Here is a 114,820-nt window from a genome sequence, read left to right on the forward strand (position 1 = left end):
ACATTCCTGTGTTTCACGTGTATTGAAGAACACTGTTGTGCGATGCTTGGTGTAAAGTTATTGTGAAAATTTTATTGTCTTTATTTTTACCAAAGATTTCCCATAGTTTGAAGCATTTGAAGCAATAAAATTTAAAAATGAATCACAGTGCTCAAAGGTATCAAGCTTGTGTCACAGAAGGAACAAGAGCTTGGACACTTGGGCAGCTAAGATAGATTTGTCGAGAGCCCTTTCATAGACAGCATTGCCCACTGGGAGCTTCTGCAAGGAAGTGTGGAGTTTGCTGCCTGCAAGCTTTTTAGTGCACGAAAAGGCCGACTTGGTGAGGCGCTGGGGAGATAAGATGTGAGCTAAGCCTTGGAGGAATTAGCCTAAGGCCAGGGAAACAGAAGAGGGACGTTGCTTCATAGAGTTGAAAGGGTCTGTTAAAGCCGTAGTCTTGTGCACTACAAGGGCGTTGGGTGAGGTGCAGGGTCTGGATTTTGTCGTTATTCATAGTGGGACCATGGACAAGTCACTGAGTCAGTGTTCCTGGGCTTTGTCATGTGTTAGGCAGTAATAGTCATACACTGTCCTTTCTCTAGTTTCTAGAGTGCCAAAAAAAAAAAAAGGCAAAACTGCAATCTGAATAAAAGAAAAACTATATTCAAGTGGTATAGGTTTATCGTACTAATAGCTCATAACTGTCAAGTTCTTCATGAGACACACTTCTGAAAGAAGGATAATTAAAACAGTACAAATTTCACTGCTGAGAGTCTTCTGATTATAGCTCTCCGGTCCCTTTGTTCAGACTAAAATGGTATTCAAAACTTCAGACAAAACTGACATTGGCTATTTTATGCATAGGAATTGTCCTTCAATGAGATATTGAAAAGACCATTTAGAGTAGATTCATGGAAGAGAAATAATGTGAGGTTGTACATCATTTGCATAATTCTAAACCATCACTTAAACTTTGGGTCTTACATTTAAACTGCACATAAGAAAAAGATACTCTCAGCTGGGAGGTGGTGGTGGTGCACACCTTCAATCCCAGCACTCGGGAGGCAGAGGCATGGGGATCTCTGATTTCAAGGCCAGCCTGGTCTACAGAGTGCGTTCCAGGACTGCCAGGGCTACACAGAGAAACCCTGTCTCAAAAGGGAAAAGAGAGAGAAAACGAGAAAGAGAGGGGAGAGAGGGAAAGAGAGAGAGAGAGAGGAGAGAGGGGGGGAGAGAGAGAGAGGAGAGAGAGATCCTCTAACTCCTCTATCTCTTTATGACAGAGTCTGATAACTATAACGAATCTAGAAATTTGGGCTTAAAAGGAAAAAGTGAGCTGGAAGTCTCCCATCACTTGAGATAAAGAGTGGCTCCGATCCCCAGTGAGTGTGAGCAACAGTGGGAGGTGCCAGGCGCCAGGCTATCCGCTCTGTGGTAAATAGAGTCCACGAAAACTGAAATCCCACACTGGGTTCCTGGTCAGGCGTGGCGGATCACCAAATATGACACCTGTTGTGGCAGTTCGGATGCGACTGTACCCTCGTTAGCTCGCATATTTGAACAACTGAGCCCTGGTTGGCAGTGCTGTTTGGGAAGGGTAGAGTTGTTAGAGGGGGTGTGTCACTGGGGGTCGACAGTTCTCCCTTACCCCACCCCGAGTCTCCCACCTCTCTCTCAGCGTCCTGCTCTGCCGCCATACCTGCCCCTACCCCCATTACGAACTCTAACCCTCTGGAACCACAAGCCAAAATACACCATTTCTTAGGTGTTTCCTTGGTTACAGTGTTATATCACAGCAACGGAAAAGTGACTAATAACACTTGTTAAACTCCCAACACTAAAGATTTGGGGGACATGTTTCTTTGACATTTTTCTATTGTTTGGTGTTTTTCTATTTTTCAGTGCTGGGAAATCTAACTCAGGGTCTCATGCATCAGGCAGATAGATGCCTTCCCCCTGAGGTACACCTCTATCCCCGAGACTTGCTTCCTTTGTATCTGGCTGTATTTTTCTCACACTGGGGATGAACTCCAGGGCCTCGTCTGTCTGTGCTAAGCAAGTGCACTACCGCTAAGCAACGTGACTGCTACTTTTTAAAGTCTCTGTGTTGAGACCAGATCTTGCTAAGTTATCCAGGCTGACCCCAAATTGATGATCCTTCTGCATCAGCTTTCCAAGTAGCTGCATGTATGATTGTGTACTACCACAGCTTGCTGAGGCCTGTCTTTTTTTGTTGTTGTTGTTCTTTTTGAGACAGGGTGACCTAGGCTTACCCTCTTGCCTCCTCTTTCCCAAGGTTGGTGTATTGGTTTTTTGATTTTGTTTTTCTTCTGTTGCTGCGGTAAAAACACTATGACCAAAAAGTGACTTAAGGAGAGCAGAGTTTATTTGGGCTTACGGTTCCAAAGGGATCGAGTCCATCCTGGTGGGGAGGCACGGAGGCAAGTGGCAGGCACAGCGGTGGGAACAGGAAGTTGAGAGCCCAAGGCAGATCGTCCACTGGAACTAAGGCTAGGCTGTGAACTCGCAAACCTGCCCCTGGCCACAATAAAAAACCCTCCCCAAGCAACACCACCCACTGGGGACACCACACACCAGAGCCCAGAAGGACAGTTTGCACTCCAGCCAGCACAGCCAGGGTCACAGGTCTGCACCACCACACCTGGCACGGAACCCCAATTTTAATGGCACTTGTAAAAATGGGCTTCCCTTTGGGTTAATGAAAGGCAGTTGCTTCCCTGCATGCACTGTTGTAGTAAACTTTCTCTTCTTTAGTATATTCCTGTTGGAGCAGGGAACAGTGGGGTGCTCTGTAAGCCTACCTAGTCAGGGGGCGAGAGCAAAAGAGACCACTTAGCACCATGGTGAGAGGCTATCTAAAAAGAAAAACTCCATATGCTCCTTTTCAAAAGTTCTTTTAAGCTGGTAGTGGTGGTGGCAGCAGCAGCGGAGGCGGCTTTGGCTTTAATCCCAACACTTGGGAGGGGAGGCAGAGGCAGGTGCATCTCTGTGAGTTTGAGGCCAGTCTGGTCTACAAAGTGAGTTTTAGGATAGCCAGGGCTGTTACACAGAGAGGGCCTGTCTTGGGGCCTATTTATTTAGTTGTTAGTTTTGGGGTTTTGTTTTGTTGCTGTTTTCCTTGATACAGTGTCTGTCTACATAGCTCTGGCTGTCCCGGAACTCACTATATAGACCAAGCTATCCTGGAACTCACAGAGATCCACCTGACTCTGCCTCCCAAGTTCTGGGATTATAGGTATGTTCCACCACGCTTGGTCTTAAAGGATTTATTTAAGAGAGAAAGTGTGTGTGTGTGTGTGTGTGTGTGTGTTTGCTAGAAGAACTAGAGCAAAGCAAGCTTGGAGAAAAAAGTTGAAGTTGCTATAGTAAGCTGCGAGGCTTGAGATATTGAGCAGGATGTTGGGAGGGAATATAGAGTATTCAGTAGCTATTATATAGGAAAAGGCCTTGTTTCCAGGGTTGGTTTGAGTCTGTAACTTTTGTAGAGAATGCAGAAGTATACAACTACTTTTTTTTATATATAAAAACAAAGTTCAATTAATGTAAGTACATGAGTGCAGAACCAAGGCCAGGCTTCCCGTTCTGTAGCAGCAGCTCTAGCAGATGCCACCACGTAGAAACTCTGTTTTCTCACCACTGACAGATTTTATTTATCCACCGTTGCCAATGACATTGTACGGCTCAGCGGTTAAGAGCACTGGCTGAACTTCCAGAGGACCCCAGTTCAATCCCCAGCACCCACATGGCAGCTCACAGCCATGCATACCTCTAGCTCCAGGGGATCAAACACCCTCTTCTGGCTTCTGCTGGCGCCGGTCATGTGTGTGGTGCACAGACATGCATGTAGGCAGAACACCCATACACATAAAATAAATTTTAATTTTTCAAAAGAAAATGACATTGAGATTTATAAAATAAAGCCATACCAGCTAATATGCTGACAAAAGGCGGGGATTAAGATATCTTTAAGATCTATTGTTTTTAATACATTTCACAAACATCACTGCACCATCTAAAGCATACGGACCTTTGTTTTCACTGTGGCCTTTCCTTTTGTAGATTTTACTGACTGTAAGACAGTCTGTTAATTACATTTTCTTTCTTTCTTCTGAGACAGCAGAGTCTCACTATAGCCCCGGCTGACCTCAGACGCAGATCTTCATGCCGCTGCCTCCCACTTGCCACCTAGCCTGCTAATTTTGACACGATATTTAGATGTGTGTCACCAATATATGGAAAAATGTTTGCAAATTTATTTAAGTATTTAGAAACTTCTGTACACTGAAGGAGACAATCGTCAGAGTAAAGACACAGTCTACAAAATGGGAAAAAAATTTACCAACTAGTAATATCCTTAATATCTATGATGTATAAAGAACTCTAAAAATTAAAACACTAAAAACCAGAAGATGGGCTAAAAGAACTACCACGTTGCCCAGCTACACCACTCCTGGGCGTGTGCCTAAAGGATTCAGGTCGACACACTACAAAGGTAAGTGTCCACATTCATCTTTGCACCATTCACGGTAGCTAGGAAATGCAGCCAGCTTAGATGTCCCTAAACAGATGAAGGAAGAAAATGTGGAACAAACTCAATGAGATATGATGCAGCCATAATGAAAAATGAAGTGCTTGTTGGGAAAATGGATGGAACTGGAAGTCATCATGTTACATGAAATAAGGCTCCGAAGGGCAAACTGTTTTCTCTCACGTAGAACTGAGATTGGAAAGTGTGTGTGTGTGTGTGTAGAACAGTGTTTGTATTTCTGTGTGTGTGTTTATAGCTCATGAAAATGGAGGGCTCATACAAGGAGAGGAAAGGGTCTTAAGAGAGGTGGAAATAAGTAATAGAAAGTATGTGGTAAGAAAGGAGAAGGGAGCCCGGTGATGATGGAGCACACCTCTAACCCCAGCCCTCAGAAGGCAGAGGCAGGCAGATAGTTTGAGGCCAGCCTGGGCTACAAAGAGAGTTCCAGGACAGCCAAGGCTGTTACACAAAGAAGCCCTGTCTGAACGCATGCACACACAGGAGGAAACTAACTGTGGTAGGAAAGGTGCTAGCTGCCGGGGGGTGGGGTGGGGGGGTGGGGTGGGGGTGTTCCCAGGGAAGGAGGGCAGTGGGGGAGGAGAGAGAACAAAGCACAGGAGACGACGTGTATGCAATCCATTTCTTTGTGTGCTAACCTAAAACATCACTCATAAAAAAGTAATCTTTTTATAAGCAAGCTTTCTCAGGCTGGATTACAAAACAGTATTTAGATGAAGCCCTTTGGTTAATGATTTTTATGAGATTTTCCCCATACTTTATCTTGTATAGAAATGTTTCTAAGATTTAAAGAATGTAGAAAATGAATTCAAACAAAAGCATATTGCTGTAATTCTTATATTTATCTGGGTCATAAATTTTTTTTGCTTAATTGAGATCTTTAAGGGCACATTTGGAGGGACATGGTGCTACATAATTTAATTCTGTTTTTAAAAAATTTGCAAATTAGTCAATTATCTGTAAGAATCTTTTAATAAGCTATGGGAATGCTATACACTTTCTACAAAAAAGATTTGGAAGCCTAATCTTTACATTTTCTTTGGCCTTCATTTAATTTTGTGAAAAATTTCAGATGGCTCAATACATTTTTAAATTGGCAAAATTCATAAACAAATGCCAAAGAAAATATAAAGAATTAAACTTTCAAATTATGTTTTAACTAAGTCAGCAGCACGTGTACTTTGGAAACTACAAAACCCAGTCTGTGCTAAGTCATTTCAGACACTGCGTTTAATAAGGCAAAGGGGTACTTGGTTTTGGCATGCTTTCAAACTCATTGCAGTCCAGGCCACTGTACCGGCTAAGAGGTGGGTCTCTGAGGACTCTTCCCAGCGACTGGATTGGTGTCTAAAGTTTAGTTGGTGCAAATTACAGAATACAAATACAAGGATGAAGGAAATGTTTCTGTAAAACACCCCAGTTAATATAACGGGGACGCAGGAAATAACAGATGGAGCTGCTGTGAGCACACACACACTGTTTCAGGTGAGGATTGATGGGCTTCGTTGAAATGCATTGTGGTCTAAATTCTTTGGCGAATTAGTAAGGCGTGAAGCTCATCTGCCAATGTGGGGTTCAGCTGGCAAGCCTTAAAAGAGAGAAGAGAGTCAGATATTTGATAAATTTTCACTGCTTGGTTCTTCTCTTTTTAAAAATAGACAAACCTATGCACATAATTTTAAAATGAAAACTAAAGAATTATTAAAACAAGAGAAATAGAAACCATTAACATTTGGTCTCAAGCTGTTCTATCATGAAAACAGCAGAATCTATAATAATTAGATTTTAAAACGTATTGTTTTATTATGCCTAAATCGTGGTAAGGTGCATGATTCTAGAATGTCAAGTGTTTGGAGGAGCATCAGGTTATCTGGTATAAGCACCATTCGGAGCAGAAATTGTCTCTCCAGTGCCCAGGACATTGGTCTTACACTATTTGCTTAGCTTCTTGCTATTGGCCAGGAGTTGTTATCTTCTAAAAGAAAACTTTTGTACTTGTTTCTGATACAGTGAAGTCAAAAGGTTCTTCTTTGCATTGAGCTACAATGTCCCTCCACATACTTTAGAAACACTGTGGGTCCTGGGAGAACACACAATGCTTAGACATGCCGAAGGGGCCACGTCCAGCCGAAGAGCTAGCTAACACCAGACAAGAGTCCCTGGCCTGACCCCTGGGGTCCTGCCATCTTGCTGCTCTATTTTTGGTGTAGCTCCAAATCCCCTCCCTCCCCGCCACAGTTCCTCTGTGCAGGAGGTTCCGGTCATGGACCCTTCACTGTCAGGACTCCCTCATGTTCAGTTCTCAGGGAGACATACCCTGTTTCCTTCTGCAGACCTCATACGACTTTGCTAGTACGGTGCCTCCTCCCTGTCTCCACTTCATCAGTATCTTCCACAGTATGCACTGGGCTAACTGGGTGCTGTGTTCTACCTACAGCGTCAATACACAGCAACGGGGCGATTGTCTCCCAACAGGTGGAAGACAGTTCTTGGGTTGCTGTTGGTTTACTGCCCTTTCATGGTGTTTATACCAAATATCAGGTCAGTTAAACTAGACTTCCTCCCATACTTATCCTCAAAGCATACTGTGGATCACCGAGAACCTGAAATTGGACTAGTTTGGAGATTAGTATGGTGCAAGAAGGGTTTCTATTTTTGGAAAAGTTCCTTTGTTCACCCTCATTTCTCACATGAAAAGAATGGGGTGGTGGTAAATAGCCCAGACATCATCAGCTGTAGTTGTTACTTTGGAAATCTGTTTAAAACACAATAGAGCTCATGTTTCTCTCTCTCTCTCTCTTTTTTTAAGATTTATTTATTATGTACACAGTGTTCTGCCTGCACATACACCTGCAGGCCAGAAGAGGGCACCAGATCTCATTACAGATGGTTGTGAGCCACCATGTGGTTGCTGGGAATTGAACTCAGGACCTCTGGAAGAACAGCCAGTGCTCTTAACCTCTCAGCCATCTTCCCAGCCCCATAGCTCATGTTTCTAAACATGTGTGCATACTAGAACACTCTAGAGAGCTTTGGCAGGTATGGTGGTATCCCATTCCCAGAGACTGCGAATGAATTCTTCCAAAATAAGGCCTGGCACTAGCCTCTAATTCCAGAATCTTCAGGGCCCACAGACACAGGATTGCCATGAGTTCCAGGCCAGCCTGGGCTGCACATCAAGTCCTTGACCACAGAACTACATACAGAGTTAATTATGATGCCATTCTGATGTGTGCTTATGAACACCATGGACCTAAAGTATGCGCAGTTTTTTTTAAAAAATTCACTGCAGTTTCTATTACAATCTCCCCTCACATTCTCAGCCCCACCTGAAAGTGACTACGTGGATTAAAATGTGAGGGTTACTGATTATCTCATACTCATGAAACTGTCCTGGGTTTACTGCTTTAAAACGTTCATTTAACTCCAATATTAGAGTAAAGGTTTAATTTTTGTTTGTTAGGTGAAGATACAACATTTAAACTGTAAGGACAATGATAGGCCTTACTTTGCAGGTGGCAGCCCATTTAAGGAGACCAATTCACACCAAAAGGGGACTTTTATCACCTGACCTTAATTATGCTGGTACGAATCTACCAGGTGCAACCTGCCCAGACTCCCTATGCATAGACAGGTGATCTGCAGAGTGATAGAAAACAACCACGGAGAGCCGTTCACCTCCCAAGGAAAAGGCCGCGGTTTGGTTTCCGGCTAGGCCACTCTCTAGTTCCTCCCCAGGCTTACTTTGGAATAGTAGTGTTTGGCAGCCGCTTCGTCTTTCTTAACACCCAAGCCAAGCTGGAGACACCGAGCGTAGTAGAACGACGCCATGGCCATGCCTTTGCTGATAAACTCGGGGAGGCAGTCGGTGATGTGGGCTATCATGGGGATGTCGTGAACCTCGTCGTAGTCCGCTATCCTGAGGGGATGGGGAATTTTAAAAAGGGACGTCAGCCATGCTTTACGTTTACACAGAACAGCCTGTGGAAAGTCTGTGCTCAAAGTGACGTCCGTACCCTTTTGAGAAGTTTGCTGTGTGGGGAAGTTATGTAATATCATCTGCTAAGAGCAGAGAAGGACGAAGTAGCCCAGAGCTTCCTTGTGGAGATACTCACAGGGATTAGCCACTAGGGAAATTTGGTTCTTACTAATATTTTAAGCATAATATCATCTTGTGGATCAATCCAGTAGGGGATAAAACAGAATCCTGTGTTCCCTTATGTAGGGGGCAGAGGAAGCCCTGGGTGAGTGAAGCCCTGAGGGAATGTGTATTTTGACATGGGCACAGCTGTGTCGGAAACTCCAAGGCCTTGGACCCATAGGACAGTTGGTAAAGCTGTTACTACTCATTGGGCCAGAAATGGCCCAATGGAAAGAAATGGTAAAGCTTTTTTTAGGCGTCCAAGTATGAGTGCTTGCGGATGGCAGATCACTGTGTGCAAAGACCAGCAACTGCTGCTTCCTCCTCCAGGTGTTTACAGCTGGAGAAACTGCTCCCTACAGAGACCTCCATCCAAAACAACACGCTGAGGTCTGGGTTGAGGTGGTAGCAGAGTCCCACCAGAACCTAGCTACATCATACATGTGTCTGTATGTCTGTCCTTTGATTTCCTCACTGTCCCTAGCCAGGGTCCCAGGATCCAAGCTGTTCTAGAACATGGCACCCTTGGATCAGCCACTGAAACATCAACCTTAGGTCTAGACAGTCATCACACAGGCCTGCTCTAACACGGTAAGAAATTAGCATATTTATCTTGAAAAATGTGCAAGGGAAAAACCAGCCATTGCAAACTGTACATGAATATGAGGACTTACATGAGAAGGAGATCTAGCCGACTCCATGTTAGCTACGATGTTAGGGGGAATAGGAATGTGAAAAATGATGCTAAGTTCAGAAACCTTTAAAGATCTGTTCAGGCTTGGGAGCTGGCTCACCAGACAAAGGCTCTGACCACCAGGCCTGAGGATCCGAGTTTAAAGTAATCCTCAAGACCCACATAGTGGAAGGATGCAACCATGTTGCTCTCGGACCTTCACATGGATGCCATGCCGTGTGCATACGCACACACAACAAACAAAGGAATCAATGCAATACATTTTTTAAGAACTGTTCGGAATCTTAGCCAAGATGGGTACTTGCTGGGAATACCAGAGTTGGCTCCCTCAGTGACCTACTGCCTGGAAGCTAAGATGTCCAGGAGGGGAAGGGGGAAGCTGTTCTCTCTTGCTTTCCTCTCCATCTCTGTCACTCCCTGGGGTGGGGGGTGGGAGCATGTCTGGAACTATGGGCAGCACACCCGTAGTCTGGTGGCCACTCTAGAGTGCCCTGAACTGTTTGTCCTGGTCTGGATAAATATATGTAGGCAACAGAATGGAGCCTTAGGGACTCAGAAAATTTCCAAAGAGTTCATAAGACATTCGTGTAAGTCTTCGAACAATACCCCAATCACGAAGTTTCATTTCAACTACACAGAGATAGAACTCTGTGTATAGAAGGGAATATAGGAAGAGATTAAAATTTCTTAATAGGCATTTCTAACATGTCAATTTACACTGAGAAACCCACTTCAGCTAAGAGCTCTGAAATCCTGAAGGGGAATGGTACAGAAGTGTACTTTTCAATATGGTCAGAATTAGCCATACTGGCTATCACTTAAATTTTAACTGGTTTAAAATTTCAGTCTTCGGTTGCACTAGAGTATTTAAGGTCATTGGACGGCTGTCATTTCAACCCTGAAGAAAGTTCTGTGGGACAGATCTGGCATAACACCAAGTACTTGTAAATACCTCTACTCATTATTCAAATATTATTGTGGCTTGAATGTGTCCCCTGAAACATTCATGTATTGCCAGTGCCACACAATTAATAGGTGTTTAGGTCACAAGGGCCTCCCTCATTCATGGCATTAAGGCCTTCTCTAGAAGGCTGCACACAGCCTTCCGGGGAGGGGGGCTGCCCTTCAACACCCTGCATATGAGGACACCCCCCCACACCCCCCCACCCCCCCACCCCCCGTCCCTCTGGAGAAAGCTTCAGCAGCCCACTGAACTTCTCAGAACTTTGATCTGGGCTACAGAAATGTGAGCAACAATTTCTATTGGTTATGAACCACCCATCTGTGGTGGTGGGATAGCAACACAAAACAAACGGAGACAGTCACCTTTTGGAGAAGACAACACACTTGGTAAAGAACTTCATCTTGTAGTAGTACTCCACCAGAGTGCCCTGGGCGTAGACGTTCCCTCGTTCAGCTGCTTCCCGTAAACAATGCAGGGCAGCCTCGGTGTCCTGGCGGATCCCCTGCCCGTAAAAGTACATGAGGCCAAGTGCACCCTGGGACTCCAGATTTCCATTGCCACAAGCTTCCGAATGCCAGAAAAATGCCTGAGAAATCACAATGTCATTGTATTATCTGCTGGATGAAATTACAAGGAGGTTCTAGAAAGAAAAAAGTCCTAATTACAGTTGTAGGGTCACAGGCCACATCTCCAGGAACTACTTCTACAGGAATGCCCTTAACTATATTTACATGGGCACGGAGTCCACGTGCTTCAAAGAGCTCTAGTGAGTTTCACAGGCCAGCGTTGTTCATGGCCGAGGAAGGTCTGCTGTCTTGGGTTTTAAGCTTCGCAATATATACGGTTATATAAAGAAATAGTTTTTAAAAATAAAGTCTTTAAAGAGACAGTAAAGGTAGTATAAAAAATAAGCCACATAAAGATGGATATTACACAGAGAATCTGGATTGTGTTGTCTTTGGGATTTTTAACTGCAGAAAAACATTTGATCATAAAAGCTGTTGAGTTAAACCAGCAATATAAGTCTCTGTGTGTTTACTTGGTTGGGACTGAGTGGCTGCGGGACTGGCGGGTGAGAGAGATTTGTCCTGACCGTGGGCCAGGCAGGACCAGAAACACTCTAGCTACAAACAAGTTCGACAGAGTTCAAGTGGAGAAGTGACAAACTAGGAACTAAGGGAACGTTTCCACCTGCACGGAGGTGCACTCAGGAAGCCGCCACCCATGCCAAGGAAAAGCGAGAGCCTGTGTATGGTTTTTTGTTTTGTTTTGTTTTTGTTGTTGTTGTTGTTGCTCTGACCAAACACCTGGTGAGAAGCAACTTCAGGAAAGAAGGGTAATTTTGGCTCATGGCTCCTCCCTCGTGGCAGGGAAGGCATGGCGACAGGAACAGGAGGTAGCTGGCTGCTCACATCGCCTCCACAGTGAAGAAGCAGAGGGTAGGTAGGAAGTAGAGCCAGGCTAGAAAACCCCAAGCTCCTCCCACTTCCTCCAGGGAGGCTCCATCTCCTAAAGATGCCACAACTTTCCAAACAGTGCCACCAGCTGGGACCGAAAAGTTCAAACACAGGAGTTTATGGGACCATTTCATACTCAAACCATAGCAGAGCTCCGGCTGGATCTCAGGAGGTGCTGGCTGCCAAGGTCCAAAATACATCGTCTGTATTTGTTATGTTTCTCGTTGCTATGGCCGAATACCTGACCGAAAGAGAATGGTTTATTCTGGCTCACAGACTGAGAAGGGTACAACCCACTATGAGAGAACATCCCGGAGGCAGGAGCTTGAGGTGGCTGGTCGCATTGCATCCCCAGTAGAATACAGAGAGATGAACGCACTTGCTCAGAATGCACTTGCTCAGCCAGAGTGCTCATTTCTATTTATTTTTTTTACAATTAGTCATTTCTTGTGTGATCTGTGGGAGTCGGTTCTCTCTGCTCGTGTGGGTTCTGAGGATCAAACTCAGGTGGTCAGGCTTGGTGGCAAGCACACCTAACATTGAGCCATCCCCACTGGCCCCACATTTTTGTTTCTTACGTGGTCTGAGAGCCTAGTGATTAGCACCACCTACATTTAGAGCAGGTCTTCCCACCTCATCCTAACCTAGATAATCCCTCACACATCAACCCAGAGGCTTTGCTCTTAGTAACTCTACATCCCCGATTAACTATCACATGACCATTGCCTAACACTCTGAATCTGATTTAAAGACATTCGGAGTGGCTGCTCAGATGTTGGAGGAACATTCCTGCCTCTTATCTGCCTCTTAGGAATTTGCCATTAACCCTTCACCGACCAGTAGGACTCAGCCCTACAGTTCCTTCTCATTGTATAGGATTTCCTTGCACTCGTTCTTGTGACACTGTATTTTCACAGAAATACAGTGGCTTTCACTTTTAATTCCCAGTGTGTTTTACTCAGTGGTGTATTTAGTACTTCCTCAAATCAAAGGAAGCATCGCTTTAGTCATGCTTAATGATTCTGGCCATTATTTCAGGGGTATGCCTTTTCTTTGAGTTTTTGCAGTGTTGTGCATTGTTGGTGCAACCTTTTCTAGCAGACAACAGATTCTCACATCCAGAGTCTCCTTTGGTAAAAGCAGGGGAGGCAGCATCTGTGCAGACTGGAAAGGTTGGAGCTGAGCTTTGGGCTTTTTGATGACGAATCTTGCCTGTCAAATTGGGTGGGGCTAAGAAGTTCTGAGACAAGGAAGCAAGGTGGTGGGTATCATGTGAGGGGGTTCCAAAGGAGATTAAGGGGGTAGACCTGATATCTCCCAATAGCATCAGGGCCAGGATGGGACAAAAGGGGGGAGTTGGGGGAAGCCCCCTGATGCAAGTTCTCTCTCTCTCTCTCTCTCTCTCTCTCTCTCTCTCTCTCTCTCTCCTCCCTCCCTCCCTCCCTCCCTCCCTCCCTCCCTCCCTCCCTCCCTCCCTCTCTGTCTCTCTGTTTCATGGCTGCAGTGAGGTGAGCAATAAGTCGCTGTCAGGTATTTATCATGGTGATGGAAAGTCAAACACAAGGTCCCAAAGTATGAGCTTCCTCTACATTGTTCAGGAAGTGTAAGAGCTATCCAAACCTACATATTTATCCCGCAGTGTCTTCTCCGAAAAAAAAAATCAGTGAAATGGTTATGAATCTAGCTATAATGCTAGTGTCCAAAGGCAGAGGGTTGGGATATAGCTCAGTATTCGAGCGCTTGCCTAGCTAGCGTAGGCAAGGCTGGGGTTTTGCCAGTACTAAAATAAATACAATTTTAAGATGGGATGGGGGAGGTTACCTTTTCTAACTGTTTGGGCTCCTTCATCGAATAATACAGTCCTAGAATACTTTGTGCTTTCACGCTGGCTTTCGGGTTCCCGTTGTCTGCAGCAAACAGCCACAGTCTAAGAGAGAAGACAGGGGGGATGTCAGTGTTCGTCTCAGCTTTTCAGCAGCACACACTCCTACTTCCGGGGAACCTTACCTCTCCGCTTCCTCGTCTGATCGCTTCACACCTTTCCCTTCAAAATAAGCTCTTCCAAGGTTGTAAGCAGCGGCGAATTTTAAGTGTAGTGTTTGGGGGCATGTAGAATCAAGAATTTTCTTCATATATTTCACTCCTTTTTCCTTCCACAAAAGAAACACAAACAAACAAAAACACTAGTTTTTAGTTTAGCTCAAACCGAATGTCTTTCTTCCGATAGTGTACAGTGTTCAAGTCTACGACGTGTAAAAATCACAGATCTGTGCTCAGGACTATGTTTGCCCTGGATTTTCAGGGACAAAGACAAGGAAGGAAAGGTTGTATAGAAGCCTATGTTGAGCAGACATTCCCGGGAGCTGCGGAATGAATATCTTACATTACCTTCTCTCAAGCTCACGTTCACTGTGTGCTCATTAGTAACAAATGTCCAAGATGCCAGTCTTTGTGTGGCATACGTACAGTCACACAGTTGGTATTCTACCAAGGAGTGGAAACAAACATCTCCCCTGGGTAAGGGGAGGTTTTGTGAACAAGCCTGATAACCCGAGCTTGATCCCTGGAACCCACATAGTGGAAAAAGAGTTCTCCTCTGACCCCTACATGTGTGATGCTATGTGTGTGTGTGTGTGTGTGTGTGTGTTGCTCTTGCAGAGGACTCTAGTTTGATTCTCAGCACCCAAGTTGGTGGCTCACAATCACCTGTAACCCTAGCTCCAGGATATCCATTGCTCCCTTCCGACCTCCATAGGTACCTGCACTCACATGTGCGTGCAAGTGAGTGTGTGCACACACATACACACACAGAGAGCACAATTTAAAATCTTTTTTTAAAATGTCAAAAGAGAAAAGCATCACAAGGGTATTCTCATAGAAAGCTACCCAAAGGTCACCCAAGGTACAGCTCCTCAGTCAATCTCCTTTGGCTCAGAATCTGCCCCCTAAGCTTTTCCAGTCTAGAAACTGTGCCCATTCCATGGCCTTACTAGTCTTCAGAAATGACTCCTGTTAGCTAAATCAAGTTAGCAGATTCCTGGCTGTGGGTAGCTTCCTTTCTGATGCGTACACCACAGTGTAAAGGCATTTCTGGGTCTCCAAAATAAAAACATTTATCTGATTTTCTCTCTTTCATTTCTTTGTCATTAAGTCTCCACTTGAACATAACTTCTCTGAATGGCGTTCTATAATCCCAGCGTCAACCAATGCCTGCCATTTCAAACCTTCCCCATAGCCAAATTTGTTCTCTGGGCCTGAGTGCTAATCCTGGGAGCAGGAGGACTTAGCAGGCAGTCTGAAGCTAAGGCCACTGACGGCCAGAGCTGAACTCAGCACCTGCCTGGATCCTTGAGTTTAGTCGGGCTGAACTCAGCAGCAGAGGTCTGCCTGGACCCTTGGGTTTAGTCGGTAACATCTACTGTCAGAGCTGGATCATTTTGGAGGTCACAGAAAACACGTCTCCAAGTTATCTGTTCTCCCACATATTCTTAACTCCACAACGGCCTTTGGGTCTCTTCCTCTGCTCCTGTTGCTCTCCCAAATAAAACTGTCTGGTTGGCAATAAAATCCCCACATTCTCCTTCCTCCACTTCTTTTACTTCCCTGCCTAAACTCTGTGGCCCCGTGACGTCCTCTGTAGTGTAGGTAATACACTGACTCTCCCAATATACTATAATATCGACTATATTGTAATATAATGTAATATAAAGACGGAGCTGGCTTTTCACTTTTTAACATTGTCCCATCTCCACCCTGGTTGTAAGGAGACAGAGGAACGACTTTATAGTTCACAGAAGAACCCACCGCTTTTCTAGTCCTGTCGTTTTCCTGGTCGCTGGTCAGCCCCAATACCTGCAGGATGGCTTTGGCTCTGGGGTTAGGTTTCTCGGTGTCATTCCTTCGTTTGATCTGACTCAGTGACCAAGGGGAAAGAGAAATATCTCTCTCCTCTCTCTCTCTCTCTCTCTCTCTCTCTCTCTCTCTCTCTCTCTCTCTCTCTCTCTCTGTGTGTGTGTGTGTGCTTGTGTTACGTGTGCGTACAGGTGCCTGTGGAGGTGAGAAGAGCACATAGGATACCTGGGAGATGGAGTTACAGGTTGTCGTGAGCCACCAGCTTGGGTGCCGAGACCCAAACTCCGGGCTTCTGCAAGAGCCTAAGTGCCAGCTACTGCTCAGCCCTTCCTCCAGATCCTGTTGGAACTTTTGACACAAAAGTCTTGGGAACTGTTTACAGGTGTACAGGACATAGTTGATTTGTATTTCAGAAAGATGACCTTGGTGGTTGTAAGAATGACAAAGAGGTTAGAGATGTGCTTTATATTATAATCCAGGTGAAGGTCACCTCGGGTCTGAAGAAACAGAATGGAGGGCATAAAGGCCTGGGGCAGATATGAAGGAGATTCAAAAGACAGCATGAGCAGATGATTACAGAAAATAATTTGCTTCTGTTTGTAAAAAGATTTTGCCTACATTATGCTTTTAACTCTAAAAGGCTATGTTTTAGGGAAAGAGTAAATACGATTTTTAAAAAATGCGTCTACCATAAATAAATAAGGCGTTTCATGGAATTTTTTAGCACACACTGAAATCATGATGGCTTCTTTCATTTAACCTATCAAAGTAGTATGTCGTATTTGCAGGTTCCCTTATGTTGAACTATTAAACTTCTGACTAAAACTCTAGGCTATGATATATACTATTCTTTTCCTGCATTACTGAGTCCATTTGTAAGAAAGGAAAACATTTTACCAGAGCAGCAGGTGGCATGGTAATTTTTCTCAAAAGATAGGCTCTTTCTCTAGAAAATTCCTTGAAAACTCACTGGAAGTAAGATCTTGGTAATAGTGTCAGCATGGAACCCCAAGGTCAGATACTCCCTGAGTCTACTACAGATCTGATAGCTGGGCATATTGCAATGAAGGAGACAGACACACCTCCTGATTTGTAAAGCTTGACTTCCAGTGAGGGATAAATAGGTTAAACAGAAAACAAATCATCAAGTAGCCATTACAACTATGAGGAAATAAAGGGCACGATTTTACAACCAGAGCCAACTTCTATGAAGAAAACATCCAATCAAATGCCAGGATTAACAGAAGGCAAATGCAAGGGTGACAATGGTACTCCATGGGAGAAAATGGAGCCAACTTACTTGTCTTCCAGAGGAAGAGAAAGCAAAAAGAGAGCACAGGAAGAGGCAAGAAGGGGCAGAAAGGAAGGTCTTTCAGAATCACAATAGCTCGTCCTTCATGGATGACAACAGACACAAACGAGCAGCCGATTAAATTGGTGGTCAATTATTTCTTTGGTAAGTTTCAATTGGTCTCTTTCTTTGATAAATTCTGGTTAGATGTGACTATTTCAAAGATTTTAGAAAGACAGGACTGTGGTTATTAACCCACCATTGCGGTAATTTTCTTAGTACTTGTTTCTAAATTAGATGATAATAACTCTTGTGAAGGTTCAGCCTTGATGTGATTTAAATGTAAACAGGGGGCACAGACTTAGGAAGCACCAATAAAAATAAAACCAGCACTTGGAAATGACTTTCCTTCTAGAGAAAGACACGGGAAGTCGCATGGTGTGAATGTATGATGAATATGTTGTGGTATCAGCTTGCTTCATGGAGGGAAAGCTACCTCCCCCATAATTCCTCTGTTAGGTCTTCTGTTCTTCTCATTCTTAGTTAATTTTAGTAGCCAACTGACTGAGATCTTGTTGCTGCAATCCCAATAAGTACCAAAGAAGCACAAGGGATGGCAATAGAGTGAACATCAGAACCGGTCTTGAGACTTGGAACCATCTTTTTGTATCTTATTTTATATTTATATTGCTATTATATTTTGTATTATATTTTTAATCTTAGTGTGCATATGTATGTATGTATGTATGTATAGCTGTGTGCATGTATGCATGTGGCGGGTGAGCACGTGTCATGGTGTGTGGGGGGAAGTGAAAAGACAACATTCTGGGAGAATCAGTTCTCTCCTTGCACCACGTGGGGCCCGGGGAGTGAACTCTGACCCTGTAGTTTGGCAGCAAGCACCATACCTCCTGAGCCATCTCGCACGGATACACTCTGGTGCCCGGATAACATTCTCTAGAAGCACATTGGGTTTTGAAATAATTCAATGTTGCTATAAAAATAATAATAATAAGGAAACCAGGTGCATAAGGTATAACAGATCCTTTCTTCCCTGTCTTGGACATGATGTCATTTAATAAACCCAACAAGTCAAGGGAGAACAAAATCCCTTGAGACAGCCTTGTTTTGCCAGATGTTAAAATGTCTGAATGAATTAGTTGGTTCCTAGGTGTAATAGTTTCACAGTCATCAACTATTCATCTTCCTGGTGATTAATCTTGTTGAAAATGTTTCCTAGAGTGGGTTTTAATACCGTTCCCTAAAAGCTGTTTTATTATTTGATGCTCATAAAAGATTGATGGAGTGAGGATGTCTGTTTACATTCCCGACCTTAACTGTTTTACTTCGTTCATTCTGCAGAGCCGGGGCCCCCAGCTCCACCCTGAGCTAAACTGCCAGCCCCTGACGTCACGGGTGTAACATATACCATAGGCTTCCATGGGCAGATGAAGTGGAAAGTGCCTCAAAGAGTAGTTAGGGTGTTCCACGAAGCCCGAGAGTCCTGCTTGAGCCCAGGCTCCTATGTATGGCAGGCTAGTAACTAAGCAACTTATTCATCTCCAGCGCTGTGATGGGCAACTGTTGGCTACCCACACTTTCTGCGATGATTTTAGTTCATAGGCTGACTTGAGTGGAGAAGCTGGATTTCAGCTGTCAAAGGATGCCATTGCTTTGTCTGTCTAAATGCCGTTCATCTCCTCGAGGCTTTTTTTTTTTTTTCAATTGGAAAGGTTCCGTCTGTGTCGCCTGTTTGATGAAAACCTCCCTGACTGCTCCTTTGTGTCTGGCACATGTGTGTATCTTAGTCCATAACGTTTAGCCTCACAAAGAGCCTTCCTTAGACAACCAGTCCCTTTCCTTCTCATCTTTGATTATCCAGCGCCTTGGATGGTCTTGACGTCATCTGTGATGTTGAGGCATTAAAGACTGAGTAAATAATACATCAGTGGGATCAGTCTGTACAGTTCACAAGTACCGAGTCCAGCACTCACAGGTGGCTGTGTAGTAAGTACTCCTGGCCCAGAGAGTGGAGATGGCTCTTTCAAGCTTTGTTTATGGCACTCAAGGAAATTTTTGTTTTGTTTTATTTTGTTTTAAGATATACATACGGGCTGGATTGATGGCTCAGTGGTTAAGAGCACTCACTGGCTGCTCTTCCAGGACCAGAGTTCAATTCCCAGCACCCACATGGCAGCCCACAACTGCCTGTAACTCCAGTTCCAGGGGATCTGATACCTTCACACCAATGCACATAAAATAAAGTTAAATTATTTAAAAAAAAGATATACATACATACAAACAGACAGACACAAGTGATGTTCCTGAGTGTATTTTCTACATATCATATACATGCCTAGTGCACAGACAGACAGACACAGAGAGAGACAGACAGATACACACACACACACACACACACACACACACACACACACACACACACAAGTGTTGTTCCTGAATGTATTTCTACATACCATATGCATGCCTAGTGCCCTCAGAAGCAAGAAAAGGGCATCGGATCCCTTGAAACTAGAGCCTGTTTGTCTTTTAAACATTATTTTAAGTCATGTGTATATGTGGGGGGGGTGGGGTTGGGGCAGTGCATGTATGGTCACATATGATGTGGTGCCCAAGGAGTTCAGAAAAGAGCTGGAGGTACAAGTGGTTGTGAGATGCCCAACCTGGGTGCTGGTAGCTGAACCTGGGTCCTCTATCCAGATGCTCTTAATCACTTAGACATCACTCCAGTCCTCCTTCATGGGCAATTTCAAGGATAATTATAACCCCTATGAAGGATATTAGTGCACAAAGAAACTCTTCTGTTTCAGTTATTAGGACCTATTTGCATTCTAATTGGTATATTTGTAGATGCCTTAGATGTTGAATAAAGGGACAGAGACTTGCATGTTAAACATTTACAGGGTGCTGGGTGATGTGCTTTATGCACTTCACAATGTGGTTTTGGTATGATAGCCTTTTAAAGGTACAGAAGCTGTTAGCTACGGTGGGACTGGATACACATACTTTGGGAGAGCGGACAGATTAAGGCCGAATGAAGTCTTATGTTCTTCAACACTGAGAAAAGTAGCTCAAAGAGATGACTGAGCAAAGACAAATGAAAAGTACTTCATTATAAACACATGGTGGTGACAGAAAGAGACATGGACATCCACATTTGAGAGAAACAGATGAGGTAAGGGCATTTCAGGTCTTAAGAGACCAGCGTTAAGAGTGAGGTCAGTTGGGTTTACTTTGGAGGAAGGGCATTGCAGTCGTGGATTTCACTAAACTTTAAACAAGTAGTTAATGTAAAATATCTTGTATTTAATGCAAATAATCCTCTTATCTACCATTCATCCATTCATTTCATCATATGATAAAAAAGAGTAAAAAATAAAAGAAAATTTAGGCATCTAAAGTATACGATGCATTGATAGCTTTATACAAGATTGAAAAAGAAGAAAATGACGAATGGATGTTGGTATGCCGTATGTTTTTATATGTTATCCTTCAGTCTTTTTAACTACTGTATTAGTTAGGCTAATGACTTTTATTTCATAAATGTACATAGTACATGAAATTTACATAAAATATTCAATTGGTAATGTCTTCTTAAAATTTTTGTATTGACAAAGGATCCAATGCTAGGCCTAGATTTAGCTCAAATGTGGACTATGATCAGTTGTCAAGGTCATCTGTGGCCAAGGGAGAGGGGAGATGGCAGATATCTCTCCAGGGTAATTTATTCTTATCTTAAAGAGTTCAGATAGATTAAGTAATATTCACAAGACCAGACTGCAAGTGGTTTAAGCCAAGGTTTGGGGAAGCCGATATTAAAAAACCCATTTGTTGGGGTTGGGGATTTAGCTCAGTGGTAGAGTGCTTGCTTAGCAAGTGCAAGGCCCTGGGTTCGATCCTCAGCTCTGGAAAAAAAAAAAAAACATTTGCATTTAGAATTTGGAATTTTAGACCCTTATGGATAGGACAGATTTTCTCATGAACACAGAAAGCTATGTCTAAGTAAGCTTGAAAATTAAAAACTTATTGTTATTTGGGTAGCATGTGAAATTTATTTATACAATGAGAAAAAGCAATTGGAATGAGAAAGTCATATTATAATAATGCTCTCCAAAACTCAGTCTATTTACCCTTGGTCTTCAATAAGACAACAAACATAAGGCCTAAAATTATTACTGATGAGTAATTGGTAATGGTGCAGGTATTAGAGTGATAATGTAGATTATGTTCAATAACAAGGAAGGACATTCAAAATTATTATGGTAAAAAAAATATATCACAGATTGGTATATATTATATGGTCTTTTTTTCTCAAAGTGTTTATGTATATAAATAAGTGTGTGTGTGTGTGTGTGTGTGTGTGTGTGTGTGTGTGTGTGTGTATGTGTGTGTGTAGACACACATACTCATGCAATACAAATACACAGTTATTCTTTGACATCCTCAGTGACTGGTTTCAAGACCTCCATGCACACAAAAGTCATGCATGCTCAGGTCCCTTATACAAAGTGGCGTAGTGTTTGCATATAACCAAGATACATCCTGTCACATATTTTATTATGGATAGATTGCATATAAAAATACACACAGAAAATTTTTGTATAGGACTGTACTAGCCATCCCATTTTAATGTTTAAATTTTTATTATTTTTTTTAAATTAAAAATCTAGTGAGGGTATACACATGCCATGGTGCATGTGTGGAGACAAGAAGACAACTTTTGCAACTTAATTCTCTTCTTTTACCTTGAGGTCCAGGGATCGAACTCAGGTTTGCTTGCTCAGTGAGCACTTCTACCTACTTAACCATTTTGCTGACTCTATCATTTTTTAACCTAAGAATTTTGGGTGTCCTTTGTCAATAAACATAATCTATGTCATATTAATACCTTCATCATAATTGTGTACCAATAATAAGTATTCACATTTGATGGTAGAATTTGAAGAGATTCAAATTTTATTTTCTAAATCTTATCCATATTTGTATAGCTTTGCAATCATTTTTTTAAAAATAAGGGAAAATATTTTCAACAGCATGTTGAGAGCTAATGCTAGCAAGGAACATTTTTTTGTGTGGTGAATTATAGAAGCTTATAAATGACCCTTAAAGACTCACATTGTGCAACTGAGAAAATCTATAGCAAATTGACCATGTAATTTCTCAGGCAAGGTTATCAAAATCTTTCCCCACAGTGCCTATTTCTGACTTTGGCCCCTCAAAATTGAAAACCATAGACATCTGTACTATTTGTACAGTGTATAAGAATTCTTTTATGTAGGGCTGGAGAGATGGCTCAGAGGTTAAGAGCACCGACTACTCTTCCAGAGGTCCTGAGTTCAATTCCCAGCAACCACATGGTGGCTCACAACCATCTGTAGTGAGATCTGGTTCCCTCTTCTGTATACATAATAAATAAAATAAATCTTAAAAAAAAAAAGAATTCTTTTATGTAAATTTTATGTGAAATTTCTAATGTGAGAGTTCATGGGATGTCTATAATCTTTTCAGGAAACCTTTCAACATATAGAAGGGCACATTGTTAATCATGAGAACTATGTCCAGAAAAAGAATCTGAGCTCTTGCCTGTCCCTAGACCGCAACAAAGGAAATTCAGTTGTTGTAGAATATTATTTTAAGGTGTGTTACTTTTGTTTATGCTTTGGAACATTTGCTTTAATGATGCAAAGATGTGCTGCATTCTTTTCGGTTGCATTTGTTTAACTCTGTGAAGCTGAGTTACTGTGCCTGTCTAAAACACCTGATGGTCTAATAAAGAGCTGAACGGTCATTAGTGAGGCAGGAGAAAGGACAGGCAGGACTGGCAGGCAGAGAGAATAAAGAAAAGGAAAAGCAAGAGAGATCAAAGTGAGAAAAGAAGGGGCCAGCCACCCCTCCACACAGCCACCCAGCCAGCCACGGAGAAAGAGTAAAAGTAAGATATACAGAAAAAAAGGAAAAGGCCCAGAGGCAAAAGGTGGATGGGATAATTGTTAAGAAAAGCTGGCAAGAAACAAGCCAAGCCAAGGCCGGGCATGTATAAGTAAGAATAAGCCCCTGTGTGTATTTATTTGAGAGCTGGGTGATGGGGGCCTCAAAGGAGAAAAGAACCGAAAGAATAAAAAAACAGCCAACTACACGCAGTGGTAAACTATGTTTTCCAGGAGAGATGGAATGGTCCTAAGTGGCACCCAATGAATTAGAAGCGGCAGTGCATATTTATTTCACTAGACTTTCTCACCTTGTGAGTGGCACCTTCAACATGGAGGCCTTTCTTGAGAATAAGTCCTTGTGTTCATAGGGAGGAGGAAATCACTAGAAAGATCAAGCATTTCTGTAGTCGTTGGGGGATGGTCATTTAAGTTCAAGTACAGAGAAGCTCACTGTTTCTGACATTTGAATCTAATTATGACAAAAAGCTGTTAGCTTAGATTCGGAGCTGAAGGAGGATGGAGTGGAAAGGGACCCAAAGAATTTACCTTTGCCTTTTATATATGTCTACAGTGACATCAATGTTCCTTAAAATACTAAAAATTAAATATTAAGGTGTAAAAATGGAGACACATTGTTAAAACACAAACATGGCATCAAATAATCCATTGCAGTGAAATCCTAAACACTACGAACAAAACAATAACTTACGGCATTTGGGGTGGTCCCCAACCCATCATAATACATCACTCCTAGCTGATAAATTGCTTGATGATCATTCTCCTGGATTTCTTCAAACTGTGCCAAGGCTTCTTCATACCAGCCCTGAAAGCCCCAAAGAATATTTCATTTTATTATGTGTTTAAAGTAACTCTGACCTGAAGCATCGAATGGTCATTTGTGCCTAAGGACACACAGTTAACAGGTGATGCGCCATATTGGAACCGCTCAAACCCAGAAGACATTGTCTTAAGACACCTGTGCCATCTCAGATAGGCTGAGGACATTGGCGCCTCAGGAGATATTTAGCGTAAATGAAGGTACCAGTATCAAAAGGTAGGAGAGACAGGAAGATGTAAACTAATGATTTATGTACTAAATCATTAGTTTCATTATGAACTAATGATTCATGAGTACTCAGAGAATCCTGAGGGACTGAGGACAGTTCATTGGGGTCTGATGAAAAACCAAAGCTCTAGTACTGAAGCTGATATGATAGCACACAGAATTTCTCTTAGGCCTACCTACCAAGCTATCCCACCATAAAGTGGCTAAGTAAGGGAATTGCCTCCTCATGATGTATAAAATACATGAAAAGCTACTTTTCATATCAAATAATCAGGGAATTCAATTATTATTAATATGCAAATAGCTTATGAATGATACTACATATTGTGAATAAAACCATAAAATGTATGTTTTCAACTTACAGTGTGAAAATGGATCTTTCAAAATGACTCCTTTAGAATAGCTTCAGAAAGCCCCTTAATCTTACATCTGTGTGCCCCACATAAAGCCGCAAAACCATAGCCTATGTGATTTCACAGAATTTCTCAGGCATAACAGTCTAAGAAACTCACTTGAAAGTTTGCCGTGACCATCTGCTGCCTCTACCTTTTGTGTGACACCGTGGGTGGGATCCGAGGCCTTATCTACTCTATGTAATTGCTCCACTAATAACAAGTAACCCCAACAATTAAGTCCTAACAATACAATTATACAAAATAAAATAAAAAAAAGACCAAAAATGGTACCTCTTCAAAATAGAGTTGACCTCTTAGAAAATACGCCATAGCATCCCCTCTTTTTATTCTTTCTTTTAGGAACTGCAATGCTGTATCCACCAAATTAGCATGGCGGTAATAATCTGATTCAGAAAGGTAAAAATTGCATTAACTATATAATGTGAACATTCTCTCTTAAAGCCATATGTAACAGAGGATTCATTAGATGCTATTAATATCAGTTTCTTTTCAACTTCTAGTTCCTAAAACTTAGCTCCAAGAAAAGTCATGATCACAGCACCTAATACAACAACTTATATAATCAATAAATGCTTATTGAGTTTGGGACTACTGTTCATTGCTAGCTAGGCACTCGAATGCAGTCTCTGCATCCTTTGGGCAAAGCTGTCTTGTGGGTGAGTTAAATGCTTAGCTTGAGCCATAGTACCTTAGAAGGTACTAATCAAATGAAATGACCATCTCCACTTGAGTTGTTAAAGCCTATATAAAAATAGCTTTAAATATCTATTTGCAGTAAAGCACCATGTCGCATTCTCTGAGGGAAGCAACACCCGACTTCTCTTTTTTAGAAGCTATCCTTAAGTCCTGAGGGTAAAATCATAATCAAGCTTGAATTGTGAGACACCTCCAGGGTCAGCTTGCTGTCTGAGTTAAGAAGGTCACCAACCTCCAGGAGAGCCAGAAAGGAATGTAATATTACTACCTCTTGGAAACCAATGATACGCCTTTCTTTTCTTGTTCATTCTAGCATACATGGAATTTCAGTAAAAATATTATTCAAGCAAAGATTTAACATTCATATTTTATACCAGGCTTTTCCTTCTTCCATTGGAAGAATTTCTGTTTTTTAGCAGCATATTGAGAGAGAGAGAGAGGGTTTTTGGGCAACTTTTCACTGGTGAGTTTCATCCTGTCTCCACAGCGTGGATCCTGTAAACAAGGAGAACACATATGATGATTAAAATCCCTTCTTCCAGAAAAGCACAAAGGGAGACTTCACTCCTGGTTGGAACCCACTCTCAAGGCATCTGCCCCACATTGCCAGGCCACAGGACCCTGAGTGAGCAGACATTCCTGTCTGAGGGTGAGTTCACACACATCCGTGAGCCTTGTCACTCACAGCTGCTGCCACTTAGTGGCAACAGACAATACTGCTCACCCACATGGTTCCGGCCACTAGGGACTTTCTGTGGCTTTGTAACTGAAGCTTTTCCGAGTAATCCATTTTGAATGGAAGCATTCGTCTGTTTTACCTGGGAATACACTGTATTTTAGCTGTGCTGCTCAGTTTTCTCTTCCGGTCTGTGTTGGATTGCCATGTTACCAGATGGATCACCGCTGTATGGTGAATCAGAGCCTTCATATAAAAGGTAGGGGCCACCTCATTTGGGATGAAGGAGTCCAGGTTGGCCTAGGCTGAGGGGGGTGAGGACAGCAAACTCTGTTGTTGCTATGCTTTTTATTCTTTCTTTTTTTTCTGCTCTTTGACATTCTACTGTTGCAACTTGCTTCCACCAATCAGGAGCCAGCTCCCAGGCGAGGTCTCTGATTGGTGGTCTACCGAAGATCTCAAGAGAAACTTGGTGTGATTGGAAAGCTGTATTTATATACTCACAGGGTACCATTTTAGGCAACACGCTGCTTGATTAGATGAGAGTGGGACTCAAAAGAAGGAGAAATGGTCTACTAAGATAACAACAACAACAAACTCACTGAAATGTCTGTACCTGGGAGCTAATTTTTTTTATCTGTACTTTGAAGGATCTTAAAGTGTCCTTTCCTTGATATACAAGTTAATGGACCTAATGTCTTCAATTCCAGCACTCAGAGGCTGAGCCAGACAGATCTCTGTGAGCTCAAGGCCAGCCTAGTTTACCTAATAAGACCCTGTCCCAAAACAAACCGGCCAACCAACCAACCAACCAACATGCAAACAAGCATAGTTATTGGTTACAGGACAGGAGAGACAGCTCAGCAATTAAGAGCACCAGGGTTTTAATTCCCAACCAACCACGTGGCATCTCACAACTGTTTATAACCCCAGTGCCTTCCAGGGGATCAGATGCCTTCTTTTGGTTTATTCAGGTACTGGGCACATGTCTAGTGCACATACACACACGCAGGCAAAACACTCATAACACATAAAATAAAAACTAATTAATTAAAAACAAACAAACAAAGTGCATCCAGGGGATCTGAGTTTGGTCCCCAGAGCCCACTTTTGGTGGGTCACCCCCACTTGTAGCTCCAGCTGCAGGAGAGGACCACCCTCTCCTGGCCATTGCTGTCGTCTGCTCACGAGTGACAGATACACATAAAGATAAAGATAAATCTTAAAAAAAATAAAGTAATTAGATTATGTGCGTTTCAAAACCTTCAGTTCCCACTACAGATTGTGAAATTCCCAAATGAGCAAAGCAACATGTATAAGATATTTAGAAGATGGGGCTGGAGAGATGGCTCAGAGGTTAAGAGCATTGACTGCTCTTCCAGAGGTCTTGAGTTTAATTCCTAGCACCCATATGGTGGCTCACAACCATCTGTAATGAGATCTGGCACCCTCTTCTGTATACATAATAAATAAATACATCTTAAAAAAACAAATAAGTAAATAAATAAATTAAAAAAAAAAGATATTTAGAAGAAAATGATCCCAAGAGAAGGACAGCACCCTGTCGACCACCCCTCAGAAAACCGGATGACAGGTTTTTATTTCACCGAAGACATTAACGCCATATGCTATTAATTTCCAAAATGGTTTAGAGCAGCAGCTCTCAACCTCCCTAATGCTGGGACCCTTTAACACAATTCCTCATGTTGTGGTGACCTCCACCATAAAATTATTTTCATTGCTACTTCCTAACTGTAATTTTGCTACTGTTATGAATCATAAGGTAAATCTCTGAGATGCAGGATATCTGATATTTAACTCCCAAAGGGGTTGCAACCCAGAGACTGACATCGACTGGTTTAGAGAACCCTTGGCAAGTCCAAGAAAGGCACCAGAAATAAAAGAAAGCACAAACAATACCGTACCTCATTTAAATTCACATTGTTGTCTTCGACAATAGGGCTGCACATGGTTTCTGTTGTTTTAGTGGCTTAAGAAGAAGTATTTCAGAGAACCTGAAAAACAGCCAAGAAAAGGATTCATTCAGCTCCTACTAAATGTTAGGGCTTTTTTGTTGTTTGGTTTTTGTTTTTTAAAGTTCTGACTCCTATAAAACTTGAGGAAATGGGGATCATTTTGAGCTTTGTTGAATACACATGCAATTGAGGGAGGTGATTCACCTAATATCAAGGTTGTTGGTTGGCAAGGGCACCCACATACTATTTTATTCTCTCTCTCTCCTAAAAATAAAAATAAAAAAAGCAAAGTAAATATAATGTTTATATATGTTAGAAATGTGGGCCCGCCACTTTAATAAGCTGATAGTTTGAGAAAATGGCCCTGCAGTCTGTAGAAATCAGTGCTGCTGTTAATCCCACCCATCAAGAATAAGACTACCACCACAGTTTAAAGCCCAAAATGAAGCAAGCTTTAATTAAATACTGGCCAGGTGGATGGGCCCTGGCCAGGTCTATACCCAGGTTCCCAGGAAACTGCCCAGAATCAAATATGGCGTGGGCTTAAGAAGGAAAACCCATAATTCACTGCATTTCCCATCAGGTCCCATCAGGAACAAGCAGGTATCCTGACATATTTCCTGCCTAGGTAACTCCCACCCACATGTGATCAAGTACATCCAGTACTGATGGGTCAAACAAACTTGTCTAGGGAAGTGAAAGCATGTGGCTTGTTATCTCCCATTAACAACAGCCTCCAGCATTTTAGGAACTATCTGTCCTTGGGCAAGGGGTTTGCAGATCAGAGGCATTTTTGTTTTATAGATCTCTAAGGCACAGTAATTAAAACTAAAAATGTAACTTTGGCTCACACAGCTCCATCCTCTCAAGTTTGTACCTTGGACACGGAGAACTGACAACCCATGCTGCGAACACATGTATCTTGGAGGAGAAGAGCAAGCCTTGCTCTGTTCCCTAATTTTGACTTTAATCTAACTTTCCTAATGTTCACATAATACCTATAATTGCTCTCCCACCCCTAGGCCTGATCATGGATGGTCCCCACAGTCATGAGACTGTATCTAACAAAAGCCAATTTCTGAGCGGTAATTTCCACTCTGATTTTTAACAGGCAGGACTGCTAGAGGAGGTGATTCAAATTTAGTGCTTTCAAGATGAGAGGCGAGAGCTAAGAAAAGATTTTAAATTTGAGAGTCTGTATTCATTCTGCCAAATTTTGACATTCAGCATAAAATTATCTGAAGCTGAACAGCTGTGTGCATACTATATCATGAACTTAGACCATCCTGGGATAGAAAGTGTGAGCATTCATTGATAATATATAATCAGAAAAGAACCTGTGCTTTTGAATTTTTTATTATGTGTGTTTATGTGTGTGTGTGTGTGCGCGCGCGCGCGCGCGTGTGCGTGTGCGTGTGCGTGTGCGTGTGTGTGTGTGTGTGTGTGTGTGTGTGTGTGTGTGTGTGTGTGTGTGTATGCATGAGCTCATAAGTCAGAGATCAGGCTGCAGGACTCAGTTATCCCCTTTCTACCATGTGGCTCCTGGGATTAAACGCAGGTGCTGAAGTCTTGGCACTCTAAGTGATTTTACCCACTGAGTATAACCAGATATAACTCTGTAACCAGGACCTGTGAATTGGTGAGGAACAGTGGGTGAAGCAGACGACATTCCCTTCTCAGATGAGGATCTGAGTGTCCCTATGCCTTTGAAAGTCAGCTGCTCTGAACACTGACAACAGCTCACACCACCCCTTCCTAAATATTTGTCCCTAGCCAGTCATGAATCCAGCAGACAATCCACTTAGACCATTGTCCTATTAAAAGAGGCAATCCAGCTAGGCTGTGGTGGCGCATATCTTTAACCCCAGTACTTAGGAGGCAGAAGCAGGCGAATCTCGGAGTTTGAGGCCAGCCTGGTCTACAGAGTGAGTTCCAGGACAGCCAGGGCTACAGAGAACTGAATAGGGGCAGGGAGAGGCAATCCATGGAGGGTGCTGAATGTATGAAGAATTTGAGATGCTATGTGTTCTTCCTTGAGCCTTTCTCGGGGGCCTGTTTACAGTTAGTAACCTCCAAGGATAAGGTAATGTGGTTTGGGGGGTTTTGCTCTTTTGGGGGGCCCGCCACCCAGTTCCTAAATAAATCACACATGGAGGTTTATTCTTAATTATGAATGCCTGGCCTTAGCTTGGCTTGTTTCTAGCCAGCTTTCCTTAACTTAAAATTATCCCCTCTACCTTTTGCCTCTGGGCTTTTCCTTTCCTATTCCTGTATACCTTTCTTTGTTTCTTACTTTGTGGCTTGCTGTGTAGCTGGGTGGCTGGACCCTAGAGTCCTCCTCCTTCTCTGGCTCCTCTCTCTCTTTTTTTTCTTTCTCCCAGATTTTTCCTTCTATTTATTCTCTCTGCCTGACAGCCCTGCCTATCCTTTCTCCTGCCTCACTATTGGCCATTCAGCTCTTTATTAGACCATCAGGTGTTTTAGACAGGCACAGTAACACAGCTTCAGAGTTAAACAAAGGCAACATAAACAGAAGTAACACACCTTAAAATAATATTCTACAACAGTTATGCGTCCCCACAGACAAAGGGCAGGCTTGCTTTCCTCACAGGCATTGAATTGCTCAAGGTTAGTATGCCCTTTTCATAATGAGTCTTCTGTGTATACTAAGCATCCCTGTTGGTTGTGCCTTTCGAGACACCTCTGTGAGAACTGGGGGACGGGGTGGGCTGTAGAACTGGTCCAAATATCATGCCATCAACACTAGCTGCTGTGTTTTCAGTGAGCAGTAGGGTCATCTGACTCTGACCCAGGAGTCTTGTCTTCTGCCAGTATCCATGAGACAAGCTAGTAACAGTCATATATAAACTGAAAGCATGATCTATCCATATGTGAGAGAAAGAGAAAACCATTGTCAATGATTTGTGGCAAGATGTTCATGATTGCCAAGACAATATTGAAGCAAGCAGTGATGATTCTCCTTTTCTTTCCTTCCCAGGAAAGCCCATTTGTTTACTTAAAGTGAAAGTACTTGCTCCATTCCTTTTGAGTGTGACAAGTTTACATCATTCTCTGAATGAGAAGGAAAAGGTAGAAGTAAAGGTAATATGCCTATTATAACCTGCTATGTTATGGTAGCATTCACTGAGAACCAAGTAGCGTTTCCTTTATTTTTCTCCAATTTACCTTGTATTCTGTGAGCATTGAAACCAACGAAGAAAGATGACATATTCAAAACCTTAACACCAACTGCAAAAATAGGATTTGCATGCTTCATCCATCCTGTCTTTCATCCAGCCATTTCCTGTTTGGAAACCTTTGTTGGCCAGCGCTGGCTGCCAGGTCCTTTTGTGTGTGTTCAGTATTGGGTGTGTCCAAGGTATGAGTCTAAAAGACCCACAACCAAAAGACCCAGACAAAAGTGATGGAAAAGTTTTAACTGTAGACGGAAAGACTGTGGGTCAGTTCTCAGAGAGAGACTTGTGTCCCTCAAAGGGAGTCCTTTTTATGAAGAAGTTACCTGGCCTTGCCTCCAGGGCCCTTTGAGTTGGGTCATATTTGAATAGAGTTCAAGGGCCTCACTATTCAGGGGTAGTAGGTTTTATAACACTACTTTCCATCCCAAAACTGGCCATGGAGATGAGGCACCAGTGGCTATTTCCAGTTGGACTCTAGTTGCATAAGGCAGCACAAACCACGGAGTCAGGCTTCAAGCAGTTTGAGCCTGTCTGCCCCACAGGGGAACTTTGCTTTCTATTTTTAGCTCCCTTATTTTTGCCTTTTTAATATCAGGGATTAAACCTAGGGCCTCACATATTATCAGCTCCTTTCTTGAGTGGATTTCATTCAACACCCAGTGGTAAATCATAATAGATATGCTTATAATTCATATATATATGAATTATATATATATATATATATATATATATATATATATATATATATATTCCCTGTTCTAGGGAACAGTCTAAGCCTGTCAAATGATTACCACAATGGGCAGTGTGTCTTATCGAAGAAATATATTGGTTTTATATATATATATATAAATGTTTGTACAGAAAAGCTCATGCCATTGTAGTTATGAGTACATGGTGAAGAGAGACAATTTCCTGCTTTTGGAGATCATGAAGTGAAGTACAGGAATAAAACTTTTATATGGAAAATTGTTCCTCACCCTCCCAGTGTGCTAACAGTTCAGAACAGAAACAATCATACAAAAGTGACAAGAATCTGAAGCAGAAAAAAATTTTAATTGATTTGCTGTCTTCGTGACTATGAGAAGCATCTCAAGCAGAGGCACTCAACTATTTAGAAAACAATCACTAGAGGTCCACAAGGCTGCCTGTCCCTGCCCCAAGTCCTGAGCTGGCTCTGGAGCAACAGGTAAGTCCAGTTGTCTCTCGTCTTCTGGCAAATGGCGTGTCTTTCTCAGAGGAAGTCAGAGACTTCAATTTTAGAGCAAGACAGAGAGGAGCTGTCTTCTGAGAGGAGAAGGCGGTCTTTTATTTGAAATCGGGAGGGAAGGGATCCCATTCTCACTGTCCCACTTTCTGTCTGTCCTACTTTCTGTCTGAAATATCCTTCCCTGATTCATGCTGATCAGTCAGCTGGTGGAACCATTTGAGAGCCTTGAGAAAGTTCCAAAGGAGGAATAAATAGGTCACTTGGGATCTTATCTTAGGTGTAGTTTATTGACAGCCATTCTCTCTTCCCTCCCCTCCCTTCTCCTCCTCCGTATCTACCTAGCCTACCTTCCCATCTTGGATTTTAGTAGACATGGTTCAGTTAGTATGGACCTTGCGTCTGTAAAATTCTTGTCTGTCTCGAGTCACCTAGTTACTACAACCTGAATGAATAACAAATAGAATGCAGAAACTCTAAAGGAGTCTAGAAAATTCTTTCCAACATGTCTTGTCTTACTGTGATATTATTTTTCCACATCAAAAATGAAATGAGGATTCTTCTTTCTACTTTTTCTATAAAAATCTGAATTTTATTACCCCCAAGAAAAGTGAGGGAAATGTACAACATAAGACTGATCAAAAACTATAGGAACAAATACAAGACAGAAAAGCCCACAAATATTTTTAAAAATGCACCTCATAAAAAAAAAAACAAAAAAACAAAAAAAACAATTCAGCCGGGCGGTGGTGGCGAATGCCTTTAATCCCAGCACTCGGGAGGCAGAGCCAGGTAGATCTCTATGAGTTCGAGGCCAGCCTGGTCTACAGAGCGAGATCCAGGAAAGGTGCAAAGCTACACAGAGAAATCCTGGCTTGAAAACAAAACAAAACAACAACAACAACAAAAAAAAAAAAACAAACACAATTCTTTGTCTCCTGCCTTCTGTTAGGATTTGAAGCCTGTTCCTTAGAAGAGGCTTCTATAATCCTGGACGAGGAAGTCATAGGCTCTAAGGTAGAACTTGCCACTGTTATTTTTCTATAGGCCAGGTTCTTAGATAACCACATATACATATTTTTTGAGACAGGGTCTGCAAGTCTCAGGGATTCACCCCTATGGCTCTGGAATTACGGGTACAGGTAGCTGTATTTGTTTGTTTTGTTTTTAATGTGGGAGCTGGAGATTGAATTCAGCAAGTACTTTACCAATTCAGATATTCTCTCCAGGTCCTTTTCATCTTTTACAGGTTATTTATTTTCACCTATTCTGAAAAAAGGCTGAAGTTGCTCTATGTTCTTTAATATCAAATACTAGCCTATTTCTTTTATGTAAAAATAAGGAAGCATATTCATCTTGTTTGTATGCAAATTGCATTACAACCTTATAAATTGTAAAATTATACACATATGAAAGAATTGTGTTAAAATAAATTTAAGATTTATTATCAGAAAAAAAGTTTGATTTGTACCTGTTTTATACAGTTATGCAATTGGAATCAAAACATAATTTTCTCAGGCCCTTGCCTCTTTAGGGATCACGAGTGGAAAAAGGTTTATGAAGCCCTGTTCTAGGGAACAGTCTAAGCCTGTCAAATGATCACCACAATGGGCGGTGTGTCTTATCGAAGAAATATATTGGTTAGTGAAACTAAATGGTTGAAAACTTTGTAGCTAGTTGGGAGATCTGTGATTGTGATAAACATGTTCTTTAAAACTAGCTTCATACTGGTTCAGTTATCTTCTGTAACAACTATTGAGACAGAATACTATTGAACAGCAAACTAAATATTTAATAAACCTCCCTTAAAAGCTAGGGCTTACAGAAAGAAACAACATAAAATGTTTTAAATTATACATTTTATTTGAGGCTTACCATAAGTATCTTATCTGTATGCCGCGCCCCCTTCTCCCCATTGTTAACATTACTTTTACCACAATCAGAAAGCCAACATTGGTACATCACCAGGATTTCAAACATTAGAGTTATTAGCTTGTCATGAATTCTACCAGTGATGCCATTTTTTGTTTTAGAATCTCATCCTAAATTATTACTGCGTTTCCTCTGGCCTGTTTCTCAGCCCTTCCTGATTTATCATGATCCTGACTGCTTTGAGTAGTACTGGCCAAGTATCCTGCCAAGCGTCCTTTTGATTTCGGCTTATCTGATGTTTCCGTCTGAGTTCTGGGTTTTGGTGGATGGGAGACCTTCTCATGCCACAGCGCAGGGCTTCATGCTGTCAACAGATCGCAGAGGTCAACAATGACCTGGCCTAAATAGTATTTGGCTGCTTTCTCCTCTGTTTCCCTTCCCGTGTTCCCAATAACCACAGCGAGGGCCATCACATGACCCCCCTCCTTCGTCTTGGCAAACCTTGTAGTTACCAGCTCTTTCCAAGACCAGGTCAGGGGACGCGTGACAATGGGTGGCTTATTTCACAGGACCTGCCTGGGGTCTCACAATCCTGGCAGCGCAGGCTGAGAATTTGGGAGGACGTTCCCCTAGGGTCACCCCCTCCGTCGGGGTCACGTCGGCGCGCCCCCGCCCACCCCCCAACGCCGCTGCAGCCCAGCCAGTCCCCTGCCTCAGCTTCCTTCCTTCCGGCCCAGCTGGAGGCCGAGGCCCGGGTCCCGGGATGGGATGAGGGGGGCTGGGGTGGGGTGGGGTACGGGGGAGAGCCGCTCGGCTCGGCTTCCCTCCTTTCCGGCCTACGTGCTCGCCCGCAGACACGAAAGCCTGCCCGGGCGACTTCCGCTCCTCCAGAGGGCTGACCCGGCTCGGCGCCACCCGGTGCTACGTGCGGAGCTCAGCACGCAGCGTGGCCGCCACCCCCGGGGCAGCAGCGAAGCCTCCCGCCCTCCCCGCCCATCGCCTTCACCGCGCACGCGTGCCAGGGCCGCCGGGGCTTCGCTCTGAAGGGGGCGGAGCCAGGGGCCCTCGAACTGGCCAATCAGATGGCGGGGCCGCGCAGAAGGCTCCTCCCCCCTCCACCCACTCCCAGCTCCCGGGCTCCTCGCTGCACGCGTCTGTGTTTGGGTACGTGAGGCCGCCGCAGGGCTGGGAAAAAGGGCGCGGTGGAGAAACAGACCGTGGGGGCGCTCCCGGGCTAGGGAGCGGCGGGGAGGAGCCGCCCTGCTAGTCCCCGGAGAGCTTTAAGTTCCTCCCGCACGTTGGGGGCAGTCCCGTGCACTCTTACCTGCCAGCGTGCAGCCCGTGTAACTTCTCCGCACTCCCGGGGACTCCTGTCATCTGCTTTAGGTGGGCGATGCTGTTGCTTAATTGCAACCTGGAGGTGAGACTCCCGCCCCCTTTAAGTCCTGCAGGCTGTCTTGCAAGAGGTCCGTTTTCGGAGCTCTCGAAAGGGTGACAGTTGACTGACCGCTGGTTTCCCAAATCAAATATTTGTTTTCTTTTTCTTTTTTTTTTTTTTCCGTGGCGGGGGTGGATTTTCAGCTCAGCGCAGGCTCAGGCAGGACAGTGACAGTCTGTTCTCTTCCTGCAGGATGATGGCCTCAAGAATTTGCTGGAGACGGGAGCGTCAGTCAACGCACCCCCGGATCCCCAGGAGCAGTCGCCTGTTCACCTAGCTGCAGGTGGCGGCCTTGCTTGTTTTCTTCTCTGGCAGCTGCAAACAGGCGCTGACCTCAACCAACAGGTAACTAGGTAACCTATTGTTGCTATGTACAAGCCTCCCCTCTACCCAAAGTCTGCACTTGGCTGCCAGTTTCAGTTGGTATAAACAAGCATGTAAGAATTTCCAGTGTGTATGTGTGTGTGTGTATACAATCAATATGGTAACTTGAAACTTGACTATCCACATTAATAAAGCAAAAACAAGCCATGAGGTTTATTTTAATAATTTAATCAAATTCTGTTTCAGTATGTAATTATATCAGTAATGATTGATGGGCTAGTTTATTTTTGCTCTCATTCCGTATTTCACAATCCAGTGTGTATTTTACTCTTACAGCATAGCTCAATTCAGTTTAGCCACATTTCAAATGCTCTTTAGCAGTAGGTGGCCACTGGCTATCACGCTATGTAGTATACATCTACAGTAACTTTTAAAAATACTTGCTGTTTGTCCAAGCTCAGTTGACCAGGAAGTAATACGTGGGAGCCAAGCCCAGCATCACTTCTTCCAGTAGTTTTCATTAGAGTGTGATGAAATTTTTAATTGTCAACCTTTGGCTTCTGTAGAACTCTCGTTTGCTGGCATTCCCTTCAGTTTTAATGTATCTGAAAGTGGCTGCTGTGTGTATTGATGGAAACTCTGCATTAGCACAATGAGAGAACTTTAATCAAATAGCTAATATTTGATTGCCCACTGGCTTTCATAGAGTGTTGGGGAGACACTAATGTGCTGTCTTGTCCTAAAGGATGTTTTGGGAGAAACGCCACTCCACAAGGCAGCGAAAGTTGGAAGCCTGGAATGCCTTAGCCTCCTCGTGGCCAGTGATGCCCAGATTGGGTGAGTATAAAATCAGTGGCTGCGGGCTTTGTTTTCTCGGATTAAACTAATCATACTCCTGAAGCCGAATTATACATGATCTCAAAAATAATGCTTGCCCAACTGGTTGATGTTATCCTTTCAGTGGTGTTATCTAGTATTACCAAATCGAGTAAGTGGAAATGGATCCTGAACATTCAGAGGTTCAAGCCTTCCTCTTGGCAGATTCCACTGCAGTTTTCAGCTTAGGAAGACTCTTCCTCTAGAAGTTCTCATTGACTATATTTAGGTACTCAATATAGAGAATATTGAACACCAGTGCTCTTGTAGCCGTTCACATTCCTTCAAGAGTGAAATACGATAATGGAATAAAAATACATAATGGAATGCCCATAGTGTGTGGAATGTGCTAGCCACTGAGTATACAACAGTGAACAAAACTTAATTTCCTTAAGCTTTTCTTTAACCCCCATTCCCATGTGCGTGAACACGCTGTGCGTGCATGCATGTGTGTGTGCACGCATGTGTACTGTGGATGACTTGTAGTTCCTGTTAGTGTCTTTTATTTATTCTGTACCCAGTGTTGGTATGTGCTACAATTTCCACTGTTAGAAAAATAATAATTTTCACTTAACTCACCTTTTGTCTAATTTCAGCTTATGTAATAAGAATGGGCAAACAGCTGAAGATCTTGCTTGGTCCTGTGGATTTCCAGAATGTGCCAGGTTTCTAACAACGATTAAATGTACGCAGACAACAAAATCATCGGGTGATCCCTGTGCTCCAGTACTCAGGCAGAAGCGAAGCTTAACAGGTGTGGAGAACAGAGCTTTGAAGAGGAAGTGTTGGTACGTACCTTCCAGCTGCTGTTTGCTTCCTCCTTTCCAGCTTTCTCTTCTGGCATCGAGTTTCTGGTTGCACTTAGTATCAGCACTCTGATCAGAGGTTCAGTAGACTTTATTTTCTAAAGTTTTAACCCTTGGTCATAGTTACTACTTACTAACTTCTAGAGACCAAAATTTATCCTATATGGTGGAAATTTGGGGAGGCCTCCTTCTTTTAAAAGTTTTTTTTTTTTTCTTTTAAAGATTGTCTCCATGCTTGTGTATCAATGCACTCATGTGCCTGTGTGTGTTCAATGAGTGCATGTGGAGGCCAGCAGAGAGAGCATGGAATCCCTTAGAGCCGGAAGTACAAGCCAGGCAGGCATTTGTAGTATGTCTGGTGTGTGCTTGGGTGCTGGGATCCAAACTCATGATCATGCAGCAAATATTCTTACCACTCAGCCATTTCTCCAGTCTCCTTAAAAATGTTTTTAATGTCAACGTGTTTTTCTTTTTTTCCCCAAAAACAGATATCTTGTTGGGCAAGAAGAGGTTTGAAGAAGGGCTTCACTTCAGACTGATCTACAAGCCATGGCTGTGGCTTACCATACGGATAAACTCCTGAGGAGGAAAACTTTCTTCTAAGTGAAGAGAACATTCATGAATACATGTATTTACATGACTGTATTTTGCCTGTGCATGCTTTGTTATTTAACTTGTTAAAAGAATATTCAAGGAATAAAAATTTCTGTGGATTCTTTACTACTTTTGAAACAAATTAGTTTAAATTAAATCACAGCCAAGATTTAATTTAAAATTATGCTTGCTTTTATTGACATTAGATCAGCTCTTTTAAATCTATAGTCTTGATTCCAAGGTAATTTAAATAGCATTTAAACAGCATTCGGTCGTTGAGGAAGGCATAAGTTATAGTATGCATCCTTGTTCCAAAAGTCTGGGCTCTTCCATCCACACCAGCCCTAGATTTGGAAGAAGGGAAAGAAAACATTTTATAACACAAGACTCCATGATAGAAACTCTGACATAAGGCTCAGATACTGATCTAATTCACGGATTTTCTAGTGAAGAAGGGTAACTTTTTTTTGTCAACTTGATACAAGCTGCCATCATTGGGAAGATGAACCTCAATTGGAAAAATGCCTCTGTCAGATGTGCCTGTGGGGAATTGTCTTTATTGATGATTGATGTGGGAGGGCCCAGTACACTGTGGGCAGTGCCACCCCTGGGCAGGTGGCCCTGGGTCCTATGAAAAATCAAGCTGAGCGAGCCAGGGAGTGGCATTCCTCCATAGCCTCCAGCTCTTGTCCTGATGTCTGGACTGTAAGATGAAATGAACCCTTCCCTCTCCAAGTTGTTTTGTTTAGGGTGCTTATCACAGAAATACAAAGTAAACTGATAGATTTTTAAACAGAACAACAACAAAATCTATAATACTTAGCTCTAGAAGTCATCAGAAACAAAACAAAAATCACTTCCTTAGAGCAACTGTTAGTCCAGACATACTCCATTGGTTCTAAGATACAGGTATCAGTGGCTGTAATAGCTTTATTGTAAACTGTTTTACGTAGTAGTCTATAAAGGGGCACACATATGTGCCATTCAGTGACACACCTTAGACATAATGAAATGTGAGACCCAAGCCAGCCCCTTGAGTTCTGTTTTTATTTTTTATTTTCATAGGCTGTCTTCCTTCCAGTCTTCATTCCTGTTTAATCCTTTCCTCCAGCAGAGAATAATTTTTAGTGGTTTTATTATAAATAAGAAAGTTTTATCAAATTTCTTTGAGGGTCCACTCATTTTTTCTTCGAGACAAGAGTCTTAAACTGTAGCCCAACATGGCTTGGAACTTACTACGCAGTTTAGCCTGGCCCTTGAACTAGTAGTACACCTCCTACCCCCATGCTGGGATTACAGGTGTGTGTGTTACCACGCCCAGACTGATTGTGTTAAAGGAAGCTGATGACTGGCCTGTATTACATTGAGGTCAAAAGCAATGTGGAATACTTTGGCTGAGAGCTGAGTTACTCCTCTGACTGAAGCTGCTGGAGGCTGGCAGGGATCTGGAGTCTATAGACTAGAGTGCATTAACTCTTTTATACTATGGACGAGGGAGAGTTCACTGAACATGTTCTTTTTTCCTGTCTCCCTTGTTAATTGTCAAAATTTAAACAAGATCAAAATAGACAAAACATTGCACACTATCTGCGTTGGCCTTTTGAATACTCTCATACAGACAGGCCTTCTGGTAACCAGATCTTTTTTTTCAAAGACAAATAGAGAAATAGGCAGCGTATGCCAAAAAGGCATGGATATGGAGGCTGTACTTCCAGATGACCAAGCTGGGAAGTCAAACAGGAAGGCTCCAGAGGAGTGTGATGGCTAATCTTGGTTGTCAACTTGACATACCTGGGAAGAGGGAATGTGAACTGAGGAACTGCCTGTCATCTGGCCTGTGGGCATTAGTGGGGACATTGCTTGATGGCTAACTGGAGAAGGAGGGCCTAGCCCACTGTGGGCAGTGCCACCCTTTAGGTGAGTGATCCTGAGTGCTGTAAGACAGCAAGCTGAGCAAGCCATGGGAAGCAAGCCAGTAAACAGAGATCCTCCTCAGTCTGGTAGTGTCTGCCTCCTGTTCTGCCTTGAGCCCTCAACATCAGCTTGTGTAAGTGTAAGCCAAATAAACCCTTTCCTCCCCAGTTGCGCTGGTTATCTCAGCAGCAGAAAGCAAGCTGGGGCCGGATGGTCAGGTGAGCAGAGGCGGAGTGCCCACAGTACAGCTCCGGACCTACTGGAGTCACAGTCAAGAGACCACGGTGGCTCAGGCTCAGTTTGCTGTATGCACCAGAGGGTTAAAGGGCTTTCTACAAAAATGTGACTGGCAAAGTTCTCAGGGACAGTAATCAGGGACGAAGGCTCCCTTTATCTAATTGCCGCAGGATAATCCCAGCAGGGGCAGAGCCCAGTAATCAGCCAGAAGAAGCACGTATATTCCCATATCACCCATGATGGAAACAATTAAGTTTTCTACCTGCTTTCAAGATAAAAATCTGGAGCCAGGTGCTGGTGGCACATGCCTTCAATTCCAGCACTCGGGAGGCTGAGCCGGGCGGATCTCTGTGAGCTCAGGACAGGCACCAAAACTACACAGGGAAACCCTATCTCGAAAAACAAAACACCCTGAACCGGGGCTCAGCTTCTCTGCCTGTCCTCCTGGATCCCTCCTCACTGGGATAAAGCTCATGGAGCTCGTGCAGTTTGGGGAACAGGCTGTGCTTTCTCTTCCCTTCATCTAAGGGGTCCTTCCACAGCCTTCTAAACCTAAACCTGCATACTTCTTGTCTGAGAGTACTTTTGGACTGCCCTCTCCCTGCCCAGTAGACGGAGAGCTCCTTAGAAGATGCTTAGGACTGTGGCTGACATCGATTGCGTACTAATAAATGCCAGACGAGTCACCACTTGGCTAGGAAGGGAAAATGTTGCTATTATCTAAAATATCGCCTTACTTATTTGTGTGTGTGGAGGTCAGAGGACAACATGCAGGGGTTGCTTGTCTACCATGTGGGATCCAGGGATCAAACTCAGGTTGTCAGGTTTGGTAGAAAGTGTTTTTTATCTGCTGAACCACCTCACCAGCCTTTCATATGAGAATTAGCTGCTTATAAATCAATTTAGATTTATGCCCCATGTAATCAATACTATGTCAATAAATACTTCTAAATTCGCTCAACTTTTGGTCTTGATAGAATGATTATGTTATATGTACATAAGAAGTAGTCACTTCTTCATATGACTGGCATTTTGTTTATCTGTTGATTCATGGATTCTAAAAGTATTAAGGGTGTGTGTGGATCTGTACATAAGGTGTTGAACCCTGGAGCTGGAGTTACAGGTAGTTGTGAGCCACATAAAGTGTGTGCTGGGAACTGAACTTGGGTTCTCTACAAGAAGAAAGGTCAAGAGCTCCTAACTGCTCAGTTACTCTCCAGTCCTGATTTTAAAAGTCTAAAAGGTTATTCTGTTATCCTGTTTTAAGACATTGATGAGACAATGTGGTACAAAATCTGCAAAGGAAATGCGTCTATCATGTTCTATTATGAAGTTTAGTAATAGCAAAGCTTTATAAACGTTTTGTCTTTTGTGATTTCTGTTATCTTTCCTGTCTTCCCTGCATAGAATACAAGTGCACAACAGACTTAGAAATACTGCTGTGAGGACAATTGCCCTTGGCTTATTATCTTTGTTAACAGCCAGGCTGTGGTCTTTCATTTCTGGCTCTTTGCCTTGTGTCTTAAATTTATGTGATATGGATATTTACCTTTTCCAAGATAACTTGCAGATCTTCCGCACCTGTATAATGTGGGTCTAGAATTAGAAATTTTATCTGCCCTGTAGTTTCATTCCATGTGACTCCTAGTATTGTGTGAGCCAATACTCCTCCCCCTAGAAAAAAAGAAATACATCATAGGGCATAAATTAATTTCAACTGTTTATTTAGTTCAAATAAAAACTAATTGTTTTGCCTATTAATTGACTTAATACAGTATTAGTACAGTCTGTCCAATATCGTAAAAGATCATGATGGCAAATATATTTGAAAGAATAAGATTATATATTTAACAACTACCGTGTTACGCATGGAAATATGTAAGAAATGCTGTAACCATATCTATAATCATATAAAGTTTATATTTCATTGCTATATCCATAAAATTCTCCAAAATCAACTGAGAAAGGGCCACCAAGAGCCCAAACTTTTCTCAGTGCAGTAATGATCACTGAGGTACCCCTCTGGGCTGATGGCTTTGTATCTGCTGAGCATCCCTAGCCCATCCACCCAGGAGGTTCTCTGTGATGTTCTGCTGAGCATCCCTAGCCCATCCACCCAGCAGGTTCTCTGTGATGTTCTGCTGACATCTACCTACCTCTATTTCTTACTCACTAGTGTCATTCATCTTCCATTGTTTTTCAGAGAATCATGTATCTTTAGCTCTGTTAATCAAATCTTGTTTTACAAGGAAAACCCAGAAAAGGTAAGTAGTCTGTTGTCCATAAAACCAGCCAAGCTAGCGACAGAGTCATGACTCATGATGCTTAGTCAAGTGGCTATCACCTTTTAAAAAATACTATCCTTGGCTCATGTTAAAAAACAAAAACAAAACAGTTATTTTCTCTTTAGCATTTGTTTTTGGTTACTAAATCTTTTTTGCAACTTTCCTATACTTTGGATAGAAATGTTTACATTTTTATTTTATGTGTCTGCGTCTATGTCTGTGGATGCACTACCTGTAGAGACCAGAAGAGGCACTGGATTCCCTGAACTAAAACTACAGGCGTCTGGGAGCCACCATGTGGGTACTTGTAATCGGACCTAGGTCTTCCAGAAAAGCCACCAGTACTCTTGGCTACAAAGCCATCTCCCCAGACCCAATTTTAAGATATTTAAAATGACTAGTTTTTATGTAACATTAAAACGTTATACAAATAAGTTTTACTTATTCTCCGCTCTGCCAAAAGAACCCAACATGTCCAAAACACCTTACCAATCATGACTGGAGTGCCCACATTCTGGAAATGGCTGGCCAGTTCCCGTCCTTGAGAGGCCATTTCTGAACCTTGGCTAGATGAAAAGAGATCGTCTCCTATCAGGTTAACTGTTTTCAGCACTCAGTCAAGTAAGGAGTTGCGGGGGGTTGGGGGGGGGTGTTCAATACTTTCAATCATTTTGTTCATGGATCTTGAAAAAAACATTAAGTGGTAGGGACCTGATTCAGATGCAACTTAAAGCAACATAAACTAAAATTTTAAGGATACTAACCAGGGAAGAAACAAAAAGACTCCAGCTTTCTGCTTCCGACTACAAAAAGGTTTTGTATTTTTTTGTTTTTGTTTTTTTTGGTTTTGGTTTTGGTTTTTGGTTTTTGAAGACAGGATTTCTCTGTGTAACTTTGCGCCTTTCCTGGATCTCGCTCTGTAGACCAGGCTGGCCTCGAACTCACAGAGATCCGCCTGCCTCTGCCTCCTGAGTGCTGGGATTAAAGGCGTGCGCCACCGCCCAACAGGTTTTGTATTTTTAAGCATAAGATTGAAACTAGTCATCTTGTCCTTTTCCAAAGCCTATATGTTCTGTCTTTAAATTGGGATCAGTAACAGCCATCACATGTACAAGACAGAGGAGAGTCTAGGACTAATATATTCTTCTGTGAAAACCTCAAAGTGTTTTCAAGTGTACCCCATTTCATGGAGTATTTGCACACACTAAGTCCTTTTCATTTTGAGAAGAGAAAGACAGAAGGAACAGTACATATACTCCTCAGCATTCTAAGCTGAAAATACTGAGTAAAAACTCATTAGTATCTCTAACTATGAAACATCAGAGCTTAGCAACACAGCCCACTTGTTTCCCTTCATGAAAGGTTAGCTGGAAGCTAAGCCTTGTTGGTACTGCCCTCTGTCATCAGTCTTGTACTGCATATTTGAAAGATCAAATGAAAAATCCACAAGTAATTTCACATCATTATAAAGTAAAGAAAAGAAAATGTATGCTGAATCATGAGTAGACCCATTACTTTTGTGAAGGTACCAGGTGCTCTGAGACCTGGTAAACTCTTGGCTGAGCACGCAGCATACAAAGGTTTTAATGTATCAAAACATTCTTTAACTTCTTAAAGTACTTAGTTTGTGAATGTGCATGTGTATACCTGTGCCATGCATGGCACACATATGGAGCTGCCATGAATTAAACTCAGGTAGTCAGGCTTGGTGGCAAGCGCTTTTCACCTCATTAGTCCCAAACTTCAGTTTTGAAAAATAGTTCTTCACTGCTTTGTCTGCCATTAGTTCTTACTGATTTTCACAATTCCAATTGTGAGATTAAACATACTTTAAGTACTTGGACAACAGACACTGTTATTGTAGTTATCAAAACAAGACAGCTTAAAATATAAGCCCAAGGAAAAAGTCTTTAAATATTTAATGTAGTATCTAACAAAGTAGAAGAAAAGTCATTCCCAGTTTTTTAATTTTTTTAATTTTTATTTTAATGTTGTACCTAGGAGTTAGGTAGGGTGGGATCCCTAGTAACTGGTTTGCCTACAACAGCTGGTTATTACACTAGGCATAGCCTGAATCCTTTTCTGGGGTGGTAGCTATGGCCCCCAACCACCTAGCCCAATATGTTGGGCAATGCACTCACTCTAATTGACAACCATGATGCCCTGCTCCATGCTGCCCGAGTGTGGTTCCTCAGGCCGCTGTCTACCTATCTCAGCCTCTAGGGCGTATCTGTCACAGCCTGGGGAATCTCCAACTCAGGAGTGTTCCCTGCCTGAGCCAAGGAGCTCTTGTCTCTTGGACTTTAGTGTTGACTGCAATAATGCTATATTTTACTTATTTAGTAAATATTTTATAGTATATGTGAGTATAACATTTATGGTGATAAAATTAAAACTTCTTAGATGTTTAATAAAAAAGCAAGTTATGGTCAGAGAAACTGATATGTGCTAATTAATATTTTATCTTATTATTAGAATTGTAGAAAATGTAAGTTGAATACATTATTTGTATATTTGTTGGTTTCTTAACATGTTAGCAAGAAACAGAACAAAAGAAAAACATAACAGTCAGTGATCAACATTTGGTTTTCTCCTTAGAAGACTTTTTGAAGATTTAAACAGTAGCAAACTTCATTTTGTATATAGAACTTTACCCAAAGATATTTCTAAGTTTTCCTTGTAATAGACTAAAATTAGGTCCAGAGAATACATGTATGTATCACAGCTTGTTTAAAAAAAAAAAAAAAAAAGAGAGAGAGAGATTTATAAAGCAATGAGCTAATGAGCAAGAGCAATGATTGGAAATAACTAAGGAGGAAATGCCATTTTTCTATTACTTTAGAAATGATGTATCTGGTTTACAAAGTGTCCTTACCTGACAAACAGTATTTTTGAAGTGACACCAATCAGTTGGTTTAGCACCAGCTGTACCTCAATAGATCCAATCCACTGCCGTGATCCCACAAATGATACTGGCTTGTCTCCGGCATCAACAAGAGCCTTTAGTATTAAAACACACAAAATAAAAACCCATATACCAGACAACTATTAAAATCACATTTAGGGTATTTTAATTAATTACCAGTAAAACAATACATTGTTTTCGAAATAAAAATAAATCTATGCCATGGGGTAATAATAACTATCAAGGGCATATTACAAGCTGGTTTTAATTTCAAATGGCAAGTTCTGTACCTGCTGAATTTCTCTGTGTGTTGGAATGGACCTCTCTGTGTATCCCTGATGTCTGAACCATGAGCAGATGGTCTGTAGGGACCGATAAGCACAGCCCCAGCCATTATCATCTATCCGATCCTGCATATAATGATGATAAGCATAGATGCCCTGGACCACACAAACCTATAAAAAAGAGATGTTGTATTTATTAAAGACAGAAGTACACACTCTGTAGAACCACCAGAATCACGTTTACTGTTTCAGAGCGAGACTTTTACTTTCGACCAGTGGTTCTCAACCTGTTGGTCACGACCTCTTTCACAGGGGTCAACTAAGACTGTCAAAAAACACAGATATTTACATTACAAGTCATAACAGTAGCAAATTTACAGTTAGGAAGTAGAAACGAAAATAATATTATGGTCTAGTGGCACTACAACATGAGGAACTGTATTAAAGGGTTTCAGCATTAGCAAGGTTGAGAACCACTACTTTAGACACTTATAAAAATGCCTTCACAGAACAATGGCTTAATATTATATTTTTTTGGCTTTTTCTTATAAGTCCAGAGTCCTACTAGAAAGATATGTGTTCTGGCTTAACAATGCTAGCTCCTATACTTTCTTTTCCCCTTTCTTAATTTAATTTAGTTTTGAATATGCCAATGGTTATCTGACCATGAAGCCTTATATTTTTCTTAGTTGGAAATATCCTTTTTCCAATTAATTTTACAGCATGAACCCTTTTCCATTCAGGTCTCTGTTCAAATGCCAGAAGCCATCCATGACCAGCCTACTTAAAAATGGCATGATCACTTTCTCATGCCTGCCCTTTGTCCTGGCTGTCAACTCTCTCCTGACTTCATGTTTGTGTGTGTGTGTGTGTGTGTGTGTGTGTGTGTGTGTGTGTGTGTGTTTAAAATTTCCAAGTAATTACAGCTATTTCACATATAACTGATTATATTTTCAATGTCTGCCTAACCACACTAGCACGTGGGCTAGTAAGCCTATGTTGTATCTTATTCATTTCTAGGCTCTAATTCCACAAAAGGCAGGGCACACAGCTGATAAACATGTTGCCGCTGAGTAAATGATGACTGAAAGAAGGAAGAAATAAAGGAATACACAAACGAGCAGAAGTAGGTTCTGTACAACGGAACACAGGAACAACAGTTTTTGTAGACCTGCCACTGACTACAGCTGGTGTGTGTTATTAATGACTAAAATGGGGACTGATGTCATAAGATTCTTCCTGGCAGTATAGTGCTAAAAATGAGGAAATACAGGGCACTCACACGACGATTAGGCAACAGACTGACAGGGTGTAAACTGAAAATGTGTAATCAGATTATTTGGTAGCAAGAAAACCGGCTGCTCCAAAGCTATCTATGTCCTAACCCCCAGAAAAACAGCAATCCTACTTTATGTATATGATTAAGGAATTAATTTAGATGGAGAGGTAGGAGAGTTATTCTGAGAATCTAGCCAGGGAGGCACTAAATGCATGCACATGCATCTTTATCACAGAAGAACAAGAGGAATCAGCTCTGAATGATGTCATCACAGCCAAGGAATGCTAGCAACTATCTGAAGCTGAGGAGATGAAGAATGGATATTCCTCAGGAGCCTGTGGGAGGGACGATGGCCCTGGAGATACTTTTAGTTCAACCAAGTGATGCTAATTTTGGACTTCCAGCTTCCAGAACTGTGACACAGACATTTCTACAGTCTGTAGCTACCCAGTATGCATCATCTGTCACAGCCTTTACAGCAAATGAGTCCTCTGCTTTAGAATGTCTTCCTAACAGTAGGCAAAGATCATAAACATATGGTGGATGTTAAATAATTTTCTAAAAGAAAGATTAAGTTCCATCATATATAAATGTAAAAATACTCAAAAGTGAATAAAACAAAAATCTTTCAAATTAAAATTATAGATTACAATAAAAGCAGTGCTTTATCTGCAATTTAAAACTCTACATTAGAAAACAGGAAAGATTAACAACAGTTCCAACTTAAGAAATCAGAAGAAACACATTAAATCAAAGAAACAAAATAAAACTCCAAAATTAGTGAGACAGAAAACAAAAGTTATAAAGAGGGGTTATCAAAGACAAATGTTTAAAGGAAGGAAAAAATCATAAAGTGATATGAAGATTAAAAAGAAAATATAACTATATGAGGAATTAAAACCTAGGTAAATATGATAATGTCCTATAATCACTAACAGAACTGAATATTACTAAGAATATTCACAGAGAGGCTGGAGAGACGGCTCAGCAGTTGAGAATGCATACTGCTCTTGCAGAGGACTGAGCTCAGTTCCCAGCACCCACAGCAGGCAGCACACAACCACCTGTTAATCCAATTCCAGAGGGATCCAGCAACTCTGGTTTCCACAGCCACCTTCACTCATGCGCGCGCGCGCGCGCGCACACACACACACACACACACACACACACACAATCGAAAATAAAATCTCTTAAAAAAAGAATAACTCACAACAAAATACTAAAGTCCAGGTTGTTTTTCAGGCTTTTCATATCAAATGATCAAAAAAATAACATGCTAATCGTATACAAACTCTAGAAATATAAAAGATGGAGCATTTCCCAAATCATTTAATGAGCTGTGTATCACTGGCACTTTTTTTAATTAAGAGAAAAGAAAATTATAAGGAAATGTCAGTACAAATAAAGATAATATATATGTAAATAAATAAATAAATAAAGACAGTGTTTCTCTGTGTAACAGCCCTGGCTGTCCAGGAACTCACAGAGATCTGCCTGCCTCTGCTTCCTGAGTGCTGGGATAAAAGATGTGCGCCACCACTGCCCCACAATGAAAAAAATCTTAACAAAATATTATCAAACTGAATCCAGCAGTGACTAAGACATGATAATGAATACAGTAAACTGGATTTCTATAATAAGCACATCTATTATTACTGGGAGATCAGATGAAGTGTTTAGGGGTAAACAACATGAAGTTTATAATTTTCCCTGAAATGGTTCAGGGGAATATAGAGACAAAAATTAAAAAACAAACAAACAAACAAACAAACAAAAAAACCAGCAACTGTTTACAACTGTTTCACACAGGAGACATGAATGGGACTGTTCACAGAAGACTGCCTAAAATCACAAAAATCCTGGAAAAAGTTATGAAAATGTTTATTATACGGGAATCAAGATAACTAAAGCATAGTGAGACCAAATAAGATGAATTTTAGATATAGGACGTTGAGTGAAGAAGCAAGCTGGAGAAGACTGCATATACAATGGTAAGGTTTCTATAAAAGCCAAAGTGAAACAAATATTGCTAAAGTAATGCATACCTCATATGTATACACACACACACACACACACACACGGAGCTCTTAAAAAAACAAAAATGGGAGGGAGAACGATGAATGTGTCTCTGTGCAATGGCCCTTTAGCATCCTTAGAAAACTGTCCCAGGACCCAGTGCAGATACAAAATCTTGGATACTTAGGCTCTTCATGAAAAATGGCACGGTATTTTTATAACTCATGAATGTGCTCCCACTCACTTTAAATAATCTCTAGATTACCTATCTTAGACACAAACAATGAAAAGACGATATAAATGGCTACTCTATTTTCTAGGAAATAGCAGCAAGGCAACAATATATCCATTCAAGGCAGACTTTTTTTTCTAAAGATATTTTTGACCTAGGATTGGCTGAATGCACAGATGTGCAAGCAGCAGGTGTGGAGGCTGACTGTGTAGGAGTCACTGTTGGACTGTGCTGAGGAGGTAGGGAGGAGACAAAGGAGCAGACAAGTTGGTAATGTTCTGGTTCTTAACTGAGGAGGACTCCGGGTTATTCATTTCTTTGCTATGCTGTGAAATATACATGTGTACCAATGTATGTATATACCCACTGTGTGTGTGTGTGTGTGTGTGTGTGTGTGTGTGTGTGTGTATGACACACACAGGTCAAATATTATAAATACTAAAATAAAGAAATGCCTTTTGCATTTTGTAACTTGGATTAAGAACCTGTTTTACTGTCAAAATCAATCAGCATGCACTTAATGCTTTATGATCTTGAGCTTTTTGTAAACAATTATTAAGAATTTGAAATAAACATAGGATGCAATATAAAACATGGAGTTCTAAAACTAGTTTAAGAGAAAAATATTTAAGTCAGGAGCTTGTAGAGGGCCACTCAGAGTTCCACTGTAACGTTATGCACTCTATTTCTTACTCTATGATTCTGTGACAGAGCAAGAGTTGGACAAGAGGTTTCTTGGGATTTCTTCCTACCTTCTCGAAGTAAGTGAAATCATTTACCATCTCTAGAATGTTGACTCTAGACTCGTGGGTTACACATAATGGTGGGTGTTCAGCTAATGCTACAGCAGAGGAAGCCAGTCTGTTCATGCGGATGGGGCTGTTATGGCTAGGACCAAAACCTCAGTCCTCTCTCAGTTATCACAGTGGTTTACCCATTTTGATTCTTAAGATTTCCTTACGAAACTCCCGGGTACTCAGAAGGTACTGAAGGAATGCCATCCAAGATGGCTAGTCACATTTTCTTCCTTTGTAATCTGAACTGAGAAGTGCACAGTAAACCCAGCAGTAAGAGCAGAGGATCAAAGTGAGAAGTCAGGCTGAACAGCCCCGAGAGGAACAGGAGGAAGTTTTACACAATTCAAACAAGGCAGATGCAGCAGCAGAGGGCTGGCCAGGCCAGGAAGGGCTATCAGGACCAAAGACACAGGGGCAGCAGCAGATGGCCAGCAAGGAGCCTGCTAGGTCATCAGAGAGCCTGAGTCAGCCCCAGTTTCTAAGAGGTTCCCGTGCTCCCGCTCCTGGATGACAATGAGATTCTTTTTACTGGCTTTCATGTACCCTTAATTTAACCCCTATTCCCCACTCTCCACCAATCCAGTTATCTGAGCACTTATATCGAAAGTCTGCAACCAGATACATGCTGTATAGTACAGAGGGCAGTGACTTAGCCTTGTCCATACTGTGGCTTGGGGAGACTATGCCCTTAATTAGCATGATTTGTCAGGTGCAGAATGAGGAAAAAAGGAACAAACCTTTTGAGAAATCAGAGAATGTTATTTTAGTGGGAGAAATGTGGTAAATACTCTCCATTGATAACCCTTTCAGATCATTAATTACTGCTATCTTTTTTGAGGCAAGGTCTCCCTGGCTAGCCTGGAATGTGCTGAGATTAAAGAAATGTGTAAAACCACTCTAAGATAATTACTGCTATTTTTTTAAGAAGACTTATTTTGTGTGTGTATGTGTATGTGTATGTGCGTATGTGTGTGTGTGTGTATGTGTGTGTGTGTGCCGCGTATGCGTGCGTGTGTGTGTGTGTGTGTGTGCGCGTGCGTGCGCATTAGAAGGCAGCATAAGGTCTCCGAGAGCTGCAGAAACAGCAGTTGTGAGTGCTGGGAACAGAACTCAGGTCCTATGGAAGAACAGCAAACATTCTAAAATACAAAGCCATCTCTCCATCTACTAATTACAGCTATCTTAAAGAAGGTTTTTTGAGTTTTGTTGTCTTGGTTTTGGTTTTTCAAGACAGGGTTTCTCTATGTAGTCCTGGCTGTCCTAGAACTCACAGAGATCCGCCTGCCTCTGCCTCCCGAGTGCTGGGATTAAATGCGTGCGCCACCACTGCCCGGCCCAGGAATCAATTCTTAAAACTGTCTCTTTCCAAAACAATGAAGACAACAATCAATCAAAAACTAGTTGAACTCACCATGCTACCCTCTATGTTAGGTGGACTCAGGTAAGTATGTGGGTTTCTAAGGCAGCCATCTTTATATGGTTCGTCTGGAAAGTGATAAGCATTAGCCCTTTTGAAATAAGGTCTGTCTTGAGGCAGATTGAAGAGGTCATGTAACTCCTAAATAAACCAGAATCAATAAACAACAACAAAAAAAAAGGATTTTAGATTTTTAGTTAAAACATTCAAACTCAATACTTATAAGACAGAAAATATGTTAGCTATAAGCTTTCAAAAACATAACTTAAGTCACCAAGGTCAATTGGTGAGTAAACTGAAACCAATTTACACTCCTCTAGCAGAGACTAGATGGGACGACAGAAATGGGAAAATAACTTGTGAGAATTGGGATGTTTTGTAAATGAGAAATTATAGATGTCAAGGACTTTGGACAGCCCTGTTTACAACACTTTAGACATGTAAGTGCACTCATTAAATACAGGGTAGAAGCTAGTGATTTAAGGCCAACCAAGATGGCATGAATAAAAACATTTACCAGTGTAACCCACCATTTTCTCAAACTCATAGAGACACCATACTTATGCTAAAAGTCTGGCCAATCTCCAACGTACTTTAGTGGTTTCGACAGGTCAGCTTGCACAGTGTCTGAAAATCCATTTGTCTCCAACATTTGGACTTAGGAGCAGAGTTTAGGACATAATTTGGTGAGTGCCACAGGTCCAAAAGACATTCTAAAACCAGTCCTTTTGCTGATAAATCTCATTTCTTTAAATGCTGGACAGGTTTTCTCCAAACCTTCTCTAATGAAACTTAAGTGACCTTATTTGTGGTTGGCTATTACCGGGTATCATAGCCAGAATTAGCATGGATTCCAGCATTCCTTTTGCATTGTCCTGTTGTCTTTTTCAAATCTGGAGCTAACCGAGGGTAAAGGAACTTCTTAACATCCATCAGCTACTCTAGGCATGTACTTTCCATTTCTATTTTTCACTATGAAAAATGGTAACACTTCATAATTATATGATCCACACTGAGCACTTGAAATTAAAATGTTACATGCTATACTAAACTAATGTTTTCATTACTAAACACATCACAAAGAAATTTCATGAAATTTCTATACAGTAGCCCATTTCTATATTTTTAAATTGAACTGTAAAATAATTTATACTTATTACCAATTATAATTAAGCACAAAATGAACAAGAGACTTTTTTCTCATAATAAATGATCCACTTTTACCTTTCTATAGGCCTGCAGCTGACCGTCTGGAATTCCTGATGGATATAAAACTGTTACGAGATTTTTTTTCCCTGGCAATTGGAAGTGCAGTGGCTCAGGGACTACGATGGATGTTCCTTTCATATATCTCAAAATGCATTTTTCCACATCAACTAGTTGATTAAGAACTGCATCCACTAGGAGTTTTCGAACTCTGTAGAAGGAAATATTTAAGTGAATTAACAAAAGGTAGAGAGGCTAAGATGAAGATGTGTAGCTAATATGCCCTTAATAGAATAAAAAAACTCCCACTGGACAAGGTTTGCCAAAGTCTAAATTACGCAAAGTCAACGTAATCGTATTTACTCTGGGTGGATAGAGGGAAGCCTTCTACGTTTTGGTGTGCTTTCCTTTCTCTTCCAAATAATAAATATTTAATTATTCGATGACTCTTAGGTTGAAAACAAGGAGTACGTCACAGTAAAAATAGCCCATCACCCTGGAGAGGACTTTTTTTAAAAGAACTGAGTTCTGATTACTTTATAAAAGGGTCCTCATTTAAATGTGGCATTAGTACTATAAAAATACCTACTTTCCCCATGTTTCTTCTGGAGCAACAGATACAACTGCATCGATTGGCAAGCTCATATTAATGTAGTGGTGTTCTTCATTTTCCCTTTCAATGATGGGGGTTACAGCTCCCAGAGAGGTCGATATTTCCAGCATGAGCTCTATATTTACTATTTGTTGCTACACAGACAGATAGTTAAGAGTCAACTTGTGGAACATTAAACACTAAAATCTAAAAGGTAAATAGAGTTTTAAAGGATGATATATAAAGCTACATTATAGATAGTAACTGAAAGGACCAGGCAGATGCCATCACAGACTGCTCAGTCTTCCTTCAGAGATCAGGCCTCAATTTCAGTTTCCTGAGACTTGAGCAAGCAGTGTGTGGGAGGGCCATGAACTAAAGACATAGTCCTTGCAGTAGCTCCCTTTCTGCACGTACTCTGACTGCTCAAGGTTCAACCAACTGTTTACTGTCTGGGACCCCTCACCAACTTAGAGCTACGTGCATGGGTCAATGTGACAGCTTGGATCATTGAACCAGCCCCCACAGTCAGTATGTGCTAGGCCAGCCAGCCCCCATGGCAGCTCAAGGACAGAGCCTGGGACTTGTCCAGGCCTGTCCAAAAATGGTAACTGTAACCCCCAACCAACCTTAGCCACTGTTCCTATGTAGTCTGTAGACTCGAAGCACCCCTTGCTTTAAAAACTCTGCCCCATTGCTGCTCAGGATCTCTCCTGCTCTGCTGCTGCGTCAGACAAACGGAGAGTCCGAAGTTAACTCGCAATGCAAAGACTCTTTGCTTTTGCATGGGATTTGATCTCTTGGTGGTCTCTGGGGACTCTGGGTATAACAGTAACTATAGGAAATCCCTTTCTGATTTAAAATATCTGCATGAATATAGAGTGAGTGGCAAGTGAAGATGGAATCAGACTGTCTACGTTTATAAGTGTTAGAGCCACGTGTAGGGCACACTGGATTATTATGCTATTCTTTACACTTTTGCACAGACCTAAAGTAAAAAAAAAAAAAAAAGAAGAAGAAGAAAACAAAGCAAAAACAACAAAACAAAACACCATCAAATAAAATTGCTCAGCAGCTGGATTTCTGTGAATTTGAAGCCAGGCTGGTCTACTTATCAAGTTCCAAGCCAGCTAGAGTTGCATGGTGAGATCCTGTCTCAAAACAACAACAAACGAAGCAAATAAAAAGTACCCAAACCAAAGAACTATATGCTCTCGGTATAAGACAACCCTGAAATTCCTTTCTGTGTATGGAATAAATCAGCAGAATTAGAGGATGCCAGAATCAGAGAATCCTGGAGGCTTCTCACTGGGATCAGTTAGAAAGTTTGTGAGGCCGAAGTGGAACTAGAAGCAGAAATATAATTTATACAGGTAAATATGAATGTGCATTTTTTTTGTGTGTGTGTGTGTGCCTGTGTGTGCACAGTAAACATACATGTGGGTGCTCCATGGAGAATGGCTGATTCCCAATCTGGAATAGGGAAAGTACATGATAGGTCTGGAATAATGTATTTGACTAAAGTAGGGAACACCAAAAAGAAAATTTCAAAAGGCTACCAGACACACTGCCTTCCATGAGGTATTAGTTATAATGGAAAACAGTACTTTATAGTGGATACAACTGGTAAATGCCCTAAGTACCAGACACACTGCCTCCCATGAGACATTAGTTATAATGGAAAACAGTACTTTACAGTGGATACAACTGGTAAACGTCATAAGTAACTGACAAATATGTCAACATCACCAACTCAGAACACATGGAAAGCACCTGCTCGTTTAATATGATACGCTAGGACACAACTTCTCTAATATGCCAGCTAAAGATATGGAATCTAATCACAAGCACAAAAATGAACCCATGCTGAGGAGCATACTGCAAAATAACTACCACGTGCATACTCTTTGAGTAATTTCCAAATCATTATCAGCCATGGTTTTTGAACACTCCATGTTTTTAAATTTAACAGTGCGTCAGTGTATCTCAGTGGTGTCTTAAATATAACCCAAACTGAACTCCTCTTCCCCCAAATGTGGGCTAATCTCTGCTATCTCCTGGATACATCTGGAATGAGGGCACTCAACTGGAGAATTTCCTCCACCAGACCGGTCTGTGGGTATTTTCTTGATTGCCAAGCAATGTAGGAGGGCTGAGCCCACTGTGGGTGGTACCATCCCTGGGCAGGCGGTTCTGGGTAGTATCAAAAGCTGGCTGCGCATGAGCGAGGAGGGCAAACAGCTTTCCTGCCTAGTTCCTGCTTCTGTTCCTGCCCTGCCTTCCCTCGGTGCAAGCCTGTGATGCAGACCTGTAAACCAAATAGCATCCCCCACATCCTCAAGCTGCTTTTGGTCCTGGAGTTTATCAAAGAAGCAGAAAGCCAACTAGAACACCCACTTTCCAGGTCTACTCAAGGAAGGAACTAGTTATGCCATATCAATTAGTTCCAAGTCAGCCCATTGTGTCTCCTAAATATGTCTACGTAGTTAGTGTTGACTGCCAACTTGACAGAGTCTAAAATCACCTGGGAGATGGGCTTCTGGGCATGCCTGCGGGGGATGGTCTTGATTAGGTTAAATGAAGTGGCACCATTCCCTGACTGGGATCCTGGGCTGTATAAATAAAGGAACTGAGCAGCAGCACACAGACATGCTTTCTCATTCTACCCAGCTGTGCCATGTCCCTGCTGCCCTGACTTCCCCTCCAAGAGCTAAAATAAACTCTCCTAAGTTGCTTTGGTCAGAGTATTTTACCACAGCATTGGGAAAGGAAGTCAAGACAGCGGTCAGATCTCACCATTTTCATCTTCATACCCAGCGGACTAGTTAATACCTCCTATCCAGCCTAGAAAAAGACTGCGGGGAGTAATTTTGTACAACACCTTGCCTTGAAGAATTGTCTCTGGAACTTATGCATGTGGTGGGGCCCCATAACACTGGGTTAAAAATCAGCAGAACAAACAGACAATGTGAAAAAAAGAACCCCTTCAACACGGTCTTACATTACAGGATGTATCACTTTATCAAGTTTATGAATGGGTCCCTTTCATTTACTTTTAAGCAATTTGTAAACCTACTCAAATCAGTTTTGGTTTTGCAAGATCAAAACAAAATAACACCTTCGAAATTACACACTACAATAAGAAAAAAAAATTTAGATATGTAAAACAGACAGGCCTCGATATTATGGAAGGGCAAGATTAAATTATCACCTATACCTCACTTATCCAAATGCAAGGATTTAATTTGAAAAGACAGATTTGCTTACCATGTCTGAAAACTTTTTGTCTTTCTTTTTTGTGAATTTTCGCTTTGTATCCTCTTCCTGCTCAAATCTAAAATTTTAATATACAAAGACATTTACAAGCACGGAATGATGCCTTGAGAACATTTGCAGAAACTCTGGAAACACTCACTGAATGAAGTGCACTATGTTCTTACAGGTCGAGGTGTCAGTGAGCTCTCCCGTGCTCAGGTCGCTGTTGGGCCAGAGATACACGGAGCTGTTGCAGATTCTGAATACGAGGGCGTCTGAAGACAGCTTGCTAGTGAGGTCATCCAACACCTGTCTTAATGCGTTCTTGATAAACATTTCTAAATGAGAGGCGAAATAGTCAGCGAGATCTTAAACTTTTGACACGAATGGCTTTAAACATAAGGCAAGAGCAGAGGACAGCGAACACGACCCCCAAGCCCCCTCCCCTAATTTTCAATCACTGTTGCAATTCTGGCCTCTCTAGCTTTACAGTTCTGAGACCATAAATTCCACCCAATGGCTTTTAGCATGTCTGTAACAATTTACAACTTTTTTTTTTGTTTTGTTTTGTTTTTTTTTGTTTTTTTCGAGACAGGGTTTCTCTGTGTAGCTTTGCTCCTTTCCTGGAACTCGCTTGGTAGCCCAGGCTGGCCTCGAACTCACAGAGATCCGCCTGGCTCTGCCTCCCGAGTGCTGGGATTAAAGGCGTGCGCCACCAACGCCCGGCCCAGTACTAACGTTTTAAAAGCAATCATTATGGAATTTTTCACACCCTCAAAGAGACACCCTGTCCCTATTTGCAGTCACTCCTCCTGCCCTTCGCTTTTTATCCCTTACCTTCTAATGTCACAGACGGCATGTTTAGGGATGGTTTCATTTACCATCCGGGAGTTAGCTGTTGCCCTTCCAATCTCACGTTCTCCACCCCCTGTTCTGACCACTCTCCCCCAAGTTTCAGATTCAACCAAGTGCTCGCTGGAAACCTGAACATGATGTCCCAGCGGCATCTCAAAAGTATCGCATCTCGGCTGTAATTTCTCACACTCCTCCCTGAACACTCTCTATCTCAGTGTTCGGCATCAGCCTCAGGCAGAAACTAGAAGGCATCCTGGGACTTGCTTCATCCAGATCCTGCTGATTTTCTTCTCCTCCAAGTTTCTTCTAACTTCCAATAGACTACAGTGTTTAAAAGAGTTGGGCACCAGGACATGGGGTAACACACACTTACAACTCTGAAATGTGCAGCTCCAGGCAGTCTACGTTGTGTTCATTAGGGACAGTTTGCCCGTGTATGTGTGTGTGTGTGTGTGTGTGTGTGTGTGTGTGTGTGTGTGAGAGAGAGAGAGAGAGAGAGAGAGAGAGAGAGAGAGAGAGAGAGAGAGAGAGAGAGAGAATTTTCTTCAAGACAGACCTAAAGGTTCATAAGGAAGGTTAAATCTTTTAATTTACACAGAGATGCCCTGTGGGCTGGAAAGGGAGTTAGAATACAGCATCTAAAGTTGAATCCCATTTAATTTGAGTTTAGTTTATTTTTCTTATCTCATCCTCAATATGTATCACTGTAAATTCAATAATAAAAGAAGTTTTGGGAAGACGTACCTTTAGGAGGGGCTAGCTGAAAAGCCAGATCAAAGCCTCCTCTTACTCGGAAGAGTATATCCATAGTTTTGGGAGATCACCTAAAACAAATGAAACCACAATTCCCTGGTAAAGCAAGACAAACTCATCTTCACATAAGTTAGAATCTATTTCGGGTTAGGATAGGCCATTAATTTTTCACTTATTTCATGAGTTAATTCCTTATGCGTAAATATACCACAACACCTGCAGATTCTAAAAAGGGGTTTTTCAAAACTTAATTCCGTACTGAAATCACCTAGGGAGCTTAAAATTCTGACGCCCAGGAGGCCAGAGGATCTAATTAATTGGCATGAGGCCGTCCCAGGCACAGGAGTATGTAAACCAACACCACCACCCCACCCCCACCCCACCCCACCCCACCCCCCACCCCCGCCTCGCGCTGCTTCCTTTCATAGTGACTACAGTGTGAAAAATCGGTTCAGCATCAACGCACCAATACTTCTAATCATGGTCTTGATGGACTTGGCAATGACATGAAAAACATCAGCGGTAAAAAACTAGTTTAAGAATGTGACGAGAACACTCGGCCTAATGTGCTGAGAGACTGTGGCTAAGTCAGTGAGAGCAAAGTAGTTACTGAGGGTGAGAGGAGACACCGGTGGACCTCTCCATCTTAAAAGGTCCAAACACGATTTCACACTTAGAAAATACCCCGAGATTAGAGTACAAGGATGCTAACCTAGCCGCCATAGCTAGAGAAAGCATGTTAGACAGAATTCACATGGCCTGGGTCAATGTCACCACTGACAGAGAGAAAAAAAGGCATCTCAAAATGGAAGAGACTAGCAGTTCTTAATTTGAATCCATACGCTGAGTTTCAGGTAGCAAATGAGTTACGTCAAATGAACCTGTATCATAATGTGTTTATGTGTGTATGTGCGGGGTCGGGGGGTGGATCTTGATGTTTCAAAGATTTTATCAGATTCTTACAATACGTCCTGAACAGACTAAAGAACTACTGTACACAGTGGGAACCTGTGATGCTCTGAAAGAGAATGGCTTCCCATAGGCTGATGTTTGAAGACTTGGTCCCCAGTTGGTGGAACTGTTTGGGAAGGATTAAGAGGTGTGATGCAGCTGGAGGAGGTGTGTCACAGAGGCAGGCTTTGGGGCTTCAAAAGCCTCCCACCATTCTCAGGAGGCTCTGTCTCCTGTGTGTGGATCAAGATGTGAGCTCTCGTCTTGATTTGCTGTTCCAGAGGCTTTGCCACACCTCTGCCACACCACCACAGACTCTTAAATCTCTGGAACTGAAAGCCCAAGTAAACTCTTGGTCATGTGCACGGTGTCTTATTACAGCAATCACAAAGGTACCAACACAGAAGAACCCTATCCTGAAACAAATGAGCCAGTACTCACACCTGTTACCCGGACACTGGACTAAATAACCAGACATTGGGTGTATATTACCTTTGATCTACAGGACCTTAAGAAGTAGGTACCACTACAGTTTTGTGTTTTGCAAATTCCTTGTCACATTTCTGTAAGAGTGATAGCATTTATTTATATTATACACTGTAACCTGGTGAAAGATCATACCACATGTCCTCATTTCACTTCATTGAATTTGTCCTATGCAAACAATAAAAAAGTTCAATACGTAATGCTGTCCATTTATCCTACTCTTGTTTATCATAAGAAACCAAACCCTAAAGAATTGGAAAATACTGTGAGAGCTACCAATAAGAAGTTTTTTGTTTGTGTGTGTGTGTGTGTGTGTGTATTAAAGGCAGGGTTTTCCTGTTAAGCTCTGGATGTCCTGGAACTCTCTATGTAGTCCAGGCTGGCCTTGAACTCCAAGATTCACCTGCCTCTGCCTCCCAGGTGCTGGAATTAAATGAGTGCACTACTACCACCTGGCCCAGTAAGATGTTTGATAAAGAACAATACTACTATTTGAATGATAAAGAAAGAACAATACTACTATTTGTATAAAAAAAAAGTTAAATAAACTGAAGATTTAAAAGACAAGCAGGAGTAAAATTTAAAATAAAAAAATAACTCAGGTACTTATTGTATGATTTTGATTAACTTAATCACTCGTGTCTATTCTCTTCTGTAAATTTGGGAAGAAAGATATAACTTCACTGGGATATTATGAAGACTCCTTAAGGAACCATATGTGAAAGCCCCTGAGTCTCTTGAGGTTTCTGAATCAAGATCCTCTCTGGGGATGTAATACTTAAGCTGAAATCTGAGGGGCAAGTAAGTAGCTATTAAAAGGAGTTTTGACATTTCCAAAGGAAAGAGGTATATGTACGTGCGTGCGCACACGTGTCAAAGTGCCCATTCCAGGCAGAGTGACCAGTTGCTGAAGGCCTGCTTAAAACAACATCTAGGAAGACTGATGTGTGGTATATGACTATATTGCCTACACTTGGCAGGTGGAGGCAGGAAGATGGGGATTTCAAAGTCATTCCCGGCTGTCTAGCCAGTCCAGGGACAGCTTGGGTTTTGTGAGACCCTGTCTTAAAACCAAAGCAAAAGATTACTTAGAATATGACCCAATCGGATCACATTCCGATGTAATGTTTAAGTATTACACCCCCAGAGAGGATCTTGATTCAGAAACCTCAAGAGACTCTGGGGCTTTCACATATGGTTTCTTAAGGAGTCTTCATAATATCCCAGTGAAGTTATATCTTTCTTTCCAAATTTACAGAAGACGGCAGGGACCAAGGTCAAGATGGTAAGGTTAAGAGGGTGATATTATAGACACTCGGAAGTAGAACCCAAAAGATTTGATTACTGACTTGAGATGAGGCACATGTGTCAAGTGCTAGGTGGGCACAAGAGGGGTGAGGTGGGTTATCTGCAGAGACGTGTATTCTGAAGGAGTGTGGAGAGAGGGGGTGGAAATGGTGCGTCAGTTCTGCAGAGTTCGAATGATCTATTTAAGAGGACGCAGTTGACTAGATGTATAAATTGGGTTCAGAAGAAAGGGGAGAAAGCTCAGGGTGCAAAGTATATCTGAAGAAGACAGACATCTGCGGTACAGAAGGCAGGACCCGGCTGAGCTAGGAGACGGAGCGAAAACAGGGAGAAGGCGACGCCACGTCAGCGAAGGGAGCAGACTGGAGGAAGTTACGCCTGTCTTTCCCAAATCAAAAGTTCTTTCTTCTTAGCTTCCAAATACACCAAAGAGTGCCTCACTGCTAAGGTGCAACGACTGATCCCGAAGGTCGGGTGCCCCGGTGCAGCCGAGGCAGCTGGAAGACCCAAGTGGGGAAATTTTGCACCACCTCCGTTGGCCCCTCGGGGCCTGCTCCTCCCAGGGGGCTGGAGCCATTCTCCTAAAGGTTGCCGAAGTCCTAGGAGGAAATACGGGAGGGTCACTGACAATCGGAATCACTTACCAGGTTCACCACCTGGAGATGACAGGGATGACGATCTCGCGCAAGTCAAGGTCCGCCCGGAAGTGGCGTCAACGCCCGCCAAAGGGCGGGCTCCGGCCGATGGACTACAACTCCCAGCATGCCTCGCACCAACCATGGCCGAGCGTACCATACTGCAACTCTTTGCCAAATGGCTAGAGGGCCGGGAAACAGAAGACTTCGTTTTCGAGAGATTTTTTTTTTTTAAATTGGCTGAGACTTCTGTGTCCTGCGGGCGTTCATCGATCTTCTCAGTCGTTCTGTGCGGACTCGAATGTTCCGGTGGCTGCCCGTAGCGTGTTGAGAATGGCTTCTCCCGTTCCCACGGCAACGCGGCCCAACAAGCGCCAGCTGCTGCGGGCTGAACCAGTGCGAGGCGCGCGCCGCTGGGCAGCTGTGCTGGAAGGCGCGGGCGCGGGCGCGGGCGCGGGCGCAGGCGCGGGGCTCCGGAGCTCTCCAAGCTCTGCAGAGGAGTGAACCCCGATTGGAGCTGGGGGCCTTCTGATCCTGGTTGTGGGATTGATTAGGTGCCCTTTGGAGAGGTGACTTGGCCTCGCGGACACGGGGTGTTCCTTAGATACCTGCCCACTTCAAGCCTCCTTTCCCTAGTTGAATTCAACATCAGTTCAATTTATTTTCTCCCTTTTAGCCAAACCCCTCCCCCCAACCCCTTTGGCATAGAAAAAAATATTTATTGAGTGAATTGCAAGGTTGCAGTGGTCAGGGCTATAACAGAAGAATCGTCTTATCCAAACTTTTTGAAGGGAGCTTGCCATATTCTGCTTGGGTGGAATTCCACAAGTTTCTTGTCTACTCCATTATAAGCCAAGATTTATGCCTTTAAAGTCCGTTTTTCCACTAATATCTGACCAGGTGGAGAGGATGGAAAAAGCATTTGTGAAATGTAGGAATGAATGTTTTGTAAGTATTATTTGTGAGTTAAGGTTGGGACGAAGTGGAAGGCTCTCATAGTCTTCCTCCCTGGCTGTGGCGGAGCGTTGGGGCTACTTTGGTAAATAACTAAAGGAATGGTAGGTGGTGTTAGGGCTTTGCCATTCTAGCCACTCTGGAAGCTAGGCCAGAAGTTCCCTTGATTTCAGGAGTTCCATTCCAGTGTGGGCAGCTTAGTGAAGACCTTTGCCTCAAGAACGTGGTGAAGGGGATTCACATTCATACCATGGTTCCCAACTGGGAAACAGTTCACTGGGGGAAAACAAAAGATTGCCTACACCCTTAGATGGCCAAAAGGAAGTTTGGGAAGGCTGTGCGCAAGTTGATCTGATGGGGCAAGGGGTTGGCGGGTGGGGGATAAAAGAGATGATGAGCAAACCAATCAGTCCGAAAACTAAAAGGAATTAGGTCTGAAACTTAATGATCACTCTTTCTACTAAGAAAAACTTTTCCCTGTAGTTTTAAATGTAAAGTAGGATTTTGCTGCAAAAGAAGATTCAAGGACCTTTTTGAAGTTAAAACCAAAGGAAGCAATCATGCCTGGGGAAACAGGGAAAACCGACATGGAGAGGATTGGCCTCTTCAGTGAGATGGAATACGTTACTGTGGGAGATAAATATGTGTCACCCTTTAATCGTGAGTATCTTTGGTAGTTTTTAATAGTTAAATAGCATGCATGTCCCATACAATTTTCTAAAATTTTTATTTCAAGGGGATACACACACACACACACACACACACACACACACACACACACACATATAGAGAGGTTCTCTCTATTATGTATGTCTGGCTGTCCTAGATCAGGATGGCCTTGAACTCCCAAAGATTTGCCTGCCTCTGCCTCCCGAGTTCTGGGATAAGGTGTGTGCCACCATGCCTGGTAATATTTATTTATTTATTTAATTTATTTATTTGGTTTTTCGAGACAAGGTTTCTCTGTGTAGCTTTGCGCCTTTTCCTGGAGCTCACTTGGTAGCCCATGCTGGCCTCGAACTCACAGAGATCCGCCTGCCTCTGCCTCCCGAGTGCTGGGATTAAAGGCGTGCGCCACCACCGCCCGGCGTAATATTTATTTTTGATGGTTATATATTTTAGAGCATTGAGTTCTAGTGTTGACATTGCATCACTGTGACAACCTGTGACTTTGCAGCAGAGTTAAGGACTTAATTTTGTAGGAGTGGGAAGCTCACTTTATTGGGCTCCTTTACCTTCATTTATTCTTTAAAAATTTTTTTAGACTTATTTATGTTTTATATGTACATTGCCCACATGAGTGTCTGTGTACCACATGCATGCATTGTGCCTGAGGAGACCAGAAGAGGGTGTTGGTTCTCCTGGAACTGGAGTTACAGATGGTTGTTAGCTGTCATGTGGGTGCTGGGAAACAAGTGCCCTTAACCACTGAGCCATCTACATTTATTCTTCATGGGTAATTTTATTTCTTTCCAGGGTAAGTTCCTTCTAGGATATTGTATGCTCATCTTTAAATTTTTTAAAATTGGTTTATTTAATGTGTATGAGTATTTGGCTGCATGTATGTATGTGTACATGTGTGCCTGGTGTCCATGCACGTAATGAAGGGGGTATTAGATGCCCTGGTAACTGAAGTTCTGGGAAGTTAAAACAGGTCCTCTGCAAGATCAGCAAGTGCCCTTATCCGCTGAACCGTCTCTCCCGTCCCATGGTTAGCTTTTTTGTTTTCGATAGGAACACTATTCTACAGAAAGCATTTGAATCCATGAATGGTATCCATTATCACTTGTCTGAAAAATAAAATGCTAACTGAACAGCTGAAAGATTTCTTTTTAAAGAAAAGCCACTAACAAAAAGATCTTGTGGTTGTCCATTACAGTAATTCTAGTACTTGGGAGGCAGAAGGATTGGGAATTTAGGGTTGGCCTGGGCTGCAGGACATCCCTTCTCAAGAAAAAAAAAATACTCTAAATATATACTTTCAAAGTCTCAGGTTTTGTATATAAAAAAAATTAACTGATATAGGAACATGTCCAAGGTAAACTCAAAAAGCAAGATATAGAGTAATAAATATATGTATATGCTAAGCATTAATTATGAAAAATGGTACACAATATTCATGATCATATCTAGACATTCTCTGGGCGACAAAATTAATATCATTACCTGTGAAAGGAAAATGGGTAACCAAGTACAGCAAAAAAGACTCTTTAAGATGCTTATATGGTAGAATTTGAGGTTATATGTGCAACCTTTTCAAAATTTTAAGTTAATAGGAGACAGGATCACTGTGAGTTCAAGGCCAGCCTGGTCTACATTGAGAATTCCAGACTAGCCAAGGATACATGGTGAGACCCCGTTTCAAACAAAAAAAGCAAAACAAAAGCCAATACCAGTCTACTGAAAACGAACAAGAATTTAAGTTACCAAAATCAGTAAGCAGATTCACATTTCAGTAGCCCCCTGAATTTAGTGTTGTGTATGCTTTAAGAAATTCTTTGCAGCTTGAAAGTTAAGACCTTCAAGATTCAAATTATGAAAATCTACATATTCACAAAAATCAGCCTTTAAACAAATTCCTAGACTATGTTATTTTGTTGTGCAAATTTGACAGTTGAAAATTTATCATTTAGACAGACATTGGGCTGTTTCTTGTGTTCATTAAAAATGGAAGTGCTGTGGACATTCTGGGATCTTAGTGAATATTCTTAAAATGCACTTAAGCATTTTAAGAATATACCTAGGAGAGGGTTGCTTCAGTGTTAGTATGGAATGCCCCTTTCCTGATATCACACATAAGCACTGTTCCTTACAGTCCATGGGTCCCACTGAGCTAGATGACCTTTTAAGGCAGAGAGTTCTCAACCTGTGAGTTGCCAGCCCTTTGAAAAACCTCTATTTCCCCAAATATTTACGTTATGATTCATAACAGTAGCAAAATTATAGTTATGAACTAGCAACAATAATAATGTTCTAGTAGGGGGTCACCACAACATGGGGCACTGCATTAAAGGGCTGCAGCATTAGGAAGGTTGAGAACCACTGTTTTAAGGTCTCATTCAGCTCTGAGGTTGACAGTGTCTGAGACTTTAGCCCCACCAGGCATGGTGGTGCAGACCTTTAATCTCTGAGTTGGAGGCCAGTCTGGTCTACAGAGTGAGTTCCAGAAACACAAGGGCTACACAGAAAATCTCTGTCTCAAAAAAAACAAGTTAAAAAGCCAGGTGGTGGTGGTGGTGGTGGTGGTGGTGGTGGTGGTGGTGGTGGTGGTGGTGCACGCCTTTAATCCCAGCACTCGGGAGGCAGAGGCAGGTGGATCTCTATGAGTTAGAGGCCAGCCTGGTCTGCAGAGTAAAATCCAGGACAGGCACCAAAACAACACAGGTAAACCCTGTCTCGAAAAAACCAAAAAACCAAAAAAAAAAAAAAAAAAAAAAAAAAAGAAAGAAAGAAAGAAAAAAAAAAACCCAAAAACCAAAAACAACCCCCCCAAACCAAACCAAACTAAACCAAACCAAACCAAAAAAACCAAAACAACAACAAAAAACCAGGACCCCCCCCAAAAAAAAAATCCACTCCAGCCCAAATGTACAAACATTTTCAAGAAATGCTTAGATTTACTCTTGCTTTTCATGTAGTTTTCGGTTTTATAGCTCAAACTCTTCATCAGCTTGTCATATTGAGAATTTTTTTTTGTGTGTAGTTTTTTTTTTTTTTTTTGCTAATAAGAGTTTTATTAAAGATAAAGGGACAGAGAGTGTGCAGGCCTGTGGGAGAGACACATGTGTGGAGAAGAAGAAGCCTGTGTTTTGTTTTGTTTTTTTAATGCCCTTTAATTAGTATGAAAGTCAAGATTTTAATGTTCTTTGTTTCTGAAGGACCCTTTAATGAGGCTGCAAGCAAAAAAAGACAGATGCTGCCTGGGGGATCCAAACAAATGTCAAGCCTCCAGGCCGGGTACTTTGATCCTCAGTTTTCGAGGATTTTCGAAGGGGAAGGCTATGTGAGCCTGAATCAAGTGAGGAGACGGTTCATGATGGCAGAATCCAAAAAAAACCTCAGCAAAGCCTTCATCCCGAGTAGTGGAGAGAAAAAGCCGTAAGTGTTTCGGGAAAACGGCTTTCCTGTCTCCTCTTTTCTCTCTCGTTTAAAGTCGAAGCTTCTCTGTAGGACTTACTTTTTAACTATGATTGTCTTTAGTGGAGACAGTTTTTGTCTCTGACAGGCAACTTTAAATAGATCTTTATCATATTCCTTTTTTTATTATCTGGGTTACTGTTCTCTACTAGTTTATTTAATAAAAGCCAGCTAAATAATGAAGATACATTTCTTTTTTCAAAGATTTTGCAAGTGATAATGGAAAATGCCTCGGGTCACCATGTTTATGCCTTGTATATTTTTTTTCCTGCTTATAAAAATGAACTACCTTTTAGACAAAGGAAATAATTATCACTGATATATTATTTTTAAATAATTGTGATGATACAATCATGGCATATACCAGTATTTGGATTATAGCAGCTGTCAAAGTGAAAATTCTTTTTTTCCCCCTTCCATTAAATTACAAGACTGTATTATATGCTATATTGTATAACTAAAATTTTAAATATAATTTTCACTCATTTTGTAAGTTTGATTTTCTCAGTTTAGAATTTATAGTAGATGAGGACTGATCAAAGTCTGATTTCATTCTTATTTACTCAAAATGAGTGAAACTCCATTTCTATAGTTCAGACTTCCTTCTAACAGGTAATCTTTTATAAATGTAATATTTTTATTAATTCTTTGAGAAATTCATGCACTATATTTGTCCTTCTCTTCCCCATTCTCCATTTCTCTACCCCCTCAACCTAAGGTCCTCTTTTTAAATAACCTGAAGAGTTTGTTTTGTGCTGCCCATGTACTTCCAGGTGTGGGATCATCTACTGGAGCTTGGTGGACTCACTTGGGACCACACCTCAAAGGAAACCAATTTTCCTTGCCCGAGAAGCCAAACTGTCCATAGTTTCTCAGTTAGGGGTGGAAGTTCACACACCCTTTCCTGTCCCATGCTACTGTGTCGATATCTTGTGACTGTCTCCCACGGGCAGCCATAAGTGCTTCCAGTTCAGGAATGCAGTGGTCCTGTCCTGTCCAGAAACACTGTCTGCTCTGGTCCTCCCTGACCTCTGACCCCTACAGTCTTTCCATCCTCTCTTCCGAGATGGTTCCTGAGCCTTGCAGTGAGGGGATGCTACACGTGTCCCATTTGTGGATAAGTGCTCTACTGATGAGTATTTCTGCACTGTGCCTAGTTGTGAGTTTCTGAGTAAACCACTGTCCACTGCAGAAAGAAAAGAAATTTCTCTGTTGATGTCAGAGAGCTGCATTCATCTACGGGTAGAGAGATAGAAATTTGGAAAGCAGTTTGACCCTATTTTTAGCATAATATTAGTTGTAAATCCACCCCCAGGAACTGTGAGAGCCCTACCATGGGTTCTTGGCATGTTTCTTCTTGTGGAGCTGACCTTAAATACAACTAGAAATCAGATGGTTACCCCTGTAATATTCATGCTAATTGTACCTATGGGGATATCTTGCCAGATGGTCATTTCATTCTTAGAGTTCACAACTAGATAAGACTGTAGATGACTTTTTGCTCCACAATAGGCTACATAAGCACCTTTTGGTACTGAGAACTGGTCATCAGGGAGGAAGCTTCCTGGTCAGTATCAGCTTAATTTCTCTATGTTTTATGATTCATGTATGTTCAGGAATAGGGTCTAAATCATCAAATGCTGATGGACATCCACGAGCAATGGCAATAGGCTGTATTGTTTGTGGGGCTCTCTGGGACAGCCCTGACCCAAAAGTTTGAAAGGAGATATCCCATACCTGACGCTGGGCTTTTTATTTGACAGTCTTCTGGGAGGAATCTTATCCCTTACGTTGCGTTACTCCAACTAAACTCTTTTTATAAATATACATGAATCATAGAACATGGGAAAATTAAGTTGGTGCTGGCCAGGAAGCAGCTTCCTTTCTGATGACCAGCTCTCAGTACCAAAGGGTGCTAGGCAGTCTGTTGTGGGGCAGAAAGTCACCAGCAGTCGTATCCATCTGTGGACTACAATAATGATCACGGTGGCAAGAAGTGCCCATGGATACAACAGTGACATGACTCAGGGTAACCAACTGATGTCTGATTGGATTTAAGGCTCCCACCATAGGAGGAAACACATACCTGGTGCTGTCAGTCTAGCCAAGATCTCTGCTTCTTTCCAATGCTTTAAAATATGTTATGGTGAAATACGTGGCATGAAATTTGACATTTCTTTGCTGTTTATTTTTTAAAATTTATTTTACATATCAATCACAGTTTCCTTCCCTCCTCTCCTCCTGTTCCCTCCCCTCACCTCCTTTCTAAAATGTCCTTCCCATCTACTCCTCAGAAAAGGTAAGGCCTCCCATGGGAGTCAACAAAGCAAGGCATAACAAATACCCCCTGCATCAAGGCGATCGAGGCATCACACCGTAGGGAACAGGTTCCAAAAAGCCAGCTCATGAGCTAGGGACAGATCTTGATTCCACTGCTAGGGGCCACAAACAACCAAGCTACACAACTGTCACCAACAGACCAGGCTGCACCACTGTCACCCACATGCAGAGGGCCTAGGTTGGTCCCATGCAGGCTCCCTAGCTGTTGGTCTAGAGTCCGAGAGCTCCCAGGAGCTCAAGTCAGCTGTCTCTGTGGGTCACGATCTTGAATCCCTCGCTCATATAACCCCTCCTCCCTCTCTTCAACTGATTCCTGGAGCTTGCCTTTTTCCTTTACAGTTCTTGATATTCTTTCTTTATTCTGTTTGTTTAGTGTTTTGATTATTATGGGGTGAGGGGACTCTTTTTTTTTTTTTTTTTTTGTCCAGTCTATTTGGTGTTCTATAAGCTTCTTGTATCTTCTTTAGGTTGGGAGAGTTTTCTTCTGTGATTTTGTTGAACATATTTTCTGTGCCTTTGAGATGGAATTCTTCTCCTTCTTCTATCCTTATTATTCTTAAGTTTGATCTTTTCATGATATTCCAGATTTCCTGGATTTCCAAGAAATTGTTGGATTTAATGTTTTCTTTGGCCAATGAATCTATTTCCTCTATCGTATTTTCAATGTCTGAGATTCTCTCTTCCATCTCTTGTATTCTGTTGGTTATGCTTGCAACTGTAGTTTCTGTTCATTTACCCAGATTTTCCATTTCCAGAATTCCCTCGGTTTGTGTTTTCTTTATTGCCTCTATTTCAATTTTCTAGTCTTGAACTGTTTCCTTCACCTGTTTAATTGGTTTTTCTTTGATTTCTTTAAGGAATTTATTGATTTCTTACATTTTTTATTTGTCTTTTCTTTGATTTCTTTAAGGAAGTTTTTCATTTCCTCTTTAAGGGCCTCTATCATCTTCATAAAGTTATTTTTAATATTGTTTTCTTCTGCTTTATCTGCGTTGGGATGTTCAGGTCTTGCTGTTGTAGAACCACTAGTTTCTGGTGGTGCCATATTGCTCTTTATGTTGTTGAATGTATTCTTACACTGCTGTTTATTCATCTGTGTTTGGGATAATTATAGGTACAGGTATTGATTCTTGTGATGTCTTTGTTGGATGGCTCTTTTGTTCCTTTATTATCTATTTCCTTTATTGTCTTTAGGCCAAAATGGCCAAAGGTTCTGGTGATTGGCTGGTTGTCAGGTCCAGTAGGAATGTCTCAGCTGAGGTTTGTGGGGGTTTGATGCCTTGATCCAGGGTATTATCCAGTTCTTTCTGGCTGGTGTGGGCTTTACTTGTGCCTATGGGGTCTGTTCTTCTAACTGGTGTAGGTTTTGCCTGTGCCTGTTCTTCCAACTTGTGTGGGTGGCACTTGTACGTCTAGGATCTGCTGATGTTGCTGGAGAGGGCTGTTCACGGGGAGGCTGCTCTTCTTCCAATTGGTACAGGTGGTGCTTGTGCCTCTAGGGGCTGCTATATTGCGGGGGTCGGGGAGTGCGATGGCTGGCCAGGAGGAGGAGGACGGGTTTGGTAGGCTTGGGCAGCAGAGCGGGTCTTAAAGTTTACAGAGTCCAGTGAGTGGGGGCGATGGTGGAGTGGCCTGCCTGCAGGACTCTTACCTGCTGGACGGCTGCTAGGCAAAAATTGACATTTTAATATCTTCCTTTTTAAAACCCCAAATGGTATTGAAGAAGTGGATTAGGAAGCTATTATGGAACCATTGGTGGCCCTATCCCATTCTTCAGTGCACAGCTAAGACCCAGGGACAAATATCAGCCACCTGGGAAGAATTTATATACCAACCCGGGAAAAAAAGGAACTGGATATGGGTAAGATATTCTTAGTACCTTTATGTGGTTTGTTTTGTATTTACAAAATCATCTGAGCTCTGCATTCACCATCACTTACTCCTCTTTTAGCTATGCCAATGTTACCATAGGCAAGCAGCTTGCACACTCTGCTGATTTATATGATGCAGCGAAACTGAATTATAAGGTAAAAATCGTGTTTTGAATGTTTCAACCTTTATTTGTTCAACTTTGCAAATTAACTCAGAATAAACATTTATTTTGTTCTGTCTCTTTTGATCACTGGGGTGGGTATCTGTGTGTTGATCAGCAATATTCTAGGCCAACAGTTAGCAAAACAAAACAGTGTTCTGATAAAATATGACCACAGTCTAGTAAACATAGGATTCTTAAAACATTGCTCTGTGGTGCTGGAGAGATGGCTCCATCAACACTGGCTGCCCTTCCAGAAGACCCAGGCTTGATTCCCAGCACTCACATAGCAGTTCACAATCACCTGTAACTCTGGTTCCAGGGGACCCAATGTCCTCTTCTGGCCTCTGTTGACAATAGGCATGCAAGCGGTTAACAGACATACATATGGGCAGAACACCCATACGAATTTTTAAAATTTGCATTATAATAGCAGGCATTAGAATTACATAGGGTGAATGTTAACATTTCTGATAAAAAGGCCACAGAGCAGGTCAATGTAATCAGAAGTCTTTGAGGGAAGGTCTTGGTAATTTATATTCTGAATGGATTATCAATTGATTCCCAGGAGAACTAAATTTTAAGGAACACTATTCAAAGGATACATATAATAGTTAAAAAGATCAATTTCACTGCTCCAGTGGGAAGAGGAAGGCACATGGCTAAGAACTCACAGAGTCCTACGGGGAAATAGATGAAATACAAAGCAGGAGGAGACTTCAGGAGGAGTAAGAAGTCTGAGAGAGCTACAGCATGCACTTATGTCTTAGGGTTTCTGTTGCTGTGATAAAACACCATGACCAAAGCAGCTTGGGGAGGAAGGCCTTTTTTAAACTTACGACTCTCAGGTCACATACCATCCCTGAGGGTCATCGGGCAGGAGTTCAAGTGGAGTAAGAGCCTGGAGGTGGGAACTGAAGCAAAATGATGCTGCTTACTGTCTTGTTTAGCCTGCTTTCTTATCGTACCCAGGACCACCAGCTCAAGGGTGACACCATTCATAATGAGCTCCCTTATCAATCACTAATTAATAGAATGTGCTATGGACTTGCCTACTGGCCAGTCTTTTGTTTTTAATTGAAAAAAAAGTTTTTTTCATGTAATACATTTTGACCATGTTTTCCCCTCCCCCAAGTCCTCCAAGATCATCTCTACCTCCCTACCCACCCAACTTTATGTTCTCTTTCTTTAAAACAGTGGTTCTCAACCTGTGGGTCATAACTCCTTTGGGGTTGCATATCAGATATCCTGTACGTCAGATGTTTACATTGCAATTCATAACAGTAGAAAAAGTACTGTTATGAAGTGGCAATGAAATAGTTTTATGATTGGGGGTCACCACAACATGAGGAACTGTATTAAAGGGTCGCAACATTAGGAAGGTTGAGAACCACTGCTTTCAAACAAACAAACAAATACAAGAAATACACATACACATACAAACAAAACAAAATTTAAAAAAAAACCCACAAAAACAAAAACCTCCAAACCCAAACTCACAAACCCATGCAAATGGAAATCAAGACAAACAAGCAAAAGCCTAATAAGGCAAAAATACGTAAACAAAGCAAAATGAGACAAGAAGACTACAAAAGTGCCACTGAGTTCATTTTGTGTTGTCTGGCAACTCCTGGGCACAGGGCCTGCCCTGAAGTATGGTTGACATACCCAGTGAGACTCAGCTGGAGAAAACTGCTTTTATCTTTGCCAGCAGGCATCAAATGCAGACAGCTTCTAGATTCTAGGTGGGAGGCCATGTCCACTTCCCCTTCTCATTGCTGGAACCTCATCCGGCTTGGACCTGTGCAGGACTTGTCACAGTCTCTATGAGTTTATATGTGCCTCAGTCCTGTTGTGTCTGGAAGACACTGTTTCCTTGAAGTCATCCATCCCCTCTGACTCTCAATCTTTCTGTCTCCTCTTCTGCATAGATCCCTGACCTTGAGGGGAGGGCTTTGATGACGACATCCCATTTAGGACTGAGTACTCCAGAGTCTCTCATTCTGTACTCTTTCAGGTTGTGGATATGTTTAATTATCATACACTACAGAAGGAAGCCTCTCTGACGAGGGCTGACCAAGCCCCTGACCTATGGGGAGGACAGTAGGTCATCAAGAGTCATTTTATAGCTATATTTAACTTAGCAGAATAATAGTATTGGGTTTTCCCCTAGACAAATGGCCTATCTCGATTCTTGGCCACTTTAGCAGTGTCAGGTGTGGGTTCGATCTCATGGGGTTGGCCTTAAATCCAATCAGAAAGTGGTTGACTACTCCCAAAACATTTGTGCCACTATTGCACCCATAAATTGTTTGAGGGAGATTGCTGTGGTAGGTCACAGGGTTTGTAGCTGGGAGAAATTGAGGATTACCTTTCTCCTTCCATAGCACGCAGAGTACCTTCCTGTACCGTGAACAATAGTTGAGTGACGCTTGTAGTTAGGAACCAGCCCGACTTCTCATGTTTTGATGACATATGTAAGTGTTGTCTCCAGCATTAGGGCCTTACCATCATATTGTGGAGAGTACCATATATAGCCTCACCAATAGCCTCTACTGTTTGGGGTTTTACATGGGGCCCCTTTGGCCTGTATCTCAATACGATGTTCATTTCTGTCTTTGGAGATTTTGATAGCATAAGATGGCTACTTGGGGCTTGGTCTTCCCTATTATTTGTTGATTCCACTTAGACTCTTTTCAAACATGTATGTGTTCTAGGAGTCTCCTATGGTAGTAGGTTGCTATATGGCCTTTCAGATGGCCTTTACTGTTCCTGTTCGCTGTCACCCCCTTTGTTTCCTTCTTTACCCCCCACTGCCATCCCCTCCCTAGTTAATCCTCCTTTTCTAGTTTCCCTTTGTCTCCTTCCTTAGGAGTCTCTCTCCTCCCTGCTGGCTCCTTATGAGGTACCCGACCTCTGAGGTCATTCGGATTGTAGCACTCACATGAAAGGCTTAAAACCTAACATCTACATGGAAGAGAAAGCATGGAATAGTTGTCTTTTTTTGGGTTTGGGTTACTTGGGATGATTTCTTTTTTTCTTCTAGTTCCATTCATTTACCTGAGAATTTCATTCATCAGTTGATGGACATCGAGTCTTTCTAACTTCTGACTAATAAGAATAGAGCAGCAGTGTTCATGGTTGATCAAGTGTCCTTGTGTGAAGAGTCCTCTGGGTCTACGCCCAGGAGTGGTATTGCTGGGTCTTGAGGTAGATCAGTTCCCAGCTTCCTGAGGAACTGTCTGTCGATTTCCACAGTGGCAGTACAAGTTTGCAGTCCCACCAGCAATGGATGAGTGGTCCCCTTACTCCACATCCTCACCAGCATGAGCTGTCATTTGTTTTACTGATCTTGGCCATTCTGGCTGGTGTAAGATGAAATCTCAAAGCTGTTTTAATTTGTATTTGCCTGATGGCTAAGGATGTTGAACATTTCTTTAAGTTCTTCAGCCATTTGTGTTTCTGCTTTTGAGAACTCTCTGCCTAGCTCTGTCCCCATTTTTCAACTGGCTTATTGGATTTTTTGATGTCCAGTTTTTTTTTTTTAGTTCTTTATATATTTTAAATACTAATCCTTCAATAGCTGTATAATTGGTAAAAGGTCTTTTCCCATTCTGCAGACGGCTGCTTTGCCTGAATGATCATGCCCATTGCCATGCAGAAACATTTCAGCTTCATGAGGTCTTATTTATTAATTGTTGTTCTTAGTGGCTGTGCTGTTGATGTTCTGTTCAGAAAGTCTCTTTCTGTGCCTAGGAATTCTAGTCTATTCCCTATGTTCTCTTTTATGCGATTCAGTGTATCTGGTTTTATTTTGAGGTCCTTAATCCACTTGGAGTTGAATTGTGTACAGGGTGATACATATGGATATATTTGTATTCTACATACAGCCATCCCATTTAACCAACATTTGTTGAAGATGGCTATCTTTTCTCCACTGTGTACTTTTGGCTTCTTTGTCAAAAATCAGGCATTCATAGATGTGTGGACTTATGTTTGGATCTTCAATTCAATTCCATTGATCAATGTGTCTATTTTTATGCTACTGGACAATATTATCGAGGTATTTTCTCAACTGAGAGTCCCTCTTTCCAAATGGCTGTAGCTTGTGTCCAGTTGGCACAAAACTAGCCAACACAGCCTAGTAGGGAATACATGTCTTCTCTTGAGCACTTAAGTCTCATTTAAATTGTTCCCATTCAGCTTGTTAAAGGAAGAAAAATCAAATTTCATGTGTGTAAAAATGAAAAAAATCAATATTTCATCCTTCTAACTATGTATTTCACAACTCTTTTTTTGATATTTTATCCAAAGCTAGCAATTTTTAAACTTAGTTCTTCCACATAGAAAGGATTGTAATATAAGACTGAAAAAATAACCTTTGTTTTGCTTGAGTATTAGGTAGCTAAAAATACTGTAATATAAAAATGTTATAATGTAAATGGAAGTATTTTTTTGTGCTTAAGACTAAAAAATGATATTTACTAAGGGCCAGCCATGTGCCAAATACTTTCTTTCCATAATCTCATTTAATCTTTAATAATATCAAGGAGAAATTCCTATTTGCACTTGAAGATATGACACCAAAGGTCAGCAGCTTCCTTTAATTCTTGAAAAATGCTAAAAGAAGGAGGAGTTGGGATTTGACTTAGAACCCAATCCTTTTCTTTCCTGATGAGCAGGCATGTAGTAACTATTTGCTCAGGTTATAGACTGCTGTATCTCAAGTAAATTCTGTTCAAAATGAGAGTTGTGCTCATTCATAAGTAGGCATGTCTCCTTTTGCATGTATAATTAATTTAAAGGTGACGTTAGCCTTGAATTCTGTCTACCATGTGTAACTTACATTGTGTACTTTCAAACTCTTCACCGTACAGGCAGAAAATGAAGAACACCATCGATTACTCAAAGGGTCACCTTTTAAGTTAAATCTTCACCCTAAGGAATATTTTGATAGTAACCCTTATTTCCTAGAGAATCCATTACCTCCACTTAGAAGAGAAGAAAGGAAGGAATCTGTCATAAAGGCTTTTAAGCCCTCCTCTCCTGGTAAAAAGGTAAAAGGTGTGGAATGAGAGATAACTGAGCAGTACAAAGAAATATAATCTCGGGCAGGGTACGGGAGCCCATGCCCTTAATCCCTATCCTGACACTTGGATAACTGAAGCATGAGGATTTTGAGTTCAAGGCCAGCCTGGGCTGTATGGAAAGACCAGTGGGAATAAGGAAGGGATATGGAAGGGAGGGGAGGAAAGAACCTGTATTTTGCTGTTAAATTATTGTAGTGCTCATGTAAGTAATCAGCCTTTTTTTGTATGAAGTTTTAAGAGATCATAGAAAGCCACACAGCAGCCTGGAGAGATGGCTCTCTGGGTAAAGTGCTTGCTGTTCAAAAGGAGGATCTGAAGTTGGGGCCTCAGCATCCAGGTCCTCAGCATCCTGAGCCTAGCAACATGCTCATACAACTTTCCTGATGGGTATAGGGGAGAGGGAGGAGACAGGCTGACCACAGGGGGCTTGCTGGCCAGTCAGGGTAGCCAAAAGTGAGCTCCAGGTTTAGTGAGAGCCTTGTCTCAAAAAGAAAGGTGGCATGTGAAATCAGAAGACATCTAACGTCAATATCTGGCCTCCGTGTGCCCATGCACTGGCTAGCATACCAGTACACATATATGCATGCATGTATACCTCATGTATGTGTACGTGGCACACACACACACACACACACACACACACACACACACACACACACACACACACACACACACACACATCTAAAAATAGAGCCACACAGTGTGGCTAGGATGAGAAAGGCGATACAGTGAAACAATTGCTGTTTGCTTCAAATATGTTTGAATTTCCCATGAAGTTTTGAAAGCCATCATATAAGTTTTGAAATAATGAAGATTAAGTCTCCTGCGGCTTCAGAAACTTCTAAGTGGTAGGAATAAAAACAGAAGTGCTCTGACTGTCTATGGACACTAGTTGATCCTTGGCCTTCCTGTTGCTGGCAATTCCTGCCCATCTCACTCTAGACCCTACTAGGATGCATGCGCTGTTCAGATTGGGAAGATGTTTTGGTGTGCTCAGAACATATCTATTCTTGTCCTTTGTGTTGAAATACTTTTTCTAGTCTGTTGTATCTGTGTATGAGTGTGCACCATGTACATGCAGGTGCCCTTGGAGGCCAGAAGAGGGTATGGGATCCTCTGGAACTAGAGTTACAGATGGTTGCAAGTTACCCAATGTGGGTTCTGGGAACAGAGCCCGTGTCCTCTGCAAAAGCAGCCAGTACTCTTAACTCTCTAGGCCCAAAGGGCTATTTTTATAAAGTTGAAATTCTCATTTTTGAGAGCATATTTTTGAATTTATAGTCTAGCTGACTGGTCTATTTGTTTATTTCTTCTGCGTCACTTTTCTTTTCCTTTCTTTCTTTTGTCCTGCATCACAAAATATTGACTAATACTTACTCTGTAGAGCATCAGACTTATTTTAAAGCCCCAAACAAAGCCCTCTGAGGCAGGGTTTGGATGATGGCTCAGTGGATAAGGGCACTTCTCTGTGAGGACCTGGGTTTGAATCCTGAGCATCTGTGTGAAAAGCTATGCTATAACCCCAGCACTGGAGAGTGGAGACAGGCAGATTCGGAGAGCTTGCTGGCCAGTCAGCTAGCCTACGAGAAACAATGAGTTTAGTGAGCGAACCTGTTTCAAGGCAATAAGACAGGCAATTATAGAGAAAGATACCTGATGTCCTCTGGTCTCTGCATGCACCTGTGCCCACACATTCAAATGCAAGAATGCAAGCATCACCACCACACACACACACACACACACACACACACACACACACACACACACACACACACCTCTACATGCTCACAAACCCTCTTTGATACTTTGTTGGAAAATTAAACATTTAGAATTTTTGTTATATTAACATATTTATAACTTGGATCTTCTGATCTAGAAGTGAACTGCTCACAAAGGGCCTCTTTGTTTTTTATGTGCCTTTTTGCCCTGTATCACCCAGGCCTACCCATTTTGTATTTAATCCTACTTATTTTAAGGCTCTGCTCAACAGTTCCCCTCTGCATTAGTTGTCTCTAGAAAAACATTCAATTTTTTTTTTTTTTTGCCTCTTCTTCCTGACCTGGAGGATTTTTTTCTTTTTTTTTTCATTTTTAAAATTTATTTATTAAATTTAATTTTACATATAAGCCACGAATTCCCTTGTTCTCCCTCCTCCCCCTCCCCCCTTCCCCACCTTCCCCCCAGCCCACCCCCCAATCCCATCTCCTCCAGGACAAAGACTCCCCCGAAGATGAGGATTGAGTTCAGCCTGGTAGATTCAGTCCAGGCAGGTCCAGCCCCCTCCTCCCAGGCTGAGCCAAGTGTCCCTGTATAAGCCCCAGATTCCAAACTGCCAGTTCATGCACTGAGGACAGGACCTGGTCCCACTGTCTGGATGCCTCCCAAGCAGATCAAGCTAATCAACTGTCTTATTTATACGGAGGGCCTGATCCAGTTGGGGCTCCTCAGCTATTGGTTCATAGTTCATGTGTTTCCATTCATTTGGCTATTTGTCCCTGTGCTTTATCCAACCTTGGTCTCAACAATTCTCGCTCATACAAACCCTCCTCTTTCTTACCAATTGGACTCCTAGAGCTCCACCTGGGGCCTGACCGTGGATCTCTGCATCCTGTTCCCTCAGTCATTAGATGGGGTTTCTAGCAGGACAATTAGGATGTTTGGCCAGGTAGCCTTCGAATACTTAAGAGATCTATTCAGAGGGCCTGATCCAGTTGGGGACCCCTCAGCCTTTGGTTCATAGTTCATGTGTTTCCATTCATTTGGATATTTGTCCCTGTTCTTTTTTTTTTTTTTTTTTTTGTTGTTGTTGTTGTTTTGTTTTGTTTTGTTTTTTGTTTTGTTCCTGTTCTTTATCCAACCTTGGTTTCAACAATTCTCGCTCATATAAACCCTCCTCTTTCTCGCTAATTAGACTCCCGGCACTCCACCCGGGGCCTAGCCGTGGATGTCTGCATCCAGATTCCTCAGTCCTTGGATGGGGTTTCTGGCATGACTATTAGGGTGTTTGGCCACCCCATCACCAGAGTAGGTCAGTTCCGGCTGTCTCTCAACCAGTGCCAGCAGTCTATTGTGGGGGTATCTTTGTGTATTTCTATGGGCCTCTCTAGCACTTTGTTTCTTCTTTTTCTCATGTGGTCTTCATTTACCATGGTCTCCTATTCCTTGTTCTCCCTCTCTGTTCTTGATCCAGCTGGGATCTCCCACTCCCACAGGCTCTCTTTCCCTCTACCCTCGCCCTTTATTACTCCCACGCATGTCCAGATTGTTCATGTAGATCTCAGCCATTTCTCCGTCATGGGGTGATCCCCGTGTCTTTCTTGGGGTCCTGTTTTCCAGGTAGCCTCCCTGGTGATGTGAGTAGCAGTCCAGTCATCCTTGTTACACCTCTAGTATCCTCCTATGAGTGAGTACATACCATATTTGTCTTCTGAGTCTGGGTTACCTCACTCAGGATGATTTTTTCTAGATCCATCCATTTGCCTGCAAACCTCATGATGTCATTAAAGCATTCAATTTTTAAAACAAATACTTCATTAAGTGCTCGCATGTTCTAACAGGTATTTTGCTAATTCCTTTGAACTTTCAGTACGTTATCTGTAACAGCATCTCTCCATCTTATAACATGGCCATGCTTAGTCACTCAAGTCAGTACTGCTAGTGATCATCCTCACTTTCATCTTCTCTTTAGTAGGGATAATTCTAGCCTTAGTTTTGTAAGCGCCCCAAATAGGGGCCATTCAGGAATATGTTCTGTTTTTTATTATTTTATTATCAAGTGGCATTACTATTAGGTCATCTTTTTTTTCTATTTTTACTTGTTATAAAAAGTTACTACTAATAATATGTTTCTTAGAATCACTCTCACTTGCTAATGCAGTGTTGGTCTTTGGATATAATATATGTTTTGCTTGTTAGTATTTTATTAAGAATGTTACACCAGTTTTCTTTTCCAACTTACGCATGTGTCTTCTTTTTGTGTGTATGTGGTGGTGGTGGTGGTGGTGGTGGTGGTGGTGGTGAGTGTGTGTGTGTGTGTGTGTGTGTGTGTGTGTGTGTGTGTATGCCTAAGGAGGCCAACAGAGGGAGTTGGATTCCCTGGAGCTGAAATTACCGGCAGTTGTGAGTCAGTGGACATGGGTATTGAAGCCCAAACTTGGGTGTTCTGCATGAGCAGTGTGCACTCTCCATAGCCAACCCATCTTTATAGCCCCCCTCCCCCAAGTTTATTTCTCTTCTTTTCTTTCTTTCTCTCTCCTCCTCCTTCTCCTCTTTCTCCTCCTCCTCTTCTCCCCAGGCCCCATTTTCGTGGTGCTGGGGATCAAACCTGTGACGGATCTTGCACACATTAGACAAGCACCATGGAGGAACTGCCTCCCCACCCTTTGCAACGATAACTCAGAGTTGGTTTTAAATCCCTTGTTCTATTTGATACAGAATGTAGATTCTAGGATAGTCAAGTAATTCTGGAGGGTTCATTCTTTTATAAAAGTTTAAATAGCACTGGAAACTTCTGTTCCCCACAAAGTCTTGTAGAAATCCACAGGGGGAGTTAGGGCTTCACCTGCTGCAAGGGAGCTCTTCGTTAGCTTTCTCACGTCTTACAGTGTTCCTCCTGCCTTTTACAGTTCTCTGTCACTTTTTGATCAACTTGAATAGTTCAAAACTTAATAACAAAAAATTAAAATTATTTTATATTTTTGAAATCATATATAACTACAGATTTCCACTGATTTTTATTATTTCATTCTTCAAGGCTTTATTGGGTGATTTTTATTACCATATACACTTTATCTTTTATTCATTTCATGTTTATATTTTTAAATTTGTTTATTTCTACTTGCCTGAAGATTCCTTACAAAATAATCTTTGTGTTCGAAGTATGGAAGACTTGGAAAAATCACAAGAATATCTTTCTTAGGGTTTCCATTGCTGTGATAAAACACCGTGAGCACACGCACTTGTGGAAGTTTATTTTAGGTCATAATTAGTATTCACAGAAGGAAGTCAGGGCTGGAACTGAAGGCAGGATCCTGGAGGCAGGATTTTGAATTAAAAATCTGTGTTTCTGGTTAGCTGGGTCTGGAGAACCAGCTGTGATTAACAAAATGCTTCTCTCTTCCTCTGGATTTTTAGGACAGAGTCTCTGTGTAATGGTCCTGGCTGGCCTTGAACCCACTTTGTAGACCAGCTTGTCCTCGAAATAACAGAGCCTGCCTCTGCCTCCTGAGTGCTGGGATTAAAGGTGTGCACCACCACACCTGGCTGTTGGTCTCTTTTTAATCAATGCTAATTTCTCAGCTCCAGCTAACCAGCATCAATTGTTCAGGCAAAGCAAAGGTTTGGCTTGAGTGGTTCTTAGTTCAAAGTGTACAGTGGCCCTGCCAAAGTCTTTCAGTGATTCTCAAACGTCCTTCTGGAACTTCCCAATCCAGGTCTCCCTCCTCTCCATTGCTGCCAGCATTCATTCCTTCCAGGCTCCCACAGAATAGCCTACTGATCTCTGAGCACTCAATAGCCCTTCCTTCCACAGTCCTGCCAAGAGGAAATGGTCAGGTCTGTCCAAATACCCCACAATCCTGGTACCAATTTCTGCCCTGGTTAGGGTTATTATTGCTGTGAGGAAACACCACGACCCAAAGAATCTTGGGAAGAAAAAGGTTTATTTCAGCCTACAAATCCATTGTTGAGTAGCCTGGAGGCAGGAATAAAAAACCATGGAGGAGAGTTGCTTACCGTTTTGCTCAGCCTACCTTCTTATATACCCCCAGACTATACTGCCCAGGGATGGTACCTCTTACAAAGGACTGGGCCCTCCCATATCAATTATTGATCAAGAGAATGTCCAACAGGCTTGCCTACAGGCCAATCTTATGGAGGCATTTTCTTAATTAAACTTTCTTCTTCCCAGATGGCCCTACCTTATGTCAAATTTACATAAAAGCTAGCCAGCACAGCATCTGCATTGTAGAATGCATTCTAGCAAGACCCACTGCTTCAGTTAACAGTGCGCCCTAGCCAGCACGGCATCTGCGTTGTAGAATGCATTCTATCATGACCCACTCACTGCTTCAGTTAACAGTGTCCCCTAGCACTAGTTTTTCCTCACAGGATGTTTCCTACGGGGGCTTGGACATCTGGGATAACTATGAAAAAAAGACTTGGAAGACAGAAAAATATTCTGGCTGATTAAAAATGTACATATAATACTCTGAGAAAAGGCAAATGTATATGCTTCAAACTAGATAAATACTATCTAGTGTCAACCTGCATATATTTTGGCTTAGATACTACAAGCAAAAGGATTCTTAAATGGATCATAATTTCACAGAATGAAATTGATTTGTTTTCTTCTTTCATTTGGTTCATTACATTGCTGTGGATCAAACCCAGGGCTTCAGACTTGGTAGGCATGCTCTGCCATTGAGCTGTATCCCTATATTCCTCCTTCCCTTCCTCCTCCCCTCCTCTCACTCACAAGGTGTAGTTATAAGAAGCCCAGGCAGGCCTTTTGTCCTTGGTTGAGATTACAGCCATATGTCACCACATAGAATTATCTTAATGACTGTCTAATGTAAAGATAAACATCCTATCAAATCAGTTTAAAAAGTTCAAGTCATTTCTGGTCTATCTCACATGTAGGTAGAAACATATCTGGATTGCCTTCTTGTACTCAGCCCTGAGGGTATTCTAGAGTAGATCACATTTTCCTCTTATCGTGTATGACTGTGCTATTCCTTTTTTCCGTGTGTGTGTGTGTGTGTGTGTGTGTGTGTGTGTATCTTCTAGGCATCATTGTCTGAAAGTTGGTGTTCTCGTGTGAATGCCAAGCTTCCATAGAGAAATACATCTTACATTTGCCTCATCCCTTCCTTAATTGGTTTACTAAATCACTAGTTGATAGTTGGATTAAAATTGCAATAAAATATCAATGCTTGGTAACAGTATAGAATATTATCTTCTACAAACATTTCTGTTTTTATAGAAAACTATTAGAATTATAATGTTTGGACCTTACAGAACTGGAAGTAGAGAGACCCTTGGCTGGTATTTGAACAGAATAGATAACTTTGAGTGCAAAGCCAAGTTTATCAACTAGAAGAGAATATATGAACTTTGTCACGGTATAATTTTGTAGGCGCATTTTACAAACACATTGAATTATCTTGTTTTTACTTATAGCCTGGTGGAATGAAGGCAGGAACGTTTGAACCTTACCCAGCACACTCAGCTGACCCTTATGTGGTTAAAATGGGAAAGGTGGTTCCTGGAAAAGGGGAAAAGATTTTCCATCCACCAAATGGACCAAAAAGCAGACCCATAGAAAGTATAATGGCGCTGAATGTCAAAAGGTAGGCTTATCTTATATTTAGTCCATAAACCAAGAAAAATTTCTACCTTTTAGATGTCTTAGCAAATACATTATGACTTTTATGTGTATAAGTATTTTTCCTGCATGGATGTATGTGTACCACGTGTGTACCTAGTGCCTGAATAAGCCCAAAGAGGGAATCTGATGCCATGGAACTGGAGTTACAGATGGTTGTGAGCTGCCATGTAGGTGCTGGGAACTGAAGCTGGGTCCTCTGCAAAACCAGCAAGTTTTCTCAACCACGGAACCATTTTCAGTTCCACAATACATGGTTTTTTAAGTGGCAGATGTGAGCACAGGGACTGGAGAGATGGCTCAGTGGCTGATCTCCTCGAGAACCTGGATTTGATTCCCAGAACCCACACAGTGGCCCAAAACCATCTGTAACTCCCATGCTAAGGGGATCTGAAACTTTTTTTGGCTTCTGCAGGCACCTTGTGGCTTATAGACATATATGCAGGAAAATACACACACAAAATAAAAAATGAATCTTAAAAATAAGGAAATCCCAGTATATTCCATATAACTGCCTTCCCTTATAGAAGGTACTTTTTTATGAGTCACTTGAGACTACTTGAACATCTGTATAAATTAACTGTTTCTCACCAACTGTGTGGAATCCTAAGGACCCTTGAGAGTTCTGTCCCAACTTTGAAGTGTGGCCATTACCTGCTAAGTTCTCTTTCCTCTTATTTAAATACCTTCTTTGCTTTAGTCACACAAAATTCATTTTATACCAACTATTATTTAGCCCGCCTGATACATTGCTAATGAGTTGGTTCATCTGCTTCCCACATGCTTTCTACTGGCTTTTCCCCCATACAGTCTTGGCTAATATCCTCAGGTAAAGCTTCTACTGAAGCTCTCTATACAACCGGTCTGTTATGGATTATTGTTGTATGTTAGGCCTTATGTTATAGGTATTTTTGCACATGTAGCTGTATGATTCTTATATTGTCAGACCAAATGGTAAGTTAATAGTGTTTAATAGTAATTTCTTGATTGTTTGTAAATATCAACAGTGTTAACTACAGAAGGCTGTGTATTTCTGTTGCCTTAACTCTGTGATTACTAGGTGCCCATTTGTGTTAAACCTCATTAGGAATACTGCAATTAATGTCTTTCCCATGAACTCATCTCTTTTAATGTAATGATATTGCAATTATCTAGAATGTAGTACACTCAGATTTTATGTTAAACAGCCATTTTTACAAATGCCAGTACAAAAATACGTTGACTTAAGTAGCTGTGAAATCATCCAATGGTAAATAGAAGTCAAGCTGTGCAGTTCAGGCAGTCTCTGGCTCACAAAGCAATGCGGATGAAAGGGCCTTATTAGGTTCAATACAGAGCTAATTCTAAAATTGCTGTGTGCTACTGGTTATTCATGTAGGTTCAGATGAACAGGCTTTGGAGCTCTACTTTGCTGATGATTGAAGATGGTGATGATGATGATGGGGATGTAACTGATGTATATGTATTTCATCTATTTTTCAAAGTACTTTACAATTCTGTGGAGTGAAATAGATTTTTGCCTTAACAAAATTAAGATATTCTGGAAGAACAACTAAAACTGAGCCATTTGTCTAAGGATCTTCTCCTTACACAGCCAGGTGATTCAGTTATTCTGCACATGAGAGTAAACTTATTTAGGCTGCCGTGGTTTAGGAATGGTGACCTGTGTTGGCTGAGTGTTGGGTGTGGACAAGGGAGACGTGGTACTTGTTTTCTGTATCCTTTGGCCTCGTTCTCTGTTAAGCCACCTGCCAGTTCTCTGCCAAGTTCATCTAATAGAACAGAAAATGAAAGCGGACTTTTCTCTATCACACCCACCTTCAACCAGATGGGACATTTTGTGGGGCAGTGTCAAGTTTTCTGTGGTCTCTTCTAACAAACCCAGAAGGTTCTCTGATACACTAGTAATAAGTTTAAAGTGGAGGAGCAGCAATAGACTGTTCTTGGAAAAACCAGAAGTTTATTGTGTGTTAGCCACTTAGTTTATACATTCTTTTTTTTACGTGATCATTAATCACCTGTAATCCAGTTTTAAGTTCTCCTATACTAATTTAAAAACTAATCAAGTCACAGATGCTAGACGTGAAAATGCATTTCATATTTTTTCTTCTTCGATTTTCTAAGTATACCTGACTTTATTACAGAGTTTCTTAAGTTGGTGCGATGATTTCACTTGTGAGCTGGGGTTCCACTGAGCTTAGTAAGGGATTCCGTGTCTGGCATGTGTGAGGTCCGATTTTAACCCCAGCACCACAGACTATTGCTATGGGATGTCAGGTTATAGAATATATTAGGTTAGCTTTTTAATGCAAGTTTTCAAAGACTGTAAAGGTATGTTACCCAGACTAATCTGATTAAGTGTGCATTTATTTTCTAATTTGAGGGCACTGAATGTGAAGAATTACAAGAGTGTCTCAGCAGACACACTGGGGAAGCAGCTTGTTTTCTAGCTCCTCTCAAGAACTCCCTGGAATATGCAACGTTATGGAATCCGTGATCCCACAGCATTTAAAGGACATTTCAACACCAGACTCAACTGTAACATCCTTCGTGATTTTAATGCTGTTTAATAAATAGTGTTGGCTAGCGACTTACCCTGGGGTTGCTGACGTGTGTTTTTGGATCTCCATTTCTAGGTAGAATGTAATCTTTAAAAAATTGCCAAATCTTGAAACGTAATCTTTCATTTGAAAAGTTTTACTCCTTATGGTAAAGAACTGTAGGGTAGGAGGGGGAAAGGGAGGGCCTGGTGAAAGTACACAACCAATTCTTCACTTGCTGGGTCCTCTTAGGGACTGTAGAGAATTACATCGAGAGTTACCCGGGTCTTGCGGTCTATCTAAACTCTCTTAACATCGAAGATAAATTCCAGATCCACTTCTATGACACAACTCATGTGCACGTACTGCATTGTAGTGAGACATGTGCTTTTGTGTGAATGGTATCCCACCTTCTATTTAGGCAAATAGAAGAGCTGTGGCAAAGCCTGGCATTATTTCATTCATGTTAATGCATAAGCTGAAGGTGATCTCTTAACTAGAACAGGATAGGTGAACTCTGACTTTGGTGGTCTGTCCTGTTCCTCACTAGCTGCCCCAAATCATCTCTCCTGCAGCATCCAATGTCAGTCGGACCCTGGAATTCTGCTTTAGAGGATGCAATTGTAATTAGCTGTAGCTCACAAATCACACGGTTAAATGAGCAATTGTATAGATTTTAATAAAATCTACAAATACAAACCTATTCTATCAAAAGAATGCATATCTGTGTAGGGCCTCTTTGGTATTGTCTATTAATATGCAACTATAATTTGTTTCATGCAGTTGGCTGTATGGAACTAGTGATCCCATTCCTGTTTTGAAGACCAGTGCCACCAATGAACCACATTACATTACATGCATAGGGATGTCTTTAAGACATCCATCATTGTTGTTGGTTTTCTTTACTCCTTTGGGGGCCCCTGCCACCCAGCTCCCAAATAAATCACACACAGATGCTTGTTCTTAATTAGAAATGCCCGGCCTTAGCTTGGCTTGATTCTTGCCAGCTTTTCTTTTCTTTTCTTTCTTTCTTTCTTTCTTTCTTTCTTTCTTTCTTTCTTTCTTTCTTTCTTTCTTTCTTTCTTTCTTTCTTTCTTTCTTTTTTTCATTTTTTGAGACAGGGTTTCTCTGTGTAGCTTGGCGCCTTTCCTGGGTCTCACTTGGTAGTCCAGGCTGGCCTCGAACTCACAGAGATCCGCCTGGCTCTGCCTCCCGAGTGCTGGGATTAAAGGCATGCACCACTGCAGCCCAGCCCTTTTCTTAACTTCTGTATATCTTAATTTTCACTCTTACTCTGTGGCTGTCCCCTAGTGTCCTTGTTCTCTGGCTTCTCCTTTCCTCCCAGATTTCCCCTCCTATTTATTCTCTCTGCCTTCCAGCCCCACCTATCCTTTCTCCTGCCTTGCTATTGGCTGTTTAGCTCTTTATTGAACCATCAGATGTTTTAGGCAGGCATAGTAACACAGCTTCAGAGTTAAACAAATGCAACATAAAAGAATGCAACATATCTTTGCATCATTAAAGCAAATGTTCCACAGCATAAACAAATGTAACACATCTTAAAATAAATGTTCCACAACGCATCATGAACTATTTAAAAACAAATTTAGCAATGATTAAAATGTTTTGCTATTATCCTCACCCCATGAAAGCCAGGTACATATCTGGCTTAATGTAGCTTCCCCACTGAGAAATACAGCCCCCAAAGCAGAGTCCTGATACATCTGTGTGGGGTGATTTCCAGCTCACAGACAGGTTAGACAGGCAGATGGACCAGTACTCAGAAATCACCTTTGCTGGGAAAGAACTTCCCCCAATGTTTTAATATTTAAAATTTCCCTTTCCAAATGCAAATATCAACTGTAACCCATGTTGAACAAAGGCCATTGCTGTGAGACCTTACTGTGAGTTATGGGAATATGTTTAAGCTCTAGCACTTTAAAGAGATGAGGAGCATGAAAGAGATGCTATAATCTCAGAACTCAAGGGTAGAGCAGAGCTAGGGTGCTGAAAGGTTTAAGAAGTAATATGACAACTGACAGATTTTTGTCTAGAATTTGTATTATTTTATCAACTTATAGTAAAGCAAGTGCCAAAGCCAGTGACAGGCATATTGAAGAATATAAAGAAATTCAGATTTTCAGTTTTGGGGTAGAACCCACATTCATTTTGAGGGGTGCATTGTTTTCTTATAATGCTTCTGTCTCATTTTTGTTTTGAAAATGCAAATATATAGCATTGTGTAGTTTCCTGCAAAACAGCTTTGTTGTTCATTTTTGGATGCAAATCACTCAGCTATGATGAAGTTAGAGGCAATTAGAACTAATAACTGATGTCCTATTTCTGGACAACTTCATACTATCTTCTTTTCCGTTATGATGTAGGTATGACTTGGGTAGTTTTCTTACCCATCATCAGTGAATAAGGAATGAGATAAACTTTTCAGCCAGCCATTGAGCTCAGCTACAAAGCATTTAACAATGTCGTTCAATACTTGAAACAAGGTTTGTGGATGTTAACCAGACTAATCTAGAATTAACTAACCTGACAGAAAAAAAGGGGGTTGGGAATAGGCTTGAACTCACTGACACAGGAAAGGACTTTCTGAACAGGACCCTGAAAATGCAGGCATTAAGATCAAGAATGTGTAATGGACCCTTATGAAAGAAAAACTTCTATACAGCAAAGGACATCATCATCTGAACAAAAAGACCACTTTGTTTCCCTCAGTTCAGGTTTAGAAAACATTGCAAAAGGACAATGGACTGATGCCTGCTACTGGTCCATCAAATGGTCGCCCACAACATAGCTCAGGCCATTCCCACCAGTGGAAGAAAGACTGACCTGCCCCAGCCTTTGTCGGAAAGCATGTCTTGAATCACACCACATTTTGTGCTTAAGCAAGAATAAAGTACCAAAGAGATTTTCTTTTCCTGGATACTTTTCCTGCCTGGCATTAAAACAGCTCAGAGTTCAACTTCTGCTTGGAGAAACAGTCTTTGCTCCTTTGGACATCAGGCTTGATGGTATCACTGCCAGGTGTTCCCAGCCATCTGGACACCCTCTGTCACCTTTTGTCAGTGAACTAGAAGGCCTGAACTAGTCTCAGAATCTCATGCACAGAGCAGCCAAGAGAAGGATCATTTGAAGTTATCTGGCAAAGGACACCTTTATTATGAATGATAAAGAGGCCCCTGAAGGAGACACTTTCATTAGTTTTTTAAGATTCATAAAACTGAGCAATGATGTGCTTGGGAATAACGCCAAGGGAATGTCCATGGGTCCCTGCTGGGGGATGTCTTTCTGTACACTGTGAATATATGTTGTTCCCATTGGTTAATAAATAAGCTGCTTTGGCCTATGGCAAGGCAGCTTAGAGGCAGGTGGGAAATTCAAAGAGAGAGACAGGAAAGAGAAAGGTAGAGTCTGGAGAGACACGAGCCAGCTGCCTGAGGAGCAACATGTAATGGGATGCAGGTAAAGCCACAGAACATGTGGCAACACATAGATGAGTAGAAATTAGTTAATTTAAGATATAAGAGCTAGCTAGCAAGAGGCCTGCCATGGTCATACAGTTTGCAAATAATATAAGCCTCTGTGTGTTTACTTGGGTCCTGGCGACTGCGAGATTGGGTGGGACCAGAGAAACCTTCCGGCTACAGGTCCCAATCCCTCATTTGCTTCTTTTGTGGGTACATTGATCCATGCCAGATGACAGAAGTGAGGAGCCACAGAAGCACAAATCACTTGGTGGTGTGTTTCTTAAATTAACCTACCCTGTCCCTGAAAGCAATGATCTCCACGAGGCACACAAAAGTCCAGAGGGTAAAAGAAGAAATCACATATTTTTTTTTTGTATTATAGTCTCTTATCTTTGAATCAACCATCTGGCATAACAACTGTAGCTTGGAATTTGGGGGAAGGATGCCCATTCCTGGTATTTTCTGAAGTCATTTTGCTTCCAGCAGGGCAAATCCACAGGTCTCTGAGACAAAATCCACTACAGGAAGGCAGGAAGAAGACTGAGAAGAGAAACATCTGTACTAATTAAACATCTGGCTGAGGACAGTGCACCTCCTAACCGTCATTAGAGAAGCTTCTTTGTACAGTAGGTAGTAATTAACAGAGACCTTCCACTGGACAATGTGCAGAGACTAGAGACCTGGGCGTGCTCAGCCCTGAATGAGATGTCTCTACCACATCCCTCTCCTACGGGTTCAGGGATCAATGCAGAAGAGGAAGCAGAAAGACTGTAAGATCTGGAGGTGGTGGATGACACACACATATACACACAAACACACATGTACACACACACACACACACACACACACACACACACACACACACACACACGGAAGGCCTGCTCCCAGTTTTCCCAGACACAACAGGGCAGGTGCACACAGGAACTCACAAGACCTGTACAAGCTCAAGCCACTCAAAATCCCAGCACACTCTCACCCTCGCCAAGAAACCATTTTCCTGTAATAGCTGCTGGAGAGCGGCAGTCAGTTTTCTTCAAAGGTATGACACTGGCTATACCAGCCACATTCCTGGGAAGGCCTCGTGTTCAGGGGCAGTTGGCTAACAAATTGGACTCTGTTTTCAGTGGCTTTTTCTTTTGTGTTTTCATTTCATTTTATTTTAAGAGAGAGAACACGAAATTAGGTGGGTAGGGAAGGGGTCTGGGAGGACTTGGGGTACGGGAAAGAATATGAATAAGAATAAATTTTAAAAAAGAGAAGTGTGAGGTACAAGACATTCTAAAAACTGGTGGAAAGTTTAGCTGTAGAATAGTATATTTTTTTGGAAATATTACCAAGATTGCTGTGTAAATGTTATAGCTCATACCAGCTACATATGTATGTGTGTGTCTAAGTGGCTTGTGCTAGCCATGTATATTGGAACAAGTTAACCTTTTGAGACTCTTTGTCTGCACTATTTACCAGAAAGAATTATCACGAAGACTGAATTAAAAGCATTTTCCAAGCTATATGTATGCTTTAATAGCCTATATCATTATTATACATCAAATAATTTGTTTTAAGTTAATTTATTAATCTGAATTTTATTATTTGTCACACATTTTTCAATTATGTTTTTTTTTTTATTTTTCTTCTTTGGGTTTTCCGACGGAAGTCAGAAAACCTGCTAGACAAATTCAAAAAGAGCTGTAACACTCAATTATGTTTTTTTTAATGTAAAAAATGGAGTCATAGTTAATGCTGATATAATGCTTACTATGTGTTGGAAGCCATTCCATGTACCGTTCTATTTAAATATGTTTGTGGCTGTTAATTATTTGTTGTTCATGTAACGAATGAGGAAATGGAGGCAAGAAATCTCATGTTCAAGGTCAGACAACCGGCAGTGGGGAGCCAGGCATCTGGTCTGCTTAGAGCTATCAGTTTATCAATATATTGTATTCCCAGGCAAATTCTTCAGTGTTCCACAATTAGAGGATTACTAAATGTTTTCGAGGTACAGTATCCCCTGTACAGCCCATATCAAAATTAGAGATCAGGGTAGTACAATTTATTTCATTGTAGACAATCAAATATAGGGTGTTAACTAGTGACAACACACACACATACACACACAAGCACACACACACACACACACACACACACACACACACACACACACACACACTAGGAAGACCTGCTTCCAGTTTTCCTTGTGTAATTTCTTTTCAAGGACATTGATTAGAAACCTTTGGGAGATGGGTAGAAAACAATTACTTCATTTAAAAATCTTCACAGGAAATTTGCAATCGCTCTTTAGGGGGAGACATTAATTCCCTATTGTCTCAAGTTTTTGATGTTCAAAGTTCTGTGTCTCTGTCTTACCAAGGGAGTGTCCAGCATGAGACTGTCCTGTATAAGGGCAGTTTATTTGTTCACCATTCATTTACTGCATCCAGGCACAGCTGTGGCACTGAGGCACAGCAGTAAACGTGGATAGATGTGCCTGGCGTTTCAGAGGCCAAGATTTTCCTAATACTAAAACCAGACGAAGCCATTGCAAGAAAATACACAAACCAACGTCCAACTGTAGAAGAAATCCTTAATGATTGATATAAAGTTGAGCCCAGTAGTATATATTAGAAGAATAATAATACAGCCTAGTAGGGTTTATTCCAGGAATGGGAGGTGTTTCAAAATTAATATAACAGCAGATTAAGGAGGAAAAATATTGTTTCAATAAATGCATAAAAGGCATTTGATAAAATTCAACAGGGAATTGCAAAGCCAAGATAGATGGGATAGTATGGTCCTGTACAGCAAAGGCAAACCATGCTTGTGAAAGACTGGGTCTCCTTTGAGGCAGGCAGGTTTCTTCCCTGCAACGTAACCTGCTGTGTGGCTGTCTAAGCTGTCTGTGGGAATGTGTTTGGAGGACCAATGCATGGGGATGCTCCGGCCATTGCCGTGAGTAGCAAGCTCTCCTGGCTCTCTGACCCAGAGCTTCATTCTCCCACCAGCTTCCGTGAAACCATGGGAGAGTGGTTAGAGTCTGATGCCAGAATTTTCACAGTTCTTGGCAGTCTGAGCTAATTCTAATGTCTGTTTTAAAACTAGTTGAGTCAGGTATCAAGTCCTTAGAATCACTGGTAAAAGTTACTTCAGTATTATTTTTTTGGGGGGGAAATTACTTGGAAAAAATTTTTTAAAACACTGATTTCTTTTGAAATTTATTTACATATCTTGGATGGAAGCCGTTGATACAGTTTATGTGGAATTCCTGGAAAAGAAAAGGAAATGTCTTAAGGTGGTAAATGCTAAGTATATTTCTAATAAGGATTTAAGAACACTTCTCTCTGCCAAAGATACTGTGTACAGACTCAGTGTATATAAGTAATATAAGTAGAGTGTGGATTGTATCTACAGAACAAAATTCCTAAATGATTCCATTTTATAACAAATCAGATAAAAAAATCTTATAAAACTAAATTGTATTCATCTTCATGTTCTCTTATTTCCTTTAAAGGAGATTTATTTTATTTTTATTATGTGTATGTATGTGCTGCTGTGTGCGGGTTTGCACTTGTGAATGCAGGTGTCTCTGGAAGAGGGTGTTGGATCCCCTGGAGCTGAACTTAGAGGAGGCTGGGTGCTGGGAACCAAACTTGGGTCCTCCGCAAGAGCAGTGCCCATTCTTAACCTCTGAGGCACCTCTCTAGGCCTCAATTCTTATTTCTCTACTTGGTTAGTGCCATGAAGCTTAAAAGAGCCCTAAGGGTGCCTCTGCTGATCTGTCAGAACATACACACCTTTCAAATCAGGAGCCAAATGCCTGCTCCTCTGACTGGGACTGGAAGCGTCTTCATAGGCGTCGTAGTTGTCGAAGTAGAATTTCTCTCTTCTTGAAATGTAAGGCGACTTCGACGGAGTGTTGTTGTGACCGGAGACCTTGTCACTTAAGCTCAGATACTCCCGCTGAAGATTCCGCATCTCAAATTCCAAGGTGTCCCTCTCGTTTTCTATGCTCCGCGCGTAGTTTTCCAGAAGCACCTTGTCTTCCGTGAGCCGACTGATGCTGCTCTCAAACTTGGCGTTTTCCTGGCTGTGTTTCTTGAGCTCTTCTTTCAGGATCTGGTTATCCGCCTTGATCTCCAGGACCATTTTGGAGAGCATCTCACATTCCTGGCTGATCTCCGCCAAGTTGTTTTTATAAACGTTCGTCTCTGATTTTGCGCTTATGATCTCTTTGCGGAAATTCTCCTCCGCCGCGGACTGGTAGGTTTGGATGGCCTCCAGCTCCCTGGCCAGCGTCTGCCTGGCCGAAGCCGATTCTTGCAATGCCGCCTCGAGGTTGAGTTTCTCGGTTTTAGCGGCTTCGAGTAGGTGCAGAAGCGACTCGTGTTCGGCTTCGGCCAGCCTCTCTTTCTCCTTCAGCTGAAGCACCTCCAGCTGGCTCTCCTTCAGGCCGCTCTCGAGGGAGCCTTTGTCCGTCAGGAGTTGGTACATGTTTTTCTCGAGCGTTTCTCTTTCGTCCTGCAGCAACAGCATGTTTGTGTTCATTGCGTCTATCTGTATGTTCATTCTGCTGTTTTCATTTTTGAGAACGGCCATGTCACTTTGGGACTTGTGGTCCTTACCTTTTAGGTGATCTACGGTGTTTATCATCTGTTGCTTTTCCAAAGAAAGCTGACTGTTTTTTTCCTCTAGCGTTTTATGTTGGTCTTGGAGGACGTTGTAGGTGCTGACGATCTTCTTCAGTTCCCTGAGACACTCACTGTTTTCTTTTTCCGCTTGCACTAGCTTGGACTGCAGAGCGCTCTTTTCTTCCCCCAGAGCCTTGAGTTGCTTTTCGCAGGTTTCAATCTTCTGTATCAGGGATTGCGTGGTGAAGATGAGGGGCTTCATTTTGGTCCGAAGGGCCAGGTTTTCATTCTCCAGTTCCGTCACTTTTTTCTGGTTCTGCATGGACTCTTTTAGGTAAGTCTGGAGGTAATGAATTTTGGCAACGCACTGCTCAGTGACACAGTTGGCTTTGGGTGTCTTCTCGTTTTCAGACGCCAGGGATCCTTGGTTGACTATAAATGGTTGCTCTTCTTCGTCTTTGGTTTCGTGTTTTGCTGGGTCAAGGAGCGACAGTGTGTGCCTTGGAGCTCGGGAGTGGAATTTTAAGTCTGTAGTACTCTTGCTGGTGAGAGGGATGTCTTTATTTTTCTCATTCTTTTTACCCCGGCATACTTCACTCTTAGATAACTTTCTACATTTCCTACAAAAATTTACATGGAGTTTTGACACTGTTTGCCTGAGGGGGAGTAGTTTGCTTACTAAGGCCTCCAATTCGGAAATCCTCTTTGATTTGATATCTTCACTTAAGGTACCTTCCACGTTCTCTTCCTGAATAAAGTTCAGCTTTGCGCTATGAATGGGAAAGAGCTCGTATTTACCGTGGCTTTGCATATTTGTATCAGCCTGGAAAGTGTGGAGTTCGTTTGCGAGCGCCAGTTCCCTGTCGTTCGACTTCTGAAGCTCTTCTCTCATGTGTTTAATCGAGTGGCAGATGTCATCTAAGTTCTCACAGAATTCATGCTTCGGAAAAGGCACGGTGATTGTGGATTTACCCAGACTCACCGGAGCAGTTTGAGGTGTCCTAGGCGGAGGAGCAGGAGGTAGAAACCGATGAAGACTGAGACTCTGCATGGCGTTAGGCTGGCCCAAAGCGCCCGTGGCTTCGTTGGGAGGTGAGTTATCTGCTGTAGTTCTCAGGCTCGCCAGAGCTAACATGTCCTCCACCTGTATCTGGGGTGGAATATTTATACTTTGAGAGAGATAGTCACCATTATTACTACTAAGGTTTTCTTCCATTGAATGAAGAGTCGTAGAGTTCTCAAAAGGACTACTTTTCTTGATAGAAAGTGTTTCTTCTTGCTTCTCATTAGGCTAGCAGCAATAGAAAGTATACTATAAATATTTTGTCATTTGCCATGTGACTAAGAAACTAAGATAAAGTTTGGGGAAGATTTATGTGTACAACCATATCGAGTATTTTATCTACTAATTAAAGAAGCCAGTGTGTGTGTCCCCATCTTTTTAGCTGGACATGAACAAAACAGCGCTAGCTATCTTGAGATCTGCAACTCTGGCCTTCACAGAGTGCTGTAGACTTTCCCTTCCTCCCATAGAGGTGAGACATGTGGCCAACCTCTTAATTTCAGATGTAGAAATGTAGTGAATGTATTATGCTTCAATGTATTATCCTAGGTAGACAGGCCACATGGGAACTCAAGGAAAAACAAGTGCGTCTGCTACTGTTTGTTTGCTTCTGTTTTCATTCATGGGTTTGAAAGGGTAATTTTAGGACCACAGGTGTCTGGGAAATATCATTTTCTAGCTAGCGCAGATAATATTGGCCACTCTGGTTTGGAGTTGTTCTACAGAATTCAGCCCTGGTTTCTCAGCCTCCTCTGGACAGGTAGGCTACCCAGACTGCCTTGAATTTGCTTTGGAATTTTCATCATCTAGATGAAGTGAAATTCCTCTCACACCCTCCTAAAAAAATAGCCAAATTCTCCAGTAGAGAGATAAACACACTTCTTTTAAGTGTTTCACGACAGATATTTTCTTATTTTCATCTCTGAATAGCCATTGTTCCTGGTGAAGAAAAAGAGAACGCAAAGGTAAGAACAGACCAGTTGTAGGGATAGTTTTTAAACACCAGGAGACAGGAATGATTTTCTTTTCTTTAGAAAACATACCAAATCCTTTTCAGGGTGCATGCTGAATACTGCATTTTCTTCTGAGTTAAACTGTGGGTTTTCTACTCCAACAATACTTTTGTTCAATATTTCACTGATTTCAGACTGTACCTTTGAAAGAGAAATTGAGGATGTTAGAATTTGAATTCAGATTTGTGAGCTTGTGTATGTATGGAAGCACATGGTTGACAGACACTTTTTCATTTCCCGCCCATAAAAAGTTCTTTGCCGTTAAGAGAATAAGTTACACTTATTTATTGTAGTATCTGTCATTAGAAGACTTTGAAGAAAAGAGTGTGGAAATTAGAAGCATTTGGGAAAGAAGTAAAATTTTATGAACTATGTTTAAATAATTTCAGAGGCTTTAGTTTTTACATTGTGGAGTAAAGAAGACATCTCTGTCATCCATCATCAAGGCAGAATTCGGTCTTTCACCTGTGGCAGAATTTGGTTGTCTACTCCCATGCAGTTGCTTTCAAAACAAGGACACTGAGTCCAAGCTGATGCCAGGACTTTAGTGAGTGTGTGTTGTGTTTGGTACACTGACATGCATACTCTGTTCTGCTCACCCTAATTTCTCCAGGTGAAGTCTGTGTCTTTGATGACGACACCAGTTCTACCTTTAGCTGCAAGGCTGGGTCTGTGACTCAGCATTGAGTCTCTCTCTAGAGAGCGATGATCTTGGATTGCTTCTGAGCCAATCTGTGGCACTCAGAATCAGAGCAAAAGACCTTAGTATAACCTACTCAGAATCAGAGCAAAGGACCTTAGTATAACCTATTGTGAGAACAAAGTGTTCTCTCTCTCTTCCCTTTCCCTTCATTGTCCCCTCCCTCTCCCCCCATCCTGATTTGAGTTTAGAAGGACAAAGATTTGGAGCTCCTTCCAACCATTTTACCAAGCTGTGGAATCTGACAGCCCACTGTCCTGGAAAGCAGACCAGGTGTGGCTGAGATTTGTGCCTGATGACCAGAATCATGATCATATGACTCATGTCACCGGAAGTGAGCTGTTCCTAGACTCTTCAGCACCACGAGGTGATAGAGAGTAGATTTTCCCCCAGAGCCACTTTGAGTTCTAATTTAAATTTTAGAGTCTCTATTTGCAAACTGTGTGTGTGTGTGTGTGTGTGTGTGTGTGTGTGTGTGTATGTATTTGCAGTGCCAGGATCAAACCCAAGGCTCTGCTAGGCAAACACTCAACCACTGAACTACATCTGCCCCAGGTAGCATTTAAATATAAGTGCCTTTTCTTTTGGTCTCATATCCAAAAAGATAGGAGACCGTAGCTCACTCCAAATAAATTTTGAGCCTGAAATACATCGTCACCTCTGATACATTAAACTCAGCATCTACTTAACAACTGGCTATGGGTGAGTTTAGAAGATGGGCTGGTACCTTAAACTAGGAGATTTCCTACACATGGACTACAACAACCATACCATGCTGACGTTCTGCAGAGTCTGCATCCGCAGAGCCTGAAATGACTGCAGCTGGTGCTGAAGGACCTGCAATGAGATTTAACGAAGTGTCAGATGAGACACTTTCAGGCGGCTGAACAGCCTTCAATTGCTATGACTGGAAAAAAAAAACCCAACTAAGTATTGCATGAATCAGCTAACTCGTCCTTAGCTGTGCTGCTGTCCCTCTAAGCATGCTCATGGAAGTTTCTGTGAGACTAGTGTGGAAGACCCAGTATTGGTTTAGGAAGGGTTTTCACATAATTAAATGAAACAGACTCACTTTCAATGCTGACTGTGGTTGGATTTGATTTTCTGGTTCTGATACACAGCCATATTCTAAGGAGCAAAATAAAGGACATGCATCATTTCATTCCAAAACTTTAATTCTGCAGCAGCTGCTACAGAAAGCACTCACTCTCTTAACCCAGGTAGTGGGATGGAGAGGTGACGAGAAGGTCTGATGCTTACATTATCTTAGCCACACATTGAACCTAAGGAGAGCTCTCACTGAGGGCACAGGGAGATGAGTGAGCCGTAAAAATGCTTGCTCCTCAAACCTGACAGTCTGTTTGATTCTGGAACTCACATAATGATGGAAGGAGAGCACTGACCTTGTCCTCCGACCTCCACAATTGCACTGTGGCATGGGTGTGCACCGCCCTCTACAGTTTATTACTTAAAAATAACGTGTGTGTGTGTGTGTGTGTGTGTGTGTCTGTCTGTCTGTCTGTCTGTCTGCCTGAGCCAAGACAGGAAGTAATTAACACATGAACAGAAGGCAAAATAATTTCCTTGGACCAGTTGTAAGCTCTCAAGCCAAAAAGTGCATGTGAAGGTCAGAGAACAAATCTGGGAAGCTGGTCCTCTCCTCCCACCCAGGGACTGAACATGGCTGCGAACCCACTGCCTGCCGGGCTATCTCACTAGCCCAAGACGATTTATTTTTTTAACAGCATTCTAGCTGTCGGGGAGTCTAACATGCTTGTTTGCTGGAAACGGATTGCAGAAAGAGGAAGACAGGGTGGTTCCAGAGAACGAGGCAGGCAATGGCAGAGGGGTTCTGAATGTGGGATCTAGATGAACTGGCCATTGATTGAGTAGGAGCAGTACTTCCATTGAGACATTGAGAAGGGAGCTTAGCATGTGTGAAGGGTAAGGATGAGGGGATTTGGCTCTGGTTGTTTCCACCTTTTCATATACTGTGAGATGATGCTGTGAGTTGAGATGGCGTAGGGAGAGAAATGACATAATTATCATTGTGCCTCGGGGAGGGAGCATTTGAAAAAGAATTTACTTTGGCAATAAAGCAAGTGCTCCAAATAGCATTAAGATGCTTGGTTTAGTTCATGGTCTGACTAAAAAAAAAAAAAAAAAAAAAAAAAAGAGTATTTTCTTCAGCAGCGTTCTGCTGATTCAGTTTCAGTGCAGGCAGTGAGTAGGCAGGAAATTAAACTCAACTATTTTTAAGGGTAATAACAGAACTTTTTGTTTTTCTTATGAGTTGTTGGGTGTTGTTCCAAAAAAAGAGGTTTTTAAAATTCAATAATGCTTAAAGAGCCATGTGGAACTTTATGACTCTTGAGTTGGATAGGGAATGATCAGAGACCCACAGGAGTCAGCCCAGAGCCACATTTCAGCATTCACTAAGTCTTTGCTACATGCATGGTGTTGGGAGGCACTGAAAGGGAGTTGAGCAGTGGCCCCACCCTTGAAGAAGCGTATTCTCTGTTGAGAATGTGAGAAATATTATTTATATCTAGCTTACATTTTCTTTTTCATATTTCAGTGTTGAAATTTAAAAAAAATGACTTAATCATCAATGGGATGACCCTTTTATAATAAAGACAAGGGGGAGTTTATTTCCAAGCCTGCAGAAAATGATGTCACATTCAATATTTGCAAGAAATGTTAAGTGTATGCCTGTGACTAAAGGCAGAGGAGAACAAGTCGATTTTTACAGTGCTACATAGAATGGTTTTCAGGTGCAAACATTAACTCTGCTGTGACAGGACCAGTGAGGTCTGTAGAAGCCATGTGAGTCAGAGTGCACTCTGCGGTTGTAGAATGTTAGTTGAAGATGTCTTATAGTCGTTTATGCTGTGGAATGTTTGCTTAATGATGCAAAGATGTGTTGCATTCTTTTATGCTGCATTTGTTTAACTCTGTGAAGCTGTGTTACTTGACCTGCCTAAAACACCTGATTGGTTTATTAAAGAGCTGAATGGCCAATAGCTAGGCGGGAGAGGAGTAGGTGGGGCTGGCAGGCAGAGAGAATAAATAGGAAGAGAAGAGAGAAGAAGAGGTAGGAAAAGGAGGAGAGAAGACCTCAGAGGCTAGCCACCTAGCTACGTAGCAAGCCAGAGGAGTAAGAAGTAAAGAAAGGAATACAGAAATAGAGAAAGATAAAAGCCCAGAGGCAAAGGATAGATGGAATAATTTAAGTTAAGAAAAGCTGACTAGAAATAAGCCAAGCTAAGGCTGGGTATTTATAAGTAAGAATAAGTCTCTGTGTGTTTATTTGGGAGCTGGGTGGTGGGCCCCCAAAGAGCAAAGAGTAAACAAACAAACAAACTAACTAACTAACTATATTTTGCCCTGCAAGTTAGGGTATCAGCTATCAATTCAGGCTTCCTGAACATTGAATCCTGGCTTTATAACATATTGTGATATATAACTCTAAGCATGTAACCAATTTGTAGGGGGCACCTTTAGCATGGCATACAGTGAATACTCCAAGGATATGCATCCATGATAAAAATTCTAGTCAGGATGGAGGGAGGCTGCTCAGAACCTTCCAGCGCTTCCGTTTTGTTCAGAATAGAACCCCAAATCCTTGCCTGAAGTTACAAGGTTTCTTCTCTTCCATCCCACTGCCACCCTTTCCTGCCGCCTTCCCCATCATTCATTCCGCTCTACCCACAGCAGGTACTCCTCAGACATGCCAGCCATGCTTCCCCCACAGGCTCCTGGCTGTTGTCAATCTTGATGCCTGGAGTGTTCTTTTCTAGAACTTTGCACGATTTGGTCTTTACCTCCTCTGGTCCTTGCTCAGATGGGACCCGCTGAATGGGGCGCTCTTCTGTCACCTTCTCCTTTTAAAACAGAAGACTCTTCACCCACCTATGACACTGCAGATACCTCCCCCTTCCCTTCCCCCATAGGACAGACTGCTCTCTGCTCTCCCACTGACAGATAAGCCGAATGAGGACAGCGACCTTGCGTATGTTGTCTGGGGTCCTGTCTTAGTTTCTTTTCTGTCCTACTGTAAAATACTCTGACAAAAGAAACTGAGGTGGAGAAGGGTTTATTTCAGCCAAGGGCTCAAGGGTGCAGGCTATTATTTCCGGGGGAGTCACAGTGGGAGGAGCTTGGGACAGCTAGCTGTGGTGGTATTGTGTTCCCCAAAATATTGTGCATGCTAATAAACTTATCTGGGTCAGAGAAGAGAACAGCAACAATATTAAACATAAAGGATAGGCAGTGGTAGCACACGCCTTTAATCCTAGCATTCCAGAGGCAGAAATCCCTCTGGATCTCTGTGAGTTCAAGGCCACATTGGAAACAGCCAGGCATGGTGACTCACGTCTTTAATCCTAGAAAGTGAGCCTTTAATCCCAGGGAATGATGGCAGAAAGCAGGAAGATATATAAGGCGTGAGGACCAGAAACTAGAAGCATTTGGCTGGTTAAGCTTTCAGGCTTTGGAGCAGCACAGTTCAGCTGAGATTCATTCGGGATGAGGACACAGAGGCTTCCAGTCTGAGGAAACAAGATCAGCTGAGAAATTGGTGAGGTGGGGAAGCTGTGGCTTGTTCTGCTTCTCTGATCTTCCAGCATTCACCCCAATACCTGGCTCCAGGTTGTTTTTATTAATAAGAACTTTTAAGATTCCTGCTACAGCTAGCTGAGTTGCATCCACAGTAAGTGAGCAGAGAGCATGGGATGGATGCTCAGCTTCCTTCCTCCATATATGCTGTCTACAACACGGTCTAGGAATGGTGCCACCCACAAGGGGCAGCTCTTCCCACCTCAATCATCGAAATCCATATGGTCCCCCACAGGCAGGCCCAAGGGTTCATTTCCCAGATGATTCTAGCGTCTGTCAAGTCGGTGACTAGCCTTGACAATCACGGATGTGCAACCCCTAGAACAGGGGTAGGCACAGCAGCTACGTGAAAACCCTCGGCAGATGAGCAAATGGATGGAGGTTCAGAATCGGTACACGAGTGCCAGAACCAACATCCTGGTCATGGCTGAAGTTCAAAAGTACCCCTCGGATCCCCATCCCGACGGGTCACAGGTTAGTTATGCTAACTAACTGTTCTTATTTGCATAAGTCATGCTATTGAGTAGCATGGGTCACTAGGTGTCAGCCCTCATCTACCGCATTTGAGTTAGCCTCGGATTCATGAGGCTGGATGGCCTATGGACGTCCAGGGATTCTCCTGTCTCCACTGAGCCTGGCTTTTACATGGGTTCTGGGGATCTGAACGCACTCCTTATGCTTGCTCAATAAGAGCTTCACTCATTTGACCATCTCCTCAGCCTCTCATGCCCTTGCCGTATTGAGGCAACTCCCCATCCCTTCTGACCCTTGGTGACCTCAGAGCTAAACACCGGGTCAATTTAATGTCTAAACTGCCTGTGACAGTCTTTTGCTGTATTCCTTTCCTGGTTGCTCAGGCAGGGAAGTCTATAGATCTTCATGGCTGGTGACAGAGGAATGCAGTGGGTGCCGATCCTGTCCTCCTCCACGTCCCTCATCTTGAATCAAGTTGATTTCTATCATTTGAGATATGGCCTCACTGTCTTCTTCTCTCGGGGTCCCTGCCCAGGCATTGTGAAGGTCCTGGATTGACCAAGGTGCAGAAAGAAACCCTGTCCCTTGATCAGGCTTCTGATCCATCATTTCTCTCACCTCATTACCATATGCTTCACACATGGAACCCACAACTGGGGTCCTACCCCATGGGGAGCCCGCAATTGGGGTCCTACCCCATGGGGAGCCTGCAACTGAGGTCCTACCCCATGGGGAACCCGCAACTGGGGTCCTACCCCATGGGGAGCCTGCAATTGGGGTCCTACCCATTAGCCTAAAATCCACCTTACTCATGAACTCCTGCTCCTTCCCTTGATGTCCCTTCGTGAGAGGGGTGTTGTCACCTTGGGCTTCTCTGAAGGAAGATCTCAACGTCTGTTCTTAGGTTTCTCTGGCTAGTCTACACATTCAATTCTTGGTTTATTGGGAACTGTGGCTATTTGGATTCTTAGATTTTGATAGAAAACTCACGAATCTTCTAAATGTCTGTCCGAAGCTGAAATCAAACCAAACTAAAATAAAACAACAAAACCTCAACTTTTTTCCCTCCACCCAGAGATTTTACCTGGTTCACTGACTCCACTCTCCTTTACTCCCTCAGAGGAATTCAGGATCTTGGATGCTGAAAGGAGAATGGAGTCAACTTCATCCTCTTCCTCAAGATGCTTTTCTGGAACAGAACCCAGCACAGCTTTTGGCGAGGAGCTGGAAGGCAGCCTGGGAAGGTGAGGAAGCACGGAGATTCGGGTGGCCCACACCCTCGGCGGCCACCGGAGGGCGCGCTGGGGTCAGGTAGAGACACCTACTCCGCAAGTAGGCCTGGAGCCTGTAGCCAGGGGGCAGGCGGGTGCTTTTTCCACCGTCTGAGCAGAGGATGTAAGGTCGGAAAGATCCGCGCTCCAGACCCACCTGGGAAACCCCAGCGGCTTGGGGATGAAGGGACCCGGGTGTGGCTCCAGTATCCTCCACTTCCCACAGCTCCCCTCTCGAGGACAGCCTCCCTGGATCGCTCTTACCGGGGCTCATTTCTGCTGCTTAAGGTCTTCTCTCTATCAACTGCCTTGCCCCAAGCATTCAGCTCTGCCGCTTCAAGCCGCAGCATCCCGTTGCCTAGTAACGGAGGGGCCAGGAAGCCGCGCCCATCCCCACCCTTTTCCGTGAGCTGATACAGAGGACGTGATTGGTCTTCATTTATCAAAGTCCATTGATTTTCCTGTGCGCTTGATAAACCACTTGTAACAGGCGAATGTTGCCCTGGGAAGCAGAGGTTGCTTAACGGACTGGTTGGAAAGCCCGATCTTTCAGTAAAAGTTTTCAATAAGTACATATGACTTATTTTGCAAAATCAATTATTTCAGATAGAATATAGTCATTGAGAACTGGGTAGGAATTGACAGCCACTATGACATAATAATTTATTACCTAAAATAAATTATATATTATTTACTTTCTGGGAACAAAGCATGATAGTTTAATGTTAACTAGCTATAATTTCTTGTTTTCTAAAGCAATGGTCTCTATCAGACTTGGCAATCTTTTTTTCTTGCAGCATTGTGGACAATTCTAATAAATTTTAATTTTTCAATCTAGTATTTCTCTTAAACTACTATTGTAAAGAAAATGAATAATATAGTTCATCTACTGCTATGTGTTAATATCCATAATATGGTAACAATAAAATATTACGTGACAACTCTAATTTATGTGCAGTATTTGTGGATGATGATGATAAGTGAAATTAACTGGAGATTTTCATAGGATGACTAAGTCAAAACAGTGGCACTAATGATAGATGCTTACAATTTAATCTGTGCACTAGTCTCAACAGAAACCTACTTTTATTTTAAGATAATGTCTCAATCAATTAATCTATCAGAAAACTCCTGAGTAAGGAAGGCTTATTTTAATTTTAGACATTTATTTTGTATACTTGTGTATAGCGTACACACATGCATGTGTTTGTGTGTGCATGCAGGCATGCACGCACATGTGTGTACATGAGTGTGGAAGTAGGAGGTCTATGTTGTCTGTATTCCTTTATTGGTCTCCACCTTATGTTTTTGAGACAGAGTCTTGCAGGGAACCTGGTACTCACAGTCTATACTGGCTGCCAGTGAGCCCCAGGGGTCCTTGATGCACTGGGTTACAGGCATGTGCTCTTGAACCTGTTTTTTGTTTTTTTTTTAAACATGGTACCTGGGCATCAAACTCAGGTCCTCACGCTTGTGTGGTGAGTTCTTCACCAGCTGAGCTATCTCCTCTGCCCCTTCTCTTGAGCTATTAAGAGGGAATTGAGGACTCCACATCCCACTTCTCCTGAACACTTGGGTGTGCATCTTATGAGAGCACTGAAAAGAAGCACAGTACAGCCATTAATACCCAGAGATGAACACTGATGCCTAATCAGCCATAGTCCTCCGACCTCACTGAGGTTCTAGCAATAAAGCCTTGGGTAACTACAGGTCCCAGCCCAAGAGCCTGCATTACATTTAATTGCAGTGATCTGTTCGCTTACTATAGTCCAGCCTGATGAGTTTGGTTTACCTTGAACTTCTATGACCTTAGGATTTTAGGACATTCTAGATCAGTTATTATGTAAAATCTTTCTGCATCTTTTGTGGATGTTTTCTAGTGGGTGGATTCAGGTCGTGCACCCTCGTCGGGGCGTCCTGATGGCTGTTTGTCCTCTTGGCATTCTGTCAGGTGGCACCATCAGTGTGGCGCTCATTTGATGACTTACTAGTCTCCACTGAAGAGATATTTAACCTTTGTCCTTTTTTGACTAAGAAACAGTTTGTTAAAATACTTTGACTTATGTAATACTCCGTTCTTCATAAACTGTTGGTTTGCTAATTTACTGACAATTGTCTGTATGAGTGTTTCTTACATTATTTAGTAGTTAATAATGGATCTTATTATGCTGCTAATATTACTTGTATTATTCCTCATGTTTCCTGTTTTGGATGGTAACAGTTTCTCGATTTAACTCAGCCTCAAATCACACAGAGAGCAAAGTGTATTTTGTCAGGATATGATTTCTCTGGCCCAGTACTTGGATCATCCCTCCAACGGTCCTATAAAAAGCCTGACTTTTTATCGTGAAGTTCATTCCTATGGGATAGAACTAAAATCTACATATATTACCATTTTTTTTTTAAAGCTGAGAGTCACAATACTTCAAAATCTTCAAATTTGCCTTTTAGAAAAAAAAGTTTACTTTTTCCTGTTGACCAACAGCTGCAGGTTCAAGAATTTGGAACCAACTTAAGAACACTGCACAAAAACAGGCTCATCAGATCTATTCTTAGCAATATCTGACCAGACTACAAGACATCTGGGGTTTTCAGCTTCATACGATCTGTTTTTAAACCTGGGATTACTGGGCTATTACTAGGCACAGACAGACTCTACAGTAGTGTGACAGTCACCAACTTGCCCTGAGGATGTACAATATGATAGTTGTTCCTCAGGCTTGCGTTTGGATGGAGAAGGGAGCCTCATGACATTGACTCAGGAAGTCTTTGGTGGATTACAGAAGTAACTTCTACACCCCAAGGCTTGACCTAGACGAAAACATCTCTACACCCTGTTCTCATTAAGTTACCGGCAGTATTAATTTCAACCCGACTCTTGTCTATTGAGAGTTGGAATGCCATGATTCACGAAGGATAGGAACCGGCTCTGGCTTTTAGGCAGTTGATCACTGCTTTTCAGAGGCCTTGTTTGGAGGAAAGGAAGCTGGGTGAGTTAAGTGGGGCTGACTATAGGAAGTTTGATATGCTAAGGGGATAGATAGAGAAGTACCAAGATCTTAGAAATGAACAGGTGTTGGGGGAAAGAGAAGCCGAGTTGATACACTGAGCTGGAAAGATACTAGTAACAATAAGTAACAATAACAGGTATGGTTTGTGTCAGGGGTGGAGAATGAGGAATGGGAGAGTGTTGAACATATACTGCTTTGTCCATTTGGTAAAGATGACAGGGGCCAAAGCATAGTGAAGACACTTTCTCTGTAAGGAGGTACTCAGGTCAGGCAGATTCTGTCTGAAGTTGCCTGTAAGTGAAGAGGTACTGGTCTGTGTGAGTGCACACAGAGGCAAGTCATCCCTGTACTGGGGAGTCTTTCACTGCCTCCCAGAACTCCACCCCTGTCTCCTTAGTGATAAGCTCCTTTTCACTTTTTAGACACTCATGGAAATCTCCTGCCTCAGTTCACTCCGAAACATCCTCATTAAAATAGCACATTCCTCTTGCTATATACATGGGCCATTCATGTGTACATTCAATGGAGCTAATGCATTTTAAAACAACAAAGTCATGCTCCTTGTTTGACTTCTACCAGGAACCATGGCATGAACCAGAGGAGGCATTTGTGAATATGGACCAGAAAGAAACATCTAAACTGAACCAAGAACCTGACCATATCATCAAGGCCAGCCCAGTCTGGAATGATAAACACAATATCAAATTCAGGTCACTGAATGATGGAGTGAACTAGCAGGGGGGCCCTCCAGCATCACTCAGCCTTCACCTTCCTTTCTGCAGATAAGAACGTTCAAGGCCAGTGGGAGAACCGCAGTTAGAATCCAAGTCCCAACCCAGAGTTCTTTCCATGACAACCTCAGTCATCTCATTACTGAATACCATTGCTTCATATTTTTATTTTTTATACTATTTTCCCTAGCGCTTCACTCACAGATGAAATGAACTTTATTATGAAGAGAACAAGCATGGCTTCAGCTTAATAGGGGCCTGAATATAAGGCAACCCAGCAGAAAGGAAGACACTTAGTGAGGCTGAGAATAAAAACCACAGGCTTAAAGATTTCACAGCAGTAGGGCAGTGACTAAGATAATGTACACGATTAAAGTGTACAGGCAACAGAAGGCCCTTGCTTCCCTTTGTGCCAACAGGTTATAAAGCACATATACGTGGTTATTGGTGATGCCACTTTCCTTTCTGTTTTTATGTTTGTATTGCTTCACGGTCTTTAATTATAATTTAGTCATCATCAGTGATATAATCCGTGAAATTAAGGTGCTAAAATAATATAACTGTCATCTACATGTAAATGTTTATAGCAATATTAGCTATTAAAAGTCACAAAAAACAAAAAAACAAAAAGCAAGAGCAACCTATAGGACTCCCAAGAGACAGATTATGGGGTAAACCCAATAAGGTATGATTTATACAATGAGGTATTATTTACCTTTTAAAAGGAGTGAAATTTTCTTCCATGCTACAACATAGATGATTTTGGAAACTATGATGCAACGTGAAAGGAGCCAGGACAAAAAAGGCAAATATTGCATGATTGCACTTACAAAGGGGTGTCTAGGGGCTGGCAAGGTGGCTCAGAGGTTAAGAGCACTGGCTGCTCTTCCAGAGGTCATGAGTTCAATTCCCAGCATCCATATGGTGGCTCACAACCATCTGTAATGAGATCTGGTGCCCTCCTTGGTGTTTAGGTACATGCAAGCAAGCAGAACATTGTGTATAGATAATAAATAAATAAATCTTCTTTTTTTAAAGGGGTGTCTGGAATGTTACATTCACAGGGTCTCAGAGTATAATGGAAGTCGCCAGGCACTCATATGGGTGACTGAGAGTTACTGTGTTTAACATGGACACAGTTTTTGCCTGAGGATGATAATAACATTCTGAAAGTGACTATCTATGATGATTGCTCTACACTGTAAGTGCAGTTGAGGCCATTAAATGAAAAATGATAATTTCTATGTCATGCATACTTTACCACAATAGAAAACAGCAAAAAATTAAAGAAGATTGTCAGCCTAGAATTCTTTGCCGATTGAAGTAACATTTCACAAATGACAATGAAGTAAAAAGGTATGGGGGAAGGCGGAAACATGGCAATCCAGGGCAACAGAAAGAGAGACTGACTGTGCAGGTCAGGAAGTAGAGAGCGATGTGTCTCTGCGACATGATTTTATTTATGTAAAATTTCATGAGGACAAGGAGGGCTTTGCGGCATGCTGCTGTGTTCTAGAAGGTTCAGCTGCTTTCACAACTCAAGTAGCAGCAACTGGAGCATTACCTGCAAGGAGAGGTGGGCCCAGCAAGGCCGCAGGAACCTTCACTGGCACAGCTGTGCACAGTGCAGGCAGCTGCTTGTGGTGGTATCTGCAGGTGTGCAGGGTTTAATGAATGGCTGGGATGGACACATCTGGTGAATATACCTATGGTGGAAACCTATACATACTTTCACTCGTCAACTTGCATTCCTCATAAAATGGTATGGAATGGGAGCTTGGCCTGGTGAAAGTTAGTCCTTAAACTTACACCATAATTTTGTTCTTGCTACAGACATGGACCCCCTGTGTACTTCTTTGCTAGGTGTATAATCAAAAAATAAAAGAATGGAGGGTAACTCCATATCAAGGCTTCTCTCAGCTACAGGATGGCGCTTCTTTGTTTCTTAGTAAGTGTTGCTTGCTTGACTTTCTTTTGAAAAAATGGAGTAATTTTCACTTTAAAAGAAATAATTTGTATTTTGTATAATATTTAAGAACATTTAATATTATTAATTAATTAATTAATTAATTATTATATTGGGAATCAATTAATTAATTGGGAATCAATCTACCTCGAGACCCAGCTATACCACTCTTGGGCATATACCCAAGGAATGCTCAATCATACCACAAGGACACTTGCTTAACTATGTTCATAGCAGAATTATTTATAATAGCCAGAACCTGGAAACAACCTAGATACCCCTAAACTGAAGAGCGGATAAAGAAAATGTGGTACATATACACAATGGAGTACTACTTAGCAGTAAAAAAAAAAAAAACAATGACAGCATGAAATTTGCAGGCAAATGGATGGAACTACAAAATATCCTGAGTGAGGTAACCCAGACTCAGAAAAGACAAACATGGTATGTACTCACTCATAAGTGGATATTAGAAGTAAAGCAAAGGATAATCAGACTATAACCCACAGCTCAGAGAAGGTAGGAAATAAGAAGGACCCTAAGAGGGATGCATGGATCGCCCTGGGAAGGGGAAACAGAAGATCCCGATGAGTAAACTGGGGATGAGGCAGGGGCCAATATGGGGTAGGGGAGGTGGGAAGAGAACATTCAGGAATGGGATGGTTGAGCTGGGGGAGGGATGGAGTGGGAAAGCAATGAAAGAGATACCATGATAGAGGGAGAAACCTGGTGCTAAGGAAGTTCCCAGGAATCTACAAGGATGACACCAGCTTAGACTAATAGCAATGATGGAGAGGGTGCCTGAGCTGGCCTACCTGGGTAATCAGATTGGTGAATACCCTAACTGTCATCACAGTGCCTCCATTCAGAAACTGATGAAGCAGATGCAGAGATCCACAGCCAGGCACCAGACCGGAGCTCCAGGAGTCCAGTTGAAGAGAGAGAAGAGGGATTCTATGAGTAGGGGGCATCAAGATCATGATGGGGAAATGTACAGAGACAACCGAACCAAACTAGTGGGAACTCATGACCTTTAGACCAACAGCTGTGGAGCTCCATGGGACTGGACTAGGCCCTCTGCATAAGCGAGACAGTTGTGTAGCTTGGTCTGCTTAAGGGGTCCCCTGGCAGTGGGATCAGTAGTTCTCTTCTACTGTGTGAAATTCAGGCATTGAACTCAGGTCATCAGGCTTGGCAGCAAGTACCTTGACCCGATGAGCCATCTCAGTGGTCCCTGATTTTATGTTTGATTGTTCATCAAGTAATCAAATAAAAATGGTTGATAATATTTCCCCAATCTAAAAATAATTATGATAAAGTAGCCCCTCTTAAAGATACTTGGTTTTACAAATCACTCACAAGAAAAACTCTCACGAGTTTTGAAGAGCTCTGCAGGCTGATGCGACCAGCCTTGGGGACTGACAGACAGATGACTGGCCCTGTCTGGCTGCCACCACTTTCTGCTTGTCAGTGAGTGCCCAGTGACTGTTTATTGAACTGTCCCCCACAGCGATCAGAGACCTAAGAGCATTACTGTGAAACAGCCATGTAGAGCAGGTGAGTGTGGTGATACTTTATTTGTGCTTTGATAAATAAAGCTTGCCTGGAGATCAGGGGCAAAAGGCCAGCCATTTTAAGTAAACATAGAAGTCAGGCAGTGGTAGTACATGCCCTTAATCTGATCACTTATAAGGCGGGGTCTCTGTGTTGAAGGCCACACTAGGGAACAGAGTCAAGCATGGTGACACATGCCTTTAATCCCAGTACCAACCATAGAGACCTGGAGGTCTATACAGATAGGCAGTAACAAGGAAGTGAGGTAGCTGGGCTAAGAGCCAATGAGAGGTCAGAAAAGCAAGGCAATAAAGGTGTGGGTAGACAGGAAGTAGCTTGCATTCACATTTGGAAGCTGCAGAGTTGGTGAGGTAAGGTTGGCTGGTGGCTTTCCCTATTTTCCTGATCTCTAAGGCTTTCACCCCTATATGTGGCTCTGTGTTTTTTATTTAATAAGACCATTTAGAAGTTCCTCTACAGGTGAGACTCATTTACTTGAAACTTTTTCATCCCTTTATTCTTTCTCAGTGTTCTTTTCTTATTTGAATTAAGGTACAGCATGAATAAAAGAACTTTCCCCTATGATGACAGAATAATAGAGTAATGCTTACAAGAAGCAAGTTCTCTTAGGGCTAAAATCAGGTTGGTTCAAAGGACAACATGCCAAACATCTGTTTGGTGTTTTTTTAAAAAATATTTTTACTATTATTTATTTACATATTTATGTGTGTATGTCTGTATATGTTCCTGTGCCTGTGGTTAGAGGCATTCCCTGGAGCTGGAGTGACAAGCAGTTGTGAGCTTCTGGGGATTGAACTTGGGTCCTCTGTGAGAATAAGACACGTAGACATATTTCCAGCCCTCTGGCAAACATTTGTAACTAGAGTTAATAAAGAGACCCAAAGCATCTGCTTACCTCAGGTGTTCTCGGGTTGGGCAGCTGAGAAGCTTTGTCGTGTGTAGAGATGAGCAAGCTGCTAATGGGAAGCACTAATGGGTTTTATGCCCCTCTCCTTAATAGGTGTAAAAATACACGGCGACATGGATAGTGTCGTTGAGTATTTTGGCTTTCTAGAGCTTGTAAATCTAAACCATGTCCAAGCCTTTCTTTCTTTTCTCCCTAAGAGAATATATTCCACTTTGAGCTAAACCAAAATTGTCTTTTTTTTGTTGTTCATGACATGAGTTTCTGCATAGAATTTCTGGAGTGAATTCATTACTGAAGGACAAAAGACCATATAAGGAGAATATTTCTTTCTCACTCATTTGCTTTAAAACATTCTTGGGGCTGGGGAAATAGCTCAGTGTTTAAGAGTATTGGCTGCTCTCCTAGAGGAGCCAGGTTTGATTCCCAGGACTCACATGGTGATTGTCAACCATCTGTAACCCTAGTTCCAGGGAATCCAACGCCTTTTCTGGCCTCTGTGGGCACTGTATACACATGTGGTGCACAGACATACATGCAGGCAAATTACCCATACACATAAAAATAATAAATAAAATGTTTAAGAAAATACTTTAAATAATTCCCTTTAATTTTTATCATTGATTTTTATGTCTTACCTTACACACTTTAAAATAGTTTTCATATGGCATTCATTTCTCTTTATTAATTCTAAATTCTTCTATATATTAAAAACTTTAGGTTGAATTGTTTAAAGAATAGTATTTATTTTAAATAATGAATGTGAAGTTTTGGGGCTTATCTCAGAAGCCTTAATCGTATAATCTAAATTATCTAATTTCAGTCAATATCTCTCTGAAATTTCAGATTTTTACAGACACTATCATACATTACTATAATAATAAGTTTCTTATTAAACTTGAGCGTGAGCAATTCACTATGTGCTCTACTGTACTTAAAATATGTGAACTATAATTTAAAGAAATCCATCATCATTTCTGTGTTTATTGACCAACTGATTAATTAAGACAAGGTCTCAATGGGTAGCCCAGGCTAGCCCCCAATCTCAAGATAATCTTTCTGTCTCAGTCCCACATGCTGGGGTTACAGACACATGTCTCCATGCCCTTCTTGGAAAATATCATCTAACATCCAAAACACAGTGTACACTAATGTCTAACGTTTCTTCATGAGCCATCCGATCTTAATTTATTCTGTGTTAAGTCAAGAATACAATCGTTCCCTGTGCTTCCTTTTCTGGTTCCACAGTGTAAGGCTCACTGACTCACTGAGGAGTATGAGTATGTAGGGCTCAGTAAGTGGCATGTAGGCACTAAATACTTCTTTGTTGTTGTTTGTGGTTTGAAATAGTGACCGGTGTATCTGGCCCTGAAAGTGTTATGCAGCTGAAGATGACCTTGAACTTCTGAGCCTCCTGATTTTGCCTCCTGAGTGCTAGGATTACAGATGCTCATCCCACACTTGGGTTATTTAAAGTTGAGGATCAACTCTGGGGCTTTGTGTATGGGAGGCAAGTGTTTGGGTGGGAGCTCCACTTCAACCCCTGGCACCCTGGCACCCCTATACCCAAAGAGTCTGGAATGTTCTGGTGGAAGATCCACCGCAACTCCCCCTCCTCTTTCCCCAAACCCACCCCTTCAAAGCCCACCAAACACAGCTCCTCCCCCAGAGAGGCTCAAGACCACTCCCACGGGGTATTTAAACTGCATCCCAGAGAACAGACACGTGGTGGTTCTTCTCGTCTCTCTTCCTGGTCTTCTCTCTGAGGGGCCAGGGAATCGCCTGGAATGCTTTACCCATTAAACCTGGGCTTTTCCAATTCGGTCTGATTTGGTTTAATTGGGACAGCTGCACTGGCGGAGAGGCCTTCAGGCTGCAAAGACTTATCAGCAAGAACTCCACCAGCTGAGCCTTTAAGTGTGTCTTAGATAAATTCCATTTATTTCTCCTTTGGTGGCCCCATCTTTAACCTCTGGCCTCTGGCCCTGGTCTTGTCAATTCTGATGCTTTTCAAGAGTCTAGAAAGTAAATTCACCCGAATTTCTGTTTACTCTGTTGCTGGTTTTGGTTTTAATTTTCTCAGCCAGTTACCATTCATCTAACTTCCACCTTCCAAAACTTTGTTTTCCAGAACACATTCTTAAAGATAACCTTTGAGCAAAAATGAAATGCATTTTACACAATTCACATCCCTAGACCTCAATCAGAACTTATTAGTTTTAATAGCTCTAGAAACAAACATGTTTTATTGCAGAGGTTACAATTGCAAATGCCCATGGGAGCCAGGCAGGACTTCTCTGGAGAAGTCAGGGTCAGAGACAGTTAAATGTCTCATTCTGGACACTCTAGGAAGACACGTGCTCCAGGGTAGCAAGCAGCAGCTCCAGCTGGTAGGCATGGCTGAGTGACACCAGAAAAGCAGACTCCCTGAGACAGTCATCACCCCATCTCACTGCTTCCCCACAGTGCGACCTTTAAAAGGACAAATTCAGAACTGCTCTAGTGTCCCCAGGGAAGGAAGTAGGTGAGAGGCACAAGTCAAGGGCTCTGCTGTAGGGCTAGCTTAGGTGACTGGGAAGGTGAGTCTTAGCAGGACTTCCATGGCAGACTGCCCGGGCCAGGGGCCAGACAGAGCTCATGTCCCAATTTCAAGACTCCTTGGAAGACTGAGCTAAGAGTTTTAGAGATGACAAAGGAGCCAAGGTTAAGGCCTGGGCTGAACTATGTCGAGAGCAAGTTCACAGCAAAGGCATGGAGATCGGCAGTGGGGACCAGCAAGCCCTAGCAGGGAGTCAGTACCCACCTTCTCCAGGAGGTCTCCCCATAGAGATGTCATCCTGGGATACAGAAGAGGGTGCTGCCAAGTCAGAGAGATAAACAGTCCTGACGGACCTTAGCTTTCCATTTCACTGAATGTTCACGTGAAAGAGACATCTCACCAAAAGAGCCCAAGCTGAGGGCTGGAGACGTGGCTCACTCGTTAAGAGCACATGCCATTCTTGCAGAGGACCAGGGTTTAGTTCCTACCTAGCGCCTCCATAGTGGCTCACAACCTTCCATGACTCCGGTTCCAGAGGACCTATCACTTTCTTCTGACCTCCGTAGGCATCAGGCCTGCACGTGGTACACATACATACTTGCAGGCAAAATACTCATGTGCATACAATAAAACAAATACAAAGAGTCCGAGCCAAAGCAAAAAAAAAAAAAAAAAGTATAATGGGAAACGTACTGAATTGCCTTAAATTAGAAAATTTCAAGGTTCCTTCCATCAGCAGAAACTTAGGCCCCCCCCCCAAGAAATAGCGGCGGTGGGGGTGGGGTGGGGAGTGGGGGTGGGGGGTGAGGGTGGGGGGCAGGAAGTACTCCAGTCAGTGAAGAGCTTGCCTACCAAGCGGGATGGCCAACGTTTGACCCTCGGCAGCACTCTTATAAAAAGGCAGAGGGGCTGACAGCTGCCTGTGATGTCA

At 42.1% G+C, this 114,820-nt stretch overlaps 6 protein-coding genes, 1 non-coding gene and 1 pseudogene across 24 annotated transcripts in view; 3 read left to right on the top strand and 5 right to left on the bottom strand.

The window, feature by feature from the left end:
• Snx25 (sorting nexin 25) overlaps positions 1-147 on the top strand; it is a 116,447-nt gene extending 116,300 nt beyond the window's left edge. Inside the window, exon 19 of the mRNA XM_015998690.3 lies at positions 1-147. This exon is cut by the window's left edge and continues 452 nt beyond it. The gene's annotated coding sequence lies outside the window, so the exon portion shown is untranslated.
• Positions 148-5,752: 5,605 nt separating this feature from the next.
• Positions 5,753-35,747, bottom strand: Lrp2bp (LRP2 binding protein). 4 transcript variants are annotated; one of them, XM_076553367.1, is made up of 11 exons: positions 35,324-35,747; positions 27,676-27,765; positions 25,893-26,055; positions 25,449-25,569; positions 24,649-24,761; positions 23,606-23,719; positions 13,813-13,955; positions 13,627-13,732; positions 10,711-10,934; positions 8,294-8,468; positions 5,753-6,137 (listed from the first exon to the last, which is right to left on the bottom strand). In XM_076553367.1, exons 4-11 carry the CDS (start codon positions 25,546-25,548, stop codon positions 6,072-6,074), a joined length of 1,041 nt encoding a protein of 346 aa, XP_076409482.1. In that variant the 5' UTR covers positions 25,549-25,569; positions 25,893-26,055; positions 27,676-27,765; positions 35,324-35,747; the 3' UTR covers positions 5,753-6,071. The 4 variants fall into 4 exon arrangements, with proteins under 4 accessions (XP_076409482.1, XP_015853555.2, XP_076409483.1 ...); XM_015998069.3 differs by lacking the exon at positions 25,893-26,055; XM_076553368.1 differs by lacking the exons at positions 25,449-25,569; positions 25,893-26,055 and having other exon boundaries at positions 35,324-35,712.
• Positions 35,264-38,163, top strand: Ankrd37 (ankyrin repeat domain 37). The gene is made up of 5 exons (XM_006970880.4): positions 35,264-35,419; positions 35,630-35,782; positions 36,507-36,598; positions 37,234-37,425; positions 37,932-38,163. Coding segments are annotated over exons 1-5 (465 nt in total). The 5' UTR covers positions 35,264-35,392; the 3' UTR covers positions 37,933-38,163.
• Positions 38,164-38,206: 43 nt separating this feature from the next.
• On the bottom strand, positions 38,207-61,545 carry Ufsp2 (UFM1 specific peptidase 2). Its single transcript, XM_006970881.4, has 12 exons — positions 61,454-61,545; positions 58,056-58,135; positions 56,617-56,794; positions 56,469-56,535; positions 53,199-53,356; positions 52,628-52,820; positions 51,398-51,544; positions 45,669-45,833; positions 45,349-45,473; positions 42,963-43,039; positions 41,738-41,862; positions 38,207-38,381 (listed from the first exon to the last, which is right to left on the bottom strand). Exons 2-12 carry the CDS (start codon positions 58,117-58,119, stop codon positions 38,295-38,297), a joined length of 1,386 nt encoding a protein of 461 aa, XP_006970943.1. The 5' UTR covers positions 58,120-58,135; positions 61,454-61,545; the 3' UTR covers positions 38,207-38,294.
• Positions 61,546-61,795: 250 nt separating this feature from the next.
• On the top strand, positions 61,796-85,975 carry Cfap96 (cilia and flagella associated protein 96). Of its 4 annotated transcripts, XM_076553369.1 has the most exons (9): positions 61,907-62,013; positions 62,345-62,392; positions 62,882-63,058; positions 66,277-66,496; positions 70,599-70,736; positions 70,827-70,902; positions 75,785-75,964; positions 83,177-83,346; positions 85,765-85,975. In XM_076553369.1, exons 3-9 carry the CDS (start codon positions 62,959-62,961, stop codon positions 85,829-85,831), a joined length of 951 nt encoding a protein of 316 aa, XP_076409484.1. In that variant the 5' UTR covers positions 61,907-62,013; positions 62,345-62,392; positions 62,882-62,958; the 3' UTR covers positions 85,832-85,975. The 4 variants fall into 4 exon arrangements, with proteins under 4 accessions (XP_006970941.2, XP_076409485.1, XP_076409484.1 ...); XM_006970879.4 differs by lacking the exon at positions 62,345-62,392 and having other exon boundaries at positions 61,796-62,013; XM_015998084.3 differs by lacking the exon at positions 61,907-62,013 and having other exon boundaries at positions 62,260-62,392.
• Positions 85,976-88,699: 2,724 nt separating this feature from the next.
• On the bottom strand, positions 88,700-91,491 carry LOC102905416 (peroxiredoxin-1 pseudogene; annotated as a pseudogene).
• LOC121823616 (U7 small nuclear RNA) lies at positions 91,039-91,100 on the bottom strand. The gene has a single exon (XR_006065127.2). It is a non-coding gene; the product is annotated as a U7 small nuclear RNA (small nuclear RNA).
• A 1,108-nt stretch (positions 91,492-92,599) lies between the features above and the next one.
• Ccdc110 (coiled-coil domain containing 110) lies at positions 92,600-103,645 on the bottom strand. 12 transcript variants are annotated; one of them, XM_076553372.1, is made up of 8 exons: positions 103,428-103,629; positions 102,977-103,081; positions 97,874-97,929; positions 97,573-97,638; positions 96,132-96,242; positions 95,968-96,027; positions 93,192-95,316; positions 92,600-92,662 (listed from the first exon to the last, which is right to left on the bottom strand). In XM_076553372.1, exons 1-8 carry the CDS (start codon positions 103,435-103,437, stop codon positions 92,613-92,615), a joined length of 2,583 nt encoding a protein of 860 aa, XP_076409487.1. In that variant the 5' UTR covers positions 103,438-103,629; the 3' UTR covers positions 92,600-92,612. The 12 variants fall into 12 exon arrangements, with proteins under 12 accessions (XP_076409487.1, XP_076409486.1, XP_076409488.1 ...); XM_076553371.1 differs by having other exon boundaries at positions 102,977-103,128; positions 103,428-103,609; XM_076553373.1 differs by having other exon boundaries at positions 102,977-103,033; positions 103,428-103,526.
• Between the last annotated feature and the right edge of the window lie 11,175 nt (positions 103,646-114,820).

This window comes from Peromyscus maniculatus, chromosome 17 (genome assembly GCF_049852395.1).
Source record: "Peromyscus maniculatus bairdii isolate BWxNUB_F1_BW_parent chromosome 17, HU_Pman_BW_mat_3.1, whole genome shotgun sequence".
NCBI lineage: Eukaryota > Metazoa > Chordata > Mammalia > Rodentia > Cricetidae > Peromyscus > Peromyscus maniculatus.

Excerpts from the sequence above, each read along its gene's own strand:
- Lrp2bp (XM_015998069.3), bottom strand. The coding sequence starts at position 27,720 with ATGTGCAGCCCTATTGTCGAAGACAACAATGTGAATTTAAATGAG. Across the intron at positions 25,570-27,675 it reads ACAATGTGAATTTAAATGAG|GATCCACGCTGTGGAGACAG; the intron begins GTACGGTATTGT and ends CCTTGTTTACAG. Across the intron at positions 23,720-24,648 it reads GTCAACTCTATTTTGAAGAG|GGCTGGTATGAAGAAGCCTT; the intron begins GTACCATTTTTG and ends TGGGGCTTTCAG.
- Ankrd37 (XM_006970880.4), top strand. The coding sequence starts at position 35,393 with ATGCTGTTGCTTAATTGCAACCTGGAG. Across the intron at positions 35,783-36,506 it reads GCGCTGACCTCAACCAACAG|GATGTTTTGGGAGAAACGCC; the intron begins GTAACTAGGTAA and ends CTTGTCCTAAAG. Across the intron at positions 36,599-37,233 it reads GCCAGTGATGCCCAGATTGG|CTTATGTAATAAGAATGGGC; the intron begins GTGAGTATAAAA and ends GTCTAATTTCAG.
- Ufsp2 (XM_006970881.4), bottom strand. The coding sequence starts at position 58,119 with ATGGATATACTCTTCCGAGTAAGAGGAGGCTTTGATCTGGCTTTTCAG. Across the intron at positions 53,357-56,468 it reads ACAAAAAGTTTTCAGACATG|CAACAAATAGTAAATATAGA; the intron begins GTAAGCAAATCT and ends CTGTCTGTGTAG. Across the intron at positions 52,821-53,198 it reads CCAGAAGAAACATGGGGAAA|AGTTCGAAAACTCCTAGTGG; the intron begins GTAGGTATTTTT and ends TTCCTTCTACAG.
- Cfap96 (XM_006970879.4), top strand. The coding sequence starts at position 62,959 with ATGCCTGGGGAAACAGGGAAAACCGACATGGAGAGGATTGGCCTCTTC. Across the intron at positions 63,059-66,276 it reads ATATGTGTCACCCTTTAATC|GACCCTTTAATGAGGCTGCA; the intron begins GTGAGTATCTTT and ends TTGTTTCTGAAG. Across the intron at positions 66,497-70,598 it reads AGTAGTGGAGAGAAAAAGCC|AAGTGGATTAGGAAGCTATT; the intron begins GTAAGTGTTTCG and ends ATGGTATTGAAG.
- Ccdc110 (XM_076553371.1), bottom strand. The coding sequence starts at position 103,513 with ATGCTGCGGCTTGAAGCGGCAGAGCTGAATGCTTGGGGCAAGGCAGTT. Across the intron at positions 103,129-103,427 it reads AGCAGCAGAAATGAGCCCCG|GCTGCCTTCCAGCTCCTCGC; the intron begins GTAAGAGCGATC and ends TCACCTTCCCAG. Across the intron at positions 95,317-95,967 it reads TCGTGAAACACTTAAAAGAA|CCTAATGAGAAGCAAGAAGA; the intron begins GTGTGTTTATCT and ends TATTGCTGCTAG.